The 144,179-nt window shown below is 46.1% G+C and overlaps 1 protein-coding gene across 1 annotated transcript; it reads left to right on the top strand.

Annotated features, from left to right (window-relative positions):
- The first annotated feature begins 71,120 nt into the window (after nucleotides 1–71,120).
- Nucleotides 71,121–109,866, top strand: LOC122925894 (ovomucoid-like). Its single transcript, XM_044277239.1, has 6 exons — nucleotides 71,121–71,130; nucleotides 77,188–77,228; nucleotides 85,690–85,814; nucleotides 93,886–93,934; nucleotides 95,371–95,480; nucleotides 109,812–109,866. The coding sequence occupies exons 3-6, from the start codon at nucleotides 85,744–85,746 to the stop codon at nucleotides 109,864–109,866; spliced, it is 285 nt and encodes a 94-aa protein (XP_044133174.1). The 5' UTR covers nucleotides 71,121–71,130; nucleotides 77,188–77,228; nucleotides 85,690–85,743.
- The last annotated feature ends 34,313 nt before the right edge of the window (nucleotides 109,867–144,179 follow it).

Below are 144,179 nucleotides of genomic sequence, written 5' to 3'. Positions count from 1 at the left end.
CAAACGAACTATAAGACACTGAACACACCCCCTTATCCAATTCATCATTGAGCGACTGTTTTTCCGGAAAGGACAGGTGATGAATTAACCTAAATTCATTGGCTGCTTTCTTAGGGACCAAACCCAAGGGGGATAAACGAAAGTCCTGAAAAGGGGGGGAAGCAAAAGGCCCAGCCACTCTCCCTGCATCTATCTCTTTCTGAATTTTCCCCCTTACTATATCCATATTCAAACTAACTGAACTCAAATTTTCCAACCAAACACACCCTGGCCCTTTAAACTGTGGAACGAAAAAACCTTCACTAAAACCCTTCCTAATTAGCTCCGCCTTCTCCTGGTTTGGATATATGTTTAACCAAGGAACCATGTTTTGCAACTTCACCGATGTCAGTGCTACTAACGGTTTGCTGGGCCCCTGAAACTCTTTTAAAACAGCGAAACATCGGGTGCGGGCCCAAACAAACCGAGCACTCATGCCTATATTTACAGGAATTTAACCATTTACAAGCCGACTCGTTGAAGGCAAAACATAGGCCCCTCCGCAAAACATTCTGACTGGTGCTCTGCTGTCTTGGAAGCCCCCCAGATCTCTGCGGAAGCATCAAAGACAGCCATAAACCTACATCTTTATTACCCCACTGCAAACCTGGGTGGACAGCCAATTTGACGAAATGTTTCATCATAATGAAACCACGAGAAACCTCCGAAATTACGGTAGGCCTCTAAAATGATATCAATATGCTGAAACAACCCACAGCATAATTGCGGATACTTAGATCCCAAAATAGAAGAATAAATACAAAAGGTTTGAAGCCAATTGTTAAAAGACTTTGGAGCCATCCGTTTCCTATCCTCCTCTGATTTCTCATCCGCCTTCTTTTCTGCCTTAATAATCTCTCTGGAAGAAGGGAGCAATGATAATATATCAATATACTCCCTCCTCCAGATTTTTTCTTTCACCGCATTAGGCAGATGAAAACCCAGAGGAGACACTTCACAGGACATTGCCTCTTTTAAACATGACTCCGTCACACCAGCCGCATTGGCCAGCACTGGTCCCCCCGCACCAGAAGCATTCACAGCAACAGATGCAGGACGATCAGTCCAAGCCGCAGCAGGTGACGGACAGGCAATGCCAGAACTAGCAGCAACGCCTTGAGCCAGATCAGAAAAAACCCTGGCTAAACCCTGCAAAAAAGAAAAACCTTGATTATCATTAACCGGAAAACAATCAGGCAGAGTGAACTGCCTATCATTCATCTCACCAAGACTTGCATCCATGGTGTCTTCAGCAGGCTGCCTAGCTATCTCCTCAGAACCAGGCTGCGAGACCGCCGACCTGGGAGGAGACTGCTGGCGCCCTTCTTGACTTCTGGACGGGGAGTAGGTTATCCTGGGCCTCTTCTTCCGGCTTGAAGACCGCACGGGAACACCAGCCGCCATGGACCCTCAAGGGACAGAAGATCTGGACGACGGGCCAGGAGAAACCATCCTGCCTTGGCGGGCACTGCTTCTGCGGGGCTCCACATCATTGGTCCTCTGGCTGGACTTCTTTGAAAGAGGCCGTAATACCTCACTGGGGCCACTAGGTGGCGCTGCTGCAGGATCTGGGCAAAAGGAAGGCACACTGCTCAGCAGACTCCGGCTTTCTCTGCAAACCAGCTCCTCCCCCAAGCCCATGTGACCTCCGCTGCTTTCCTCCTCATTCACCAGCGCAGCAGGCCCGCTCACAGATGACACCGGCGCTACCTCAGCCAGACACCTGCGCAGCCATTCCTCGCCGCCACAGGTGAGAGCTCTTTTGTGAATCTGGCTGAGGAGCGCATTGAGCGGGCCGAACTCCATACTGCCGCGCCGGTCACTTCGTTTGCAGAAGGGGATGATGACCTCTGGCTCCGCTGCCTTCAGATCCCTCAGCAGGCCGACAACTTGACACGCAGATCGCCGCTTCACGCTGCCAGATGCCGCTCTTGACACGCCGCTCCGGCCGCTTCTTAAAGCTCCACTCCGCCGCTGACCTTGAAATCTTCAGGCAACTTCAGCTCCTCTGCCACTGCCGTCGCCTCCGCCGTCACCGCCGATATCTTCACACAGGATGCTTCCTTCTTGATTGCAGATTCTAACAGCCCGGACCCAGGTGAGTGACCGACCTTAAATAGCGATTCCCTTCCCGCCACAGCACCTCCTGGCCAATCCTTGCTTCAGGCTAAAAATAGCCTAAGCCCAGCAACCGGACAGCAACCCTCCTGAGCCAATCACCTGCCGTCCAGTTGCCAGCTTACCTGAGGAGAAAAAACAAGGAGAGAAAAGAGAAGGAGGGGGGGGGGGGGGAACATGGCCATAACATAAAACGTGTCTCAGTGACACCATGAGGGGCAAGCGCCAATTTCCGCCTTGCCCCTATCATTAAATCATTAGTTGATATACAGTATGTACTAATTTAGTTATATTCCTTTAAAAGGGTATTGGAGGAAAAAGTTCAGATCAGGTTTGTGGGGGTACTACCGGTGGGACCCCCACCAATCACAAGAACAGGGCCCTGTACCCCCGGCAAGCCCCCTGCTGCTCCCCTGAAATGACATGCGCGGCCGGTCGCACAAGCGCACGGCCGCTCCATTCATTTCTATGGCTGTTCCGGAGATAGCCAAGCACTGTGCTCGCCTATCTCCGGAACTTCCATAGAAATAGATAGAGCAGGATAACTTTCACCTACCGCAATACCCCTTTGAGAAGTTTTAGCCAAAGGCCTCTGATTTGTTAGCATATCTTCAGATTAAGGGCTTGTTCACACAAACGTGCCGTGTTTTGCGGTCTTCAAATTGCGGATCCGCAAAACACGGATGGTCCTTTATAGTGATGAGCGGCAGGTGCCATATTCGATTTCGACGAAATTCGCGAATATTCGATAGAATATTCGTTTTATATTCGTCGAAATCGAATATTCGTCATTATTCTTGTTATCGCGATTAATATGCGATTTAAATAATCGAATTTCGATTTTAACTTAAAGGCTACTCTCCTATTGAAATCGCAATTCGATTTTTTCAAGTTATAATAATCGAATTTCGATTTTAACTTAGCACTGCTATATGCCATATTAGGCTAACTAATATGGCATATAGCAGTGCTAAGTTAAAATCGAAATTCGATTATTATAACTTGAAAAAATCGAATTGCGATTTCAACGTAATTCTCAAATCCGACAGTACATTCTAGTATATGGAGTCGTTCCCATGGTGATGGGGACGCTCCATAAGCATGGAATATGGCTTCAATGGCTTGGTAGAATTAGCGAATTGACGAATATATTCGTTATATTCCACAAAACGAATATAACGAATGTATTCGTCATATTCCACAAAACGAATATAACGAATGTATTCATCATATTCCACAAAACGAAGATAACGAAGTATTCTGCATCTTCGTTTTAGCTACCTATTCATCAATTTCGCTAATTCTAGCAATGATATAGGAAAGTTGACTATAGAGACAGCTAAGTATAATTCGCTATGCGATTATATGACTGCTTTTTTTTATAAATAGTATAATTATAATAATTATCAGGTATTATAATTATTCTATTTATTTTAAAAAAAAGCAGTAATATAATCGCATAGCGAATTAAACTTAGCTGTCTCTATAGTCAACTTTCCTATATCATTGCTAGAATTAGCGAAATTGATGAATAGGTAGCTAAAACGAAGATGCAGAATACTTCGTTATCTTCGTTTTGTGGAATATGATGAATACATTCGTTATATTCGTTTTGTGGAATATGACGAATACATTCGTTATATTCGTTTTGTGGAATATAACGAATATATTCGTCAATTCGCTAATTCTACCAAGCCATTGAAGCCATATTCCATGCTTATGGAGCGTCCCCATCACCATGGGAACGACTCCATATACTAGAATGTACTGTCGGATTTGAGAATTACGTTGAAATCGCAATTCGATTTTTTCAAGTTATAATAATCGAATTTCGATTTTAACTTAGCACTGCTATATGCCATATTAGTTAGCCTAATATGGCATATAGCAGTGCTAAGTTAAAATCGAAATTCGATTATTATAACTTGAAAAAATCGAATTGCGATTTCAACGTAATTCTCAAATCCGACAGTACATTCTAGTATATGGAGATGTTCCCATGGTGATGGGGACGCTCCATGAGCATGGAAGTCGGCAGAAGCGGCAACGGGCACTGACTGGAGCAGCCAGGAAGCCAGGAATCCAAAGGACAGGTAAGAACAACTTTAGGGAAGTGGGAAAGAAAAAAATATAACAATAAAAATAAAAAACGAATATTCGAAATATCGAATTTATATCACTATATTCGAAATATTCGCGAATTAGCGAAGTGCCGATATTCGCGAAAAAAATTCGATATTCGAATATTCGCGCTCAACACTAGTCCTTTATAGAAATGCCTATTCTTTTCAGCAAAACGGACAAGAATAGGACATGATATATCATTTTTGCAGGTCTACGGAACGGAGCAACGGATGCGGACAGCTGAGTTCATACTTGAGTTATTTGGTCAGTTCTGGCCCCATAACTGCCCAAATAAGTGAAGTGCGCAGTGATTCTAAGAGCGACGCCTGTCATCTGCATGTCATACGAACTCACAGTATTATTTCACTACCAAAGCAGACTCCATATGTGTGTAACTGCAAGGCACAGTGTCCTACACCACTATAAAGGCTCTCTGCAGCCAGGAAATAGCAGTTTTTTAAATGTAATTAGCTGGGAATTTATTCGGATCGAACCAATTTTTTTCTAAAAAATTTGACCAAACGGCGAATCGAATTTTTGAAAAATTCACTCATCTCTAGTTGCCAGGGGAGAAAGGTCAGCCTTTCAAATGGGAGACTGTTTTTTTGCTTTCCAGTCTTCTGGACTCACAAAGGAGTGTCTTCGACTCATACACTGGGCATTCCATGACTGGTTTCATGATCCTCCCATCAATTGGTCCAGCAATTTCATGAATTCCTCTTATTACAAATGTGATACAGCAATATATATATGTTAAATTAAAAATATCAATGTTTAATACCCTGAAGCACAAAAACACAATACTAATGTATTGTTATTGTCCATATTGCCTCCTTTGCTGGCTTAATTCATTTTTCAGTCACATTATACACTGCTCATTTCCATGGTTACGACCCCCCTGTAATCCAGCAGCAGTGGTCGTGCTTACACAATATAGGAAAAGGGACTGGCCTATGTGCACTCCCACAGCCCTGGCCACCAGGTGGTGAGGTGACAGGTTCTCTTTAAGTTCTGTTGAAATTAAGGGGCACATTTATTAGGACCAGCGTTTTAGACGCCGGTCATAATAAAAGCCTGTAGCTAGCGGGGTATCCGCCGAAGTTATGAAGAGGCGGATATTTCAGTATAGTAAATGACCCCCTAAATCTGTGCAGCAGCTCTAGCCATTCTGACAGCTCCCTGACCGAATGTAGCTGCTTGCAGAATCTATATATAATGTACATTCCAGGGGCATAGCAAGTAACCGTGGGGCTTCATAGCAAAATTGACTTGGGCCCCACTCTATCATGGCCACCTTCTGCAGCAATTCCAGAAATTTTTATGATTATTATGGTCTCCCTGATGCATAAGGATAATGTAAAAGTTGAAGTGACTTTATTGTACATATTGTAGATAATTTACACAGTTGTGTCACAAAATAGCAATAATGCACACAGTGATGTCACTAGTAGGAGAATATACGCAAATAGGTTGTTGCATAGGAATGACACACATAGAAAGGTCATCATGTATCCCTTCTCTGTGTTGAGAAGGGGTAATACAGGGTGGTCCACGAAAAAGTAGATAGTCTCCAGCAATAGTATGACAAAATGAATGAGCAAGTGGATTGTTTCTTTAACCACTCCAGGACCGCCGTACGCAGGATTGCGTCCTGCCGGCGGCCCTGCTCTTCTGGGTGGACGCATATACGCGTCCTCCCGCGAGAGCCGAGATTTCCTGTGAACGCGCGCACACAGGCGCGCGCGCTCACAGGAACGGAAGGTAAGCGAGTGGATCTCCAGCATGCCAGCGGCGATCGCTCGCTGGCAGGCTGGAGATCCGAATTTTTTAACCCCTAACAGGTATATTAGACGCTGTTTTGATAACAGCGTCTAATATACCTCCTATCTGGTCCTCTGGTGGTCCCTTTTGTTAGGATCGACCACCAGAGGACACAGGTAGGTCAGTAAAGTCGCACCAAACACTACACTACACTACACCCCCCCCCGTCACTTATTAACCCTTTATGAACCCCTGATCACCCATGATCACCCCATATAAACTCCCCGATCACCCCCCTGATCACCCCCATGGATCGGATCCACAAAACACATGCGGACGTCTGAATGGAGCCTTACAGGGGGGTGATCAATGACAGGGGGTGATCAGGGTGATCACCCCCCTGTCACTGATCACCCCCCCTGTAAGGCTCCATTCAGACGTCCGCATGATTTTTACGGATACATGGATCGGATCCACAAAACACATGCGGACGTCTGAATGGAGCCTTACAGGGGGGTTATCAATGACAGGGGGTGATCAGGGTGATCACCCCCCTGTCACTGATCACCCCCCCTGTAAGCCTCCATTCAGACGTCCGCATGATTTTTACGGATCCATGGATACATGGATCGGATCCACAAAACACATGCGGACGTCTGAATGGAGCCTTACAGGGGGGTTATCAATGACAGGGGGGTGATCAGGGAGTGTATATGGGTGATCACCCGCCTGTCATTGATCACCCCCTGTCAGGCTCCGTTCAGACGTCCGTATGATTTTTACGGATCCACGGACACATGGATCGGATCCGCAAAACACATGCGGACGTCTGAATGGAGCCTTACAGGGGGTGATCAATGACAGGCGGGTGATCACCCATATACACTCCCTGATCACCCCCCTGTCATTGATCACCCCCCTGTAAGGCTCCATTCAGACGTCCGCATGTGTTTTGTGGATCCGATCCATGTATCCATGGATCCGTAAAAATCATGCGGACGTCTGAATGGAGGCTTACAGGGGGGGTGATCAGTGACAGGGGGGTGATCACCCTGATCACCCCCTGTCATTGATAACCCCCCTGTAAGGCTCCATTCAGACGTCCGCATGTGTTTTGTGGATCCGATCCATGTATCCATGGATCCGTAAAAATCATGCGGACGTCTGAATGAGCCTTACAGGGGGGGTGATCAGTGACAGGGGGGTGATCACCCTGATCACCCCCCTGTAAGGCTCCATTCAGACGTCCGCATGTGTTTTGTGGATCCAATCCATGTATCCATGGATCCGTAAAAATCATGCGGACGTCTGAATGGAGGCTTACAGGGGGGGTGATCAGTGACAGGGGGGTGATCACCCTGATCACCCCCTGTCATTGATAACCCCCCTGTAAGGCTCCATTCAGACGTCCACATGTGTTTTGTGGATCCGATCCATGTATCCATGGATCCGTAAAAATCATGCGGACGTCTGAATGGAGCCTTACAGGAGGGGTGATCAGTGACAGGGGGGTGATCACCCTGATCACCCCCTGTCATTGATCACCCCCCTGTAAGGCTCCATTCAGACGTCCGCATGTGTTTTGTGGATCCGATCCATGTATCCATGGATCCATAAAAATCATGCGGACGTCTGAATGGAGCCTTACAGGGGGGGTGATCAGTGACAGGGGGGTGATCACCCTGATCACCCCCTGTCATTGATAACCCCCCTGTAAGGCTCCATTCAGACGTCCACATGTGTTTTGTGGATCCGATCCATGTATCCATGTATCCGTAAAAATCATGCGGACGTCTGAATGGAGCCTTACAGGAGGGGTGATCAGTGACAGGGGGGTGATCACCCTGATCACCCCCTGTCATTGATCACCCCCCTGTAAGGCTCCATTCAGACGTCCGCATGTGTTTTGTGGATCCGATCCATGTATCCATGGATCCGTAAAAATCATGCGGACGTCTGAATGGAGCCTTACAGGGGGGGTGATCAGTGACAGGGGGGTGATCACCCTGATCACCCCCTGTCATTGATAACCCCCCTGTAAGGCTCCATTTAGACGTCCGCATGTGTTTTGCGGATCCGATCCATGTATCCATGGATCCGTAAAAATCATACGGACGTCTGAATGGAGCCTTACAGGGGGGTGATCAATGACAGGGGGGTGATCAGGGAGTCTATATGGGTGATCACCCCCCTGTCATTGATCACCCCCCTGTCATTGATCACCCCCCTGGTAAGGCTCCATTCAGACATTTTTTTTGGCACAAGTTAGCAGAAATTTTTTGTTTGTTTTTGTTTTTTCTTACTAAGTCTCATATTCCACTAACGTGTGTCAAAAAATAAAATCTCACATGAACTCACCATACCCCTCACGGAATCCAAATGCGTAAACATTTTTAGACATTTATATTCCAGACTTCTTCTCACGCTTTAGGGCCCCTAAAAAGCCAGGGCAGTATAAATACCCCACATGTGACCCCATTTCGGAAAGAAGACACCCCAAGGTATTCCGTGAGGGGCATATTGAGTCCATGAAAGATTGAAATATTTGTCCTAAGTTAGCGGAAAATGAGACTTTGTGAGAAAAAAACAAAAAAAATCAATATCCGCTAACTTATGCAAAAAAAAAAAAAATTTTCTAGGAACTCGCCAGGCCCCTCATTGAATACCTTGGGGTGTCTTCTTTCCAAAGTGGGGTCACATGTGGGGTATTTATACTGCCCTGGCTTTTTAGGGGCCCGAAAGTGTGAGAAGAAGTCTGGGATCCAAATGTCTAAAAATGCCCTCCTAAAAGGAATTTGGGCCACTTTGCGCATCTAGGCTGCAAAAAAGTGTCACACATGTGGTATCGCCGTACTCAGGAGAAGCTGGGCAATGTGTTTTGGGGTGTCATTTTACATATACCCATGCTGGGTGAGATAAATATCTTGGTCAAATGCCAACTTTGTATAAAAAAATGGGAAAAGTTATCTTTTGCCAAGATATTTCTCTCACCCAGCATGGTTATATGTAAAATGGCACCCCAAAACACATTCCCCAACTTCTCCTGAGTACGGCGATACCAGATGTGTGACACTTTTTTGCAGCCAAGGTGGGCAAAGGGGCACATATTCCAAAGTGCACCTTTCGGATTTCACAGGCCATTTTTTACAGATTTTGATTGCAAGGTACTTCTTACACATTTGGGCCCCTAAATTGCCAGGGCAGTATAACTACGCCACAAGTGACCCCATTTTGGAAAGAAGACACCCCAAGGTATTCCGTGAGGGGCATGGCGAGTTCCTAGAATATTTTATTTTTTGTCGCAAGTTAGTGGAATATGAGACTTTGTAAGAAAAAAATAAAAATAAAAAATCATCATCATTTTCCGCTAACTTGTGACAAAAAATAAAAAGTTCTATGAACTCACTATGCCCATCAGCGAATACCTTAGGGTGTCTACTTTCCAAAATGGGGTCATTTGTGGGGGCTTTCTGTCTGGGCATTGTAGAACCTCAGGAATCATGACAGGTGCTCAGAAAGTCAGAGCTGCTTCAAAATGCGGAAATTCACATTTTTGTACCATAGTTTGTAAACGTTATAACTTTTACCCAAACCATTTTTTTTTGCCCAAACATTTTTTTTTATCAAAGACATGTAGAACTATAAATTTAGCGAAAAATTTATATATGGATGTCGTTTTTTTTGCAAAATTTTACAGCTGAAAGTGAAAAATGTAATTTTTTTGCAAAAAAATCGTTACATTTTGATTAATAACAAAAAAAGTTAAAATGCCAGCACAAATGAAATACCACCAAATGAAAGCTCTATTAGTGAGAAGAAAAGGAGGTAAAATTCATTTGTATGGTAAGTTGCATGACCGAGCGATAAACAGTGAAAGTAGTGTAGTGCCGAAGTGTAAAAAGTGCTCTGGTCATGAAGGGGGTTTCAGCTAGCGGGGTTGAAGTGGTTAATAACCCACATGCCACACGATGCAGAAAGTGGTCCCCATTCATATCTATGCATTTTTGGGCACGTCGGATTATGTCGGCTGATACTACTGGTAATGTTGCGGATAGTGTTTGTGATATTTTCCTTCAGTTCATCCAGGGATGTGGATTGTTAGTGGACATTTTCTGTTTTGAAGTTCCCAACAGATAAAAATTGCACGAGGACAAGTCTGAGGAACGTGGTGGCCATAACCCCTTGCTCACAGTTTGCTCCTACATCAACAGTTCATGAATCCGTGCCAGTGAGGTGTGGCATGTTGTCCCATCTTGTTGGAAAGAGCAGGACATTTTTGTTTCTGCAGCATCACTGCTGTGGAGCTGCAAGCAGTATCGGCCAACATAATCCGATGTGCCCAAAGATGCATAGCCCGGAACAGGGACCACTTTCAGCATCTTTTGTGACTTGTGGGTAAAAAATAACAATCCACTTGCTCATTCATCTTGTCATACTATCGCTGGAGGTGGGCTACTTTTTCGTGGGCCACATAAACGTGGAGCCCAACAGTCATTATTTGCTGCACCTTATGTCTGAATGAAAATGCATTTCTGGTATTTTACAGTAAAAACCCATACTCTTCAAAAAGTCTCCCAAGGTGTCCAGACCTTATTTATTTATTTTATGCACTTATATAGCGCTGCTATATACCGCAGCTCTTTACAGACATTAGCATCCAACTGTCCTTAACGGGGCTCACAATCTAAGTTCCCTATCAGTATGTCTTTGGAGTGTAGGAGGAAACTGGAGTACCTGAAGGAACCAACACAAGCACAGGGAGAACATACAAACTCCATGCAAATGTTGTTATTGGTCAGATTTGAACCTAGGACCCCAGCACTGCAAGGCACCAGTGCCAACCAGTGAGCCACCGTGCTGCCCACTCATGGCGTAGCCTTAATAAAAATAAATGATGCCATCTATCTCTATGAACGTATCTATGCTTCAAGAGGGACAACTGATTAATTCCTTAACATATGGAAGCTCAAAAACTCTCAGAAGACTCTTGTCACCCACACTTTTAAAAATATGAGGTTCTTAGCACACAATCTGATGACATTGTGTGAGCCCATCTGCCACGTCAAGGCGACCTCATTCAGATAGGTCCCTACCCTAAGACTTTTTTTTTTTAATAACATGATTTACACTGATTTGCACTATTAATTTGAAAGCCAAACTGATAAGCAGTATATTGGCGTTTCTCTATAACAACTGACTACTGTATACAAAATAATGTAAAAGCACACTGCAAGTGACACCAGTTACACTCAATATATCCTGTTATATGTATAACGTGTTAGTGTAGGGACCCACCTAAACAAGGAGGGATTAAGCACTGCAAAAGGGCTAACAAAACAGATGTGAATTTAATATATGAAATAGAATTCAACCCATGAAATGTTATAACAATATTGATTGCAACTGGTACACCGTGCAATGTTTGTATAGTCAGTCACTGCAGAGGAAAAGCTTTTTTGTTTTTGGTGCATTATGTGGCGGAGGCCAAGCTTGGATTTTTCTAAAATGTAAAATTTACAGAACTTTTGTAACTTACTTACCCTGTGTATGCACAGTATATATATGTATGTATATACTACATTACACTTACCTGATATACATACTATATAGGCTACACTTACCGTAAATATACACTAGACTATTCTTACTCTATATCTACATTACATAAAGTACATGTACCCTAAATATACACTATATACATTATACTTGCCTTATACATACACTATATAATGTACACATACCTTATACACTAAATATTGACGACACTTACCCTATACAAGCACTATATACACAATATATACACTATATACTCTACACATACTCAATATACAGAGAAAGTATAAAGATTACACCTATATACACACTACAGAGACTACACTATACATATACTATATACACTACATTAATCCTATATGCTGACACTATATAGATTACTTATCCTATATACACACTATATACGCTACACTTACCTTTTTTACAGACATTAAATAACTTACACTTATCCTAAAAGCACACTATATAGATTACACCTATCCTATGTAAACACGATGTAGACTACACTTACCTTACACATAAACTGTATACACTACACTTACCCTATACACACACACTATATACACTATACATACACTATATATACTACACTTACCTTATATACAGGCACTTTATACATTAATTGTCCTATATACACACACACACACTATATACACTACACATACCGCATGTAACACAATAATGACTACACATGTCATATACATACACTATATGCACTAAACTTACCCCATATACAGAAACTATATAAATTTCACTTATCATATACATACAATATATACATTACACTTACCCCACATAATATATAAATATATATATCTATATGCACACACACTACACATACCCAATATACAGATAATATATAAATTAAACAACACTTACCCTGTACAAACACTATACATTTGCTATATACTCTACACATACCTAATATACAGACTAGTTATAAAGATTACACTTATCATATATACAAAACATAAATACTACATTTATGCTACAGCAGATACATACTACATAGACTTAACCTATACATAAACTATATACACTACATTTATCCTATATGCAGACACTATATAAATTGCTTACCCCTATATAAACACTATATAGATTACACTTATCCTACACACATACGCTATATACACTACAGTTATCCTATATACACACTATTACACTACACCTTATTCATACACTATATACACTTACCCTATATACAGACTAACTATAAAGCTGACATATTCTATAAACACAACACATAGAGTACACTTACTGTTTATACACTAATACATACTACATAGACTACGCTTACCCTATACATTATCTATATACACTACATTTACCTTATACATACACAAAATACACTACACTTACCCAATATACAGACACAATATAAATTACACTTACCTGATATACAGACACAATATAGATTACACTTACCTTATATACAGACACAATATAGAAATCACTGACCTGATATACAGACACAATATAGATTACACTTACCTGATATACAGACACAATATAGATTACACTTACCTGATATACAGACACAATATAGATTACACTTACCTGATATACAGACACAATATAGATTACACTTATCCTATGTACACACTATATAGAGTACACTAACACTATGTAGACTATACTTAACCTATATGCATACTATGTAGACTACACTTACCCTATACATCCACTATATAGACTACATTCACCCTATGCATCCACTATATAGACTACACTTACCCTATATAGAGACAATATAGATTGCACTTACTGTATGTACACGCCGGAAAATATGGTGCGGTATCGGGACAGATTGGAATCCCATGAAAGCACTACAGAGTGCTTCCGTGATTTTTCTGTCCGTGCCTCTACACAGCAAAAAAGTAGTGCATGCGGAGCGCAACAGAGGCAAGGCCGTCACACATGAGCCCTAAGTCACATGACAGTGACATTACTCATGGCAGCAGCTATTTTCCAACATTTTCCTGCTGCCACTTCTCAAACAGTGCAGATTAAGAAAGTGCATGCTCCAATAATGCAAGACTTCACCTGGAAGTGAAGGCACCGATCCTGGTGCCTTCACTTCAGGGTGGACTGACGTGTCTCGGCGCATGTGCAGTCGGAATCTGCTCAGGAAGCAGAAGATCAGGTCCACAAGAACTGAGGCACAGCACAGGCACGGAAATCCTGGGCTAGGCAAGATGTCAGGCCCTGTCAATCAGAGAGGAGATGGGCATTTCAAAAGCGGAGCTCCAAGGCTTCTGGCCATCCCCTTCTGGTCGAAAGAGCGAACTTGCATAATAATAAAAAAAACTGATATTTAAGGAATGCTGCTATATACAAAGATGCTAAGGTATCATTTTAATGGCATGATCAACCCTACCAGGCAACAGGCCTGGTTTAATAGGGTTGATCATGCTGACAGACGCTATTTAAGAATATACTATACACTGAGAATATATGTAATGCCTGTTGATGTTTTCTCCTGTGGTCCGTGAGAAGGTTCTCTGTGAAGACTGCGGAGACTGAAGATTGTGTCTGAATTAAAAAGAAAACAAGACATAAATATTCCAGCAGTTGTTGGACTCTTTAATACATACTGTCTATCAGGATGGACCCCGTTTCTCAATCTAGTATCAAACAACGAGTGACCCCGATGTCCATTGTAACTTGTCACACCTCACCTTTCATTTGCTAAGTGAACTGGACAACTGCAACTTCTGACACTCACTAATTTCCAACATTCTGTCACTTTCTGTGATTTTGTTGATGTCGCCACATAAAAATGGACATGGAGTCTCAGCCCAATGGAGATTCCTAAAGGGTTGCAAAAAGAAGCATAAAAAGTATTCCCAAATCGTGCACTGAGACCCTATTTAGCATAAAACAGCAATTTGGGTAATAAAAGAATCAAGCATACTTTTATTTTTTATTCACATAGCCGTATCAGGGCTTGTCTTTTGCAGAACAAGATGTACTTTCTAATGGCGCCATTTACAGTTGCATACAATGTGAATGGGAAGCGGAAGCAAATTTCAAATGGGGTGGAATTATAAAAAACTAACAGTTTTATATTATATTTTTTAACACCGTTTCCTATGCATTAAAACTGACCTATTATTTTTATTCTTGGTCATTACGATTACATTAGTCCCAGGTGCCTGCCGTTTAAAACAGAAGGCACCTGGCGGATAGCGCGCCCGCTCTGCTCATGCGGTTTTTGTTACAGAAGCGCACAGAAATCCGTACAGAAATTTGTGCTGACTTTCTGCTCCTTACCCTACACCTGTGTCCCGGCACCCTAAGGCTTGGAGGGGAGTATGCAAATTAACTCATACCAGCCCAACCAACTGTCTGAATAAAAAATTACCCTTTTTGGGAGGGTTTTTCCGATATTTATATAACTGTGCCTGTAGTAATAGAGCAAGATTTTCATTTAAAGGTTCAGTCCAAAAAAGCTGGTTTCACAAGCTAAGGCTTCATGCACGCGACCGTGCCGCTTTTTTTGCGGTCCGCAAACCGCGGATCAGCAAAAATCGGAAGTTGCCCGCGTTGCCTTCCGCAATTTGCGCCGGCAATATAAATGCCTATTCTTGTCTGCAAAGCGCGGACAAGAATAGGACATGTTATATTTTTTTAGCGCGGCCGTGGAACGGAGCCACGGATGCGGACAGCACACGTAGTGCTGTCTGTATCTTTTGCGGCCCCATTGAAGTGAATGCATGAGGCCTAAAGCCGCAATGCATATGAAGAACCTCACTTACAGGCAACTACATGAGATGAGTTTAATGACGCCAAGAATTTTCTCATTTTAAGGCTTTATTCACACAGTCAGTGTTTGGTCAGTGATTTCCATCAGTGATTGTGAGCCAAAACCAGGAGTGGATCCTACACAGACATAAGGTAGAAGGGAAAGATCTGCACCTGTTCTGTGTTTTGGACCCGCACTTGGTTTTGGCTCAAAATTACTGATGGAAATCACTGACCAAACACTGACTGTGCGAATAAGGCCCTAATGCAATCATCTGCAGTGTCTGCCATTCTTTATACTTCACCTTTCTTTAGGTAACTTCACCACAATTATGGGAGAGGCTTAACTGTGATGAGTGGGTGAAGCGCTTCCCCTGACCTAGCTGGCTGTGTTGTGCCGGAAGCCAGGAGCGAGGGTAAGCCTAGTAGTGGGCATACCCTAAAAGGGAGTGTTTGAGAACAGGGGGGGTGGGTGGGTGTGAACAGAAGCGCCCTGAGGAGCTGGAGGCTGGGGCTTAAGAAGGTAATATGCCCCTCCCACAAATTCAGGCTGACTTTTCAGCCTTCCACTTATGGGAGAGGCTTAACTGTGATGAGTGGGTGAAGCGCTTCCCCTGACCTAGCTGGCTGTGTTGTGCCGGAAGCCAGGAGCGAGGGTAAGCCTAGTAGTGGGCAAAAATAAACGAGGAGAGCAGAGTAGTGACCAAAAGCCTTCAAAACCACCCAGAGAGCAAGATTACAAAATGCCTGGGAAATCTCAACATGCGGGTTCGGGATGTATCTCGTGAAGCAAGAAGAGCGCCACCTACCCAAGCATTTAACCCGTGCGCCGAGACCCCGTTTTCGATGCTGAGGGCGCAGCTCCAGTTCAGAGCGAGAGTCCCGTGGTGGCCAGCGGGTTACGACCGAGACCTGAGGGAGCTTGATAAAGACCGTTAGGTTGAAACGTTGCTGCACAAGGTGTAATAAAAAGAAATCGATTGGAATCCCTCTGGAGTGCTGTGGCTTATTCTACACCGAGACCTGAGGCCAGCGTTATGATGTGGGCCACAAAACTGGATTGATGACAGGGGCCCCCAACGCCAAGGAAGCAGCGGGGCCTCTGGGGAGGCCATTGCAACGGGGCCAGCAATTGACGGGGGACCATGACTGGGCACCAATCGTTGGAGGTTTTAAAACCTGACCTCCGAGGATGGTCCATGCTGATTGGCCTTCGTGGAAGGGAGCCAGAGGCCACAAAGGTCATGGGCCCAGGACAACTGTCGCACCGGCAACCCCTAACGTTTAGGGGAGGTGCTGGTGAACTCACCTGGCCCGAGGAACCCGCAAAACCCGAGATACACGGCTGCCCTAACAATCAAACTAGGAGAGTGGCCAAAAAGGAAATCCATCCAGCGCGGACGAGAGTCTCCCAAACATCTCACCGGAGACAAGCTGCGCGCCACCTACCCGCATGGCGCAGTGCTGTCTCCCCGCTAGGTACAGCTTGATGGTGTTAAATGACAGCCTGAGATTTGCAGTGACAGTGGGCTATGAACGCCAGGGTGTAGGAGACATCGTTCAAGCCACCTGCGGGTGGGACCTTAAAAAAACTTTGGAAACCTTGACGCCGGCTTGGTAGTTTCCTGATGGTACGGGAAAACCTCTGAGCGTTTCAGGCAAATATATTGGATCCTGACCGATTCAGGCAAATGCGAACAACCTGTGGGAAATACGTGACCTGAGTGAATCAGGAAAATACATAGTAACATAATAACATAGTACATAAGGCCGAAAAAGACATTTGTCCATCCAGTTCGGCCTGACATCCTGCAAGTTGATCCAGAGGAAGGCAAAAAACCCCTGTGAGGTAGAAGCCAATTTTCCTCATTTCAGGGGAATAAAAAATTCCTTCCCGACTCCAATCAGGCAATCAGAATAACTCCCTGGATCAACGATCTCTCTAGTAGCTATAGCCTGTAAAATTAATACATACACCCTGGAAATACCGACAACCTGAAGAGACAGGAAAATACAAACCTGAGCGATTCAGGGAAATACATGACCTGAGTGATTTCAGGGAAAATACGTAAAACCTGAGCGATTCAGGGGAATACATAAAACCCAAGCGATTCAGGGAAATGAGACCTGGGGTGCGTCAGAAACCCCCTCCCCGGAAACCCCCCTAAAAATATATACATATTTCCCCCCTTTTTTTTATTTTTATATATATATATTTTTTTAATGGAGGTGCGTAAAGCCGCCACCCGGCTCGACCTTACCTGAAACCTGGCACCGTGGAATAACCAGACACGGAGACGCCCTGTGACACAATTGAGGAAGGATCGAAATTCCGGTGGCCTGAGGCCCTGCTTACCTGAAATAAACTAGCGTTGGTACGAGACCCGGAGAGAGGTGTGATCTGGTGGCACTGGAATGAAGCGACGGAGAACCAGGATGCAGCCTGGGCATCATGGCCAACTGCTGGATGACCCTGAACTGCCAGAATCAGGGCCCGAAGTCGCGCTGCATGCAACAAGACCTGTGGGAAACAGAAATCCAGACGTGCCGGACACGAACCGGGTAACCAGGAACCAGCCGGACCCTGCTGAGAAACCCCCGAGCGTTCCAGGCAGCTGCATGGAACCTGAGCGATTCAGGCAAATACATTGAATCCTGAGCTTACCTACACCTTTCGGGGAGGATGACAGGCCTGGGTGAACCAGGAGGCAGAGGTAGGAATGAGCCTGGGCGAACCAGGAGACAGAAGAAGGTGCGTGCCTGGGCGATCCAGGAGGCAGAGGTAGGAATGAGCCTGGGCGAACCAGGAGACAGAAGAAGGTGCGTGCCTGGGCGATCCAGGAGGCAGAGGTAGGTATGAGCCTGGGCGATCCAGGAGACAGAGGTAGGTATGAGCCTGGACGAACCAGGAGACAGAGGTAGGTATGAGCCTGGACGAACCAGGAGACAGAGGTAGGTATGAGCCTGGACGAACCAGGAGACAGAGGTAGGTATGAGCCTGGACGAACCAGGAGACAGAGGTAGGTATGAGCCTGGACGAACCAGGAGACAGAGGTAGGTATGAGCCTGGACGAACCAGGAGACAGAGGTAGGTATGAGCCTGGACGAACCAGGAGACAGAGGTAGGTATGAGCCTGGACGAACCAGGAGACAGAGGTAGGTATGAGCCTGGACGAACCAGGAGACAGAGGTAGGTATGAGCCTGGACGAACCAGGAGACAGAGGTAGGTATGAGCCTGGACGAACCAGGAGACAGAGGTAGGTATGAGCCTGGACGAACCAGGAGACAGAGGTAGGTATGAGCCTGGACGAACCAGGAGACAGAGGTAGGTATGAGCCTGGACGAACCAGGAGACAGAGGTAGGTATGAGCCTGGACGAACCAGGAGACAGAGGTAGGTATGAGCCTGGACGAACCAGGAGACAGAGGTAGGTATGAGCCTGGACGAACCAGGAGACAGAGGTAGGTATGAGCCTGGACGAACCAGGAGACAGAGGTAGGTATGAGCCTGGACGAACCAGGAGACAGAGGTAGGTATGAGCCTGGACGAACCAGGAGACAGAGGTAGGTATGAGCCTGGACGAACCAGGAGACAGAGGTAGGTATGAGCCTGGACGAACCAGGAGACAGAGGTAGGTATGAGCCTGGACGAACCAGGAGACAGAGGAAGGTATGAGCCTGGACGAACCAGGAGACAGAGGTAGGTATGAGCCTGGACGAACCAGGAGACAGAGGAAGGTAGGTGCGTGCCTGGGCGATCCAGGAGGCAGAGGTAGGTGCGTGCCTGGGCGATCCAGGAGGCAGAGGTAGGTGCGTGCCTGGGCGATCCAGGAGGCAGAGGTAGGTGCGTGCCTGGGCGATCCAGGAGGCAGAGGTAGGTGCGTGCCTGGGCGATCCAGGAGGCAGAGGTAGGTGCGTGCCTGGGCGATCCAGGAGGCAGAGGTAGGTATGAGCCTGGCGAGCCAGGAGACAGAAGTAGGTAGTAGATGAGACAGCAGTATATCACGTGAAGCATAGATATATAACATGTGGCATGTCGCCCATAGAGTAGAAGACTGCGGTGAGCGTATGGTGACCGCTAAATGGGTATGGCGAGGAATGATGGCCTGGACTACTTATGGTGAGACCCCCAATTTTTTTTTTTTTTTTAATTTTTTTTTTTTTTTTTTTTTTTTTAACCCGTGCTAACCTGGACCCTTCCAGCCCAGCGGAATGAGGAACCAAGGATGACTGCCTCGCTCCCGCACGGTGGGAGTGCGTATGAAATGGCTGGAGATTGGAACCTACCGATTAACTTGTAGATCTATTTAAATTTCTTTATAAAATAAAATAAAATTTTATTGTATAATTTTTTTTTTTTTTATATATTGTAAGAGAATGTCTGGAGTGGTAGTGGATGGAAGATACGTACCACTGGGGGTCGTGGCCCTGGTGGAGTAAGAGCAGGGTGGGTGTCTGTTCCCCACGGACCACCACGGGTGGACAGGTTTCAGTTGTTGGTGTCAGTCTACACTGATCCTGGCAGGTTGGTTATCTCTGGCCTTAGTTGGGTAGGGAAGGAGTTAATCCTTCACTATGCTTGCTGGGTGTGGTCTGCCTGCTACACCCAGGGCTGTGAATATAGGTTTGATGCTCACTGACTGTGGGGCTGCTGATGAAGTGTGGTCTCCTGTCTCACTGCAGGAGGCTGATCGCTGTAGTCCGCTCGTCTACCAAGGACTGCCCAATTGCTGCAGGCTCAGCGAAGGACCAAAAGAAGGGGATCCTGTGGCCGGAGCCAATCCCTTGTCCAGGCCGACACGTGGCCTGTCTAACTTGCATGAACTTGGACAAACCCACCCCATGACAAGGTGTAGTACTGACCACGGATGTGAGAGACTGTGTGAACAGGCACCAAGACGCCTGCAGCGTTTGGGGATCCTTTGTGGGAGGTGGGGGTTTATGGACATTGCTGTTGTGTTGAATTGCACAGTTTAGATGTGATGCACTGGAGTGAATAAAAGAGCACGGTTTTTCCCTTAACAAAAGAGTCATGGTGCATAGTGATTTTAACTTTGACAGGGTTTCTGATGTACATTTATGGGCCCAGGCCTGACGGAAGCACTCCGGCGTGCGCTCCAAGCTGGAACGCACGCCGCACACGCGACCAGGCCCAGACCCGGCCGAGGGACTCCGGCGTGCGCTCCAAGCCGGAACGCACGCCGGCCACGTGACCCGGCCCATGCCTTGCGGCGGATTTCCGGCGTGCGCTCCACGCTGGAACGCACGCCGGCTTGCAGTGGGGCCTGAGGTGAGGACGGGGAGGCCGTGTGGAGAGGGGGATCTGCGGGCCAGACCCTGCCCCCCCTGCTATCTCGGGAGGAAGTTGGAGGGGAACACAGGGAGGGAACCAAGGAAGGAGACAAGAAGAAATTTGGTGCGGACATGAGAATTGGCACGCGTTCCACGCTGGAACGCATGCCAACTCGGGGAGCCGGGAGTATGTGACCGCGGCTGATGGAGCCCTTGTGGCGCATTGTTTGCGCAAAATTACCTCTCCTGAAGACGTGTATGAAAACGAAACCAAACGAACCGAACCGAACCAGATGAAAGCTACTCACAACATGCACAGATGCAGCACCAGAGCAGGCGACTCCCTATCCAGAATGTGAACAGAAGCGCCCTGAGGAGCTGGAGGCTGGGGCTTAAGAAGGTAATATGCCCCTCCCACAAATTCAGGCTGACTTTTCAGCCTTCCACGTGTTGTAGACCTGACCAAAAGTCCTATTTTCCCTAGACACATAATAGACCCTTCAAATTTAGGGAAAACGCTAAACATCTTTTCCTGTTTTATTGTATTTATTGTAGCTTACTAAAAACACAGCAGTTTTATACGGAGATATCCTGCACCTGAATATAACAGGTAGATATGTCTCAGTATCTTACCCCAGAAATCCCACCGTGAGCAGTGGACGCAAAAGCAGCTCCTCCGGGTGTCTCCAAAATTCATCACTAACCATAAAATCAGTTTCATCTCCCAAGGAGCCAACTGATGATTTTTAGATTCAAGCCGACCAATCGCTGTCTGTTTACTGCAGTTGCCATGGTGATGTCAACATCAGAGTTAAAGGGGACATTACCTTCCTGATCACTTTTTTCTTTTCAAATACTAATCTTGATGAATTCCTGCACTTATGTCAAGTGTGAATGAAATCCAAATAATCTTTACATGTTATGCCATGGAGAGGTAGAAATTAAAGGGGGCTTGTCACCTATTTGTGCTGCCTTATCTGAGGGCAGTATATAAAGGTGACAGAAATCCTGATTTTTTTTAAGTAGTGGCAATCTCCAACGGGACCTTAGTGCTGGATTGCCTGTTAGGCCAGGTTCACATCACCGTTTAGCTTTCCGTTCTTCTGTATTTTAAGCATCCGTTATGCTCAGTTATGCACATGTTGCATCCTTTTTAGCCATTTCCGTCTGGGATCCGTTAATTTAGAGGGAAAAAATTCCTACATATTTTTTTTTTGCAGTCTAAAATAACGGATCGTAGACAGAAATGGCTAAAACGAAGGCAACGTGTGCATAACAGATGCTTAAAATACATGTGAACTCAGCCTTAGGCCTCATGCACACGGCCGTTGTGTGGTCGTTCCGTGCATTGGGGACTGCAATTTGCGGTCCCTAATGCACAGGCAATGTCCGTGCGGCGGCCATGACGAATCGAGACCTATTCAACTTGAAGGGATCTGCGATTTGTCTGCACCGCAAAAAAACAGGACATGTATGAACCCGCAGCTCTGGATTGCGGGCCGCAATATGGCCACAGCCGGGCAACGGCTGTGTGCATGAGGCCTTAAAGGGATTGTGTCACTTCAGTAAATAGTATTTATCGTGTAGAGAAAGTTAATACAAGGCACTTACTAATGTATTGTGATTGTCCATATTGCCTCCTTTGCTGACTAGATTCATTTTTCCATCACATTATACACTGCTCGTTTCCATGGCTACGACCACCCTGCAATCCATCAGCGTTGGCTGTGCTTGCACTCTATAGGAAAAAGCACCAGCCTATATAAGCTCCCACTGTACCAGCCACCAGAGAAGGCTGGTGTTTTTTTCTACAGTGTGCAAGCATGGCCACCACTGATGGATTGCAGGGTGGTCGTAACCAGGGAGGTTGTGGTAAAAAAAATGAATCCGGCCAGCAAAGGAGGCAATATGGACAATCACAGTACATTAGTAAGTGCCTTGCATTAACTTTCTCTACGTGACAAATGCCACTTGCTGAAATGACACAATCCCTTTAAAGGTAGGTTTTGTCAGCTCCAAAATCCTCTGCGTATCCCACGTCAGGAACCGCTGCGCAGTGTTTTCTGCCACTGAATGGAGCTAAACCACTAGCAGGCTCCGGGTACGGCTTTGTGGGGGGCAATAACCCTCGGCTGCATGAACTGACGCTTGGCCTCCCATTGAATACAATGGGAGGCGGTTTCAGCGCAGATTCAGCCAGGTTTTCTGCACCAATGAAATGAACTCAGTGAGAGAGTGCAGTGAGAGCACAGCATGGACACACAAGATAAGGTAGACCTCGCGTCACATTGCATTTGCCACTCTAATATTTTGGTCAGTTATTTCTGTCAGTGATTTTGAGCCCAAACCAGGTGCGGGTCTAACCACAGAACAGGTGCAGATCTTTCCCTTATACCTTATCTCTGTGGAGGCTCCACTTCTGGTTTTGGCTCACCATCACTGATGGAAATCACTGACCAAACACTGATGTGTGAATGAGGCCTAACACTGCCCTCACTGATTGCGCAGTATCAGAGTGGTGAAGAGAAATAAGAGCTGGTGGCCGCCCCGTGATATATAAATGCCCCAATAACAATAAGATCTTTTTCACACGTCCGTGATGACATCTGTGACAAGCTGGTCAGTCTTTCATCCGTGAAAATGTCTGTGAAGGATCCGTGTGTCCGTTTTTTGCCCTCCAGGTGTCACCCGTATTCCATATACACTGCTAGGCTGAAAATGAAGTTTCAATCACAGCTCCTACCAGTGGTCAGTGAATATGACTGAGAGAACAAAGTGGTTTTCACGGACCCGTAGACTCCAATGGGCTGGTTTGGTTTTGGGCGGTTTTAGGTAACAAGCTGCATCTGAGCAGCCTCCTTTTTACTTCACCACAGTGGAGAGGTCATGTTAGAATACCACAGCACCTGCCGCAGGAGCAAAGTAGTAGCTGTCGCTCCGAAATTATGGCTCAAATTCTTTGTCTTTCCTACCATCCCAGTATTTTGAAGCAATGTACCCACCTTTCAAAATCCTTGCCCTTTAAAAAACAGGGAGGATGGCGCATGCACGCTAGGCGGGGGCGTCCCCTTCCTCCCTCTACAGATGGTGAAGCTCCAGGTCTCCAGACACATCAAGCATTGCTCTGCAAATGGCCGTTTGTCCTTCTGTTATGGAACCTTCATCTGTGGGTCCTTTATGTCATAGACTTATGCATCTATGACATCAGCAGCACAGTTGACATAGTTACTACAGGGGCTTATCATTGATACCTACCTCATGCACTTTAACTGTGAAGTCAGCCACAGTGGTCCCAAGTAGGGATGAGCGAACTCGAACTGTATAGTACATTTTCGTAAAAGTCCGGGTTCGGGTTCGGTGTTCGTCGCTTTCTTGGCGCTTTTGTGACGCTTTCTTGGCGCTTTTTGAAAGGCTGCAAAGCAGCCAATCAACAAGCGTCATACTACTTGCCCCAAGAGGCCATCACAGCCATGCCTACTATTGGCATGGCTGTGATTGGCCATAGCACCATGTGACCCAGCCTCTATTTAAGCTGGAGTCACATAGCGCCGCCCGTCACTCTGCTCTGATTAGCGTAGGGAGAGGTTGCGGCTGCGACAGTAGGGCGAGATTAGGCAGATTAACTCCTCCAAAGGACTTGATTATCTGATCGATCTGCAGCTGTGGGTCATTGAGCTGCTGATACTCAATTGCTCACTGTTTTTAGGCTGCCCAGACCGTTTGTCAGTCACTTTTTTCTGGGGTGATCGGCGGCCATTTTGTGTCTTGAGGTGCGCCAGCACAAGCTGCGACCAAGTGCATTTAACCCTCAATGGTGTGGTTGTTTTTTGGCTAAAGCCTACATCAGGGTGAAGCTGTCACACCAAGTGCATTTAACCAGCAATAGTCTGTTTATTTTTTGGCCATATACTACATCAGGGGTAAGCTGCGCCTGTCACCAAGTGCATTTAACCCTCAATGGTGTGGTTGTTTTTTGGCTAAAGCCTACATCAAGGTGAAGCTGTCACACCAAGTGCATTTAACCAGCAATAGTCTGTTTATTTTTTGGCCATATACTACATCAGGGGCAAGCTGCGCCCGTCACCAAGTGCATTTAACCCTCAGTAGTGTGGTTGGTCAAGCTGTCACACCAAGTGCATTTAACCAGCAATAGTGTGGTTATTTTTTGGCCATATCCCAGTCTAAATCTGTCAGTAAATCTATACCTGTCACCCAGCGCCTAAATACTAGGCCTCAAATTTATATCCTGCTAAATCTGTCGTTACTGGTGTACTGTTCTGGCTGGGCAAGTTATTTAGTGTCTGTCAAAGCACATTTTTTGTTCTGGGTTGAAATACAATTCCCAATTTAGCAATTTCCTAATTTAGTGGTTTCTGCTGTATCAGAGCTATTTTAAATCTATCCCTAAAAGGGTATATAATATTCAAGGTGCACATAGGGTCATTCAGAATAACTTCACACACACGCTACTGTGCATTTCCAAGTCTAATTCTGTCAGTAAATCTATACCTGTCACCCAGCGCCTAAATACTAGGCCTCAAATTTATATCCCGCTAAATCTGTCGTTACTGGTGTACTGTTCTGGCTGGGCAAGTTATTTAGTGTCCGTCAAAGCACATTTTTTGTTCTGGGTTGAAATACAATTCCCAATTTAGCAATTTCCTAATTTAGTGGTTTCTGCTGTATCAGGCCTACTTTAAATACATCCCTAAAAGGGTATATAATATTCAAGGTGCACATAGGGTAATTCAGATTAACTTCACACACACGCTACTGTGCATTTCCAAGTCTAATTCTGTCAGTAAATCTATACCTGTCACCCAGCGCCTAAATACTAGGCCTCAAATTTATATTCAGCTGAATTTGAATACAATACATTGGGCCAAATAATATTTTTGTTGTTGTGGTGAACAATAACAATGAGGAAAACATCTAGTAAAGGACGCGGACATGGACATGGTCATGGTGGTGTTAGTGGACCCTCTGGTGCTGGGAGAGGACGTGGCCGTTCTGCCACATCCACACGTCCTAGTGTACCAACTACCTCAGGTGCCAGTAGCCGCCAGAATTTACAGCGATATATGGTGGGGCCCAATGCCGTTCTAAGGATGGTAAGGCCTGAGCAGGTACAGGCATTAGTCAATTGGGTGGCCGACCGTGGATCCAGCACGTTCACATTATCTCCCACCCAGTCTTCTGCAGAAAGCGCACAGATGGCGCCTGAAAACCAACCCCATCAGTCTGTCACATCACCCCCATGCATATCAGGGAAACTGTCTGAGCCTCAAGTTATGCAGCAGTCTCTTATGCTGTTTGAAGACTCTGCTGGCAGGGTTTCCCAAGGGCATCCACCTAGCCCTTCCCCAGCGGTGGAAGACATAGACTGCACTGACGGACAACCACTTATGTTTCCTGATGATGAGGACATGGGAATACCACCTCAGCATGTCTCTGATGATGACGAAACACAGGTGCCAACTGCTGCGTCTTTCTGCAGTGTGCAGACTGAACAGGAGGTCAGGGATCAAGACTGGGTGGAAGACGATGCAGGGGACGATGAGGTCCTAGACCCCACATGGAATGAAGGTCGTGCCACTGACTTTCACAGTTCGGAGGAAGAGGCAGATGTGAGACCGAGCCAACAGCGTAGCAAAAGAGGGAGCAATGGGCAAAAGCAGAACACCCGCCGCCAAGAGACTCCGCCTGCTACTGACCGCCGCCATCTGGGACCGAGCACCCCAAAGGCAGCTTCAAGGAGTTCCCTGGCATGGCACTTCTTCAAACAATGTGCTGACGACAAGACCCGAGTGGTTTGCACGCTGTGCCATCAGAGCCTGAAGCGAGGCATTAACGTTCTGAACCTTAGCACAACCTGCATGACCAGGCACCTGCATGCAAAGCATGAACTGCAGTGGAGTAAACACCTTAAAAACAAGGAAGTTGCGCAGGCTCCCCCTGCTACCTCTTCTGCTGCTGCCGCCTCGGCCTCTTCTGCTGCTGCCGCCTCTGCCTCTTCTGCTGCTGCCGCCTCTGCCTCTTCCTCCGCCTCTGGAGGAACGTTGGCACCTGCCGCCCAGCAAACAGGGGATGTACCACCAACACCACCACCACCTCCGTCACCAAGCGTCTCAACCATGTCACACGGCAGCGTTCAGCTCTCCATCTCACAAACATTTGAGAGAAAGCGTAAATTCCCACCAAGCCACCCTCGATCCCTGGCCCTGAATGCCAGCATTTCTAAACTACTGGCCTATGAAATGCTGTCATTTAGGCTGGACACAGACAGCTTCAAACAGCTCATGTCGCTTGCTGTCCCACAGTATGTTGTTCCCAGCCGCCACTACTTCTCAAAGAGAGCCGTGCCTTCCCTGCACAACCAAGTATCCGATAAAATCAAGTGTGCACTGCGCAACGCCATCTGTAGCAAGGTCCACCTAACCACAGATACGTGGACCAGTAAGCACGGCCAGGGACGCTATATCTCCCTAACTGCACACTGGGTAAATGTAGTGGCAGCTGGGCCCCAGGCGGAGAGCTGTTTGGCGCACGTCCTTCTGCCGCCAAGGATCGCAGGGCAACATTCTTTGCCTCCTGTTGCCACCTCCTCCTTCTCGGCTTCCTCCTCCTCTTCTTCCACCTGCTCATCCAGTCAGCCACACACCTTCACCACCAACTTCAGCACAGCCCGGGGTAAACGTCAGCAGGCCATTCTGAAACTCATATGTTTGGGGGACAGGCCCCACACCGCACAGGAGTTGTGGCGGGGTATAGAACAACAGACCGACGAGTGGTTGCTGCCGGTGAGCCTCAAGCCCGGCCTGGTGGTGTGCGATAATGGGCGAAATCTCGTTGCAGCTCTGGGACTAGCCGGTTTGACGCACATCCCTTGCCTGGCGCATGTGCTGAATTTGGTGGTGCAGAAGTTCATTCACAACTACCCCGACATGTCAGAGCTGCTGCATAAAGTGCGGGCCGTCTGTTCGCGCTTCCGGCGTTCACATCCTGCCACTGCTCGCCTGTCTGCGCTACAGCGTAACTGCGGCCTTCCCGCTCACTGCCTCATATGCGACGTGCCCACCAGGTGGAACTCCACCTTGCACATGCTGGACAGACTGTGCGAGCAGCAGCAGGCCATAGTGGAGTTTCAGCTGCAGCACGCATGGGTCAGTCGCACTGCGGAACAGCACCACTTCACCACCAATGACTGGGCCTCCATGCGAGACCTGTGTGCCCTGTTGCGCTGTTTTGAGTACTCCACCAACATGGCCAGTGGCGATGACGCCGTTATCAGCGTTACAATACCACTTCTATGTCTCCTAGAGAAAACACTTAGGGCGATGATGGAAGAGGAGGTTGCCCAGGAGGAGGAGGAGGAAGAGGGGTCATTTTTAGCACTTTCAGGCCAGTCTCTTCGAAGTGACTCAGAGGGAGGTTTTTTGCAACAGCAGAGGCCAGGTACAAATGTGGCCAGCCAGGGCCCACTACTGGAGGACGAGGAGGACGACGATGAGGAGGAGGTGGAGGAGGATGACGATGAAGCATGGTCACAGCGGGGTGGCACCCAACGCAGCTCGGGCCCATCACTGGTGCGTGGCTGGGGGGAAAGGCAGGACGATGACGATACGCCTCCCACAGAGGACAGCTTGTCCTTACCCCTGGGCAGCCTGGCACACATGAGCGACTACATGCTGCAGTGCCTGCGCAACGACAGCAGAGTTGCCCACATTTTAACGTGTGCGGACTACTGGGTTGCCACCCTGCTGGATCCACGCTACAAAGACAATGTGCCCACCTTACTTCCTGCACTGGAGCGTGATAGGAAGATGCGCGAGTACAAGCGCACGTTGGTAGACGCGCTACTTAGAGCATTCCCAAATGTCACAGGGGAACAAGTGGAAGCCCAAGGCCAAGGCAGAGGAGGAGCAAGAGGTCGCCAAGGCAGCTGTGTCACGGCCAGCTCCTCTGAGGGCAGGGTTAGCATGGCAGAGATGTGGAAAAGTTTTGTCAACACGCCACAGCTAACTGCACCACCACCTGATACGCAACGTGTTAGCAGGAGGCAACATTTCACTAACATGGTGGAACAGTACGTGTGCACACCCCTCCACGTACTGACTGATGGTTCGGCCCCATTCAACTTCTGGGTCTCTAAATTGTCCACGTGGCCAGAGCTAGCCTTTTATGCCTTGGAGGTGCTGGCCTGCCCGGCGGCCAGCGTTTTGTCTGAACGTGTATTCAGCACGGCAGGGGGCGTCATTACAGACAAACGCAGCCGCCTGTCTACAGCCAATGTGGACAAGCTGACGTTCATAAAAATGAACCAGGCATGGATCCCACAGGACCTGTCCATCCGTTGTCCAGATTAGACATTAACTACCTCCCCTTAACCATATATTATTGTACTCCAGGGCACTTCCTCATTCAATCCTATTTTTATTTTCATTTTACCATTATATTGCGAGGCTACCCAAAGTTGAATGAACCTCTCCTCTGTCTGGGTGCCGGGGCCTAAATATATGCCAATGACTGTTCCAATGTTGGGTGACTGATTCTCTGCTATGACATGCAAACTAATTCTCTGCTGACATGAAGCCAGATTCTCTGTTAGAAGACCTCTCTCCTCTGCCTGGGCTTAAATATATGCCAATGGACTGTTGCAGTGGTGGCTGACGTGAAGCCTGATTCTCTGCTATGACATGCAGACTGATTCTCTGCTGACATGAAGCCAGAGTCTCTGTTACGGGACCTCTCTCCTCTGCCTGGGTGCTGGGCCTAAATATCTGACAATGGACTGTTGCATTGGTGGCTGACGTGAAGCCTGATTCTCTGCTATGATATGAAGACTGATTCTCTGCTGACATGAAGCCAGATCCTCTGTTACGGGACCTCTCTCCTCTGCCTGGGTGCTGGGCCTAAATATCTGACAATGGACTGTTGCATTGGTGGCTGACGTGAAGCCTGATTCTCTGCTATGATATGAAGACTGATTCTCTGCTGACATGAAGCCAGATTCTCTGTTACGGGACCTCTCTCCTCTGCCTGTGTGCTGGGCCTAAATATCTGACAATGGACTGTTGCAGTGGTGGCTGACGTGAAGCCTGATTCTCTGCTAGGACATGCAGACTGATTCTCTGCTGACATGAAGCCAGATTGTCTGTTACGGGACCTCTCTCCTCTGCCTGGGTGCTGGGCCTAAATATCTGACAATGGACTGTTGCAGTGGTGGCTGACGTGAAGCCTGATTCTCTGCTATGATATGAAGACTGATTCTCTGCTGACATGAAGCCAGATTGTCTGTTACGGGACCTCTCTCCTCTGCCTGGGTGCTGGGCCTAAATTTATGAAAATGGACTGATGCAGTGGTGGGTGACGTGAAGCCTGATTCTCTGCTGACATGAAGCCAGATTCTGTGTTACGGAACCTCTCTCCTCTGCCTGGGTGCTTGGCCTAAATTTATGAAAATGGACTGTTGCAATGGTGGCTGACGTGAAGCCTGATTCTCTGCTATGACATGCAGACTGATTCTCTGCTGACATGAAGACAGATTCTCTGTTACGGGACCTCTCTCCTCTGCTTGGGTGCCGGGGTCTAAATATCTGAGAATGGACTGTTCCAGTGGTGGGTGACGTGAAGCCAGATTCTCTGCTATGGGACCTCTCTCCAATTGATTTTGGTTAATTTTTATTTATTTAATTTTTATTTTAATTCATTTCCCTATCCACATTTGTTTGCAGGGGATTTACCTACATGTTGCTGCCTTTTGCAGCCCTCTAGCCCTTTCCTGGGCTGTTTTACAGCCTTTTTAGTGCCGAAAAGTTCGGGTCCCCATTGACTTCAATGGGGTTCGGGTTCGGGACGTTCGGATCGGGTTCGGATCCCGAACCCGAACATTTTCGGGAAGTTTGGCCGAACTTCTCGAACCCGAACATCCAGGTGTCCGCTCAACTCTAGTCCCAAGTATTAACCCTTTCTTGACTGACTGGAGACTACAATATACTTGTCACTAGAAAGGCCCCTAATCACTATGGCATTTAAAAGCTGCCCTAACAGTAGTAAGTTAGAAGGTGTAGTGACAGATGTGAGGTGTAATATGCCCACCCATGCCCTCAAGCCCATTTGCTACATTTGAATTTACACAGATTCCAGTGGACTTTTCTTTTGGTGGCAAAAAGTAGCGATCTACCAAACTATCACAGTAACAAGATTTTAGTATAACCAGTTTCTTATACATTGTCTTTGAAATGACCAATAACTCATCTAAAAAAAAAAATAGCATGGAAGCTTCCGCAAAGAGTACACATTCAAAACGAATAGGAATCAGGATTGGTACAGAGAAGAATTAAGGGGGTCATTTATCAAACTGGTGTAAAGTAGAACTGGCTTAGTTGCCCATAGCAACCAATCAGATTCCTCATTTCATTTTCCAAAGGAGCTGTCCGAAATAAAAGATAGAATCTGATTGGTTTCATTTATGCTACAGATTTCCACTGTATATTTCACTGTTTGCAATGCGTAGGGTTAGATCTTTGGTAAATCCGCACTGAAATCCACCGTGGAATGTCAGCAAAATCTGCAGTAAACTTTCCATGTTGGGCAATCTTCCCCATGTGGCCATGCCATAGCAGCCAGAACTGGTAGTGACACCTGCTGCTGTCTCAAGAAAGGGACCCTGCTTTTCTGTGCTTCTATAGGAACTCGACTTTATGGATTAAACACACAGCAGTCATTGCATCACCAAAATTTATGATGCAGCGACCAAGCAGGTTCAATCACCAACCACACGGAGACGGTTACAACAGTCTTCCTATCTGCGTGGCATGCCGGTGGACGCCAGGCTGATAGTTAAGGCAAGAAGCTTTCAGGATACAAGCCCCAGACCAGCGTCCCAGATGGAGAAACCAAGAGTCAACAGAGAACACAACAGTCTTCGTCTTTTTCCCTGTGACACAAACTGGCCAAATGTGTCCAGGTTTTTGCCTTCTTCTGGATCACAATTTTTCTCTGCAGGGATTTTGTTTTAATAAATGATTTTGAAATGGATAACCGTGTCTTATGTTTATTTCTCTATGTGATAGGGAGCCCAAATAAAAGTATCCTGCTGTTTTCCCCTATGACCACTTACACTGAAGTAAGCTATGACTTTCATTTTGAGTGTCATCTAAGAATTTTCAGGACAGTTGGAGGACTTTGAATTCGGGTTGAGTTTATTCATCCAGAATGGAATTTTCTGACCAGTTAGGTAGAATCGGACCTGCTATAGATAGACGGCCTATCTTGTAGCGTGTATTATATATCTTATTGTGTGAGTTGTATCCCATATTCTTCTGATCCTTCTGATATTTGATAAAGGATGACTTTCGGCTCCGCTGTATCTGGGAGGCTGTGTGGTGATAGGAACATCTATTTTTTGATCCAATTCAATTATGCTAATACCAGATGTTGGGTCAACTGGGCCATTGTGGTATTGTTTAATAAGGTAAGCACCAATCTTCACACAAGCAAATCACTTAATCCCATTGAAATGTATGAAGGTCTAGAGATAAAGTCTCTACTCACAGCATGAGGTGGACAGGCTGTAGGTCTACATAGGAATATGAGTAAATATACATATTAGGGCTCATGTACACGGTCGTGTTTTATTCTCTGTAAATGGCGGATACGCTAAAAGCCGGATCCCAGCCGAAATCATGGCACCATTTATTTTTTTACTTCTGTAGAAATTTCCAATCCTTGTCCACAAAACGGACAAGAATAGGACATGTTCTACCGTTCTACAGTTATTGGAGTGACTGTAAACACAGTTGTGTGATCCTCTGAGGTGGAAGCAGGTAGACACTGACCCTGTTTTATCCTTAAAGGGGTTATCCCATGACTAATGTAAAAAAATCAAATCAGACATCATATAGTACATGACAACCTCTTTCTAACAAAGCTAGAACCAGCCCTGTACCTCACATGGATCCAGAGATCTCCCCATTCAATGCTCTGCTAGATTGATATCAAGAAGGCAGCTCAAAGGAAGTGTCTTTTCTGCTGCAGCTAAGGGGGCATGCCCATGCTCTCCCTATCCCAGCTCAGGAGCCAGTTGAAGGATGAAACTGAGCATGTGCGGCCATCTCAGGGAGCAGGTCAAAGAAATAAGAACAAGCAACAGCAGGTGGCGCTACACAGATACATTTTATTGAATAACTCTGTGGCTATGCTAACTTTTTAATTACATATAAATATAAAAGTATTCAGACCCAGGTGCTGGTTTGAAAACTGTAGAATATTTTCTGTGGGACAACCCCTTTATATGCTGTGGGGAGAAAAAATGTTTCCCTCTGTAATGGAGATCGCAAATTCGAATAATACATCTGGTATGTCACTGTCCATGTTGAGGGACTATTTGTGAGGTATTCCAGCTTCGCTAACATTTGATCGCGTTCGCGAACCGTCCCGGCCGATGTTCGTCCATCACTACACCCGGGACCCCCGCCAATCAGCTGTTTGAGAAGGCAGTAGTGCCACAGCTTTCTCTCAGCTTTCCCTAGGCCATGTGACATCACATTCATTGGTCACATGGCCTAGGCGCAGCTCTATACAATGTACAGCGCTATGATTGGTAAACTGTGAGAAGGTCTGTTGCATTCTCAAACAGCTGATCAGCGAGGGTCCCGGATGTCAGACCACCACTGATCAGATATTGATGACCTATCCAGAGGACAGGACATCAGTATAAAACTCCCAGAAAACCACTTTAATGTGTGGAGGCTGACTCAAGGAGGAAGATGTTGAGCCAGACTGGAATTATCAGATATACAACTACATGAGGCATATTAATCCTAACATCTCCTTTTAGAGATGGATTGCGCAAGGCATTAAATCATTAGTTGATATACAGTATGTACTAATTTAGTTATATACCTTTAAAAGGGTATTGCGGAGGAAAAAGTTCAGATCAGATCAGGTTGGTGGGGGTAGTACCGGTGGGACCCCCACCAATCACAAGAACAGGGCCCTGTACCCCCGGCAAGCCCCCTGCTGCTCCCCTGAAATGACCTGCGCGGCCGGTCGCACAAGCGCACGGCCGCTCCATTCATTTCTGTGGCTGTTCCGGAGATAGCCAAGCACTGTACTCGCCTATCTCCGGAACTTCCATAGAAATGGATAGAGCAGGATAACTTTCACCTACCGGAATACCCCTTTGAGAAGTTTAGCCAAAGGCCTCTGATTTGTTAGCATATCTTCAGATTAAGGGCTTGTTCACACAAACGTGCCGTGTTTTGCGGTCTTCAAATTGCGGATCCGCAAAACACGGATGGTCCTTTATAGAAATGCCTATTCTTTTCAGCAAAACGGACAAGAATAGGACATGATATATAATTTTTGCAGGTCTACGGAACGGAGCAACGGATGCGGACAGCTGAGTTCATACTTGAGTTATTTGGTCAGTTCTGGCCCCGTAACTGCCCAAATAAGTGAAGTGTGCAGTGATTCTAAGAGCGACGCCTGTCATCTGCATGTCATACGGACTCACAGTATTATTTCACTACCAAAGCAGACTCCATATGTGTGTAACTGCAAGGCACAGTGTCCTACACCACTATAAAGGCTCTCTGCAGCCAGGAAATAGCAGTTTTTTTATGTAATTAGCTGGGAATTTATTCGGATCGAACCAAATTTTTTGTTTTTGAAAAATTCACTCATCTCTAGTTGCCAGGGGAGAAAGGTCAGCCTTTCAAACGGGAGACTATTTTGTTGCTTTCCAGTCTTCTGGACTCACAAAGGAGTGTCTTCGACTCCTATACACTGGGCATTCCATGACTGGTTTCATGATCCTCCCATCAATTGGTCCAGCAGTTTCATTAATTCCTCTTATTACAAATGTGATATAGCATATATATATATATATATGTTAAATTAAAAATATCAATGTTTAATACCCTGAAGCACAAAAACACAACACTAATGTATTGTTATTGTCCATATTGCCTCCTTTGCTGGCTTGATTCCATTTTCAGTCTACATTATACACTGATCATTTCCATGGTTACGACCACCCTGTAATCCAGCAGCGGTGGTCGTGCTTACACAATATAGGAAAAGGCACTGGACTATGTGCACTCCCACAGCCCTGGCCACCAGGCGGTGAGGTGACAGGTTCTCTTTAAGTTCTGTTGAAATTAAGGGGCACATTTATTAGGACCGGCGTTTTAGACGCCGGTCATAATAAAAGCCTGTAGCTAGCGGGGTATCCGCCGAAGTTATGAAGAGGCGGATATTTCAGTATAGTAAATGACCCCCTAAATCTGTGCAGCAGCTCTAGCCATTCTGACAGCTCCCTGACCGAATGTAGCTGCTTGCAGAATCTATATATAATGTACATTCCAGGGGCATAGCAAGTAACCGTGGGGCTTCATAGCAAAATTGACTTGGGCCCCACTCTATCTTCTGCAGCAATTCCAGTAAATTTTATGATTATTATGGTCTCCCTGATGCACAAGGATAATGTAAAAGTTGAAGTGACTTTATTGTACATATTGTAGATAATTTACACAGTTATGTCACAAAATAGCAATAATGCACACAGTGATGTCACTAGTAGGAGAATATACGCAAATAGGTCATTGCATAGGAATGACACACATAGAAAGGTCATCATGTATCCCTTCTCTATGTTGAGAAGGGGTAATACAGGATGGTCCACGAAAAGTAGACAGTCTCCAGCAATAGTATGACAAAATGAATGAGCAAGTGGATTGTTTCTTTAATAACCCACATGCCACACGATGCAGAAAGTGGTCCCCATTCATATCTATGCATCTTTGGGCACGTCGGATTATGTCGGCTGATACTACTGGTAATGTTGCGGATAGTGTTTGTGATATTTTCCTTCAGTTCATCCAGGGATGTGGATTGTTAGCGGACATTTTCTGTTTTGAAGTTCCCAACAGATAAAAATTGCACGAGGACAAGTCTGAGGAACGTGGTGGCCATAACCCCTTGCTCACAGTTTGCTCCTACATCAACAGTTCATGAATCCGTGCCAGTGAGGTGTGGCATGTTGTCCCATCTTGTTGGAAAGAGCAGGACATTTTTGTTTCTGCAGCATCACTGCTGTAGAGCTGCAAGCAGTATCGGCCAACATAATCCGATGTGCCCAAAGATGCATAGCCTGGAACAGGGACCACTTTCAGCATCTTTTGTGACTTGTGGGTAAAAAATAACAATCCACTTGCTCATTCATCTTGTCATACTATCGCTAAAGGTGGGCTACTTTTTCGTGGGCCACATAAACGTGGAGCCCAACAGTCATTATTTGCTGCACCTTATGTCTGAATGAAAAAAGCATTTCTGGTATTTTACAGTAAAAACCCATACTCTTCACAAAGTCTCCCAAGGTGTCCAGACCTTATTTATTTATTTAATGCACTTATATAGCGCTGCTATATACCGCAGCTCTTTACAGACATTAGCATCCAACTGTCCTTAATGGGGCTCACAATCTAAGTTCCCTATCAGTATGTCTTTGGAGTGTAGGAGGAAACTGGAGTACCTGAAGGAACCCACACAAGCACAGGGAGAACATACAAACTCCATGCATATGTTGTTATTGGTCAGATTTGAACCTAGGACCCCAGCACTGCAAGGCACCAGTGCCAACCAGTGAGCCACCGTGCTGCCCACTCATGGCGTAGCCTTAATAAAAATAAATGATGTCATCTATCTCTATGAACGTATCTATGCTTCAAGAGGGACAACTGATTAATTCCTTAACATATGGAAGCTCAAAAACTCTCAGAAGACTCTTGTCACCCACACTTTTAAAAATATGAGGTTCTTAGCACACAATCTGATGACATTGCGTGAGCCCATCTGCCACGTCAAGGCGACCTCATTCAGATGGGTCCCTACCCTAAGACTCTTTTTTTTTTTTATAACATGATTTACACTGATTTGCACTATTAATTTGAAAAGCCAAACTGATAAGCAGTATATTGGCGTTTCTCTATAACAACTGACTACTGTATACAAAATAATGTAAAAGCACACTGCAAGTGATAACACCAGTTACACTCAATATCTCCTGTTATATGTATAACGTGTTAGTGTAGGGACCCACCTAAACAAGGAGGGATTAAGTACTGCAAAAGGGCTAACAAAACAGATGTGAATTTAATATATGAAATAGAATTCAACCCATGAAATGTTATAACAATATTGATTGCAACTGGTACACCATGCAATGTTTGTATAGTCAGCCACTGCAGAGGAAAAGCTTTTTTGTTTTTGGTGCATTATGTGGCGGAGGCCAAGCTTTGATTTTTCTAAAATGTAAAATTTAGAACAGAACTTTTCTCCTATTACTGTGATCCTATATACACACTGCATACATTTACCCTATACATAGACTACACTTACCTTTCACATACACGATATAGACTACACTTACCCTCTGTATGCACAGTATATATATATATATATATATATACTACATTACACTTACCTTATATACATACTATATAGACTACACTTACCGTAAATATACACTAGACTATTCTTACTCTATATATACATTACATAAAGTACATGTACCCTAAATATACACTACATGTACCCTAAATATACACTATTATACTTGCCTTATACATACACTATATACTGTACACATACCTTATACACTAAATATTGATGACACTTACCCTATACAAGCACTATATACACAATATATCCACTATATACTCTACACATACTCAATATACAGACTAAGTATAAAGATTACACCTATATACACACTACAGAGACTACACTATACATATACTATATACACTACATTAATCCTATATGCTGACACTATATAGATTACTTATCCTATATACACAATATATACGCTACACTTACCTTTTTTACAGACATTAAATAACTTATCCTAAAAGCACACTATATAGATTACACCTATCCTATGTATTCGCGATGTAGACTATACTTACCTTACACATAAACTGTATACACTACACTTACCCTATACACACACTATATACATTATACATACACTATATATACTACACTTACCCAATATACAGACACAATATAAATTACACTTATCATATACATACAATATATACATTACACTTACCCCACATAATATATAAATATATATATCTATATGCACACACACTACACATACCCAATATACAGATAATATATAAATTAAACAACACTTACCCTGTACAAACACTATACACACTATACATTTACTATATACTCTACACATACCTAATACACAGACTAGTTATGAAGATTACACTTATCATATATACAAAACATAAATACTACATTTATGCTACAGCAGATACATACTACATAGACTTAACCTATACATAAACTATATACACTACATTTATCCTATATGCAGACACTATATAAATTGCTTACCCCTATATAAACACTATATAGATTACACTTATCCTACACACTTACGCTATATACACTACAGTTATACTATATACACACTATTACACTACACCTTATTCATACACTATATACACTTACCCTATATACAGACTAACTATAAAGCTGACATATTCTATAAACACAACACATAGAGTACACTTACTGTTTATACACTAATGCATACTACATAGACTACGCTTACCCTATACATTATCTATATACACTACATTTACCTTATACATACACGAAATACACTACACTTGCCCAATATACAGACACAATATAGAGTACAGTTACCTGATATACAGACACAATATAGATCACACTTACCTTATATACAGGCACTTTATACATTAATTATCCTCTACACACACACACACACACACACTATATACACTACACATACCACATGTAACACTATAATGACTACACATGTCATATACATACACTATATGCACTAAACTTATCCCATATACAGAAACTATATAAATTACACTTATCATATACATGCAATATATACATTACACTTACCCCACATAATATACAAATATATTTATCTATATGCACACACACTACACATACCCAATATACAGATAATATATAAATTAAACAACACTTACCCTGTACAAACACTATACACACTATACATTTACTATATACTCTACACATACCTAATAAACAGACTAGTTATAAAGATTACACTTATCATATATACAAAACATAAATACTACATTTATGCTACTGTAGATACATACTACATAGACTTAACCTATACATAAACTATATACACTACATTTTATCCTATATGCAGACACTATATACATTGCTTACCCCTGTATAAACACTATATACACTACACTTACTCTATATACAGACACTATATAGATTACACTTATCCTACACACATACGCTATATACACTACAGTTATCCTATATACACACTATTACACTACACCTTATTCATACACTATATACACTTACCCTATATACAGACTAACTATAAAGCTGACATATTCTATAAACACAACACATAGAGTACACTTACTGTTTATACACTAATACATACTACATAGACTACGCTTACCCTATACATTATCTATATACACTACATTTACCTTATACATACACGAAATACACTACACTTACCCAATATACAGACACAATATAAATTACACTTACCTGATATACAGACACAATATAGATTGCACTTACCTGATATACAGACACAATATAGATTACACTTATCCTATGTACACACTATATAGAGTACACTAACACTATGTAGACTATGCTTAACCTATATGCATACTATGTAGACTACACTTACCCTATACATCCACTATATAGACTAAATTTACCCTATGCATCCACTATATAGACTACACTTACCCTATATATAGACAATATAGATTGCACTTACTGTATGTACACGCCGGAAAATATGGTGCGGTATCGGGACATCGGGACAGATTGGAATCCCATGAAAGCACTACAGAGTGCTTCCGTGGGTTTTCTGTCCGTGCCTCTACACAGCAAAAAAGTAGTGCATGTGGACCGCAACAGAGGCAAGGCCGTCACACATGAGCCCTAAGTCACATGACAGTGACATTACTCATGGCAGCAGCTATTTTCCAATATTTTCCTGCTGCCAGCACAGGCACGAAAATCCTGGGCTAGGCAAGATGTCAGGCCCTGTCAATCAGAGAGGAGATGGGCATTTCAAAAGCGGAGCTCCAAGGCTTCTGGCCATCCCCTTCTGGTCGAAAGAGCGAACTTGCATAATAATAATAAAAACTGATATTTAAGGAATGCTGCTATATACAAAGATACTAAGGTATCATTTTAATGGCATGATCAACCCTACCAGGCAACAGGCCTGGTTTAATAGGGTTGATCATGCTGACAGACGCTATTTAAGAATATACTATACACTGAGAATATATGTAATGCCTGTTGATGTTTTCTCCTGTGGTCCGTGAGAAGGTTCTCTGTGAAGACTGCGAAGACTGAAGATTGTGTCTGAATTAAAAAGAAAACATGACATAAATATTCCAGCAGTTGTTGGACTCTTTAATACATACTGTCCATCAGGATGGACCCCGTGTCTCAATCTAGTATCAAACAGCGAGTGACCCCGATGTCCATTGTAACTTGTCACACCTCACCTTTCATTTGCTAAGTGAACTGGACAACTGCAACTTCTGACACTCACTAATTTCCAACATTCTGTCACTTTCTGTGATTTTGTTGATGTCGCCACATAAAAAATGTACATGGAGTCTCAGCCCAATGGATGGGTTGCAAAAAGAAGTATAAAAAGTATTCCCAAATCGTGCACTGAGACCCTATTGAGCATAAAACAGCAATTTGGGTAATAAAAGAATCAAGCATACTTTTATTTTTTATTCACATAGCCGTATCAGGGCTCGTCTTTTGCAGAACAAGATGTACTTTCTAATGGCGCCATTTACAGTTGCATACAATGTGAATGGGAAGCGGAAACAAATTTCAAATGGGGTGGAATTATAAAAAACTAACAGTTTTATATTATATTTTTTAACACTGTTTCCTATGCATAAAAACCGACCTATTATTTTTATTCTTGGTCATTACGATTACATTAGTCCCAGGTGCCTGCAGTTTAAAAAAGAAGGCACCTGGCGGGTATCGCGCCCGCTCTGCTCTAATGCGGTTTTTGTTACAGAAGCGCACAGAAATCCGTACAGAAATTTGCGCTGACTTTCTGCTCCTTACCCTACACCTGTGTACCGGCACCCTAAGGCTTGGAGGGGAGTATGCAAATTAACTCATACCAGCCCAACCAACTGTCTGAATAAAAAATTACCCTTTTTGGGAGGGTTTTTCCGATATTTATATGACTGTGCCTGTAGTAATAGAGCAAGATTTTCATTTAAAGGTTCAGTCCAAAAAAGCTGGTTTCACAAGCTAAGGCCTCATGCACGTGACTGTGCCGTTTTTTTTGCGGTCCGCAAACCGCGGATCAGCAAAAATCGGAAGTTGCCCGTGTTGCCTTCCGCAATTTGCGCTGGCAATATAAATGCCTATTCTTGTCCGCAAAGCGCGGACAAGAATAGGACATGTTATATTTTTTTAGCGGGGCCGCGGAACGGAGCCACGGATGCGGACAGCACACGGAGTGATGTCCGTATCTTTTGCGGCCCCATTGAAGTGAATGCATGAGGCCTAAGGCCGCAATGCATATGAAGAACCTCACTTACAGGCAACTACATGAGATGAGTTTAATGACGCCAAGAATTTTCACATTTTAAGGCTTCATTCACACAGTCAGTGTTTGGTCAGTGATTTCCATCAGTGATTGTGAGCCAAAACCAGGAGTGGATCCTACACAGACATAAGGTAGAAGGGAAAGATCTGCACCGGTTCTGTGTTTTGGACCCGCACTTGGTTTTGGCTCAAAATCACTGATGGAAATCACTGACCAAACACTGACTGTGCGAATAAGGCCCTCATGCAATCATCTGCAGTGTCTGCCATTCTTTATACTTCACCTTTCTTTAGGTAACTTCACCACAAGTGTTGTAGACCTGACCAAAAGTCCTATTTTCCCTAGACACATAATAAACCGTTCAAATTTAGGGAAAACGCTAAACATCTTTTCCTGTTTTATTGTATTTATTGTAGCTTACTAAAAACACAGCAGTTTTATACGGAGATATCCCGCACCTGAATATAACAGTTAGATATGTCTCAGTATCTTACCCCAGAAATCCCACCGCTGAGCAGTGGACGCAAAAGCAGCTCCTCCGGGTGTCTTCCAAAATTCATCACTAACCATAAAATCAGTTTCATCTCCCAAGGAGCCAACTGATGATTTTTAGATTCAAGCCGACCAATCGCTGTCTGTTTACTGCAGTTGCCATGGTGATGTCAACATCAGAGTTAAAGGGGACATTACCTTCCTGATCACTTTTTCTTTTCAAATACTAATCTTGATGAATTCCTGCACTTATGTCAAGTGTGAATGAAATCCAAATAATCTTTACATGTTATGCCATGGAGAGGTAGAAATTAAAGGGGGTTTGTCACCTATTTGTGCTGCCTTATCTGAGGGCAGTATATAAAGGTGACAGAAATCCAGATTTTTTTTAAGTAGTGGCAATCTCCAACGGGACCTTAGTGCTGGAGCGCCTGTTAGGCCAGGTTCACGTCACCGTTTAGCTTTCCGTTCTTCTGTATTTTAAGCATCCGTTATGCTCAGTTATGCACATGTTGCATCCTTTTTAGCCATTTCCGTCTGGGATCCGTTAATTTAGAGGGAAAAAATTCCTACATCATTTTTTTTTTGCAGTCTAAAATAACGGATCGTAGACAGAAATGGCTAAAACGAAGGCAACGTGTGCATAACAGATGCCTAAAATACATGTGAACTCAGCCTTAGGCCTCATGCACACGGCCGTTGTGTGGTCGTTCCGTGCATTGGGGACTGCAATTTGCGGTCCCTAATGCACAGGCAATGTCCGTGCGGCGGCCATGACGAATCGAGACCTATTCAACTTGAAGGGATCTGCGATTTGTCCGCACCGCAAAAAAACAGAACATGTATGAACCCGCAGCTCTGGATTGCGGGCCGCAATATGGCCACAGCCGGGCAACGGCTGTGTGCATGAGGCCTTAAAGGGATTGTGTCACTTCAGTAAATAGTATTTATCATGTAGAGAAAGTTAATACAAGGCACTTACTAATGTATTGTGATTGTCCATATTGCCTCCTTTGCTGGCTGGATTCATTTTTCCATCACATTATACACTGCTTTTTCCCATGGTTACGACCACCCTGTAAACCATCAGTGGTGGCCCTGCTTGCACACTATAGGAGAAAGCACCAGCCTATGTGAGTTTCCACAGTCCTGGTCACCAGAGAGGATTACAGGTTGGTCATAACCATGGTAACGAGCAGTGTATATGTAACGCCCCAGAGTGGCATTACCACTTCTTCACCCCGCTACTATCTCTAATGTGCTAATATCATGTCATCTTGTGTATTTATTTCAGGTCCACTATACTGTGCATTTCTAATGTTTGCAACTGTTGTGTTAAAATGTAATTTGCCCGGTTTACCAGCAGGTGGCAGCAAATACGGCAGAGCTATAATTAGGTAGAATGGAGCTTTCCATTCCATTCTAAACCCCCTCGGTGGAGGAGTGGGCCAGTCCCACTTCCTGCAGGAAGGGTGGGGATTAGTGAGAGTCAGTTCCAGCTTACCCCCTGCCAAGGGAGGGTGTGCTGGGCACGTCTCTCCTGGACATGCCCAAGCCAAGCCATCCAGAGCACCCTCAGCTCTGCTGGACATGGAGGCCAAAGCTTGAAGCCTCAGGAGCCAGGAGGAGTATTTCCTTGCCAAACATAGAGTCAGGCTACTAAGTGTTGTGCAGCATAAAGAAGAAGCAAAGTTATACAGCCAGCCTGATAGTACAGCAGAGCCAGAGAGCAACAAATGTAGTAGTGATGAGTTGGCCTGCCAGAGTCTTAATGCTAAAGCTTGCTGGGACCAAGGCAAAGTTGGAACTGCATCTCAAGATCTGGACTCAAGTTATTCATTTATCCCTCAACTATTCCCCCTATTTGTTTGCTTCAGAGCCAACGCCTGGGGTCCAGCCGTATCCAGGTAGGAGCACCGTAACACTCACACCTCATATAAAGGGACATTTTAGGCCACCCTATACCACTCGGCCGTTCCTACACCTGGGACTCGACATAGAGGGCCCATTGGCGTGGCCGCCCATTGCATATGTTCTGATACTCGCCTCATCCACTTGCACACAAAGGATCTGTCGCGCTGGGAGCGTGCGATGACGTCATCACGCTGAGCGCCGGTCCTTCGGCAGGTCCTTTTCATTCAATACAGGGGCAAGACGATGAGGCGAGTATATATTTTCATTTGTTTTTTTGCTGAAATTAAACATTACAGCAGGGAGCCACTATGAGGCATTATTACTGCAGTGGTCACTATGGCGAACATTATGGGCCACCATGAGGAACATTAGTACTGCTAAGCACTGACACTGCACAGCTGAAAAATAGTTTTCAAAGCTTCTCTTCCTAATGGATCCGTGTTGCATTTGTGGTTTTCACGGCTACATAGACAATAATGGGTATGATGGATCCGTGAACACGGACAAAGTAGAGCATTTATCTGTGCTGAAAACACAGACCCACGGACCGTGCTAAAACACACATTAATATATATATATATACTTTAATAGTTTTATTTTACACAATAGCAAAAAAAAATATCTGAATATAGGGAGAGACCCCCTAGGGCTTATGCACACGACCGTATGTATTTTGTGGTCTGCAAAAAAAACGGATTGCAAAAAATACTGATGAAATCCGTGTGCGTTACGTATTTTGCGGAACGGAACAGCTGGCCTTACATAGAACTGTACCTTCCTTGTCCGTAATGCGGACAATAATAAGACATGCTCTATTAATAGGACATATTCTATACGGAAACAGAATTCACGCGGAGTAACTTCCGTTTTTTTTGCGGACCCATTGAAGGGAATGGTTCCGCATACGGTCCGCAAATAAAAAACAACAGAATGGACACGGAAAGAAAATACATTTGTGTGCATGAGCCCTTAAAGGGGTTGTCCAGGTTCAGAGCTGAACCTGGACATCCCTCCATTTTCACCCCGGCAGCCCCCCTGACATGAGCATCGGAGCAGTTAATGCTCCGATGCTCTCCTTTGCCCTGCGCTAAATCGCGCAGGGCAAAGGCATTTTTCTGAGTTCCGGTGACGTACCGGGCTCTCTATGGGGCTGACAGGCAGCCCGGTGACGTCACCGGCACTGATGGGCGGGATTTGGCTCTGCCCTAGCCAGTAAAACGGCTAGGGCAGAGCTAAAGCCCGCCCCTCAGAGCCGGTGACGTCACCGAACACACTGCTGGGCGGAAGTTACCGCCCGGCAGTGTGTTATTGAAAACACAAGAGCCTGTGCCCTGCGCGATCTAGCGCAGGGCACGGGAGCGCATCGGAGCATGAGATGCTCCGATGCCAGGCTCAGGAGGGCTGCCGGGGTGAAAATAAGGGTATGTCCGGGTTCAGCTCTGAACCCGGACAACCCCTTTAAAGTAGCTTTGCTGACAGGCTAAGGGTCCTATTACACCTGCAGAGGAAGCAGGCGGTTTTCAGGAAAGAAGAGGAGACAGCGGCTATTTCATGCAGCAATCTCGCTAATGCTATCACTCGCCTCCATACTGAATCAGTACGGCACAATCTGCTGCCCACAAACAAGGATTTTTAAACCTCCTAAAAGATTCTGATTACCCGATGAACGAGCATTTGCTCGCTCATTGGGTAATTGGTGGCAGTATTACACTGCCAGATCATCGCTAATGAGCATTCATATGAACACTTGTTAGCGATGATCTGAACAATTATCTTCAGGTGTAATAGGGCCTTAAAGGGGTTGTCTCACTTCAGGAAATAGCATTTATCACGTAGAGAACGTTAATACGAGGCACTTACTAGTGTAGTGGTATTATCCATATTGCTTCCTTTGACTGGATTCATTTTTCCATCACATTATACACTGCAAGCACGGCCACCACTGATGGATTGCAGGGTGGTCGTAACCATGGAAACGAGCAGTGTATAATGTGGTAAAAAAATGAATCCAGCCAGCAAAGGAGGCAATATGGACAATCACAATACATTAGTAAGGGCCTTGTATTAACTTTCTCTACATGACAAAAGCCACTTGCTGAAATGACACAATCCCTTTAAAGGTAGGTTTTGTCAGCTCCAACGTCAGAAACCACTGCGCGGTGTTTTCTGCCACTGAATGGAGCTAAACCACTAGCAGGCTCCGGGTACGGCTTTGTGGGGGGCAATAACCCTCGGCTGCATGAACTGCCGCTTGGCCTCCCATTGAATACAATGGGAGGTGGTTTCAGCGCAGATTCAGACAGGTTTTCTGCACCAATGAAATGAACTCAGTGAGAGAGTGCAGTGAGAGCACAGCATGGACACGCAAGATAAGGTAGACCTCGCGTCACATTGCATTTGCCACTCTAATATTTTGGTCAGTTATTTCTATCAGTGATTTTGAGCCCAAAACAGGTGCAGATCTTTCACTTATACCTTATCTCTGTGGAGGCTCCACTTCTGGTTTTGGCTCACTATCACTGATGGAAATCACTGACCAAACACTGATGTGTGAATGAGGCCTAACACTGCCCTCACTGATTGCGCAGTATCAGAGTGGTGAAGAGAAATAAGAGCTGGTGGCCGCCCCGTGATATATAAATGCCCCAATAACAATAAGATCTCTTTCACACGTCCGTGATGACATCTGTGTCAAGCTGGTCAGTCTTTCATCTGTGAAAATGTCTGTGAAGGATCCGTGTGTCCGTTTTTTGCCCTCCAGGTGGCATCCGTATTCCATATACACTGCTAGGCTGAAAATGAAGCTTCAATCACAGCTCCTACCAATGGTCAGTGAATATGACTGAGAGAACAAAGTGGTTTTCACGGACCCGTAGACTCCAATGGGCTGGTTTGGTTTTGGGCGGTTTTAGGTAACAAGCTGCATCTGAGCAGCCTCCTATTTACTTCACCACAGTGGAGAGGTCATGTTAGACTACCACAGCACCTGCCGCAGGAGCAAAGTAGAAGCTGTCGCTCCGAAATTATGGCTCAAATTATTTGTCTTCCCTACCATCCCAGTATTTTGAAGCAATGTACCCACCATTCAAAATCCTTGCCCTTTAAAAAACAGGGAGGATGGCGCATGCACGCAAGTCGGGCGTTCCCTTCCTCCCTCTACAGATGGTGAAGCTCCAGGTCTCCAGACACACCAAGCATTGCTCTGCAAATGGCCGTTTGTCCTTCTGTTATGGAACCTTCATCTGTGGGTCCTTTATGTCATAGACTTATGCATCTATGACATCAGCAGCACAGTTGCCATAGTTACTACAGGGGCTTATTATCGATTCCTACCTCATGCACTTTAACTGTGAAGTCAGCCACAGTGGTCCCAAGTACTAACCCTTTCTTGACTGACTGGAGACTACAATATACTTGTCACTAGAAAGGCCCCTAATCACTATGGCATTTAAAAGCTGCCCTAACAGTAGTAAGTTAGGGAGTGTAGTGACAGATGTGAGGTGTGATATGCCCACCCATGCCCTCAAGTCCATTTGCTACATCTGAATTTACACAGATTCCAGTGGACTTTTCTTTTGGTGGCAAAAAGTAGCGATCTACCAAACTATCACAGTAACAAGATTTTAGTATAACCAGTTTCTTATACGTTGTCTTTGAAATGACCAATAACTCATCTAAAAAAAAAATAGCATGGAAGCTTCCGCAAAGAGTACACATTCAAAACGAATAGGAATCAGGATTGGTACAGAGAAGAATTAAGGGGGTCATTTATCAAACTGGTGTAAAGTAGAACTGGCTTAGTTGCCCATAGCAACCAATCAGCTTCCTCATTTCATTTTCCAAAGGAGCCGTCCAAAATAAAAGATAGAATCTGATTGGTTTAATTTATGCTACAGATTTCCACTGTATATTTCACTGTTTGCAATGCGTAGGGTTAGATCTTTGGTAAATCCGCACCGAAATCCACCATGGAATGTCAGCAAAATCTGCAGTAAAATGTCCATGTTGGGCAATCTTCCTCATGTGGCCATGCAATAGCAGCCAGAACTGGTAGTGACACCTGCTGCTGTCTCAAGAAAGGGACCCTGCTTTTCTGTGCTTCTATAGGAACTCGACTTCATGGATTAAACACACAGCAGTCATTGCATCACCAAAATTTATGATGCAGCGACCAAGCAGGTTCAATCACCAACCACAAGGAGACGGTTACAACCAGGGCCGATCCTAGGGTCACAGGCGCCTGGGTGCAGAAATATTTCTGGCGCCCCCACATGGGCGTGGTTATCTTACTAACTCCTCCCCTTTACAATGTTTTTATGGCAACAACTTCAGCCCCACCCCCTTGCAGTCTAGGGGCGGAGCCAAACCCGGAAGCACAATTGAGGGGCAGGGCCAGCCACCAGTAAGATAGGAAGGCTTCAGCCAACACACAAGCTTTGCAACAATATAGGAAGCTACAGAAAAGTCTTATAATATCCTCAGTGGATCTCAACCTCCCAATCCTCCACACCCTGTACAGGTCAGTGCCCCCGAAATTGCACTCACAGTTCTCCAGCAACTCTGGCAAATACCACCTATTCCGTACAGGGTGGGTTTACATCTGCGTTATGCCATTCCGTTATAGGTTCCGTTTCAAACGGAATATAACGGAATGGCCAGATGGAATGCAAAACGGAAACCTTTAAGGGTCCATTCACACGTCCGTTGTTTCTTTCCTGATCTGTTCCGTTTTGGACCAGTTCTGTACCCATTCATTTTCAATGGGTCCTGAAAAAAAATCTGAAATTGAGCTGTCCGATTTTTTTCAGGACCCATTGAAAATGAATAGTCCAGATCTGTTCCGCAAAAAACGTAACAGATCAGGAAAGAAACAACGGACGTGTGAATGGACCCTAAGAGGCATTCCGTTTTGCTCTGTCCTAATAGAAGTTTATGAGAAAGCATAACGGATCAGTCTGGGTCCCCTTATGCAAGACGGACTTTGTTTTCAGTCTTGCATAACAGGAACCAGATGGATCAGTTTTGATTCCCATAGACTTTTAAGAGGACGGAGAGCAAACGGAAAGCCTCTTGCGGAGTCTGCACTGTACGAGAGAGAGAGAGCAGTGGCTGTGAAGGGAAAAGTACCAGAGCACAATGACAGCCCCAGAGCCTCTCTGCTGCCTGACCAACCGTATGCTGCCACAGCGCCAGCCCAGCCTGCAGGACATCAGAGAGGCCTGGGGTCCACATTATAGCACCACTACATTTACTTATTATCAAAAAGCATCATACATAACCAAGCAAAAGCCAGAATATAATAAAAGACAAAAACATTAAACTACATTTATAATAAAACAATTTACTTACAAAAGAAGCGATTCAGTCGTCTGCTGTACCGTCCTCTGCTTGCTTCCACTGATTATGTGCCCTCCTTCCTGTCTCTCCTCAGTGCGCAGGCGCACTGTTATGGGGGATCTGTGGATGACAGTATGACGCACTGTTATGGGGGATCTGTGGATGACAGTATGACGCACTGTTATGGGGGATCTGTGGATGACAGTATGACGCACTGTTATGGGGGATCTGTGGATGACAGTATGACGCACTGTTATGGGGGATCTGTGGATGACAGTATGACGCACTGTTATGGGGGATCTGTGGATGACAGTATGACGCACTGTTATGGGGGATCTGTGGATGACAGTATGACGCACTGTTATGGGGGATCTGTGGATGACACACTGTTATGGGGGATCTGTGGATGACGCACTGTTATGGGGGATCTGTGGATGACAGTATGACGCACTGTTATGGGGGATCTGTGGATGACAGTATGACGCACTGTTATGGGGGATCTGTGGATGACACACTGTTATGGGCATCAGTGGATTACACACGGTTATGGGGGCATCTGTGGATGACACTGTTATGGAACTTATGGGGACATCTGTGGGTGACACACTGTTATGGGGCATCTGTGGATGACACTGTTATAGGTGGCCGGGGGGATCTGTGGATGACACACATATATGGCAGGCAGCGCAAGCATCTTGTGCTATATAAATGTGTCATCATCCACATATCACTTCTCCCCCCCCCCCCCATAACAGTGTCCCACCCTATTGTAAGACGTCCGTTCCTTTATGTAAGTGAGCTATTGAGCTTGTAAATAAACTTGTGCAAAGTATATGAGTAGTTAGTAACTACTCATATAGTTTGCAGTTTGCACAAGTTTATTTACAAGCTCAATAGCTCACTTAGGGCTCTTTCACACCTGCGTTATAGTCTTCCGGCATAGAGTTCCGTCGTCGGGGCTCTATGCCGGAAGAATACTGATCAGGATTTTCCTAATGCATTCTGAATGGACAGTCCGTCCTTCAGGATGCATCAGGATGTCTTCCGTTCCGGAACGGAACGTTTTTTGGCGGCAGCAAATAGCGCAGCATGCTGCGCTTTTTGCTCCGGCCAAAAATCCGGAACACTTGCCGCAAGGCCGGATCCGGAATGAATGCCCATTGAAAGGCATTGATCCGGATCCGGCCTTAAGCTAAACGTCGTTTCGGCGCATTGCCGGATGCGACGTTTAGCTTTTTCTCAATGGTTACCATGGCTGCCGGGACGCTAAAGTCCTGGCAGCCATGGTAAAGTGTAGTGGGGAGCGGGGAGCAGCATACTTACCGACTTACCGTCCGTGCGGCTCCCGGGGCGCTCCAGAGTGACGTCAGGGCGCCCCAAGCGCATGGATCACGTGATCGCATGTACACGTCATCCGTGCGCCTGGGGCGCTCTGACATCATTCTGGAGCGCCCCGGGAGCCGCACGGATGGTAAGTATGCCGCTCCCCCGCTCCCCACTACTACTATGGCAACCAGGACTTTAATAGCGTCCTGGGTGCCATAGTAACACTGAAAGCATTCTGAAGACGGATCCGTCTTCAAATGCTTTCAGTACACTTGCGTTTTTCCGGATCCGGCGTGTAATTCCGGCAAGTGGAGTACACGCCGGATCCGGACAACGCAAGTGTGAAAGAGGCCTTACATAAGTTACTATCTTATCTAATATAATCTATCACTAATCATCACTATTCAGTATTCACTCTAACTTACTGCCTGGGACAGTCAGGAGTCAGGACTCAGTCAGGAGGACTCCAAATGTATTCTCACAGTCACAGCGAACTTAGTACAAGCCAGTTGGCACTACTAGGGCGCAGGGGCGGGCACTGGCAGGCAGAAGCTGGTGGCGTGGCTGGCGTGGCACTGGCAGTGCTCCAGTCCCGCTCTTCAATATTCAAAATTGGCGCCCGGCGGCAGCGTAACTGTAACGTGACGTGACGTCACTCACTACGTTACGTCGCAGTGAGCGACGTTACGCTGCCGGCCGGAAGATGGGAGGCAGTCAGGAAGAGCACGGAGGCGGAGCACGGAGGCGGAGCACAGGACAGGAGGCAGACTCGCAGAGCACAGGAGGCGGACTACAGGAGGCGGACTACAGGAGGCGGTCTCAGTCTCACACGTGAGTCACGTCAGTATATGTGTGTGTCTGTGTCTGTTCTTTGTGTCACGGACTCGTCACTGTCACGGCACACCCCCGGCCCCACTCGAACCCTGAGGCTGAGGCGGCCCGGCCCACCGGGAGGTGGTTAAAAAAAAAAAAAAAAGTCAAAAAAAAAAAAGTCCCGGCGGCTCGCTCGGCGCCTTTCGGGTGACAGCGCTGGGGTGCGGGGCACCCACTGCACCCCGTGTAGGATCGGCCCTGGTTACAACAGTCTTCCTATCTGCGTGGCATGCCGGTGGACGCCAGGCTGATAGGGCAAGAAGCTTTCAGGATAGAAGCCCCAGGCCAGCGTCCCAGATGGAGAAACCCAGAGTCAACAGAGAACACAACAGTCTTCGTCTTTTTCCCTGTGACACAAACTGGCCAAATGTGTCCAGGTTTTTGCCTTCTTCTGGATCACAATTTTTCTCTGCAGGAATTTTGTTTTAATAAATGATTTTGAAATGGATAACTGTGTCTTATGTTTATTTCTCTGGAGAGCCCAAATAAAAGTATCCTGCTGTTTTCCCCTATGACCACTTACACTGAAGTAAGCTATGACTTTCATTTTGAGAGTCATCTAAGAATTTTCAGGACAGTTGGAGGACTTTGAATTCGGGTTGAGTTTATTCATCCAGAATGGAATTTTCTGACCAGTTAGGTAGAATCGGACCTGCTATAGATAGACGGCCTATCTTGTAGCCTGTTTATATATCTTATTGTGTGAGTTGTATCCCATATTCTTCTGATCCTTCTGTATTTGATAAAGGATGACTTTCGGCTCCGCTGTATCTGGGAGGCTGTGTGGTGATAGGAACATCTATTTTTTGATCCAATTCAATTATGCTAATGCCAGATGTTGGGTCAACATTGTGGTATTGTTTAATAAGGTAAGCACCAATCTTCACACAAGCAAATCACTTAATCCCATTGAAATGTACGAAGGTCTAGAGATAAAGTCTCAACTCACAGCATGAGGTGGACAGGCTGTAGGTCTACATAGGAATATGAGTAAATATACATATTAGGGCTCATGTACACGGTCGTGTTTTATTCTCTGTAAATGGCGGATACGCTAAAAGCCGGATCCCAGCCGAAATCATGGCACCGTTTATTTTTTTACTTCTGTAGAAATTTCCGATCCTTGTCCACAAAACGGACAAGAATAGGACATGTTCTACCGTTATTGGAGTGACTGTAAACACAGTTGTGTGATCCTCTGAGGTGGAAGCAGGTAGACACTGACCCTGTTTTATCCTTAAAGGGGTTATCCCATGACTAATGTAAAAAAAATCAAATCAGACATCATATAGTACATGACAACCTCTTTCTAACAAAGCTAGAACCAGCCCTGTACCTCACATGAATCCAGAGATCTCCCCATTCAATGCTCTGCTAGATTGATATCAAGAAGGCAGTTCAAAGGAAGTGTCTTTTCTGCAGCAGCTAAGGGGGCATGCCCATGCTCTCCCTATCCCAGCTCAGGAGCTAGTTGAAGGATGAAACTGAGCATGTGTGGCCATCTCAGGGAGCAGGTCAAAGAAATAAGCAAACAGCAGGTGGCGCTACACAGATACATTTTATTGAATAACTCTGTGGCTATGCTAACTTTTTAATTACATTAAATATAAAAGTATTCAGACCCAGGTGCTGGTTTAAAAACTGTAGAATTTTTTCTGTGGGACAACCCCTTTATATGCTGTGGGGAGAAAAAATGTTTCCCTCTGTAATGGAGATCGCAAATTCGAATAATACATCTGGTATGTCACTGTCCATGTTGAGGGACTATTTGTGAGGCATTCCAGCTTCGCTAACATTTGATCGCGAACCGTCCCGGCCGATGTTCGTCCATCACTACACCCGGGACCCCCGCCAATCAGCTGTTTGAGAAGGCAGTAGTGCCACAGCTTTCTCTCAGCTTTCCCTAGGCCATGTGACATCACATTCATTGGTCACATGGCCTAGGCGCAGCTCTATACAATGTACAGCGCTCTGAATGGTAAACTGTGAGAAGGTCTGTTGCATTCTCAAACATCTGATCAGCGAGGGTCCCGGATGTCAGACCACCACTGATCAGATATTGATGACCTATCCAGAGGATAAGACATCAGTATAAAACTCCCAGAAAACCACTTTAATGTGTGGAGGCTGACTCAAGGAGGAAGATGTTGAGCCAGACTGGAATTATCAGATATACAACTGCATTAGGCAAATTAATCCTAACATCTCCTTTTAGAGATGGATTGCGCAAGGTATTAAATTATTAGTTGATATACAGTATGTACTAATTTAGTTATATACCTTTAAAAGGGTATTGCGGAGGAAAAAGTTCAGATCAGATCAAGTTGGTGGGGGTACTACCGGTGGGACCCCCACCAATCACAAGAACAGGGCCCTGTACCCCCAGCAAGCCCTCTGCTGCTCCCCTGAAATGACCTGCGCGGCCGGTCGCACAAGCGCACGGCCGCTCCATTCATTTCTGTGGCTGTTCCGGAGATAGCCAAGCACTGTACTCGCCTATCTCAGGAACTTCCATAGAAATGGATAGAGCAGGATAACTTTCACCTACCGCAATACCCCTTTGGGGAGTTTTAGCCAAAGGCCTCTGATTTGTTAGCATATCTTCAGATTAAGGGCTTGTTCACACAAACGTGCCGTGTTTTGCGGTCTTCAAATTGCGGATCCGCAAAACACGGATGGTCCTTTATAGAAATGCCTATTCTTGTCAGCAAAACGGACAAGAATAGGACATGATATATAATTTTTTCAGGTCTACGGAACGGAGCAACGGATGCGGACAGCTGAGTTCATACTTGAGTTATTTGGTCAGTTCTGGCCCCGTAACTGCCCAAATAAGTGGAGTGTGCAGTGATTCTAAGAGTGACGCCTGTCATCTGCATGTCATACGAACTCACAGTATTATTTTACTATTATTTGTGATGATTGCAAGTTGGGGTCCAATTGGGAACCTAACAAAAAAAAAAAAAGTTAAAAAAAATATATAAAAATTTAAATCACCCCCTTCTCCCTTTAATGGAAAAAAAATAATCCGATCCGCCTTTTTTCTCTTCTAAAAAAAAATTGAATAAAATGTGATCAAAAATTCGTACGTGCCAAAATGGTGTTAGCAAAAACTACAGATCGTCCTGCAAAAAATGAGCCTTCACACATCTATATAGACATAACTATTAAAGGGGTTGTTTGGGCATTTAATATTGATCTCAGGATCAGCTGCATGAGGAGATAGCACACTCAGTGCACACGAGCCATCTCCCATCTCTCTTCCTGTTTCCCGCTGCTGTCTATGGCAGGTCATCAATATTAAAAGCCCGGACAACACCTTTAAAAAGTTATTGTGGTCAGAATACAGCGATAATAAGAAAAAGTTACTTTTTTCAGTATTAAAACTAAAGAAAAACTAAACAAATGTGGTATTGCCGTAATCATTTTTAATGCATAGTAAACGCTGTAAAAACAAAACCCATAAAACTGTGGCAGAATGGTGTTTTTTTTTTCTAATAACACCCCATTTGGATTTTTTTCCAGCTTTCCTCTATACTGTATGCCATATTAAACAGTGGTTTTAGAAAGTACAACTTGTCCCACAAGCCCTCATATGGCTATGTGAACGGAAAAATAAAAAAGTTATGACTCCGGGAATGCAGGGAGTGAAAAGGGGGCACATTTATTAAGACCAGCTTTTTAGACGTCGGTGTTAATAAAGCCCTATATCTGGCTATGTTATGAAGAGGCGTCGGCCTCTTCATAACTTTGGCAGATCTACCACCGCTTTTAAATGTAAGCTTCCTTACTATCTTGCATTTAGACCTTTTTTCTAGGCCTGAAAACAGCCATAGAAAATGGTAAATGAGATGGGTTTGCCGGCCCTTCCCTGCCCACACCACACCCACTGTTTTAGACCTGGCGTGAACAGGGAGAAGACCCAGATTGCGGCACAACTAACCAGAATTACGCCTAATTTAGGTATATTTCAGCATGATAAATGACCCTCAAATAAAACCGCTAAAATGGAAAATCACTGCATCAGGAAGGGGTTAAACACTACAGTTAGCGGTCTTCCGCTCCTGCATGACCTTTGACATGTGACCGTGTTTATTGTTCTTTTACATGGAACCATTTCAGAAATTATTCAGTACTATGCAAGTTGCAGAATATATATTTTTTTAAAACTTGCCTCGCCTGTGATGAGGGGAAGAGCGGTGCCACGTGCAAGGTGTTTCCTTGGCTAATCCGTTAAAAAGATAATACACCAGATGGTATATATCCTGAAGTTAAATAAGGCCAACCCATATTTGTAATACTTATGGACTCAATATTGACACATACTGCAAAATCATGCCAAGACTGTTTAAAGGCATAGAATGATCTGCAATTGCAAAGTCCGTCACTGCAATAGATTTGGAACTAAAAATAAAAAAAAGAGGCAATGCTGAATATGGGTAAATCATGCAGAGGCTTATGAGGACCCAAAAGCTCTATTTACTACTGTTTTTTGGATGGTTATGTGTGTTTATCGTCTACATTTACTGTGAATATACTAATAGCATAGAGCCAAATATATTAGTTTGCTGTAATGACCGGCGTCACGCACAGGGAGGGAAAAGGGAAAGCCCTGCCCAAGGGAGAGAGAAAGGTGGTGACCCCTGACTCACCTTGCGGCTGGCACCTGACTGCCCTGACGTCCCTAGACAGGTTCCTCACCCGTGCGGCGATCACGTGCCTAAACCCTGGCTTTCCCTAAAATGAGCCCTAGATAGTGAACGGGCCGGTGGGATCGCTAGTCCGCACCACTGACGCTAAGAGGGAAACACCAGGGAGAGGACAGACAATACAGACAAACACATAAACCCAGGTGGGCGACCACAGCAGACCCCAAAGGTCCAACAGGGATCCGGAAGGAAACGTTCTGGACCAACAACCAGAGAACGCAGCAACACAGCTCCAGTGGGTCAGTATAGATGTCCAGGCAGGAAGCTCTATATCTGGCAACCAGAGAAGTGTGAGAGGGGAATATAAGGAGGTTGGGAGTGCTGGACAAGGAACAGCTGAGGAGAAGGAGCTACGGATCCCTGAGTGAGCCAAAAAGGGTTGCAAAGCAAACCCAGAAAGCTACCATAAGGAAACAGCTCTATCTTACATAGAACGCGCAGCCAACCGCTGCGACTTCCTGACCCCGGGTATAACGGAGTCAGGCGTGGGTCTTGACACCCTCGTGACAGTACCCCCCTCTCTACGAGGGGCCTCTGGATATCTGAAACTCTAGATTACCATCCACAACAACAGGAGGGGGTGGCAGCGGTGACGGCTCTAGAGGTGGAACATATTTTTTGAGTAACGACTTATGAAAGACGTTATGGATTTTAAAAGTCTGAGGTAGCTCCAGGCGAAAAGCCACGGGGTTGATGATGGCTACAATTTTGTAAGGGCCAATGAACCTAGGACCCAGTTTCCAAGAGGGAACCTTTAATTTAATATTCCTAGTAGACAACCACACATAGTCATTCACTCCTAGGTCTGGACCTGGCGACCGTTTCTTATTAGCCATGCATTTGTATTTACCTCCCATATTTTTCAAGTTAGCTTGCACCTTCTGCCATACCGATGAAAGAGATGACAAAAAACGTTCCTCTTCGGGAACCCCAGAAGACCCCCCCTCTTTGAAAGTACAGAATTGGGGATGAAAACCATATGCACCAAGAAATGGTGACTTGCCAGTGGATTCCTGACGACGATTATTTATGGCAAACGGTAAATATGATGACCACAACTCTTGGTTTTCAGACACAAAACATCTTAGATATGTCTCAAGGTTTTGGTTGGTACGCTCAGTCTGTCCATTCGACTCAGGATGGAAAGCTGAGGAAAACGACAAGTGTACCCCCAAACGGGAACAAAAAGCTTTCCAAAATTTAGAAATAAACTGGGTACCCCGATCCGAAACAACATCGGAAGGGACCCCGTGAAGCTTCACGATTTCACTGATGAATACCTGAGCAAGAGTCTTAGCATTAGGTAGTGCGGGTAACGCAATGAAGTGTACCATTTTGCTAAACCTGTCCACTACTACCAAAATAACTGTTTTACCCGCAGACAAAGGTAAGTCATTGATAACATCCATTGACAGATGTGTCCATGGTCTATTGGGAATGACGAGTGGTAATAGAGACCCTGCAGGACGTGTATGCAAAACTTTTGCGTGCGCACAGGTAGAACAAGAAGACACAAAATCCAATACATCCTGACGCAACCTTGGCCACCAAAAACTACGAGACAATAGCTCCAAGGTTGCTTTACTACCCGGGTGCCCAGCAAGTGCCAAATTATGATGTTCCTTTAATAATTCGAAACGCAGGTTCAACGGTACAAACAATTTCTCTGAGGGGCAAGAGACAGGGGCGTCCCCCTGGGCCTCTAACACCTTCCCCTCCAGAGCAGAGTGTACCGCAGAAACAACCACTCCTCTTTGAAGAATGGGTACCGGATCACTCACATTACCCCCTCCAGGGAAACAACGAGATAGTGCATCAGCCTTGGTATTTTTTGCCCCAGGACGATAGGTAATAACAAAGTTAAACCTGGTAAAAAAATAGAGACCACCTAGCTTGTCTAAGAGTGAGACGCTTAGCTGATTCAAGGTACAGAAGATTTTTGTGGTCCGTAATCACAGTGACGGGGTGGACTGCCCCCTCTAAAAAGTGACGCCATTCTTCAAACGCTAGTTTAATAGCTAATAGTTCCCTATTGCCAATATCGTAGTTCTTTTCTGCTGCAGATAGTTTTTTAGAAAAGAAAGCACAAGGACGCCATTTGCCAGGAGACGGACCCTGAGACAGCACCGCCCCCACTCCCACCTCTGACGCATCGACTTCAACAATAAAAGGCTGAGAGACATCAGGTTGGACTAGTACATGTGCCGAGGTAAACCTCTCTTTTAGAGAGGAAAAAGCAACTTTACCGGCGTCAGACCATTTAGAAAAATCAGTCCCCTTCCTAGTCATGTCAGTAAGGGGTTTTACAATAACTGAATAATTTTTTATGAATTTCCTATAGAAATTCGCGAAGCCCAAGAACCGTTGCAGTGCTTTGAGGTTCTCAGGAAGATCCCAATCTAAAATTGCCTGGACCTTCCTAGGATCCATACGGAAACCTGAAGCAGATAAAAAATAACCTAGGAATTGTATCTCCTGAACCGCGAAGACACATTTTTCAATTTTAGCATATAATTTATTCGTCCGTAGGACCTGCAGTACTTGTCTGACATGCGCCTCATGTGTTCTCAGATCAGACGAATAAATAAAAATATCATCTAGGTATATTACCACAAACCTGCCGATTAGATGACTGAAAATGTCATTAACGAAATGTTGAAAGACGGCAGGATCATTGGTCAGACCGAAAGGCATAATGTTCCTCAGGGGTGTTAAAAGCTGTCTTCCACTCATCCCCCTCCTTGATAAGAATCAGATTGTAGGCCCCCCTAAGATCAAGTTTGGAGAACCACCTAGCACCCGCAATCTGGTTAAACAGGTCAGGAATGAGAGGAAGAGGGTATGGGTCTCAGATGGTTATCCGATTTAATTCGCGAAAATCTAGGCAAGGACGCAGACCCCCATCTTTCTTTTTAACGAAGAAAAACCCTGCAGCCACGGGTGAAGTAGAGGATCTGATGTGTCCCTTAGCCAAGCTCTCGGAGATATAATCTTTCATGGCTTGTCTCTCTGGACCCGAAAGATTATACAACCTGGTCTTGGGTAATTTTGCGCCGGGAATAAGGTTAACCGGGCAATCATAAGGATGGTGAGGTGGTAACTTCTGACAACCCTTTTCAGAAAAAACGTCCTCAAAATCCAAAATAAATGTAGGTAGGGTAGTTATGGAGGCGACTAAGCAATTGCTATTTAAGCAATTTTCTCTGTAATGCTCACTCCACTCCGATATCTCCCTGGCCTGCCAATCCACCACTGGATTGTGCGCTACTAACCAAGGAAGGCCCAGCACTACCGGAGTGGGAAGCCCCTCCAGAACATAACATGAAAGCATCTCGTTCTGGTGGTCCCCTACCCGAAGGTGTAAATTATGAACAATGTGGGTGAGTTTTCTCTGAGACAGAGGAGCAGAATCAATAGCGAATATGGGAATAGGTCTCTGTAGCGTACAGAGAGACAAACCCATAGTGCGGGCAAAATGGGCATCTATCAAATTTACCCCTGCTCCACTGTCTAGAAAGAAAGAAATAGTCTCCGTCTTAACACCAAAAACAATAACCGCTGGCAACACAAATTGCGATGTACGTATGGAGGAAACATATACCCCCCGGCTGACATCCTCCACACAGCCTGGGGTTAGTAGTTTTCCAACGGTCTTTTTGTTTCTGAGGAAAGAAGGACAGACATTAATGAAATGACCCCTCTCCCCACAAAAAAAAAAAAAACAACACGGCGAACCTCAGGAGGACGGGCCTGACGAGTGGTTCCTCCTAGCTGCATAGGCTCGTCTAAGTCCGTACAGACTAACTGCTGCTTGGGAGGGGTTACCAATTGCTCCGGTTTTTTCAACCTGTCCCTAAGGCGTCTATCAATTCGGATAGAAAGGGACATAACCGCATCAAGGGAAAAGGGGGTCTCATATAATGCAAGTGCGTCCTTAACCCTTTCGGATAGCCCAGAGCAGAACTGACTCCTGAGAGCCGGGTTGTTCCATTGGGTATCCGTAGCCCACCTACGGAAGTCAGAGCAATACTCCTCTACCGGCCGCTGTACTTGTAGGAGTCTCCGCAATCTTGATTCAGCCAGTGCGACTCGGTCAGGGTAGTCATATATGAGACCCAAGGCCCCGAAAAACTCATCCACTGACCGAAGAGCCTTGGAATCAGTGGGTAAAGAGAACGCCCAGGACTGCGGGTCCCCCTGCAGCAGGGAAATAACAACCCCCACCTGCTGTTCTTCATTACCAGAGGAGTAAGGGCGCAGTTTGAAATATAATTTACAGGCCTCACGGAATGTCAAAAACTTGTCCCTTCCCCAAGAAAATCTGTCAGGGAGAGAGACCTTGGGTTCTCCAACAACCTGGTTACCAGTAGCAACCGCTGGGCTTGCGGTCAGTTGTAATTGCTGCTGTTGCTGGAGGACAGACGCCTTCAATCCTGCCACCTCCAAAGACAGGCCATGAAATTGTTTGGACAGAGCAGCAATTGGATCCATACTGGATTCTAAGTAGTTTTTTTTTTACCTACACAAAATAAGGGCCAGATATAATGTAATGACCGGCGTCACGCACAGGGAGGGAAAAGGGAAAGCCCTGCCCAAGGGAGAGGGAAAGGTGGTGACCCCTGACTCACCTTGCGGCTGGCACCTGACTTCCCTGACGTCCCTAGACGGGTTCCTCACCCGTGCGGCGATCACGTGCCTAAACCCTGGCTTTCCCTAAAATGAGCCCTAGATAGTGAACGGGCCGGTGGGATCGCTAGTCCGCACCACTGACGCTAAGAGGAAAACACCATGGAGAGGACAGACAATACAGACAAACACATAAACCCAGGTGGGCGACCACAGCAGACCCCAAAGGTCCAACAGGGATCCGGAAGGAAACGTTCTGGACCAACAACCAGAGAACGCAGCAACACAGCTCCAGTGGGTCAGTATAGAAGTCCAGGCAGGAAGCTCTATATCTGGCAACCAGAGAAGTGTGAGAGGGGAATATAAGGAGGTTGGGAGTGCTGGACAAGGAACAGCTGAGGAGAAGGAGCTACGGATCCCTGAGGGAGCCAAAAAGGGTTGCAAAGCAAACCCAGAAAGCTACCATAAGGAAACAGCCCTATCTTACATAGAGCGCACAGCCAACCGCTGCGACTTCCTGACCCCGGGTATAACAGAGTCAGGCGTGGGTCTTGACACCCTTGTGACATTGGCAGATCCCTCACTCCACAAAAAACAACCAACCCTTCCGTACCCTTACAGTCTTTCCTCATAGTTAAAAGTGTATTCTTATCTTAGACATTTGGGACATATTCGCAATATAAGTCTCTCTCCATTCATCTCTATGAAAGCAGGCATGCACAGCTGTTTCCATAACTCCAATAGACAAGAAGGAGAGACCACACACATGGAAAGCCATACCCTGCCTAGTTGAACGGTATGTATTAGAGGTGGGATTTATCAGAATATTATAGCTTACTAGCAGAAGGATCCGCCTTTGCACGGGTATATTTAATCTATTTCACTTAATGTTTGTGTGTGTCGTTAAAATATATCGACACTATCCCCATAACAGTGAACTCCACAGCCCCTCAACCCCCTAACACTGCCCCCCCCACAGTGCCTAGCTTTCTTAAAATGGGACCTCCACAGCAGCCCATCCCCTTAACTTTGACCTTCACAGCAGCCCGCCCCTTTAACAGTGAGTCTCACAGCACCCCACTCCCTTAACAGTGACCTCCACACTGCCCGCCCTTTTAATAGTGGCCTCCACAGCAGCTTCCCCTTTAATAGTGGCCACTGCCCCTTTAGCAGTGACCTCCACAGTGCTCACCCCTTTAACAGTGACCTCCACAGTGAAGGCCTCTTTAACAGTGACTAACACAGTGCCCTCCCCTTTAACAGTGACCTGCACAGTGCCCTCCCCTTATCAGTGACCTCCACAGTGCCTGCCCCTTATCAGTGACCTCCACAGTGCTTGCCCCCTTATCCGTGACCTCCACAGTGCCCGCCCCTTTAACAGTGACCTCCACAGTGCCCGCCCCCTTATCAATGACCTCCACAGTGCCTGCCCCTTTAACAGTGACCTCCACAGTGCCCACTCCTTTAACAGTGACCTCCACAGCAGCTTCCTTTCAATAGTGGCCCCTGCCCCCTTAACAGTGAACTCCAGTGTCCGCCCCTTTAACAGTGACCTCCACTGCAGCCTGCACCTTTAATAGTGGCCCCTGCCCCATTAACAGTGACCTACACAGCAGATGCCCCTTTAATTGTGGCCCCTGCAACTTAACAATGTCCTCCACAGCGCCCAGCCCCTTTAATAGTGGCCCCTGTCTCCTTAACAGTGACTTTCACAGCGCCCTGCCCCTTTAAGGATAGGACTACATGACGACAATTGTCACACGACATTTTGCCGTAACAATGTTGCGCAACAATTTTTATAATGATAGGCTATGGTGTTGCACTGCGACATGCTGCGACTGCTGCACAACAGTCGCAAAAAATCCATCCTAGATTAATGCATGTAGCAGTATACAGTCGTGGCCAAAAGTTTTGAGAATTACATAAATATTGAAAATTGGATAAGTTACTGCTTAAGTTTTTATAATAGCAATTTGCATATATTCCAGAATGTTATGAAGAGTGATCAGATGAATTGCATAGTCCTTCTTTGCCATGAAAATTAACTTAATCCCAAAAGAACCTTTCCACTGCATTTCATTGCTGTCATTAAAGGACCTGCTGAGATCATTTCAGTAATCGTCTTGTTAACTCAGGTGAGAATGTTGACGAGCACAAGGCTGGAGATCATTATGTCAGGCTGATTGGGTTAAAATAGCAGACTTGACCTGTTAAAAGGAGGGTGATGCTTGAAATCATTGTTCTTCCATTGTTAACCACGGTGACCTGCAAAGAAACGCGTGCAGCCATCATTGCGTTGCATAAAAATGGCTTCACAGGCAAGGATATTGTGGCTACTAAGATTGCACCTCAATCAACAATTTAAAGGATCATCAAGAACTTCGAAGAAAGAGGTTCAATTCTTAAGAAGGCTTCAGGGCATCCAAGAAAGTCCAGCAAGCGCCTGGATCGTCTCCTAAAGAGGATTCAGCTGCAGGATCAGAGTGCCACCAGTGCAGAGCTTGCTCAGGAATGGCAGCAGGCAGGTATGAGCGCATCTACACGCACAGTGAGGCTAAGACTGTGAGGCTAAGACTTTTGGAAGATGGCCTGGTATCAAGAAGGGCAGCAAAGAAGCTACTTCTCTCCAAAAAAAACATCCGGGACAGATTGATCTTCTGCAGAAAATTTGGTGAATAGACTGCTGAGGACTGGGGCAAAGTCATATTCTCCGATGAAGCCTCTTTCCGATTGTTTGGGATATCAGGAAAAAGGCTTGTCCAGAGAAGAAAAGGTGAGCGCTACCATCAGTCCTGTGTCATGCCAACAGTAAAGCATCCTGAGACCATTCATGTGTGGGGTTGCTTCTCATCCAAGGGAGTGGGCTCACTCACAATTTTGCCCAAAAACACAGCCATGAATAAAGAATGGTACCAAAACACCCTCCAACAGCAACTTCTTCAAACAATCCAACAACAGTTTGGTGAAGAACAATGCATTTTCCAGCACGATGGAACACCGTGCCATAAGGCAAAAGTGATAACTAAGTGGCTCAGGGACCAAAACGTTGACATTTTGGGTCCATGGCCTGGAAACTCCCCAGATCTTAATCCCATTGAGAACTTGTGGTCAATCCTCAAGAGGCAGGTGGACAAACAAAAACCCACTAATTCTGACAAACTCCAAGAAGTGATTATGAAAGAATGAGTTGCTATCAGTCAGGAATTGGCCCAGAAGTTGATTGAGAGCATGCCCAGTCGAATTGCAGAGGTCCTTAAAAAGAAGGGCCAACACTGCAAATACTGACTCTTTGTCACGGCGGACAAGCACTCAGACACACAGAAAAACCAACAACTAGGCTCTAAGCGAGAAGCAGGGGAAGGGTCACCTCCTAGCTAATCCCTGACCTCTCTCCCTGCACTGCTCAGCCCACAGGCAGACCTTGGTGGTAGGAATGCTGTGTCCTCGTGCCTGGGCTAATTCACCCTAAATTCCCTGAGATGGTGAAAAGGGGAAATAGGAGCAGCCTGCTCGCACAGAACCTGGATGGGAGAGAAGATACCAACACAACTAAAACAGCAAACAACAAGAACAGAAACCACACCTATCTTATTAGAGCTGGGACAGAAAACCTTCCTTCCTTCCTTGCTTGCTTCCTAGGCCAGACTGATTTCTATAACCCGCTCAGAGCACTTGAATTGAGAGCCATTTAAACTAATGACCCCACCCAGTGCACCTGAGGGAGGCGGATCCAGCATGACTCCAAAACAAACACTAAACACGTGCTGCTATTCTGCCCGACCTCCGCACATAGTCACAGCCGGGCATGACAGTACCCCCCCTTCTACGGGTGACCTCCGGACACCCCGGACCAACCTTATCCGGATGGGATCTATGAAAAGCCCTCACCAGTCGGCTGGCACTGACATCCCGTGCAGGAACCCACATCCTCTCCTCAGGGCCGTATCCCCTCCATTGTACCAGATACTGAAGGGAACCCCGAAGAACTCTAGAGTCGAGAACCCTGGAGATCTCGAACTCCAAATTTCCATCGACTAGAACAGGAGGAGGAGGCAATGGCGATGGTTCCACCGGTTTCACATATTTTTTCAGTAAAGACCTGTGGAACACGTCATGAATCCTCCAAGTTTGCGGAAGATCCAGCCGAAACGCTACTGGGTTGATCACTGCAGATATTTTGTACGGATCGATAAATCTTGTACCCAGTTTCCAAGATGGCACTCTCAACAATATTTTTAGTGGACAACCATACCAGATCACCCACACACAGGTCCGGACCAGTCACACGTCTCTTGTCAGCCATTCGCATATACCTCTCACCCATCCTCTCCAAATTCCCTTGGATCTTCCGCCAGATGGAAGACAAGGCAGAAGAAAATCTCTCCTCCTCTGGCATCCCAGAGGAACCAGTCCCAGAAAAGGTACCAAACTGAGGATGAAAGCCGTATGCGCCGAAAAACGGCGACTTACCCGTGGACTCCTGCCTACGGTTATTCAAAGCAAATTCTGCTAGAGACAAGAATGAGGACCAGTCCTCCTGATTCTCAGCCGCAAAGCACCTCAAGTAGGTCTCCAGGTTTTGATTAGTACGCTCTGTCTGTCCATTCGACTGCAGACGAAAAGCCGAAGAGAATGAAAGTTGAATGCCAAGCTGAGAGCAGAATGCCCTCTAAAACCTGGAGACAAACTGCGTGCCCCTATCGGAGACCACATCCGAAGGAATACCATGCAATTTCACAATATTATCCACAAAAATCTGCGCAAGGGTCTTGGCGTTAGGCAGACTAGATAAAGATATAAAGTGAGCCATTTTACTGAAACGATCAACTACCACCAAAATGACTGTTCTCCCGGAGGAACTCGGTAGATCCGTAATAAAGTCCATAGACAAGTGCGTCCAGGGACGAGACAGAATAAACAATGGAAGAAGTGAACCAGCCGGTCGAGTATGAGCAACCTTTGACCGAGCACAGGTTTCACAAGCTGCCACGTAATCCACAATGCTCTTACGTAACCTGGGCCACCAGAACCTCCAGGACACAAGATCAAAGACCGACTTACCACCAGGATGCCCAGCAAGGACAGTATTGTGATGTTCCTTAAATACCTTGTATTGCAGGCCCTCAGGAACAAACAACCTACCTGGGGGACAAGAACCAGGAGCCCCCTCCTGGGCTCCCAACACCTCCATCTCCAATTCGGGGTACAGAGCGGAGACCACCACCCCCCAGGAAAGCTGCGAGACAAGGCATCTGCCTTGACGTTCTTAACCCCTGGGCGAAAGGTAACCACAAAACTGAACCTGGTGAAAAACAGTGACCATCTGGCCTGTCTAGGGTTCAGACGCTTGGCAGACTGCAAGTAAGCCAAATTCTTATGGTCAGTATATACCGTAACGGGGTGAGACGCCCCCTCCAACCAGTGACGCCATTCCTCAAAGGCCAACTTGATAGCCAGCAACTCTCTATCTCCAACATCATAATTCCTCTCGGCAACCGAGAGCTTCTTGGAGAAAAAAGCACACGGGACCCATTTGCCAGGAGAAGAACCCTGCGACAGTACCGCTCCAACCCCCACTTCAGATGCATCAACCTCCACGATGAATGACTGAGACACATCGGGCTGCACCAGAATGGGAGCAGACGCAAAACGCTCCTTAATAGCCGAAAAGGCCTGCAATGCCTCATCTGACCAGACAGAGACGTCAGCGCTCTTCTTAGTCATATCCGTGAGAGGTCTTACAATGGTGGAATAGTTTGAAATAAATTTCCTATAATAATTAGTAAACCCCAAGAACTGCATCAAAGCTTTCTGATTCTCTGGTCGGTCCCATTCCAGAACCGCCCGGACCTTTTCGGGGTCCATACGAAAACCAGAGTCAGAAAGCAGATATTCCAAGAACGGAAGCTCCTGCACCGAAAAGAAACATTTCTCCAATTTAGCATATAATTTATTCTCCCTAAGGATCATCAAAACCTGTCTCACATGATCCTGATGGGTCTTCAGATCAGGAGAATAAATTAAAATGTCACCCAAATAAACCACCACGAACCTCCCCACCAGGTGATGAAAAATGTCATTGACGAATCGCTGAAATACTGCTGGCGCATTCGTCAACCCAAAAGGCATAACCAGATTCTCAAAATGACCCTTGTGCGTATTGAAGGCCGTTTTCCACTCATCCCCCTCCTTGATCCTGATCAGGTTGTAGGCCCCCCTCAAATCCAACTTGGAGAACACCTTGTCTCCCACAATCTGATCAAAAAGGTCAGAAATCAAAGGCAGGGGATATGGATCCCGGTCCGTAATACGGTTCAATTCCCGGAAATCCAAACACGGTCTCAGCGATCCATCCTTTTTCTTTACAAAGAACAAGCCTACTGCCACCGGAGACTTAGATGGCCTAATATGACCTTTTGCCAAACTCTCGGCGATATACTTTCGCATGACCTCTCTTTCGGGTTGAGAAAGGTTGTAAAGCCGAGATTTTGGCAATTTAGCCCCAGGGATGAGATTAACTGGACAATCATAGTCTCGATGAGGGGGTAATTCCTGAGCCCCACCCTCCGAAAAGACATCCGCAAAATCTGAGAGATACTGAGGTAAAATCGTAGTGGTCACCCCAGAGATAGATGTGCCAAGACAATTATCCGAACAAAACTCCAACCAATGATTTGTCTCGCTTGCCAATCTATAATTGGGTTATGTTTAATCAACCATGGCAACCCCAAAACTATAGGAGCTGGCAAAAAAAAATGGGAACTGCGGGGAGCTTACATACCTGCCTGCTCTTTTCTTTCTTTTTCACTTCCACCTGCGGTTTAACATAAGGACAAGCAAAAATAAAATGACCACTCTTTCCACAATAGTAACACAGTTTGTGCAATTTTCTAAAGTCTCTACTATTAGAATGGCAAGAAACCTGACCCAGCTGCATGGGTTCCTCCGCTATCCCAGAGTTACCTGTAACATCAGCCGGGGAGGTAGTAGAGACGAAACCACTCGCAGAAGGGATCCCTTGCGCGGAGAGAGCCCTACACCTTTCTCTAATACGTCTATCTAACCGTACTGCTAAAGACATGGCATTCTCCAAAGAGTCGGGGTATTCATGAAAAGCAAGGGCATCCTTCAATCTCTCAGATAACCCTTGACAAAACTGACTAAGTAACGCAGGATCATTCCACTCTGATTCCGTAGCCCATCTCCTAAACCCAACACAGTAAGCCTCTGCAGTATGTTCACCTTGAAATAAATTACGTAACCTCGACTCTGCCATCGAGACCCGATCTGGGTCATCGTAGATTAATCCCAGAGCCTTAAAAAAATTCCTCCACCGACCGGAGGGCTCGAGAACAGGATGGCAGAGAAAAGGCCCAGGATTGCGCGTCCCCTTTAAGCAGAGAAATGATTATTCCTATCCTCTGACTCTCATCACCTGACGACGATGGACGCAGCCGAAAATACCATTTGCATGATTCTCTAAAACGGATGAAGTCATCCGTACCCCTGAAAATCGATCAGGAAGAGACACTTTAGGCTCCACACAAATTTGACCTGCACCTGATGCCAGAGCATTCTGACACCGTGTGACCGAACCACGTAGCTCCGCAACCTCTAGGGATAGCCCCTGCATGCGGTCAACTAACGCTTCAATTGACGCCATCACAAAACCGCTGAGCAATGACAGTCAAAGTTTGGCGGGTTATAATGTCATGGCGGACAAGCACTCAGACACACAGAAAAACCAACAACCAGGCTCTAAGCGAGAAACAGGGGAAGGGTCACCTCCTAGCTAATCCCTGACCTCTCTCCCTGCACTGCTCAGGCCACAGGCAGACCTTGGTGGTAGGAATGCTGTGTCCTCGTGCCTGGGCTAATTCACCCTAAATTTCCTGAGGTGGTGAAAAGGGGAAATAGGAGCAGCCTGCTTGCACAGAACCTGGATGGGAGAGAAGATACCAATACAACTAAAACAGCAAACAACAAGAACAGAAACCACACTTATCTTATTAGAGATGGGACAGAAAACCTTCCTTCCTTCCTTGCTTGCTTCCTAGGCCAGACTGATTTCTATAACCCACTCAGAGCACTGGAATTGAGAGCCATTTAAACTAATGACCCCACCCAATGCACCTGAGGGAGGTGGATCCAGCACGACTCCAAAACAAACACTAAACACGTGCTGCTATTCTGTCCGACATAGTCAAAGCCGGGCATGACACTCTTTGCATAAATGTCATGTAATTGTCGATAAAAGCCTTTGAAACGTATAAAGTGCGTGTAATTATATTTCACTACATCACATAAACAACTGAAGCAAAGATTTAAAAGCAGTTTAGCAGCAAACTTTGTGAAAACTAATATTTCATTCTCAAAACTTTTGGCCATGACTGTAGTTGTGCCCTACGTGTCGTGCAGCCCTAGCCTAAAGCTGACCTACAACAGTGAAAGGAAAAATAGCTGGGTTGTTATGGAAATCTGGAGTAATACTGTGTGTATGTGGAGACTAAAGGCCTACGAGCTTCTATTGGCTAAGGGACATGTGACCATGTGTATGGCATTTGGGATATGAAGAGAAAGACTTGCAGGCTTCTATTGGCTTCTATTCAAGGCCATTTCTATTGGCTAATGCAGGTCATTTTTGGGGAATATCTCAGGAACAGTACGTCTTAGAGAGCTGAGACCCCCACAAAATTTATTTCCAGGTAGCAAGGGATGTGTATACCAAGTTTTGTTGAAATTGATGGTTGCGTTTTTAAGTGATCGTGGAACATACATATATACTTTCTTCTTTATACACTGCTCAAAAAAATAAAGAGAACACTTAAACAACACAATGTAACTCCAAGTCAATCACACTTCTGTGAAATCAAACTGTCCACTTAGGAAGCAACACTGAGTGACAATCAATTTCACATGCTGTTGTGCAAATGGGATAGACAACAGGTGGAAATTATAGGCAATTAGCAAGACACCCCAATAAAGGAGTGGTTCAGCAGGTGGTGACCACAGACCACTTCTCAGTTCCTATGCTTCCTGGCTGATGTTTTGGTCACTTTTAAATGCTGGCGGTGCTTTCACTCTGGTGGTAGCATGAGACGGAGTCTAGAACCCACACAAGTGGCTCAGGTAGTGCAGCTTATCCAGGATGGCACATCAATGCGAGCTGTGGCAAGAAGGTTTGCTGTGTCTGTCAGCGTAGTGTCCAGAGCATGGAGGCGCTACCAGGAGACAGGCCAGTACATCAGGAGATGTGGAGGAGGCCATAGGAGGGCAACAACCCAGCATCAGGACCGCTACCTCCGCCTTTGTGCAAGGAGGAACAGGAGGAGCACTGCCAGAGCCCTGCAAAATGACCTCCAGCAGGCCACAAATGTGCATCTGTCTGCTCAAACGGTCAGAAACAGACTCCATGAGGGTGATATGAGGGCCCGACGTCCACAGGTGGGGGTTGTGCTTACAGCCCAACACCGTGCAGGACGTTTGGCATTTGCCAGAGAACACCAAGATTGGCAAATTCGCCACTGGCGCCCTGTGCTCTTCACAGATGAAAGCAGGTTCACACTGAGCACATAACAGACGTGACAGAGTCTGGAGACGCCGTGGAGAACGTTCTGCTGCCTGCAACATCCTCCAGCATGACCGGTTTGGCATTGGGTCAGTAATGGTGTGGGGTGGCATTTCTTTGGAGGGCCGCACAGCCCTCCATGTGCTCGTCAGAGGTAGCCTGACTGCCATTAGGTACCGAGATGAGATCCTCAGACCCCTTGTGAGACCATATGCTGGTGCGGTTGGCCCTGGGTTCCTCCTAATGCAAGACAATGCTAGACCTCATGTGGCTGGAGTGTGTCAGCAGTTCCTGCAAGACGAAGGCATTGATGCTATGAACTGGCCCGCCCGTTCCCCAGACCTGAATCCAATTGAGCACATCTGGGACATCATGTCTCGCTCTATCCACCAACGTCGCGTTGCACCACAGACTGTCCAGGAGTTGGCAGATGCTTTAGTCCAGGTCTGGGAGGAGATCCCTCAGGAGACCGTCCGCCACCTCATCAGGAGCATGCACAGGCGTTGTAAGGAGGTCATACAGGCACGTGGAGGCCACACACACTACTGAGCCTCATTTTGACTTGTTTTAAGGACATTACATCAAAGTTGGATCAGCCTGTAGTGTGTTTTTCCACTTTAAGTTTGAGTGTGACTCCAAATCCAGACCTCCATGGGTTGAAAAATTAAATTTCTCATTTTTAATTTTTGTGTGATTTTGTTGTCAGCACATTCAACTATGTAAAGAACAAAGTATTTCAGAAGAATATTTAATTAATTCAGATCTAGGATGTGTTATTTTTGTGTTCCCTTTATTTTTTTGAGCAGTGTATATATAGATAATACTTCCCTTTAACACTTTGGGCCTGTTTATTTCTTAAAGGCCATCTGTCAGCAGATTTGTACCCATCAAACTGGCTGACATGGTGGTATGCTTTCTTTTGAAATGGATTTTGGAAATGACAGACTCCATATACGACTACACTACTGGTAATTCTTCTTGCTTTGGCTATTTTTATATAATATATAATCTCCCATAATCACTAGTTTTTAATGCATTTGTATTTTCATGTTGCTGGTTTATCTCTAGCCAAATGATTAGATTTAAATGGGGGTTTAATTACTTCTGTACAGTTGCATTACCTAGAAATATTTTAATGAATATAACTAATTAAATAAACTATTCCCCCTTCCTATATAACAACCCACGCTGACATACCCCACTGAGTTATAGAGTAGACAAATAAAAAAGGGCAGAAAGCATATGCTGCTGTTGGGACTAGGCAGATTAGTGTAATTCCAATATTATCTGGTGTCCGACAGCAGCACAATAGTAAGGAATTATAAAGTAGAACCCACATTTTCAAGGACTCCTTGCTTGGCAGAATTTAGAATTGACAGTCCAAAGGTCACCTCTTCCAATTGTCTCGAATCCAGTCTATAATGGTGGAAAAAGTTAGTGAAGAGGTCCACCTGCAGCAACCAGACATATCAGCACCAGAGGAGCAGAACTCCTCTCAGCCCAAAAGGAGGCTATGGATCTGGTAAAATGTGATTTAGTAAACTTTGGAGGGATGAGACCTGATACGCTTGCCTAATACATTCACATATCCATCTGGAGTTGGTAGGCTTAGAGGGCTTGTTTCTCCTATTTCTTCCTTTGAACATGATGAGAAGATTGTCTTGTTTCTGGAATTCCCATGTTCTCTGTAAGTAAATCTTTAAACAGTATCCAGTTTCTCTCTTCCTCAGAGGCTGGGGTATTAGCTAATTCACATTGCTAAAAGAGGGAACCTTAAGCATGAAGGATTGTAGAAATCTCATTAATACTTTGACCTGAGTAAAAGAAATATAATGTTCAATGGCAGCTAGGGCCTGTAATTCTCCAAAGCTCTTGGCTGAAGTACCTTAATTGCTAATAAAAAAATACATTTTAGGAATTTAATGTTCACCTCTTCTAAAGGCTCAAAGGGAGGAAGGCATACTTTGGCACCACTAAGTAATCCCATGCTGAGAGTGGTTTAAAGATCTTGGGGTACATTTATCAAAACTGGTGTAAAGGAAAACTGGTTTGATTGCCCATAGCAATCAGATTCTACCTTTTTATTTTTCAGAGCTCATTTGGAAAATGAAATGTAAAATCTGATTTGTTACTATGGACAACTAAGCCAATTTTCCTTTACACCAGTTTGATAACTCTCCCCACTTAATTTAGAAATAACAGTAATACATCTCTTTACTGACTGGTGCCACACGAGGGGTATATCTAAGAAAGTGGTAACTTGTACTTTTATAGATTTAACAGTGGCTGCTGTATGCCACTGTTCCCCTGCTTACGACCGCAGTCCCGGGCGCCACGCTAAGTGGTGATCTGTGGCCAGTGCTTCCCATTCACCACTGCATTCCTGGGCTCTGTCTGTGTGGGTGCTGTGGTTCTGGGATCCGCTCCACAGTTTCATCTCAGTCCTTGCCACAGCATGCTTGCTGTTTGTATAGTATTTAGTATATTGGGCAGACTAGATGGTGCCAAATGGTTCTTATCTGCCGACACATTCTAGGTTTCTATGTTTCTTTATGGGTTAGGTCATGTGACCTCTCTGACCAATCCTAGCCCTCCTGCGCATATATAAGTGGCTCAGCCCCCTTCTCATATGCCTCAGTGTACTGTCATGAACCAGCATGTGTGAACCCACTGTGCCATTTGTCCTACCTCCTCTAAGGGCATTGTCTAAGTGAACCCCTCACTCTTCACAGTGCACGGCGCCCGGGACCGAGGCGGTAAGCAGGCTCACAGCGGCTCACAGCAGCCACTGTTACAATAACTAGTCTGACTTGCTGTTCAGAATTGTAAGACTGATGGATGGTACACTTGTAGGAGCTGTAATGGTGGACCTGTTATTCAGTTGTCCCATAAATACTGCAAACAGTTTGCTTTTAAGATAGCACTGCTGATGGGCCAAGGCTCATTATGTGCCAAAGAACAGTTCACATCAGTGGCTAGATGATAGGATGCACCTTGTACCCACTGCAGTCCTTAAGCAGCATCAAGAAGATTCTCCTGGTGTTCAGGTCGGTGTTCCTTACATAGTTTTCACTGTGAACTCACCTCTCTCTCGCCATAGTATTTTGGCTCTGGCTGCTTACGACGTCTCCTGTTTGCATGGGTCATGGCACGTATTGACATACAGTGTGAATGTAAAAATAACATCATGGATGTTTTTTTTTTTTTTTAAGGCAGACAGTACTAGTGGCGCAAAAAGAAAACATCTTGGGATGAGCTGTCGGTAAATTAGATAGTTGCGAACCCTTTCACACTGCGATAGTGACACAGCAGTGAGGCGTTGTATACTGTGGTTTTTCATAATCGAGGAAAAACCACAAAATTGTAACCATAAATTTGGAAAACCAATCAAGCAAGGCAATTTCTAAGATACAAATGTGGGAGGGATATTAATAGTACCTCTGGGATCATTCCAATGAAGAGGCGCATTAGAGGAGGAGTTGGAACGATGTGTATCAGGATTGACGCTGGACTCAGCTGAACTATGCCCCTATCTCTCTCTCATATTGGCACTTCTCACAGGCTTGTGATATGCTTTTCAGCTCAGTTACAGGGGGTTCAGACCTGAGCGTTCTGAAACGAGCGCTCTGTATGCGCGATTGTACAGGCGTTTACAATCGCGCATACAGAGACAGGCGTGCACACATTGTTGCGCGTTCCCAAATATCTATGTGCGGGAATGCGCGACAAACGCCCCAAAAAAATAAATATCTTGGTCAAATGCCAACTTTGTATAAAAAAAAAGGGAAATGTTGTCTTTTGCCAAGATATTTCTCTCACCCAGCATGGGTATATGTAAAATGACACCCCAAAACACATTCCCCAACTTCTCCTGAGTACGGCGATACCAGATGTGTCACACTTTTTTGCAGCCTAGGTGGGCAAGGGGGCACACATTCCAAAGAGCACCTTTAGGATTTCACCAGCCATTTTTTACAGATTTTGATTTCAAACTACTTCTCACGCATATGGGCCCCTAAATTGCCAGGGCAGTATAACTACCCCACAAGTGACACCATTTTGGAAAGAAGACACCCCAAGGTATTCCGTGAGGGGCATGGCGAGTTCCTAGAATTTTTTATTTTTTGTCGGAAGTTAGTGGAATATGAGACTTTGTAAGAAAAAAAATAAAAAATCATCATTTTCCGCTAACTTGTGACAAAAAATAAAAAACCAGGCAGTTATACTGCCCTGGCATTCTAGGGGCCCTAATGTGTGGGAAGTAGTTTGAAATCAAAATGTGTAAAAAATGACCTGTGAAATCCTAAAGGTGCTCTTTGGAATGTGTGCCCCTTTGCCCACCTAGGTGGCAAAAAAGTGTCACACATCTGGTATCGCCGTACTCAGGAGAAGTTGGAGAATGTGTTTTGGGGTGTCATTTTACATATACCCATGCTGGGTGAGAGAAATATCTTGGCAAAACACAACTTTTCCCATTTTTTTGTGTGCTTAATATTTATCTCACCCAGCATGGGTATACGTAAAATGACACCCCAAAACACATTGCCCAACTTCTCCTGAGTACGGCGATACCAGATGTGTGACACTTTTTTGCAGCCTAGATGTGCAAAGCAGCCCAAATTCCTTTTAGGAGGGCATTTTTAGACATTTGGATCCCAGACATCTTCTCACGCTTTCGGGCCCCTAAAAAGCCAGGGCAGTATAAATACCCCACATGTGACCCCACTTTGGAAAGAAGACACCCCAAGGTATTCAATGAGGGGCCTGGCGAGTTCATAGAAATATATATTTTTTTTGGCACAAGTTAGCGGAAATTGATTTTTTTTTTGTATTTTTTTCACAAAGTCTCCCTTTCCGCTAACTTGGGACAACAATTTCATTCTTTCATGGACTCAATATGCCCCTCACGGAATATCTTGGGGTGTCTTCTTTCCGAAATGGGGTCACATGTGGGGTATTTATACTGCCCTGGCATTTTAGGGGCCTGAAAGCGTGAGAAGAAGTCTGGAATATAAATGTCTAAAAAATGTTATGCATTTGGATTCCGGGAGGGGTATGGTGAGTTCATGTGAGATTTTATTTTTTTACACAAGTTAGTGGAATATGAGACTTTGTAAGAAAAATAAAATAAAAATAAAATATCTATTTCCGCTAACTTGTGCCAATACAAAATGTCTAAATGGAGCCTTACAGGGGGTGATCAATGACAGGGGGGTGATCAGGGAGTCTGTATGGGGTGATCACCCCCCTGTCATTGATCACCCCCCTGTAAGGCTCCATTCAGACGTCCGTATGTGGTTTGCGGATCCGATCCATGTATCCGTGGATCCGTAAAAATCATACGGACGTCTGAATGGAGCCTTACAGGGGGGTGATCAATGACAGGGGGGTGATCAATGACAGGGGGGTGATCAGGGAATCTATATGGGTGATCACCCGCCTGTCATTGATCACCCCCCTGTAAGGCTCCATTCAGACGTCCGTATGCATTTTGCGGATCCGATCCATGTATCCGTGGATCCGTAAAAATCATACGGATGTCTGAACGGAGCCTGACAGGAGGGCGATCAATGACAGGGGGGTGATCAATGACAGGGGGTGATCAGGGAGTGTATATGAGGTGATCACCCCCCTGTCATTGATCACCCCCCTGTAAGGCTCCATTCAGACGTCCGTATGCGTTTTGCGGATCCGATCCATGTATCCGTGGATCCGTAAAAATCATACGGACGTCTGAATGGAGCCTTACAGGGGGGTGATCAATGACAGGGGGGTGATCAATGACACAGGGGTGATCAGGGAGTCTATATGGGGTGATCAGGGGTTTATAAGGGGTTAATAAGTGACAGGGGGGGGTGTAGTGTAGTGTAGTGGTGTTTTGTGGTACTTTACACAGCTACCTGTGTCCTCTGGTGGTCGATCCAAATAAAAGGGACCACCAGAGGACCAGGTAGCAGGTATATTAGACGCTGTTATCAAAACAGCGTCTAATATACCTGTTAGGGGTTCAAAAAAATCGATCGCTGCTGGCAGGCTGGAGATCCTGTCTCTTACCTTCCGTTGCTGTGAACGCGCGCGCCTGTGTGCGCGCGTTCACAGGAAGTCACGGCTCTCGCGAGATGACGCGTATATGCGTCACTCTGCGCAGAGCTGCCGCCTCCGGACCGCAGATCTGCGTTAGGCGGTCCGGAGGCGGTTAATGATCCGTGAAACACGGATGGCATCCGTGTTGCATCTGTGGTTATCACTGACCCATAGACTATAATGGGCATGATGGATCCGTGAACAAAATAGTACGTGTGCTGTCCCTGGAGAACATGTACAGCACACATACGTGGAACACTGGCGTGTGAATGAGGCTTAACTCATGTCCTGTTTTTTTAATAATGGGATAAAATTACTTACAAGTAAAACCAAGGCTGGAAGTTTTGCTTTGCTATCTTGTTATTCAAATAAAAGCAAATATTTGTAAATGTCACTACTTTACAATTGAGAAATTAAATCCTAAGCTGCTGATGACATGACTTGAATGTTATATTTGATTATCCCAATATTGAGGGTGTACTCCTTTTAGCCCTGCCTTAAGTAAACAACTTCAGGATACAAAAATGGACAGCGACTGTGTAGAATCTATTAGTTGGGTTCAAAGTGATCACCATGAGGCTCGAAGGAGTCATTGTCTTTGCTGTTGTGGCATTTGGCAGTTTCACAGGTTTAACTCCTTAAGCTTTCTGTTTCTTTTCTTTCTATTTTATTGTATTGTTGTTGTCATTATTTCCATCATTTTATTAGTCATTGTGTGCTTAATTTTTGCATTTATTATTTTTCAGTGTTTTTGCTCTTTGCACTGTTTATTATTCTGGATAAATTTTTTCAGTAATAATGTTATAATATTGAAATATTAAAATGTGTTCTAGCTGTCTGTCAGTTCTCACACCATACCATATTATAGTATATTTGTATTATTCAACCTGCATTATATCTAATTCTATTTTACTTTTTTGTTTTGCATTTGATTTTTTTAGGTATTATCTGTAATCCGGTTAATGGAGAGACAGAGATTGAGGTACACTTTTATTTTTTATTTCAATGATGTAAATGAAAGTTAGCATCATATAACCTCGTTACAGAGCTTCAATCATCAAAAAATAATTCCATTAGAGGGAAACCGGGCACCCCCCCTTCTATTGTGAGGATTGAAGGGGTCCCAGCGGTTTAACCACCACATTTCACACATGTATGGCATATCTAGTGAAAAATCTCTGGAAAACCTTTAAAATACTTTCTATGCTGGCCAGTGTACAGGATAAGATATGTCCATACAATATTCACAAACTGAAGGGATGTCCACTAATTAAAAGAATGTTGCTACCGTGAAACCAGGCATAAGTCAGACAGAAGTACACTAGAACTTTTAGAAGTCACACTTTTGCCTGTGTTCAGGGCAGCAATAGGGAATACGTGACCCCCATTCCATGGTCCAAATTGACAGACCATCTTTCCCAATCAGGTATTTAGAAATATCCTACATATAACCCATACACATTTGTTGCTGGATTACTCCTTTCACACATAACCATAAACTGGTTATACCATGATTTATGTAAAAAATGAAAATCTAGCACATTGTCAGTACCTTTCTAACAAAGCTAGAACCAGCCCTGTACCTCACATGGATCCAGAGATCTCCACATTCAGTGCTTCAATTGCGCTGCTAGATTATCATCAACCTGGCAGCTCAGAGGGTATGTCCTTTCTTTTGTACCATATTTTTCGCCCTATAAGATGCACTGGCCCATAAGACGCACCTAGGTTTTTGAGGAGGAAAATAAGAAAAACAATTTTTTTAACCAAAAGGTGTGCTTTTGGTGGGTTTGAACTAATGTCTGTGCATGATGCTATTATGAGGGATCTGTGGATGATGCACTGTTATGGGGTGGGGGATCTGTGGATGGCACTGTTATGGGGGTGGCTGTGGATGGCATTATGATGGGGGGGTCTGTGGATGGCATTATGATGGTGGGGGGGGGGATCTGTGGATGGCACTGTTATGGGGTGGTGGATCTGTCATCCACAGATCCCCCCCATAACAGTCCCATCCACAGATCCCCCCATCATAATGCCATCCACAGCCCCCCCCCATCATTAACTCATTCACAGATTCCTAGGAAGGGACTGTAGTAGGCGAGGAGAGCGGCGGGGCCGTGCAGGCACTGTACTCTGGCCCCACAGCTCAGTATGTACTGTATTATACGTAGTGTTAATCATCAGATCTAAACTAAATAATAATGTTGCGCTCCCCCTGCTCCCCATGTGTACCGTACTTACATGTCACGCTCCTGTAGTAAGCACTAGCAGGCAGGCCGGGTGGCCGCAACTCACAGAGGTCATGTGCCTGCTCCGCCTACTTTATGAATGAAGTAGGCGGAGCAGGCACGTGACCTCCATGAGTTACGGCCACCCGGCCTGCCGCTAGCTGCTAGTGCTTACTACAGGAGCGTGACATGTGTGTACCGGTAAGCACATGGGGAGCAGGGGGAGCAGGGGGAGCGCAACATTATTATTTAGTTTAGATCTGATGATTAACACTACGTATAATACAGTACATACTGAGCTGCGGGGCCAGAGTACAGTGCCTGCACTGCCCGCCGCTCTCCCCGCCTACTACAGACCCTCCTCCCTCCTCACTAATACATCGCAGTCTGCGATGCTGCAGCATCCCAGAATGCGATGTAAATTGCCAGCATTCACCCCATAAGACACAGGGGTACTTTCCCCCCACTTTTTTGGGGGGAAGTGCGTCTTATGGGGCGAAAAATACGGTAGCTCTCTCCCTGTAACTCCCACAGCTTCTAACTGAACATATGGCTGGAGGCAGTTGAAGATTTCAACTAAGAATGTTCAACCAGCCCAGAGAGACAGACACAAAATAAGAAAAAGGACCAACAGCAGGTGGCGCTGTACATATATGCTGGCAGGCTGTAGATGCGATTTTTTTTAACCCTTGAAAGGTATATCAAACGCTGTTTTGTTAACAGCGTCTGATATACCTGTTACCTGGTCCTCTGGTGGTCCCTTTTGCTTGGATCGAGCACCAGAGGACACAGGCAGCTTTGTAATAAGTAGCACCAAGCACCACACTACACTACACTACACCCTCCTGTCACTTATTAACCCCTTATTAACCCCTGATCACCCCCTGTCATTGATCACCCCCCTGTAAGGCTCCATTCAGACGTCCGTATGTGTTTTGCGGATCCGCAAAACACGGACACCGGCAATGTGCTTTCCGCATTTTGCGGATCCGCACATTGCCAGAACTATATAGAAAATGCCTTTTCTTGTCCGCAATTGCGGACAAGAGTAGGGCATGTTCTATAGGCTCTACAAAAAACGCTGTGTTCGCCCGATCAGGCCTGATCTTGTGCGCACACTTGCGTTCAGTCCGCCCCACCGCAGTGACAGATTTTTTTTTCTGATCACTGCAAAAACACCGTAAAATCGCTGCGGTGCTATAAAGATCACTTTTGAGGGGCATGACGAGTTCATAGAAGATTTTTATTTTTTTTGCACAAGTTAGCGGAAATAGATTTTATTTTTCTTACAAAGTCTCATATTCCACTAACTTGTGACAAAAATTAAATCTCACATGAACTCACCATACCCCTTACAGAATCCAAATGCGTATTTTTTTTTTGACATTTATATTCCAGAGCCCCTAAAATGCCAGGGCAGTATAAATAACCCACAAGTGACCCCATTTTGGAAAGAAGACACCCCAAGGTATTCCGTGAGGGGCATGGCGAATTCATGTAAAATTTAATTTTTTGTCACAAGTTAGTGGAATATGAGACTTTGTAAGAGAAAAAAACAAACAAACATTTTCCGCTAACGTGTGGCAAAAAAAATAAAAAATATTCTAGGAACTAGTATGGTGAGTTGAAAACTTGGAAAAATGCACCGTTTGTCATCCGCCTCAGTGATCCGTGCATCCTGTCCGTCCAAAAAATATGACCTGTCCTATTTTTTTGACGGACAATGGTTCACGGACCCATTTAAGTCAATGGGTCCGTGAAAGAACACGGATGCACACAAGATTGGCATCCGTGTCCGTGATCCGTGGCCGTAGGTTACTTTTATACAGACGGATCCGAAGATCCGTCTGCATAAAAGCTTTTTCGGAGCTGAGTTTTCACTTCGTGAAAACTCAGATCTGACAGTATATTCTAACACAGAGGCGTTCCCATAGTGATGGGGACGCTTCTAGTTAGAATATACAACGAACTGTGTACATGACTGCCCCCTGCTGCCTGGCAGCACCCGATCTCTCGACAGGGGTCCGTGATCAGCACAATTAACCCCTCAAGTGCTGCACCTGAAGGGGTTAATTGTGCGTATCATAGCCCCCTGTAAGAGATCCGGGGCTGCCAGGCAGCAGGGGGCAGACCCCCCTCCCTCCCCAGTTTAAATTTCATTGGTGGCCAGGGCGGCCCCCCCTCCCTTTCTCTATTGTATTATTAACATTGGTGGCACAGTGTGCGGCCTCCCCCGGCCCCCCCTCCCTCTATTGTAATAATAACATTGGTGGCCAATGTGCGGCCTCCCCCGGCTCCCCCCTCCCTCCCTCTATTGTATTTATATAATTGGTGGCCAGTGTGCGCCCCCCCCTCCCTCCCTCTATTGTATTAATAACATTGGTGGCACAGTGTGAGGCCTCCCCCCACCCGATCATTGGTGGCAGCGGAGTTCCGATCGGAGTCCCAGTTTAATCGCTGGGGCTCTGATCGGTAACCATGGCAACCAGGACGCTACTGCAGACCTGGTTGCCATGGTTACTTAGCAATAGTAGAAGCATCATACTTACCTGCTTGCTGCTGCGCTGTCTGTGACCGGCCGGGAGCTCCTCCTACTGGTAAGTGACAGGTCTGTGCGGCGCATTGCTTAATGATCTGTCACTTACCAGTAGGAGGAGCTCCTGGCCGGACACAGACATCGCAGCAGCTAGCAGGTAAGTATGATGCTTCTACTATTGCTAAGTAACCATGGCAACCAGGACTGCAGTAGCGTCCTGGTTGCCATGGTTACCGATCGGAGCCCCAGCGATTAAACTGGGACTCCGATCGGAACTCCGCTGCCACCAATGATCGGGGGGAAGAGAGGGGAGGCCGCACACTGGCCACCAATGTTATTAATGCAATAGAGGGAGGGAGGGGGCCGCACACTGGCCACCAATGTAATTAATATAATAGAGGGAGGGAGGGGGGGCCGGGGGAGGCCGCACACTGGCCACCAATGTTATTATTACAATAGAGGGAGGGAGGGGGGGCAGGGGGGCCGCACACTGTGCCACCAATGTTATTATTACAATAGAGGGAGGGAGGGGGGGCCGCACTGGCCACCAATGATATTCAAACTGGGGAGGGACGGGGGTCTGCCCCCTGCTGCCTGGCAGCCCTGATCTCTTTCAGGGGGCTATGATACGCATATTGTGCTGATCACAGCCCCCTGTAAGAGATCGTGTGCTGCCAGGCAGCAGGGGGCAGTCATGTACACAATTTGGCCTCATGCACACGACCGTTGTGTGCATCCGTGGCCGTTGTGCCGTTTTCCGTTTTTTTTCGCGGACCCATTGAAAATCGGAAAATGCACCATTTTGCAGCCGAGGCCGTGATCCGTGTATCCTGTCCGTCAAAAAAATACGACCTGTCCTATTTTTTTGACGGACAACGGTTCACGGACCCATTCAAGTCAATGGGTCCGTGAAAGAACACGGATGCACACAAGATTGGCATCCGTGTCCGTGATCCGTGGCCGTAGGTTGCTTTCATACAGACGGATCCGAAGATCCGTCTGCATAAAAGCTTTTTCAGATCTAAGTTTTCACTTCGTGAAAACTCATATCCGACAGTATATTCTAACACAGAGGCGTTCCCATGGTGATGGGGACGCTTCTAGTTAGAATACACTACAAACTTTGTACAAGACTGCCCCCTGCTGCCTGGCAGCACCAGATCTTTTACAGGGGGATATGATAGCACAATTAAGCCCTTCAGGTGCGGCACCTGAAGGGGTTAATTGTACTATCATATCCCCCTGTAAGAGATCAGGGCTGCCAGGCAGCAGGGGGCAGACCCCCCCCTCCCCAGTTTGAATATCGTTGGTGGCACAGTGTGCGCCCCCCATCGGGCCCCCCTTCCTCCCTCTAGTGTAATAAATCGTTGGTGGTACAGTGTACGCCCCCATCGGCCCCCCCCTTCCTCCCTCTATTGTTTTAAATCGTTGGTGGCACAGTGTGCGCCCCCCATGCGCCCTCCTTTTATAGCAGTAACAACATTGGTGGCAGTGTGCGGCCTCCCAGCCCCCCCCCATCATTGGTGGCAGCGGAGTTCCGATCGGAGTCCCAGTTTAATCGCTGGGGCTCCGATCGGTAACCATGGCAACCAGGAAGCTACTGCAGCCCTGGTTGCCATGGTTACTTAGCAATAGTACAACAGTAGAAGATTCATACTTATCTGCTTGCTGCTGCGATGTCTGTGACCGGCCAGGAGCTCCTCCTACTGGTAAGTGACAGTTCTTTAGCAATGCGCCGCACAGACCTGTCACTTACCAGTAGGTGGAGCTCCCGGCCGGACACAGACATCGCAGCAGCAAGCAGGTAACTATGAATCTTCTACTATTGTACTATTGCTAAGTAACCATGGCAACCAGGACTGCAGTAGCGTCCTGGTTGCCATGGTTACCGATCGGAGCCCCATCGATTAAACTGGGACTCCGATCGGAACTCCGCTGCCACCAATGATCGGGGGGGGGGGAGGTGGGAGGCCGCACACTGGCCACCAATGTTGTTACTGCTATAGAGGGAGGGGGGCCGATGGGGGCGCACACTGTGCCACCAACGATTTATAACAATAGAGGGAGGAAGGGGGGGCCCGATGGGGGGCGCACACTGTGCCACCAACGATTTATTACACTAGAGGGAGGAAGGGGGGCCCGATGGGGGGCGCACACTGTGCCACCAACGATTTATTACACTAGAGGGAGGAAGGGGGGCCCGATGGGGGCGCACACTGTGCCACCAACGATTTATTACACTAGAGGGAGGAAGGGGGGCCCGATGGGGGGCGCACACTGTGCCACCAACGATATTCAAACTGGGGAGGGGGGGGGGTCTGCCCCCTGCTGCCTGGCAGCCCTGATCTCTTACAGGGGGATATGATAGTACAATTAACCCCTTCAGATGCTGCACCTGAAGGGGTTAATTGTGCTATCATATCCCCCTGTAAGAGATCGGGTGCTGCCAGGCAGCAGGGGGCAGTCTTGTACAAAATTTGTAGTGTATTCTAACTAGAAGCATCCCCATCACCATGGGAACGCCTCTGTGTTAGAATATACTGTCGGATCTGAGTTTCACGATGTAGCTCATATCCGACAGTATATTCTAACATAGAGGCGTTCCCATGGTGATGGGGACGCTTCAAGTTAAAATATACCATCGGATTGGAGAAAACTCCAATCCGATGGTATAAAAGAACTCCAGACTTTACATTGAAAGTCAATGGGGACGGATCCGTTTGAAATGGCACCATATTGTGTCAATGTCAAACGGTTTGGCTCCGCACGGCCAGGCGGACACCAAAACGACTTTTTTTTCATGTCCGTGGATCCTCCAAAAATCAAGGAAGACCCACGGACGAAAAAACGGTCACGGATCACGGACCTACGGACCCCGTTTTTGCGGACCGTGAAAATAAACTGTTGTGTGCATGAGGCCTTTGTAGTATATTCTAACTAGAAGCATCCCCATCACCATGGGAACGCCTCTGTGTTCGAATATACTGTCGGATTTGAGTTTTCACGATGTAACTCAAATCCGATGGTATATCCTAACATAGAGGCGTTCCCATGGTGATGGGGACGCTTCAAGTTAAAATTTACCATCGGATTGGAGAAAACGCTGATCCGATGATATAAAAGGGACTCCTGACTTTACATTGAAAGTCAATGGGGACGTCAAATGGATCCGTCCCCATTTACTTGCATTGTAAGTTAGGACGGATCCGTTTGGCTCCGCACGGCCAGGCGGACACCAAAACTACTTTTTTTTCATGTCCGTGGATCCTCCAAAAATCAAGGAAGACCCACGGACGAAAAAACGGTCACGGATCACGGACCAACGGAACCCCGTTTTGCGGACACTGAAAAAATACTGTCGTGTGCATGAGGCCTAAGGCTACTTTCACACTGGTGTTTTGGCTTTCCGTTAGGGAGATCTGTTCAGGGCTCTCACAAGCAGTCCAAAACGGATCAGTTTTGCCCTAATGCATTCTGAATGGAAAAGGATCCGCTCAGAATGCATCATTTTTGCTCTGTTCCGTCTCCATTCTGCTTTGGAGGCGGACACAAAAACGCTGCTTGCAGTGTTTTGCGGTCCACTTGACTAAACTGAGCCAAACTGATCCCTCCTGGCACATAATGTAAGTCAATAGGGACGGATCTGTTTTCTATGACACGTCTTGGCTATTCTGAACGAATGCAGACGTTTGTATTGTCTGAAACGGATCCGTCTGTGCAGATCCATGACGGATCCGCACCAAACGCGAGTGTGAAAGTAGCCTTACTTGTATTATGCAGTGATTTCTGGAACGTGTCATGTGTTTCACTTCAGTGCAGGTCTGAACTAGTGATAGAATGTAAGAAATATACCCACGTTTGGCACATTGTGCAAAGGTGACATAATTAGGGTTTTAGTCGAAGACAGATGCAGATATAGCAAACGTGTCACTTAAGGCTTTAAATACACAGTTGTAGCAGACTTTAATTAGTTTTTAATGACTTTTGGTTTCTTAATTATCAATTTAAAGTTTGCTGCAACAGTGTATACCTTCTATACACCACAATGAATGTCAAGTTAAAGTCTGCTACATCTGTAATAATAAAAAGCTACACTTTTCCTGAATAAAAAAAAGTTATCCAGCAGCCTACGCTAAACAAAAATCATCACTTAGCTCCTGTTATATGTGCATTTTCATTGCAATAATGCATTTGTGGTTTTGTTTGTATTAAGATATAGTAATAACAGATTATATACATAAAACATGCTAGCAAAATAGGCTGAGTTCACACTTCAGTTATTTCGACCAGGTGAGGGTCAAAAACACAGAATAGAGGCAATCCTTTCCTTTATACCTTATCTCTGTTTAGGTTTCACTTGAGGTTTTGGCTCACAATAACTGATGGAAATAACTGATCGACTATCTGAAGTGTGAACTCAGCCATACTGATGTACTAGCTATGGGCAAAATCAACACTACTGAACAGAAAAACCAGCCTTTTCGATTAGTATGACTGGGCAACATGGACAGTTTTTCTGTTAGATGATTTTGATAAACAAGACCCAAAGTGTTTTGATCATAGTATCTCGACAGAAAACATGACACGTAACATCTGATTGGTTGCTATAAATACATTTCCTTTGTAAAATATTAACGTAATAGTTGTCACACAATTAAACCTTAATTTCTTTACAGCCTAATTGTGATTTGTACAGTCCCATACCAGGAATTGGGCTAGCCTGCAACCGAATGTTAAAACCAGTGTGCGGCACAAATGATCAGACCTACACAAACGAATGTGAGCTATGTTCTGACAGATTGTAAGTCACATTTACACATTAGGATATGTACCATTATTTTATGTGATAATCAAGATTTTTTTTTACTGGTGCTTGCAGCGGTTTTTATCTTGCCGAATCCCTGCTGGATCTCATTACAGTCAATTCGCTCAGGCAAGAAAAGGTAGCATCTGGCTAGGCTGGATACGATGGTCTCCAGCAGACTGTTCCCCTACCGGAACAGCCTGCTGTAAAATTTTAGCACTAGTGTGCAACTAACCTTAGCCTATTATCCTGCAAAAGACCAATATTAGGTACAAACTCAACTTCCCTCATTTTAAGGGCTCATTGATCCTTCTCCAGAAATCTAATAACTATAACTGGTAATATTATTACACTCCAGCAATACCTCCAGGCCCCTCTTGAACTCTTTTAGTGAATTCACCATCACCACCTCCTCAGGCAGAGAGTTCCATAGTCTCACTGCCCTTACCGTAAAGAATCCTCTTCTATGTTTGTGTACAAACCTTCTTTCCTCCAGACGCAGAAGATGTCCTCTCATCACAGTCACAGTCCTGGGAGAGATGGGATAGATCTCTGTACTGTTGCCTGATATATTTATACATCGTTATTAGATCTCCCCTGAATCGTCTTTTTTCTAAAGAGAATAACCCTAATGTTGATAATCTTTCAGGGTACTGTAGTCCACCCATTCCAGTTATTACTTTAGCTGCCCTCCTCTGAACCCTCTCCAGCTCTGCTATGTCTGCCTTGTTCACAGGAGCCCAGAACTGTACACAGTACTCTATGTGTGGTCTGACTAGTGACTTGTAAAGTGGTAGGACTATGTACTCATCACGTGCATCTATGCCCCTTTTGATGCTACCCATTATCTTATTGGCCTTGGCAGCAGCTGCCTGACACTGGTTTCTACAGCTTAGTTTGCTGTTTATTAAAATCCCTAGGTCCTTTTCCATGTCAGTGTTACCGAGTGTTTTACCACTTAGTATGTACGGGTGACTTGCATTATTCCTTCCTATGTCCATAACCTTACATTTGTCAGTGTTAAACCTCATCTGCCACTTCTCTGCCCAAGCCTCCAATCTATCCAGATCCCTCTGCAGTAGTATACTGTCCTCTTACATGTTAATTACTTTACACAGTTTAGTGTCATCTGAATTTTTATTTTATTTTACAGTGCAAGCCTTCCCAAGATCATTAATAAATATATTGAAGAGAATAGGTCCCAATACTGACCCCTGAGGTACTCCACTAGTGACAGTGACCCAATCTGAGTGTGTACCATTAATAACCACCCTCTGTTTTCTATCACTGAACCAGTTACTTACCCACATACAGACATTTTCCCTCAGTCCAAGCATTCTCATTATATATACTAACCTTTTATGTGGTACAGTGTCAAATACTTTGGAGAAGTCTAGATATCCGTCAAGTTTAGAACTTACCTCCTCATAGAAACTTATTAAATTAGTTTGACATGACCGATCCCTCATGAGGCCATGCTGATATGATGTTATTTGTTTATATTTTCATTGAGGTACTCCAAGATAGCATGTCTTAGAAAACCTTCAAACAGTTTACCCACAACAGATTTTAAACCCTTTTTGAATATTGGCACCACATTTGATATGCGCCAATCCTGTGGAACAGTCCCTGTCAGTTTAGAGTCCTTAAATATCAGAAATAAGGGTCTGGCTATGACATTACTTAATTCTCTTAGGATACGGGGGTGTATGCCATCTGGTCTTGGCGATTTGTCTATTTTAATCTTTTTAAGACTGTCATGGAACCATGAACCAGACGTACAACAAGAGATAAGTGGAAATAAGAAGGCTTTATTGAAAATCAAGCTGTAAGGCAAAAGTCCAAACGGATGGCTAAACCGAAGCAGGGTCTTGCGAAGCCAGAGGTCAGGAACCAGAAGGGTAGTCAGACGAAGCCTGGATCAGGAACCAGCAGGGTAGTCAGACGAAGCCTGCATCAGGAACCAGCAGGGTAGTCAGACGAAGCCTGGATCAGGAACCAGCAGGGTAGTCAGACGAAGCCAGGATCAGGAACCAGAAGCAGCAGCAGTCTTAGAAGCATGTGAACACAGGAGGACCAAGCAAGGAACTGAAGCCACAGACCTCCTATATATATGAGCTAGGCATCCAGCTCCTCCCAGTGGGAAGGAGAAGCCGCAGGGTGGGAGGCTACAAGAAACCCAGAAACCAAGATGGCCGCCAGCACATGTCAAACGAAGGAGAACAGCAAGAAGGTAAGACCATGACAGTACCTCGGAAGGCTCGGAGCAAGGCAGGAGCATGGACATCTGCGGAGGGAACCCAGGAACGCTCCTCTGGACCATAACCACGCCAATGGACCAAAAACTGCACCCGACCGCGGACCAGGCGTGAGTCCAGGATATTGCTCACCTCATACTCCTCACGATTGCCCACTTGGACCGGACGAGGCCGAGGAACCGAGGAAGTGAAACGATTACACACCAGTGGCTTCAACAGGGAGACATGAAACACGTTGGAGATCCGCATGCCAGGAGGAAGCGCAAGGGCATAGGCTACCGGGTTTACCCTGCGAAGCACTCGGAAGGGACCAACAAAGCGAGGCGCCAGCTTGGGAGTGGGCACTCGAAGGTTGAGGTTGCGGGTGGACAACCATACGCGGTCTCCGACCTGGTAGGAAGGAGCGGGCGCTCGTCTGCGATCAGCCTGGAGTCTCTGGCGCTGCGCAGAGACCTCAAGGGACCTCTGGATCTGTACCCAAGAAGCACGTAGGACGGAAAGGTGATCCTCCACAGCCGGAATATCCTGGGGAGAGAATACCTCCGGTAACACAGCAGGTTGGAACCCATAATTGGCCATGAAGGGAGACGTCCCAGAGGAAGAGTTCACCGCCGTGTTCCTGGCAAACTCAGCCCAAGGCAGGAGGTCAACCCAATTGTCTTGGTGATCGGAGACATAGCAACGAAGGAATTGCTCCAAGGCCTGATTGGATCGTTCTGCGGCCCCATTGGACTGAGGGTGGTAGGCAGAGGAGAAAGAGAGATGAATCCCCAACTGGGAGCAAAAGGCGCGCCAGAACCTGGACACAAACTGACTCCCCCGATCCGACACAATCTCCTTGGGCAAACCGTGCAACCGGAAGACCTCCCTGGCAAAAATCGAGGCCAACTCTTGTGCAGAGGGTAACTTCTTGAGAGGAACACAGTGGCACATTTTGGAAAACCGATCCACAATCATGAGAATGACCGTATGGCCTCGGGATGCAGGGAGGTCCACAATGAAATCCATCCCCAGGTGTGACCATGGACGCTCCCCGGTGGCTATGGGTTGCAAAAGGCCCAACGGAAGGTGCCGAGGGGACTTACTCTGGGCACAAACGGAGCATGCCGCTACATATGCGGCGATGTCGGAACGTAGAGAAGGCCACCAGAACAGACGTGAAACAGCCCAGGACAGCTGATTCTTTCCAGGATGCCCCGCGGCCTTGGAGTTATGGTAGGTTCGCAACAACCGAGTGCGCAACTCCTCAGGCACAAAACATCTGCCGTTGGGTCTCCCAGAGGGAGCACCAGATTGAGCCGCCAAAATCTGCTCACCCAGGGGAGAGGTCAGGCTGGTGCGAATAGCGGCCAGGATCTGATTCGGAGGTATGACCGAAGTCGGAATCGACTCCTCCCCGGACAGCTCGGAGTACTGCCGTGATAAGGCATCCGCTCTGATGTTCTTGGAACCGGGTAGGTAGGAGACCACGTAATTAAAACGTGACAAGAACAGAGCCCATCTGGCCTGACGTGGTGTCAATCTCTTGGCCTCAGAGAGGTAGGTCAGATTCTTGTGGTCCGTCAGGATGAGAACCGGAACCACCGAGCCCTCGAGCAAGTGCCTCCATTCTTTAAGGGCATGCACGATGGCCAATAACTCCCTGTCACCAATCTGATAGTTGCACTCCGCAGAAGACAGTTTCCGGGAGTAAAACCCACAAGGAAGCAGAGGACCCTCTGGTGTTCTACGCTGAGACAGAAGGGCGCCTACTCCCGTCTCAGACGCGTCCACCTCGAGGACAAAAGGCAACCCAGGGTTGGGATGCGACAGAATCGGAGCCGACACAAAGGCGGACTTTAGAGCCTCAAAAGCTCGGATGGCCTCGAGCGGCCAGACCTGGGGATTACTGCCCTTCCTGGTCAGATCCGTGAGAGGCTTGGCTAGCATGGAAAAGTCCCTGATGAACTTCCGATAATAATTGGCGAAGCCCAAAAAGCGCTGCAGGGCACGAAGACCACTGGGCTGGGGCCACTGTAAGACAGCCGAAACCTTCTCAGGATCCATGGAGAACCCCTCAGCGGAAATGATGTAACCTAAGAAGGTTACCTGGGATCGGTGAAATTCGCATTTCTCAAGCTTACCGAACAGCTTGTTCTCTTGTAACCGTTGCAACACTCGTCTGACATCCAGAATGTGGGCCTCCATGGATTCAGAATATACCAAGATGTCATCCAAATAGACCACCACACACTGCTGCAACAGGTCACGGAAAACATCGTTGATGAATTCCTGGAAGACTGCGGGCGCATTGCACAACCCAAAGGGCATAACCAAGGATTCATAATGACCGGTCCTGGTGTTAAACGCGGTCTTCCACTCATCGCCCGCCTTGATCCTTACCAGGTTATATGCCGCCCTCAGGTCGAGTTTGGTAAAGACCGTGGCCCCTTTGAGGCGATCGAACAGCTCGGAAATCAAGGGTATTGGGTAAGCGTTCTTGATCGTGATGCGATTGAGACCCCTGTAATCGATGCAAGGCCTCAACTCACCGCCCTTCTTTTTCACAAAGAAAAATCCAGCCCCTGCCGGGGACGAGGATTTGCGAATGTGTCCGCGTGAAAGCGCCTCCCTCACGTACTCCTCCATGGCCTCATTCTCCGCTACCGACAGTGGATAGACTTTGCCACGAGGAGGAACGGCACCAGATTGTAACTCTATGGCACAATCGTATGGGCGGTGCGGAGGTAGGGCAACCGCACGCACCTTATCGAATACATCCCGGTACTCCTCGTATTCAGGAGGCAACAGAGAGTCCGAGGAAGTACACAGCAACTTGACAGGCCCATGGATGCAACTAGCCCCACACTGCGGTGACCACGAGAGGATCTCGGCCGATCTCCAATCGAAAGTCGGATTATGCTTCTGGAGCCAGGGGTACCCCAAGACCACTGAGTAGTGTGGAGACTAAATAACCTGGAGACAGACCGACTCTCTGTGAACGGCACCAATGGCCATCCCCACTGGAAGGGTCTCCTGAGTCACGTGTGGCGGCAGAAGGGGTCTGCCGTCTATCGCCTCAAGAGCCAGTGGGAAACCTCGAGGCTGCAGAGGAATGGAATTGGCGGCAGCGAACACACTATCAATGAACAAACCACCAGCACCAGAGTCCACCAACGCCTGGGTCGTCACCGAGCCCCCGACCCAGGAGAGGACAACAGTAATCAGTGGTTTGTCAACACGGGAAACCGGGGACGAGGAGACTCCACCCAAGATCTGCCCCCGACAGGATCTCAGGTGCGAGCGTTTCCCGGACGGTTCGGGCATGCCAACCAAAAATGCCCACCGAGACCACAGTACATGCATCGGCCCTCGCGTCTCCGGAGTACCCTCTCCCCCTCGGACAGGCGAGCAAACCCCAGCTGCATGGGTTCACCCCCAGACAAGTCATCCCCAGGAGGCGTGGGAGGAGAGGGAGGCACGGGTGGGACAGCAAACGTAGGCGCCAATCTGTTAGAAGACCTCCGCAGGCTCTCCTTAAAGGAAGGTCTCTCCCTGAGTCTGGTGTCAATAAAAATCAGGAAAGAAATAAGAGACTCGAGCTCCACTGGTAGGTCCTTAGCTGCAACCTCATCCTTCAAGGCATCCGAGAGACCATGAGAGAAAGCAGCGACCAGAGCCTCATTATTCCAGCCCACCTCTGCTGCCAGGGTACGAAACTCAATGGCGTATTCAGCTACGGATCGTGAACCCTGTCTGATGGACATAAGGAGCTTCGCAGCAGAGGCAGCACGAGCCGGCACATCGAATACCTTCCGAAGAGAAGCAACAAAACCGGAAAACTCGGCAACCACCGGATTGTTGTTCTCCCATAAAGGGCTGGCCCAGGCCAAGGCCTTGTCCGAGAGCAGCGAGATCAAGAAGCCCACCTTTGATCTCTCAGTAGGAAAGGCATGTGGCAGCAACTCGAAATAAATGCCCACCTGGTTAAGGAAACCTCGGCACTGAGTTGGCTCTCCCCCAAAGCACTGTGGAAGGGGGGCAGAACCGGTCATACCCCGAAAGACCGCAGGCGCAGCAACAGGTGTCGGGGTAGACTCTGGCGCAACAACCGGAGCGGCAGTAGGAGCGGGCCCAGGAGCGACAACCGACCCATCGGCAACGGAAGCTAAATGAGCCGTGCGTTCAAGCAGGGTTTGCAACGCCACAGCGAACTGACCCAACAGGTGATCCTGCTGATCAAGTCTGGCAACCAGCGTAGGTAGCGAGGATGGCCCTGTACCGTCAGAATTAATGGCTTGGTCCTAATGTCATGGAACCATGAACCAGACGTACAACAAGAGATAAGTGGAAATAAGAAGGCTTTATTGAAAATCAAGCTGTAAGGCAAAAGTCCAAACGGATGGCTAAACCGAAGCAGGGTCTTGCGAAGCCAGAGGTCAGGAACCAGAAGGGTAGTCAGACGAAGCCTGGATCAGGAACCAGCAGGGTAGTCAGACGAAGCCTGGATCAGGAACCAGCAGGGTAGTCAGACGAAGCCTGGATCAGGAACCAGCAGGGTAGTCAGACGAAGCCAGGATCAGGAACCAGAAGCAGCAGCCGTCTTAGAAGCATGTGAACACAGGAGGACCAAGCAAGGAACTGAAGCCACAGACCTCCTATATATATGAGCTAGGCATCCAGCTCCTCCCAGTGGGAAGGAGAAGCCGCAGGGTGGGAGGCTACAAGAAACCCAGAAACCAAGATGGCCGCCAGCACATGTCAAACAAAGGAGAACAGCAAGAAGGTAAGACCATGACAAAGACGCCGCTGTACTTCTTCCTGAGTCAGACAGGACACTTTTAATGGGCAATTTACATTCTGCATTTCATCTGACAGTTTATTTCCTTCAGTGAATCGGGTGGAGAAGAAAAATATTTAATAGCTCTGCTTTCTCCTCATTGCTCTCTGCAACTCCCCCTTCATTACTCTGTAAAGGGCCAACCCCTTCAGATTTATACTTTTTACCATTTATATAGTTGAAGAACATTTTAGGGTTAGTTTTACTCTCTTTGGCAATTAATCTCTCGGTCTCTAGTTTGGCTGCTTTTATTTGTTTTTTACATATTCTATTTTTTTCCTTTTAGTTTTTCAATGCTTCCTTGCTCCCCTCCTGTTTTAGTGATTTAAATGCTTTCTATTTGTCATTTATTGCTTTCATTACAATTCTGTTCATCCACATAGTTTTTTTTCTTGTTCCTTAACCTTTTATTCCCATAAGGTATGTACCTCTCACAATGAGATTTTAGGATGCTTTTAAAAATATCCCATTTTGCGGCTGTATTTTTGTTTTTGAGGACTTTGTCCCAGTTAATTAGGCCTAAGGCCCCTCTTAGTTGACTAAAATTTTTCTTTTTTGAAGTTTGGTATTTTGGTATTTTTGTTCCTCCCTGAAGAAACACTCTTTTGAATGACAATTGGAAGGTTATTACTTTATGGTCACTATTTCCCAGCTGTCCCCCAACCTGCACGTCTGTTGTTCTGTAAGGTCTATTGGTTAATACTAAGTCCAGTGTGGCCGTCCCTCTAGTCGGGTCCTAAACCAATTGGGAAAGGTAATTGTCTTTTGTTATTGCCAAGAACCTGTTTCCTTTATGAGATGTACAGGTTTTAATTTCCCAATCTTTATTTGGGTAGTTGAAGTCCCCCACAATGGTGAACTCATTATGATGGGAAAACCAGATGTAATTTTCGGTCAAATTTATGCAGAAATATAGAAAGTTCTGAAGGATTCATAAACTTTGAAGCACTACTGTAATTGACACTGTGCTTATTCTTTCATTTTTTCACAGGAAGTTAAAAAGAGAAATTAAGATCAAGCACAAAAACAGCTGCGTTAAGGTAATTTTTTTTACACATTGTAAGGGTTTATGCAATGTAGAAAATTCCTTTTATATGCCCCATTAGGCAATTCTGAGTTAGGAACATACTTCTGTTGAAGACTCATCTATTGGACAGAGTGGAGAGTAATGGTATAATGCTGATTTGACCTGTGGAAGCTCTGCAGGGAAATTGAAACTTTATTGCCAGATTTTCCCACATATTACAGCTGAAAGCAGGGAGTACCAACAGGAGGACACTTTATTATCAGCATATTGTCAAGTAACCCTTCCATCAAGTAGGTATAGTATTGGATTTCATCTTAAAGATAATCTGTCACCAGTTCACAGGATCCTATCTGAGGGCAGCATAAACTAGTGATAGATACTCTGAAAAAATACTGGGTCATTTTCTTGAGCTGACCAAGTCATTTTGCTAAAATCTGTATGGAGCTGAGCACTGGAGTCTGTTCAATACAGAGCACAAGCTCATAAGACCTCATATTCATGATGACCTATTATCCTTATTGAATACTATGGAAGGCAAACATCATGCAGCCTTCACTGTAATTCAAGTTCTGTCACGTGAACGGTTTTATAAGAAAAGTCACTATTGAACTTTTAAAGAAGTTTTCCAGAGACCAACTTATTGGTGATCTATAGAACAGGATACTCGAGAAGGCCACTACGCAGCGTACGGAGCTGTGGTGTTCTGGCTCCGCATTGTTTACTGCTGGAAGCAGAGCTGTCGGCCAACAGCAGATCGGTGGGGGTGCCTGGTGTCAGACACCCTCTGATCTGATACTGATATCCTTAGGCCTCGTTCACATTTCCGTTTTTCACTGTTATGTGCTGTTTGCATTTTCTGCAGACAGCATATGTACGCATTGATTTAAATGTGTCTGTTCACAATTCAGTATTTTTTTACTGACCGTGGGGACATGCACTACTTTGATCCGCGATGCGGACCAAGCAAGTTCATTGAAGTCTATGGGTCCGTGAGAATCACTGACACACATCCGTGTTGTGTCCATGTTGCATTAGTTTTTCACTGAAGACTAATAGGAGATTCTTTGGAAATTAATTTTCACACGGATAGTAAAAACGGACACACGGACCAACCACGGATCCTTCACGCACAGCTTCACGGATGAAACACATATGCTTTTTTTCACGGATGTGACACTGATACGGAAATGTGAACGAGGCTTTATTCTTATTGATAGGTCATCAGTATGTTGATCCCAGACAACACATTTAAACTGATTTATTCCATCACAACGTACGTGTGACCATAACAGGAGAATCCCTTTCTGTTGTGTACCATTGTCTGATACATTGCACTGGCGGGGGAGAGCAGAGGAGCCGCATTATGTTCATGAATTAGAGAAGCAAAATGAGCCAACCCTTTTATGATGATTTGTGTTCATGTTTTGTATTTCTCTTATTTTCTCTGAGGACGATTGCCAAGGATATGGAAAAGGATGTACCATGGAGTTTAATCCAGTCTGTGGATCTGATTCTGTTACCTATAGCAACAAATGTATCTTTTGCGATGCTAAGACAAGGTGAGTGCTTCAGAGGTGTAAGGCCTGGTTCACATTTGCGTTTTTCACTGATGTGTGCTGTCCGCATTTTCTGCAGACAGCGCGTGTACGCATTGATTTAAATGTGTCTGTTTACATTTCACAATTTTTTTACTGAAAAAAATCACGGGGACATGCACTACTTTGATCCGTGATGCGAATGAAGCATGCTCATTGAAGTCTATGGGGGCGTGAAAATCACTGACACACATCCAGTAAATTACGGATGACACACGGATGGTAAAAACGGACACACGGACCAACCACAAATCCTTCACAGACATCTTCATGGATGAAACACGTACGCTTTTTTTCGCGGACTTGACACTGAAGCGGAAATGTGAACCAGGGCTAAGGGCTCCTTCACACACACATTTTCATTGCCGTTTTTTGCCTATAAGAATACAATATTCAAAATCGCATGCATTTTTTTTTGCATGCCACATGCATTTTTGGGTGTTTTTTTTCAAATGAGTTCACACATGTAAAAATGGGCTTTTTTCGTTATAGAGAAGAGGATAGAAAAAAACCTAACAAAAAACTATTGCAACAGCATGCAGCCTTAAAAAAAATGGTATAGATACAAAAGGTGCACACAAATGCCACTATTATAAAAAAAAAATATTGCATCAAAAGTTGGTAAAAACTTGAAACCAGGCTATGACTATACTACAAAGTATGTTTAGCCTGTCAAAACTTAAGATGATGTTTTTGAACTAATGACCAACTATTGTAAGTTCTTGCGCATGTCTCTTTGCGATGCGGCGACACCCTCCGCATCGCAAAGAGACATGCTCAAGAACTTACAGCGCAGCTAACAACACTGCCATTTGACATCCAAGTTTAATCAATAACTGTCCATATACGGAGGGAAATAGATCTGTGATCATCCACAATATGTATACAGAGAAATTTACATTTAAAGATATACAGGGCTTTTTTTTCCCCTCACTATCAGTGTGTGAGCTCCACACCAGTGAGGTATAGAGGGACTGTGTTATACATTTGCAATATTAATTAGTGGATTTTATGTTTTTATAATTGTATATGGTATATTAAATAGGTATTGTATTTTTATTTAGCAGGTGGCCACTGTGTCTTATAGGCTTATCAAGCTACCTAAAATGACTTTTCCCAGACTAAACCTTTTCCCAACCAGCTCCTATGGCCCAAACTCAATTCTCTAGTAGTCCCAAACCCGAAGCAGATCGTCCGGCACCACTCCTGTCAGTTCAATAATGGCTCAAATCCTACTTATCACAATCAACCCCCAATTCCTTATTATAGATTGTAAGCTCGTGCGAGCAGGGCCCTGACTCCTAATGTTTCAGTTGTATATTAGCCAGTTAGTTTTGTTTCATACATGAACCATATGAATTTGTAAAGCGCTGCGGAACATGGTGGCGCTAGATGAATAAATATTATTATTATTATTATTGGGGAGAAAATTCCACCTGGTGACTGACCACTCCCCTCTCAAGTGGATGAGCCAGGCCAAGGACAGGAATGCCCGGGTCACCCGATGGTTTCTCCCCCTGCAAAACTTTACGTTTTCAGTGGAACACAAGGCAGGTCGGTTACAGGGAAATGCGGATGCCCTGTCCCGGGTACACTGTCTGGCGTGTGTTCACCCCATCAGGGTTGAACAAAGGGGTTACACAGTGAGAGGTTTAGTCTGGGAAAACAGGTATTTTCCTCCCAGCATGTGCTGCTGGGCTGATTTAAAGCCAGGTGAGATAAAATACTGGACTGGATTTTAAATGCCGGGCCAGGTTTTGGCAACCCCTGGCTGTCCTTAAATAGGCAGCTGGGCTCAGAAGCCAGGTCTCTGTGTTGGGATCTGGGAGCCTTGTGTCTGGATGAAGGCTTGCTACCTGTTTGGCATGAAAACAGGTTGGTGCTGTCATCAGAAAGGACTCTTTGAGGCAGAATTGCCGCATGGTGTGAATAACCACCAACACCGCAAGGTGACTTTTTATTTGAATATGACTGTTTGTTTTGTCACTTGCCTAAAGTGTGAATAAAACACTGAACTGTTTGATCAAAGAACTTGTTGTTGCCTCTATACTGTGTCCGCTAATCCTGTCTACCAGAGCGAGTCCCCACAAGGGGCAGACACAGATAGCAGAGTACCCCTGTGCAAAGAATGTGCCCCCCACAGTAACAGCGCTCCCATCAATAGAAATAATTATCTGCCAGAGTGCACTCAGTGTTAACAGTGCCCCCGATAGTAATTATGTTCCTATTATGCCCCTATAGTGCTCATTAATGATGGACGAACATCGTCCAGAATGGTTCACGACTGCGAATGCGTGTTCGCAATCAAATGTTCGCGAACCGCGCGTTCGCATAGCGCCCATTGACTTTAATAGCAGGCGAACCTGAAAAACCTTCAGGTCATATTTGCAGCCACCAAATACAAACTATGAGTGCACAAATAGTCCCACAAAATGGACAGTGACATACCAGAGGGGGATCATTGTCAAAACATTCCCACAAAAAATATGTATTTTAATCAGGGGCAATTTTTATGCGTCTTAAAGGGAAACTCTCAGAAATGTGCCCTGCTGGAGCCTAGAATTTTTTTTTTCCTATTGGTTTGATGTATACAAATGTGCAGCACCCCCACGATTTTGTATCCTGCAGAGTCCATTAAAAAGATGCATGCGTTAACGTAAAACATTTTTCTACCATGGAACTGTATGGTGAACAGACGCCACTATACGGCATCAGTCTGAGGCATCTGTTAACGCATACATTTTTGGTATGCATTAAATGAATGGCAAAAATTGGATGTGAACCCAGCCCTAGTGTCAGAATAAGCACCAGTACACAGCAGAGAGAGGATCCTAGTGGTCAGGGATGAGGACTGTGTTTCCCAAGTGTCATTTTCTTCTGGGAAATACAGGGCACAGTATAATACACTAGAATCTATATAGCATAAAGATATTAGCCCTACTCCCAAATAATAATACAATAAGGTGGTCATTTATTATATAGAAATATGTCTATGTTAGGCGTAATTCTGACACAGATTGAGGCGCAAAAGGTCCTTAGCACCGCAATCTGCATATTTTTCCCGCTCATGCCAGGTCTAAAAAAGGATGTGGTGGGCAGAGAAGGGATGCAGTTATGGCCATCCAGTTATTGGATACCACCACCATAAATTGACCGGATAACACCTCTGTACAGTGACCGGAGAACACGCGATACCGTGACCGGATAAAAGGGTAAAAGAGGGCACAGTACAGGGAATGACTAGGGGCACTACACAGGGTGTGGTAAGAGGGTACAATGCAGGGTATAAGGGGGCACAGTCATATGACCCTGTGACATTAGAAGGTCTTTATGGTAAATGCATTCATACGCCACCATAATGAGATGCAGAGGAGTGAGACGGGGTGTGATTATGTGGTTAGAGATTTTAAAAAAACAAAAAAACTGTCAGCTAGTACAGGCCCCAAAAAATAGGCAATAGGCATTCACCTGACAGCAAAGAACTTTGGATTCTGTGGCTGGAGGTACATTAGGCAGTCACAGGATAAATATGTAACTGTCGGCCAGTACAGGCCCCAAAAATTAGGCATTCACCTGACATAAAAGGCCTTTTATGCTGCTGTATATGCATAAGGCAAGGACCATTCTTTGTTCTGTGTGGTGGCAGATATGTGTGGGCTGGCATAAGGAAATTCAATTACACATGGTCATCACAGGTGTTGAATTCCTCCGAGATCCATGCCTTATTCATTGAAAAAAATGTGAGGTGGTCCACACTGTCGTGAGCTAGGCGAGTGCGCTTATCGGTCACGATTCCCCCTGCTGCGCTGAACGTCCTTTCCGACAGGACACTCGACGAGGGGCAAACCAAGAGTTCCATGGCAAATTGTGCCAGCTCTGTCCACAGGTCAAGTCTGCACACTCAGTAGTCCAGGGGTTCCTCGCGGTAACCCGATGTAGTCGGACACCTGTCGGTCTGGGCGTTCCCTGAGGCTGTATCCGGGGGGCGGTTGTTGATGGGTTGGTTGCAAGAATGATCTCATATCCGAAGTGACCAACACATCTTCAAACCGCCCTCTTTTTGCAGGCGCAGTAGGATTGGTACCCGCACCTGTTTAGCTGTGGGTGGAAATTCCTCTGCCAGCACCCGCAATAGCAGAATGCAGCATCTCTTGCAGCAAGGTCTGGAAATGCTGCATTCTGACAGCCCTCTGTGATACTGGTACATGTCCGCCATTTTGTGTTTTTACAGGGGGTCTAAGTACATTGCCACCAAGTACAGGTCCTTGACCTTTATGATTTTATATATATATGGGGGTCCCTCTTCAAACACTGGAGCATGAAGGCCTCCATTTGCACTAAATTGGAAGCCGTGGAGCACCCTGGCTCCTGCTCATCGCCCATGAGAATTTCGTCCTCGGTCTCCTCCCCCCAGCCACGGACAACACCAGGAATCCCAGAAAAGTTTAAAGCCTGCTTTTCTTGCTCCTCCTCCTCCTCCCCCCAGCCACCATCCTCCTTGAGCAGCCACTGGCGCTGTGAAAAGAAAAAAACTCCCCAGAACCTGTCCTGCTGCAGAGTTCGTACAGGAAGGCGTAATTGCACGTTTCTGCTGGAGCAGCCTATCAAGCATATACAAGGTGGAGTTCCAGCGCGTCGGGCAGTCACAAATCAGACGTCTGATGGGCAAGTGGTGTCGTCGCTGAATGTCAGCAAGGCGAGCCATGGCCATGTAAGATCTAAAATGGCCAGAGATTTTCCTGGCCTGCCGCAAGACGTCCTGGACCCAGAGTATTTGCCAACGAATCGCTGCACGACTAAGTTCAGGACATGTGCCATGCACGGCACTTGTGTCATTTTGCCCCGTTTCAGTGTGCTCAGCAGATTGGCACAGTTGTCGCACACCACTTTACCAACTGTCAAATTGAGCGGGGATAGCCACTGATCTGCCTGTGAACGCAAAGCTGAAAGGAGTGCAGAACCAGTGTGGCTCTTGGCTTCCAGGCACAACAGCCACAGCACAGCATGACAACGTCTCACCTGGCACGCCAAATAGGTTCTGGGGAGCTTGGGGGTGCATCGGAAGAGGCGGTAGCAGTAGAAAAGGAGGAGTCAGCCGAGGAGGAGATGGAGTAGGAGGAGGATGAGAAGAGGCAGGCCTGCATGCAATCCATGGCGGTAACACCAAATCCACATTGGTGCCACGGGTTACATGCTTGACATGACACCTATCAATAGCACAACGTTACCAGTCTTTAAAAGGACTTTTGTGGCCCTATTACCTAGCATTTGGTGTCCCTATGTTCCTAACAACCTTTCCCTGCTCCAAAATGCAACCTCTCTCTACACTGGCAAATCACATAATGTAAAATGGCTGCCAGATCGGGTTCTGTTATAGGTTTGGGGGGTGTCCATGTGCTGAAACGTCTCAATTGGCTGTCCTGTCCCACCTGATGGATGTGTCATGGGTCAAAGTTCGGTGCAATGCAAAAATATATGGCGCGGGGACATCGCCATATGTTCGCATGTTCGCCGCAAACCGACCGCCGGGCAAACCGCAAGGCCATCACTAGTGCTCATACTAGTAATCATGCTCCCCGTAGTCCCTGAGTAGTAATAATTCTCTTTAGAATGTGTGCCAGTAGAAAAATGCCCCCTTATAATGTGCACCAGTACAAAAAGACCCCCTATAATGTGTGACAGTACAAAACATATCCCCCTTCCTTTCAGATCAGACTCCCATATCACACCTCAAATCAGATCCTCAAATCAAACCAAAATGCTGACCACTGACCCATTGAAAACAATGCAGGTGATTTATCAAACTGGTGTAATGTAGAAATGGCTTAGTTGCCCATAGCAACCAATCAGATCCCACTTTTAATTTTTCCCAGCTCCTTTGGCAAATGAAAGGTGAAATCTCTGATTGGTTGCTATGGGCAACTAAAGTCAGTTCTAATTGACACCAGTTTGTTAAATCTCCCCCATAGTCTATATTTTTGTGGAATGAACATACGGATTAAAAAAGCACACAGATGATCCATGTGCTTTCTGTATCCATATGTTCTTGCAACAAAAATATAGAACTGGACTGGGGTATTTTGCTCTGGGGTGGTATAGTGTGCCACAATATGTTATTGCTGGCCACGCCTTCCATCAATTTGGACCCGACTACAAAACTTTAAGAGCCCTTGCACATGACTGTATGCCCTCTGAGACAAACGGGCCGCGATCGGACCATATGTCCCGGAGTGGCATTGATTGCGCGCACAGGAGCACACAGTATCATAGATTACAATGATGATATGATTATATTAGTGCGGGACAATAGCCCCACGGGCAGCCCGACGTGCACAGCATAATTGTAATCTATGATGCTGTCTGCTTCTGTGCGCACGATCAATGCCGCTCCGGGACATATGGCCTGCTCACGGACCATATGTCTCGGAGGGCATATGGTCGTGTGCAATGGCCCTTAGTATTTTTCCAGGGCCACTTTATGTTCCCAGTCCGCCCCTTTCTGCAGTAATACATGAATAAGGAGTTTTCATTCCCTCCTGCCCCCCATTCCCCTACAGTCAGCACTCAGCACTAAACTGCAATACACAGTTCAGACTGCCACATTCACCTAATGGAGAGAAATCCTGTGTGCATGGACAGCAGTCCTGACTGTGTATTTCAGTGCAGCTTTAAATACTGACAGCGGGGGAACAGGGGCAGTAGGAAATTAAAAAATAAGGATCTGGAGTACTACCCATGTATTAGGCCTTATTCATCACAGTGTTTGATCAGTAATTGTAAGCCCAAACCAGTTGCGGGTCAAAACCACAGAATATGATGCTGTGATTGGTTTGCAGAGAGAAGGCCGCCCACAAGAGTGCGAGGGGCCTCCTCAAACAGCTGATCAGTTGGGGTCCCGGGTATCAGATCCCCACTGATCAGATACTGACAACCTATCTGGAGCATAGGTCATCAGTATAAAACTCCCGGAAAACCCTTTGAAGTTAAATCTAAGAATCCTTGGAGCTGCTGTTTAAAATAAATTATCAAATAAATGTCCACATTTATATCGATAAATCGTATTTCAAATGTGTCGGGCCACTTAGGCTCTGCCCCCTATGCCTCTCCCACTTTTAGCAAAAATGGCAAGCATGGTAGAGAAAATGGCAAAAATTCACATATTTTTGGCAAAATGGGCTTGCAAAAAAAGTTGAGGCATTTGGCGACACAATTCTGGCACAGGGGTTATGATAAATCTCATGACCCCGCACTTGAGGTTAAGCAGGGCTGCCATCACTACATTTACATTTATGTATTATTAAAAAGCATCATACATAACTAAAAAAAAACATTTTTTACTGTCCCTTTAAGCAAAAGCAAGAATATAATAAAAGACAAAAACAGAGATTAAACCGCATTTATAATAAAAGCAATTTACTTACAAAAGAAGCTATTAAGTCGTCTGCTGTGCTGTCCTCTGCTTGCTTTTGCAGATTCTTTCCCCTCCTTTCTCTCTCTTCCTCAGTGCGCAGGCGCACTGTTATGGGGGATCTGTGGATGACACAGTGTTATAGGGGATCTGTGGATGACGCACACTGTTATGGGGTATCTGTGGATGGCACTGTTATGGGGTATCTGTGGATGGCACTGTTATGGGGGATCTGTGGATGATGCACACTGTTATGGGGGATCTGTGGATGATGCACACTGTTATGGGGGATCTGTGGATGATGCACACTTATGGGGGATCTGTGCATGATGCACACTGTTATGGGGATCTGTGAATTACACTGTTATGGGGATCTGTGAATTACACTGTTATGGGGGATCTGTGGAGGACACTGTTATGGGGGATCTGTGGAGGACACTGTTATGGGGGATCTGTGGAGGACACTGTTATGGGGGGATCTGTGGATGACACACTGTTATGGGGGATCTGTGAAGGACACTGTTATGGGGGATCTGTGAAGGACACTGTTATGGGGGATCTGTGAAGGACACTGTTATGGGGGATCTGTGGATGGCACTGTTATGGGGGATCTGTGGATGGCACTGTTATGGGGGATCTGTGGATGATGCACACTTATGGGGGATCTGTGCATGATGCACACTGTTATGGGGATCTGTGAATTACACTGTTATGGGGATCTGTGAATTACACTGTTATGGGGGATCTGTGGAGGACACTGTTATGGGGGATCTGTGGAGGACACTGTTATGGGGGATCTGTGGAGGACACTGTTATGGGGGGATCTGTGGATGACACACTGTTATGGGGGATCTGTGAAGGACACTGTTATGGGGGATCTGTGAAGGACACTGTTATGGGGGATCTGTGAAGGACACTGTTATGGGGGATCTGTGGATGGCACTGTTATGGGGGATCTGTGGATGGCACTGTTATGGGGGATCTGTGGATGGCACTGTTATGGGGATCTGTGGATGGCACTGTTATGGGGGATCTGTGGATGATGCACACTGTTATGGGGGATCTGTGGATGATGCACACTGTTATGGGGGATCTGTGCATGATGCACACTGATATGGGGGATCTGTGGAGGACACTGTTATTGGGGATCTGTGGAAGACACACTGTTATGGGGGATCTGTGGATGACACACTGTTATGGGGGGATCTGTGAAGGACACTGTTATGGGGGATCTGTGGATGACACTGTTATTGGGGATCTGTGGAAGACACACTGTTATGGGGGATCTGTGGATGACACTGTTATTGGGGATCTGTGGATGACACACTGTTATGGGGAGGATCTGTGAAGGACACTGTTATGGGGGATCTGTGGATGACACACTGTTATGGGGGATCTGTGGATGACACTCAACCACTCTCAAACCCAACTGGTCAAACTCGTTAATTGGCTCCCAAACACAATATGTGCAATAACACCCCACCCAACACTTAATTAACCCCTTCATGGACTAAAAAATGTTCAGAATACACAGCAAAATGGGGCTGGGTGGACTGGCAAGGGAGGGGTTAATAACAATAGGTGATGGAGGATGGCCCTGTGTTCACTAGACAAGCACCTGTTGCAAAGCGATCTCCTAACAGTAAACCCCCCACCCCCAGTCTCCTACCACAACTTCACAATGTAATTAATAGCAGCAGACACCCACCCCCCCCCCTTTCACAATGTTAAATGCACAGGCACAGCACTCAATCAGCAGCACGTGGCACCACACCAGGCAGTGCAAGCTGCAATCAGGCTGTCTGCTGTCATATAGATAAATTATATGATTATGTATGAATATATAATATAATCTCATGAGGAAGTTGTCTGGCAGGACGGGGGGGGGGGGGGGGGGGGGGAATACAGTTAGGAGATCGCTTTGCACCTGTCACAAGGTGCTTGTATAGTGAACACAGGGCCATTCTCCATCACTTATTGTTATTAACCCCTCCCTTGCCAGCCCACCCAGCCCCATTTTGCTGTGTGTTCTTCTTTGAACATTTTTTAGTCTCAGGACCGGCCGGCTGTACCCCCCTGATGGCGGCCCTGAGGTTAAGACTTGCCAGTATTAATAAATCTACCAAATGTCTTTCACCTGTAATACAACAGCTGCATAGAAAACAGTAGTAAACTGTAGTACAACTGCATACATTCATTTGATGCAGTTTTAAAGGCACCTTAACTTCAATGTCAGTTGATCCTACATACTTGTATACCAGGTTCAGGGCAAGCATAGTACACTAGTGATCAGGATTCAACTTTAGTCAGTGAATTGCTGCCACCAAACGTATCAATTTCTTAGGCACATAGGGAAGACCCAAATAGCACTAGAAGCTCAACCATGGGTGAGCACATTTGGTGTGTGCTGACCGGATACAATGAACTCTAGCAGTCTGTTCCGGAACAGTTTAGCGATGGTGTGAAACTAGCCTAACAGCTTTACAGTCGCCTCTATTCCCATCCAGCACTCATCACTATAGTCAGTGCAGGGAGGAAACAGATATTTACAACTAGGACGCAATGAAGCATGGAGAGGCAAGTAACCACTAGACCCCAGGTATGAAGCATTTACACTACCACTTCCCCAATCAGGATTAGAGATGAGCGAACCTCTGTTTTAAGTTCGGCGTCTAAAGTTCGGCTTCCGGTTAGCAGAGAATCCCGATATGGTTCCCGATATGGATTCCGACTTCCGTTGTGGTCCGTGGTAGCGGAATCAATAATCGGCCATTATTGATTCCGCTACCACGGACCACAACGGAAGTCGGAATCCATATCCGGATCCAGATCGGGATTCTCCGCTAACCGGAAGCCGAACTTTAGACGCCGAACTTAAAACAGAGGTTCGCTCATCTCTAATCAGGATCCTTATCTTAACCCCTTCACTGCCTCAGAGCATGGGTGATCTTTACATTAGCACGTTCACTGTTCTAGACCAGCAGCTCTATTAACATTACCCACCTACACTGCCCTAGACCACCAGTTATATCGTACAAACATTAACACCTGCCCTAACCCACCATGGCTACTAACATTAAACCACTGCCCAAATTACTAAATCACTGCCCAAGTCTACTAGTTATACTGACATTAACATCTTCCCTGTCCTAGACCACCAGTTATACTGATATTGAACCCTTCACTGCCGTACATTACCAGGTATATTGGCATAAACCCCTTCACTGCCCTAGACCACCAGGTATATTGACAACTCTTTCATTGTCCTAGAGCAGTGTTACTCAACTCCAGTCCTAAGGCCCCACCATCCGGCCATGTTTTCAGGATTTCCTTAGTATTGAGCAGGTGGTATAATTAGTGTTGATGCATCAGAACTTACGACATGTATTCATTCTGTGGGATATTCTCAAATCATGACTGAGAGGTGGGCCCTGAGGACCGGAGTTGAGGAACACTGTCCTAGAGTAACAGGTATGCTTAGATTAATCCCTGGACCTTCAGAGATGCACCACAAGGCATACAGATCAGGGTTGCCAACCAGAATTTTTCTTTTTTCTGGAAAACTTATCCTAAAAAAACATTTTTTACTGACAAATTGGAAAACAATAATGCTAAAGATTACAAGTAATACTATATACTCATTATTCTCATAATACTATAGCTTATTATACTGATAAGAACTAACTACCAGCATTTACTGTGAGTTTTAATCAAGTATCACCAGCCTAAAATAAATCACGGACAAACCAATTTTTTTTTACAGACACAGGACAAAATATGCCTATTTTTATAAACTGTTCAGAAATTGCTCTGGGCTACCAGCAAAACAAGCATTAATGCTTTTCACTCCTACATTACCAAGGAAGGTAGAAAAAAACCTTACTGTACTGCTCATGGTTGCTTTTTAATAGTATTTACCTGGATGATGTTGGATATACAGGATATATGGCTGTTTTACAGCTAATAATTGGGGTTCGGAAGTGGATGGGTGAGTTAAATTTGTTTATTATTTTTAACCCCTCAATGGACATTTTACTATGCATTCTGTATTCAGAATGCTATTATTTTCCCTTATAACCATGTTATAAGGGAAAATAATAAAGATCGGGTCCCCATCCCGATCGTCTCCTAGCAACCATGCGTGAAAATCGCACCGCATCCACACTTGCTTGCGGGTGCTTGCGATTTTCACGCAGTCCCCATTCACTTCTATGGGGCCTGCGTTGCACAATATAGAGCTTGCTGTGATTTTTCACGCAACGCACAAGTGATGCGTGAAAATCACCTCTCATGTACACAGCCCCATTGAAGTGAATGGGTCCGGATTCAGTGCGGGTGCAATGCGTTCACCTCACGGATTGCACCCGCGCGGAATTCTTGCCCGTGTGAAAGGGGCCTAACATATATAAAAAAATATATTACATAGACAGTTCATAGCCTTTTTAGGTTTATAGAAGATAAATAAGTAGATGGGAAAATAAGTGGTAAATAGATGGGTTTGTTCAGGTTTTTTGTTTTCCTGAGGGTGACCATAATACAAATGTATAACTAAAAAACCTGTATATCTACTTCATAATGGTCTGTATAGAATGTGCAACTTTTCATGTTGCAAGAAGTAAGGTCTCATACATGTGAATTGTTTGAAAGATACAAACAAAAGTCTTTAACCCTTTCAGCCCCGGAGTTTTTTTTTTTTTTTTTTCGTTTTGCGCTCCCTGCCTTCCCAGAGCCATAACTTTTTTATTTGTTCACATAGCCATTTGAGGGCTTGAATTCTGCAGGACAAGTTGCACTTTCTAATGCCACCATTTATGATGTAGTGGGAAGCGGGGAAAAAATTCTAAATGGGGTGAAATTGGAAAAAAAAAAGCAATTCCACCACAGTTTTATGGGCTTTTTATTGACAACGTTCAATGTACGATAAAACTGTCTGGTTACTTTTATTCTACAGGTCAATACGAATCCGGCGATACCTTTTTATATGTATAGTTTTTCTTGCGTTTTGATCAGTTTTATTTTTTTGTCGCCATATTTTGACCCATATAACTTTTTTGTAATTATGTGTACGGAGCTGTATGAGGGCTTATTTTTTGCAGGGTGATCTGAACTTTTCATTGATACCATTCTGGGGTGTGTATAACTTTTTGATAACTTTTTATTAAATTTTTTTGTAGAAAATGAAGCGACCAAAACCGGCCATTTGGACGTTTTTTTCCTTTTTGCTGTTTGCCGTATGGGGAATATATTTTTCACACATCTCGACACACATGATGTGTATTTTTTTATTTTTTAGCTCTTTTATTTTTGGAAAAGAGGGGTGATTTGAATGTATGTTTTTTTTAATTTTATTTTGTAACTTTTTTTTAACACTTTTTTATAGTTCCCATAGGGAACTATAACATGCAATCATTAGATTGCTATTCTCATAGACTCCAATGCACTAGCATTGAAATCTATGATCATTTTATTACTTTCCTATGAAGGCTCTCCAGCTGTTGTAAAACTACAACTCCCACCATGCTCTGCTGTAGGCTGATAGCTGTAGACTTTCCAGCCATGATGGGAGTTGTAGTTTTGCAACAGCTGGAGAGCCTCAGGTTGGCCATCCCTGCCCTATTACAGGCAAGGGCTCCATAGAAAATACTATGCAACAGCCTCCTGTCATTCACAAAGACAGGGATGCTGCACACAAGCTCTGGCTCCTCCGATCCGGGAGCCGGAGCATAACCGGAAATGCGCTCTTTCGGTTTTCAGCGCGCTTTGATGCCATGGTCAGGATTGACCACGGCATCTGAGGGGTTAAATGTCAGCGATCGGCATTACTGCTGGTTGTGCACATGAGCCACGGGTGTCTGCTATAAGAAGCAGGCGGCCACCTGCGGCTATGGTGCCCGCAGCGCTCAGGAGCAGGCGCCATCGTTAATGACGCAGCCCTAATGACCCAGTTCCTAACAGTCATTTTCTGTGTTTTTTTTTTTACTCCCCTCCTTCATGGAGAGATACCGCTTTTTGAGTGCTTGTTTTTTTGTGGGACAAGTTGTTGGCACCATTGAAATGTTTCGATGTAGTGAGAAGCCGGTAAGAAAATATTCTGAATGGGGTAGAATTTAAACAAAACAAAATTCCACAATAGTTTTATGAGTTTTATTTTTATGGCGTAAATCTGACATGTTAACTTCATTCGGTGGATCAGTATGATTACAGCGATTCCACATTTTTATAGTTTGGGTTTTAATTAGAGATGAGGGAATTTCATGTTATGAAATTTGTTCACGCTTCGTTTGGTGGTAAAAGCAGAATTGCGCTATGGATTCCGTTACCACGGACCATAACGCAATTATATGACGGAATGCATGACGGAATGCCGTTAGAGGCATTCTGTTATTCATTCCGTCATAATAGAAGTCTATGGGCTGCATAACAGATTTGTCCCTTTTCTGTTATGCAGGAGAGGTGATTTGTAGTTTTTAATTATATTGATTTGGAGGTGTGTATATCTTTTTGATCACTTCTAATTAGACATTTTTGGGGAGTTAAAGAAACAAAAAACTTTGAACTTTGCCCTACGGGATTTGGCGATACCATCGATCTTTATTTTTTTAATTTATTCTTATTTTTGAAATAGGGAAACCAGGCAAATTAGAATAATAGTATAATATAATATAATAATATAATAAATATATATACATATATATATATATATATATATATATATATATATATATATATATAAATAAAACCTCTATTAAGTGTCTGCCCAGAGAATGAGCATCAGTTAGATTATTTGACACCTTTTGCCAAAATATTTGTCACCTTCTGTGCACTAAAATGGAATGTATTGGATACTGTGATGCTGAAACTTTTCCTTTTGCTTTTTTGTTTTACAGGAATTCTGAGCTGAGAGTTGTATCTAATGGAGATTGTGAAAAACAGACTTATTAACTGATGCAGCATATTTACATGCCTCGTAAATGCAGGGATCAAAATTGCAATAAATGGAAAGCATGGTTCCTGGTTCTATTAAATTTTATCATTTACAATCCTTCCAAGAAATCACATTAAAGGGTTATGACATCATTCATGTAAAATATAAAATCTGAAGTATTGCTCTGCTAGATTTATTTCAAGCTGCAGTCCAGGGGCATGTCCTTTCTGCTGCAGCTGTTTCTGTAATTGCTCACAGCTCAGTTCATTCTCAGGAGGTTCATCCTTTCTGCTGCAACTCTCTCCCTGTTAAGGCTTCATTCACACGTCCGCAACGTGTTTTGCGGATACACGGAGCCACGGATCCGCAAAACACGGAAAGTGGCAATGCGCATTCCGCATTTTGCGGACCGCACATTGCCGGCACTAATAGAATATGCCTGTTCTTGTCCGCAATTGCGAACAAGAATAGGACATGTTCTATTTTTTTGCGGAAACGGAAGCACGGATGCGGAAGTGCGGATCCGCAAATGTGGATGCGGACAGCACATTCCAGCCCCATTGAAAATAAATGGGTCTGCACCCGTTCCGCAAAATTGCGGAAAGGATGCGGATCCATTTTGCGGACGTGTGAATGGACCCTAAAGGTCAGGGGCATGTCCTTTCTGATGCAGCTCTGACCCTGTAACTATCAGAAGTTCTAACAGTAGATATGGCTTGTGTCAGTTGAAGAACTGAGCATGTGCGACCATGCCCATCCAGCTCAGTAGGATTTACACATTACATTACAGACTAAACACAAGGGGGTGACATTATCATGAACTAAGGGGGATATCTCACAATTCTTGTAAGAGAAAGTAAATTACAAAAGTAACTTATTTTTTATTGTAAATTATATTAGAATAACATTTAATGTTGGCACAACAACCCTTTTAAATGTTAAAATAAGTTGTATTAATCTGAAAATAGAGTTGAGCGGACACCTGGATGTTCGGGTTCGAGAAGTTCGGCCGAACTTCCCGAAAATGTTCGGGTTCGGGATCCTAACCCGATCCGAACTTCGTCCCGAACCCGAACCCGAACCCCATTAAAGTCAATGGAGACCCGAACTTTTCGGCACTAAAAAGGCTGTAAAACAGCCCAGGAAAGGGCTAGAGGGCTGAAAAAGGCAGCAACATGTAGGTAAATCCCCTGCAAACAAATGTGGATAGGGAAATGAATTAAAATAAAAATTAAATAAATAAAAATTATCCAAAATCAATTGAAGAGAGGTCCCATAGCAGAGAATCTGGCTTCACGTCACCCACCACTGGAACAGTCCATTCTCAGATATTTAGGCCCCGGCACCCAGGCAGAGGAGAGAGGTCCCGTAACAGAGAATCTGGCTTCATGTCAGCAGAGAATCAGTCTTCATGTCATAGCAGAGAATCAGGCTTCACGTCACCCACCACTGCAACAGTCCATTTTCATTAATTTAGGCCCAGCACCCAGGCAGAGGAGAGAGGTCCCGTAACAGACAATCTGGCTTCATGTCAGCAGAGAATCAGTCTTCATGTCATAGCAGAGAATCAGGCTTCACGTCACCCACCACTGTAACAGTCCATTTTCATAAATTTAGGCCCAACACCCAGGCAGAGGAGAGAGGTCCCGTAACAGACAATCTGGCTTCATGTCAGCAGAGAATCAGTCTTCATGTCATAGCAGAGAATCAGGCTTCACGTCACCCACCACTGCAACAGTCCATTTTCATAAATTTAGGCCCAGCACCCAGGCAGAGGAGAGAGTTAGCTGTGGCGTGTTGACAAAACTTTTCCACATCTCTGCCATGCTAACCCTGCCCTCAGAGGAGCTGGCCGTGACACAGCTGCCTTGGCGACCTCTTGCTCCTCCTCTGCCTTGGCCTTGGGCTTCCACTTGTTCCCCTGTGACATTTGGGAATGCTCTAAGTAGCGCGTCTACCAACGTGCGCTTGTACTCGCGCATCTTCCTATCACGCTCCAGTGCAGGAAGTAAGGTGGGCACATTGTCTTTGTAGCGTGGATCCAGCAGGGTGGCAACCCAGTAGTCCGCACACGTTAAAATGTGGGCAACTCTGCTGTCGTTGCGCAGGCACTGCAGCATGTAGTCGCTCATGTGTGCCAGGCTGCCCAGGGGTAAGGACAAGCTGTCCTCTGTGGGAGGCGTATCGTCATCGTCCTGCCTTTCCCCCCAGCCACGCACCAGTGATGGGCCCGAGCTGCGTTGGGTGCCACCCCGCTGTGACCATGCTTCATCCTCATCCTCCTCCACCTCCTCCTCATCCTCGTCCTCGTCCTACAGTAGTGGGCCCTGGCTGGCCACATTTGTACCTGGCCTCTACTGTTGCAAAAAACCTCCCTCTGAGTCACTTCGAAGAGACTGGCCTGAAAGTGCTAAAAATGACCCCTCTTCCTCCTCCTCCTCCTCCTGGGCCACCTCCTCTTCCATCATCGCCCTAAGTGTTTTCTCAAGGAGACATAGAAGTGGTATTGTAACGCTGATAACGGCGTCATCGCCACTGGCCATGTTGGTGGAGTACTCGAAACAGTGCAACAGGGCACACAGGTCTTCACCATTGGTGGTGAAGTGGTGCTGTTCCGCAGTGCGACTGACGCGTGCGTGCTGCAGCTGAAACTCCACTATGGCCTGCTGCTGCTCGCACAGTCTGTCCAGCATGTGCAAGGTGGAGTTCCACCTGGTGGGCACGTCGCATATGAGGCGGTGAGCGGGAAGGCCGAAGTTACGCTGTAGCGCAGACAGGCGAGCAGCGGCAGGATGTGAACGCCGGAAGCGCAAACAGACGGCCCGCACTTTATGCAGCAGCTCTGACATGTCGGGGTAGTTGTGAATGAACTTCTGCACCACCAAATTCAGCACATGCGCCAGGCAAGGGATGTGCGTCAAACCGGCTAGTCCCAGAGCTGCAACGAGATTTCGCCCATTATCGCACACCACCAGGCCGGGCTTGAGGCTCACCGGCAGCAACCACTCGTCGGTCTGTTGTTCTATACCCTGCCACAACTCCTGTGCGGTGTGGGGCCTGTCCCCCAAACATATGAGTTTCAGAATGGCCTGCTGACGTTTTCCCCGGGTTGTGCTGAAGTTGGTGGTGAAGGTGTGTGGCTGACTGGATGAGCAAGTGGAAGAAGAGGAGGAGGAAGCCGAGAAGGAGGAGGTTTGCAACAGGAGGCAAAGAATGTTGCCCTGCGATCCTTGGGGGCGGAAGGACGTGCGCCAAACAGCTCTCCGCCTGGGGCCCAGCTGCCACTACATTTACCCAGTGTGCAGTTAGGGAGATATAGCGTCCCTGGCCGTGCTTACTGGTCCACGTATCTGTGGTTAGGTGGACCTTGCTACAGATGGCGTTGCACAGTGCACACTTGATTTTATCGGATACTTGGTTGTGCAGGGAAGGCACGGCTTTCTTGGAGAAGTAGTGGCGACTGGGAACAACATACTGTGGGACAGCAAGCGACATGATCTGTTTGAAGCTGTCTGTGTCCACCAGCCTAAATGACAGCATTTCATAGGCCAGTAGTTTAGAAATGCTGGCATTCAGGGCCAGGGATCGAGGGTGGCTAGGTGGGAATTTACGCTTTCTCTCAAATGTTTGTGAGATGGAGAGCTGAACGCTGCCGTGTGACATGGTTGAGACGCTTGGTGACGGAGGTGGTGGTGGTGTTGGTGGTACATCCCCTGTTTGCTGGGCGGCAGGTGCCAACGTTCCTCCAGAGGCGGAGGAAGAGGCCGAGGCGGCAGCAGCAGAAGAGGCCGAGGCGGCAGCAGCAGAAGAGGCCGAGGCGGCAGCAGCAGAAGAGGTAGCAGGGGGAGCCTGAGCGACTTCCTTGTTTTTAAGGTGTTTACTCCACTGCAGTTCATGCTTTGCAGGCAGGTGCCTGGTCATGCAGGTTGTGCTAAGGTTCAGAACGTTAATGCCTCGCTTCAGGCTCTGATGGCACAGCGTGCAAACCACTCGGGTCTTGTCGTCAGCACATTGTTTGAAGAAGTGCCATGCCAGGGAACTCCTTGAAGCTGCCTTTGGGGTGCTCGGTCCAAGATGACGGCGGTCAGTAGCAGGTGGAGTCTCTTGGCGGCGGGTGTTCTGCTTTTGCCCACTGCTCCCTCTTTTGCTACGCTGTTGGCTCGGTCTCACCACTGCCTCTTCCTCCGAACTGTGAAAGTCAGTGGCACGACCTTCATTCCATGTGGGGTCTAGGACCTCATCGTCCCCTGCATCGTCTTCTACCCAGTCTTGATCCCTGACCTCCTGTTCAGTCTGCACACTGCAGAAAGACGCAGCAGTTGGCACCTGTGTTTCGTCATCATCAGAGACATGCTGAGGTGGTATTCCCATGTCCTCATCATCAGGAAACATAAGTGGTTGTGCGTCAGTGCAGTCTATGTCTTCCACCGCTGGGGAAGGGCTAGGTGGATGCCCTTTGGAAACCCTGCCAGCAGAGTCTTCAAACAGCATAAGAGACTGCTGCATAACTTGAGGCTCAGACAGTTTCCCTGATATGCATGGGGGTGATGTGACAGACTGATGGGGTTGGTTTTCAGGCGCCATCTGTGCGCTTTCTGCAGAAGACTGGGTGGGAGATAATGTGAACGTGCTGGATCCACTGTCGGCCACCCAATTGACTAATGCCTGTACCTGCTCAGGCCTTACCATCCTTTGAACGGCATTGGGCCCCACCATATATCGCTGTAAATTCTGGCGGCTACTGGGACCTGAGGTAGTTGGTACACTAGGACATGTGGATGTGGCAGAACGGCCACGTCCTCTCCCAGCACCAGAGGGTCCACTAACACCACCACGACCATGTCCACGTCCGTGTCCCTTACTAGATGTTTTCCTCATTGTTATCGTTCACCACAACAACAAAAATATTATTTGGCCCAATGTATTGTATTCAAATTCAGCTGAATATAAATTTGAGGCCTAGTATTTAGGCGCTGGGTGACCGGTATAGATTTACTGACAGAATTAGACTTGGAAATGCACAGTAGCGTGTGTGTGAAGTTATTCTGAATGACCCTATGTGCACCTTGAATATTATATACCCTTTTAGGGATAGATTTAAAATAGCTCTGATACAGCAGAAACCACTAAATTAGGAAATTGCTAAATTGGGAATTGTATTTCAACCCAGAACAAAAAATGTGCTTTGATGGACACTAAATAACTTGCCCAGCCAGAACAGTACAGCAGTAACGACAGATTTAGCGGGATATAAATTTGAGGCCTAGTATTTAGGCGCTGGGTGACAGGTATAGATTTACTGACAGAATTAGACTGGGATATGGCCAAAAAATAACCACACTATTGCTGGTTAAATGCACTTGGTGTGACAGCTTGACCAACCACACTACTGAGGGTTAAATGCACTTGGTGACAGGCGCAGCTTGCCCCTGATGTAGTATATGGCCAAAAAAATGAACAGACTATTGCTGGTTAAATGCACTTGGTGTGACAGCTTGACCAACCACACTACTGAGGGTTAAATGCACTTGGTGACGGGCGCAGCTTGCCCCTGATGTAGTATATGGCCAAAAAATAAACAGACTATTGCTGGTTAAATGCACTTGGTGTGACAGCTTCACCCTGATGTAGGCTTTAGCCAAAAAACAACCACACCATTGAGGGTTAAATGCACTTGGTGACAGGCGCAGCTTGCCCCTGATGTAGTATATGGCCAAAAAATAAACAGACTATTGCTGGTTAAATGCACTTGGTGTGACAGCTTCACCCTGATGTAGGCTTTAGCCAAAAAACAACCACACCATTGAGGGTTAAATGCACTTGGTCGCAGCTTGTGCTGGCGCACCACAAGACACAAAATGGCCGCCGATCACCCCAGAAAAAAGTGACTGACAAACGGTCTGGGCAGCCTAAAAACAGTGAGCAATTGAGTATCAGCAGCTCAATGACCCACAGCTGCAGATCGATCAATAATCAAGTCCTTTGGAGGAGTTAATCTGCCTAATCTCGCCCTACTGTCGCAGCCGCAACCTCTCCCTACGCTAATCAGAGCAGAGTGACGGGCGGCGCTATGTGACTCCAGCTTAAATAGAGGCTGGGTCACATGGTGCTCTGGCCAATCACAGCCATGCCAATAGTAGGCATGGCTGTGATGGCCTCTTGGGGCAAGTAGTATGACGCTTGTTGATTGGCTGCTTTGCAGCCTTTCAAAAAGCGCCAAGAAAACGTCACAAAAGCGCCAAGAAAGCGACGAACACCGAACCCGAACCCGGACTTTTACGAAAATGTCCGGGTTCGGGTCCGTGTCACGGACACCCCAAAATTCGGTACGAACCCGAACTATACAGTTTGAGTTCGCTCATCCCTATCTGAAAATCCTAAAATGACGATGGTGAATTTTTTGTCATACAAAACCTCTAGTTTATTAGTTATAGTAGTTATAGTTACTTATTATTCACCAGAAAAAAGTGTTTCTGCCCCAGCCTGCCTTTCATGGGAAAGTTAGGCAAAGAAAAGTTTATACATACTCATACGAGTGCACAAGCCGCACACATAGAAGTATTTTGTAGAGAAGCCACTCACAAAGCATACATGCCGCACTCCTCTGACTCACTCTGCACACACAGATCACATATACTGTAAGTCATGGGTGTCAAACATGCGGCCCGCAATGAATATCTTTGCGGCCCGGCAGTCTAGTATCTCTGAACATGAGCGCGCTGCTATCGGCGCGCTCATGTTCTCTCGGCAGCACAGGGAGAAGGAAGCTGTCCTCCCTCCCCCTGTGCTGCTGCCGCTGCCACCAATGAGAAGAGAGGGGGGGAGGAGGGGCGGGCGCACTGCGCCACCAATGAGGAGAGAGGGGCGGAGGAGGGGCGGGCGCACTGAGCCACCAATGATAGGACTATTCCCATTTCCCACACAGAGCGGCGCCCAGCGATGTCTCAGCACTCACCATTAGTCCTGGGCGCCGCTCCGTTCGCCCGCAGTGCCCCATTACTGTCTCCTCTCCTGCTCCACATGCTGCTGATTACTATCGGAGCGATGGGAGGAGACATCAGATTTACTAGTGGGCATTCCTTCTCCCTGCGCTGCGATTGGACAGCGCTACAGCCAGGAAGAAGGAACGCTCACTAGTGAAGCTGATGTCTCCTCCCATCGCTCCGATAGTAATCAGCAGCATGTGGAGCAGGAGAGGAGACAGTAATGGAGCACTGCAGGCGAACGGAGCGGCGCCCAGGACTAATGGTGAGTGCTGAGACATCGCTGGGCGCCGCTCTGTGGCCTGATAGTGAAAGTCAGTCTTTAACACAATACAGGAGGCGGGTGCCGGCAGCAGAATCGCATTGCCGGCACCCTGCCGCTGACAGGGAGCTGCGATCAGAGGCAGTTAACCCCTTAGGTGCCGCACCTGAGGGGTTAACTGCTGATCTGCCAGTGCCAGCCTCCTGTATAAAGGGGTAATTTATCATTGGTGGTGCAGTGTGCCCCCCCCCTCAACCCCCCATCCCATTAAAATCATTGGTGGCACAGTGCGCCAGCCCCTCTCAACCCCCCCAGTATTAAAATCATTGGTGGCAGTGGCCACAGGGACCTCTCCCCTCCCCCTCATTGGTGGTGCAGTGGCAGCTTCTGATCAGAGCCCCAGCTGTGTAAGCCTGGGGCTCCGATCAGTTACCATGGCAGCCAGGACGCTACAGAAGCCCTGGTTGCCATGGTAACATCCCTGATGCTGTGTGCACAAGGCACAGAGCAGCAGGGACAGTGTGAAGTCCTATTCACCCTGATAGAGCTGAATAGGACAAGGGATGAAAGATCCCAGGTTCTCGCCCCTAAGGCTACTTTCACACTTGCGTTCAGAACGGATCCGTCTGCATTATATTGTAAAAAAATATATATATATTTTTTTTATGCGGCCCACATAAACTAAAATTTTGGTTTTTTTGGCCCATGTTAGCCTTTGAGTTTGACATGCTTGCTGTAAGTCATGTGTCACACACTCCACTAACACATAAAATACATGCTACATACAAACTGGTTATACATAAAACACATGCTGTAAATGACATATACATACCATTTACACAGAAAACATAGGCTGCACACATAGCATTTTACATATACATGCACACACAATAGCAATGACATGTCTACCTAACCCCTGAGTATAGCACACAAAATCTTTGGAATGGAACCTTCTCATGCGCACCTCTTCCAATTCAAAATTAAAAGTATTGTCTTTTTTTTGTGGAAGGAGGTGTATTGCAGGCCTCAATCAGTATTTGTTGTAAGCAGGTATATCAAACCTAATATACAGACGTGGACAAAATTGTTGGTACCCTTTGGTCAATGAAAGAAAAAGTCACAATGGTCACAGAAATAACTTTAATCTGACAAAAGTAATAATAAATTAAAATTCTATAAATGTTAACCAATGAAAGTCAGACATTGTTTTTCAACCATGCTTCAACAGAATTATGTAAAAAAATAAACTCATGAAACAGGCATGGACAAAAATGATGGTACCCCTAACTTAATATTTTGTTGCGCAACCTTTTGAGGCAATCACTGCAATCAAACGCTTCCTGTAACTGTCAATGAGACATCTGCACCTCTCAGCAGGTATTTTGGCCCACTCCTCATGAGCAAACTGCTCCAGTTGTGTCCGGTTTGAAGGGTGCCTTTTCCAGACTGCATGTTTCAGCTCCTTCCAAAGATGCTCAATAGGATTGAGGTCAGGGCTCATAGAAGGCCACTTTAGAATAGTCCAATTTTTTCCTCTTAGCCATTCTTGGGTGTTTTTAGCGGTGTGTTTTGGGTCATTGTCCTGTTGCAAGACCCATGACCTGCGACTGAGACCAAGCTTTCTGACACTGGCTAGTACATTTCTCTCTAGAATTCCTTGATAGTCTTGAGATTTCATTGTACCCTGCACAGATTCAAGACACCCTGTGCCAGACGCAGCAAAGCAGCCCCAGAACATAACAGAGCCTCCTCCATGTTTCACAGTAGGGACAGTGTTCTTTTCTTGATATGCTTCATTTTTTCGTCTGTGAACATACAGCTGATGTGCCTTGGCAAAAACTTCGATTTTTGTCTCATCTGTCCACAGGACATTCTCCCAGAAGCTTTGTGGCTTGTCAACATGTAGTTTGGCATATTCCAGTCTTGCTTTTTTATGATTCGTTTTCAACAATGGTGTCCTCCTTGGTCGTCTCCCATGTAGTCCACTTTGGCTCAAACAACGACGGATGGTGCGATCTGACACTGATGTTCCTTGAGCATGAAGTTCACCTTGAATCTCTTTAGAAGTCTTTCTAGGCTCTTTTGTTACCATTCGGATTATCCGTCTCTTAGATTTGTCATCAATTTTCCTCCTGCGGCCACGTCCAGGGAGGTTGGCTACAGTCCCATGGATCTTAAACTTATGAATAATATGTGCAACTGTACTCACAGGAACATCTAGTTGCTTGGAGATGGTCTTATAGCCTTTACCTTTAACATGCTTGTCTATAATTTTCTTTCTGATCTCTTGAGACAGCTCTTTCCTTTGCTTCCTCTGGTCCATGTCGAGTGTGGTACACACCATATCACCAAACAACACAGTGATTACCTGGAGCCATATATATAGGCCCAATGGCTGATTACAAGGTTGTAGACACCTGTGATGCTAATTAGTGGACACACCTTGAATTAACATGTCCCTTTGGTCACATTATGTTCTGTGTTTTCTAGGGGTACCATCATTTTTGTCCATGCCTGTTTCATGAGTTTATTTTTTTACATAATTCTGTTGAAGCATGGTTGAAAAACAATGTCTGACTTTCATTGGTTAACATTTATAGAATTTTAATTTATTATTACTTTTGTCAGATTAAAGTTATTTCTGTGACCATTGTGACTTTTTCTTTCATTGACCAAAGGGTACCAACAATTTTGTCCACGTCTGTAAATGTAAAGTAGGTGACTCACAGGATTGGTGCAGACCACAGTGGAGGTGCTCTCAGTACAGAGGTCTCACCCTTCCTCTAGTAAAATAATTAAATAGTTGCAGAAATACTGGGCACTCTCTCAATATATGTAACCAAACAATTTATTAATACAATGTATATATACTTTACGAACAATTGCATATCATGCACATTATCTCTATACACATCCTAATACCATAAAAATCCGGATATAACTATCTACAAATATAAATGTCTAAAAATGTGAAAATAAAAATATACTCTGTAAAAAAACAATGATCCCCTAAGGGTTCGGCACAGGAAGTCCTCCTACTCAATTTATATCCCCGTCAATACAGTTGGATTGTAGAGGTATATCAAACCCCTTAATCAGTATTTTGTGGAAGCAGATATATAGAACCCCTTAATCAATATTTTGTAGAAGCAGGTATATTGCACCCCTCAATCAGTATTTTGTGGAGGCAGGTATATCAAACCCTTTAATCAGTATTTTGTACAAACAGGTATATTGCCTCCCTTAATCAGTATTTTGTGGAAGCAGGTATATAGAACCCCTTAATCAATATTTGGTGGAAGCAGATATATTGCACCCCTCAATCTGTATTTTGCTGAAGCAGGCATATCAAACCCCTTAATCAGTATATTTCAGAAGCAGGTATATCACAGGCCTCAATCAGTATTTTGTGGAAGCAGGCATATCAATCCCCTTAATCAGTATTTTGTGGAAGCAGGTGTATTGCACGCCTCAATCAATATTTGGTGGAAGCAGGTATATCAGTCCCCTTAATCAGTATTTTGTGGAAGAAGATGTATCGCAGGCCTCAATCAATATTTGGTGGAAGCAGGTATACCACAACCTTCGATCAGTATTTTGTGGAAGTAGCTATATCAAACCCCTTATTCAGTATTTTGTGGAAGCAGGTATATCACACCTCTCATTCATTATTTTGTTGAAGCATTTATATCAAACCCCTTAAACAGTATTTTGTGGAAGCAGGTATATTGCACCCCTCAATCAGTATTTTGTGGAAGCAGGTATATAGAACCCTTTAATCAATATTTTGTGGAAGCAGGTATATCACACCCCTTAATCTGTATTTTGTGGAAGCTGGTATAGCAAACCCCTTATTCAGTATTTTGTGGAAGCAGGTATATCGCAGGCCTCAATCAAAATTTGGTGGAAGCAGCTATGTCAATCCTCTTAATCAGTATTTTGTGGAAGCAGGTATATCGCAACCCTCAATCTGTATTTTGCGGAAGCAGGTATATCGCACCCCTGAATCAGTATTTTGTGGAAGCAGCTATATCAAACCCCTTAATCAGTATTTTTTAGAAGCAGGTATATTGCACCCCATAATCAGGTTTTTGTGGAAGCAGGTATATAGAACCCCTTAATCAATATTTGGTGGAAGCAGGTATATTGCACCCCTCAATCTGTATTTTATGGAAGCAGGTATATCAAACCCCTTAATCAGTATTTTTTGGAAGCAGGTATATCGCACCCCTCAATAAGTATTTTGTGTAAACAGGTATATAGAGCCCTTTAATCAATATTTTATGGAAGCAGATATATAGCACCCTTCAATCAGTATTTTGTGGAAGCAAGTATATAAAAACCCCTTAATCAGTTTTTTGTGGAAGCAAGTATATTGCACCTCTCAATCAGTATTTTGTGGAAGCAGGTATAGAGAACCCCTTAATCAATATTTGGTGTAGCAGGTATATCGCACCCCTCATTAAGTATTTTGTGGAAGCAAGAATATCATAGGCCTCAATCAATATTTGGTGAAAGCAGGTATATCGTACCCCTCATTCAGTTTATTTTAGGGCAACAGGTATATCACACCCGTTGCAAATAGTTGTTCCAATAGCGTTTGTCCCTCTATATAGCTGCGGTATCGCAGCAGAACCGCACACAATTGCTGCACAATGCAAATGCACTATAATATACTTTCTATGTTAGAAAGTATATTATAAGTATATCACACCCCTCAGTATATCACACCTATTGATAGCACACCTATACCAGTCCTTAAAAGGACTTTTGTGGCCCTATTAGCAAGAGTTTGGTGTCCCTAACAGTCTGTCTCTGCTCCACAAAGCAACCTCTCCATACACTGGCAAAACACAGAATGTAAAATGGCTGCTAGAATGGGTTCTGTTACAGGGTGGGGGTGTGTCCATGTGCTGCAACGTCTCAATTGGCTGTCCTGTCCCACCTGTCATGGGTAAAAGTTTGTCGCAATGCAAAAGAATATGTTGCCGGCGGACATCGCCATATGTTCGCATGTTCTGGGAATCTCGAACGCGCAAAGTTCGCAGCAAAACAACCACCGGACGAACCGCAAGGCCATCTTTACTGCTGTGTGTTCCCCTCATCTCCTCTCCTCGGTTGCCCAAGGAACTACGTACTCTGCCGGCAGCGTTGTCAGCTGGAACTTTTGTGAGCAATTTTTCCACAAAGACCTTCTGGTATTGCACCATTTTGCTAGTCCTCTACACCACAGGAATTAGAGATGAGAAGTTCTCTTTGTAGCGGGGGTCGAGAAGGGTGAACAACCAGTTTTTGGTGTTGGCCAAAATGTGTATAATGCGAGGGTCACGGGAAAGGCAGCATAACATAAAGTCAGCCATGTGTGCCAATAGATAAGACTTTGCTGTCCTCATCAGGAGGATGACTCTCAATCTCCACATTCTCTTCCCCCTCTTTGGCCCATCCACGCTGAACAGATGGAATAAACCTGCTATGGGTACTAGCGTCTTCTGCTCCTCCTCATCCAATTCCTGCTGAGAATACGAACTGAGGGTGGTCTGGCTATCACCCTGTGTACTTTCTTGCCACATTTCCACCTTTTCCACATGCAAAGTGTCCACCTTCATTGTAAGTATCGAGCGTCTTAGTGGACACAGAAGTGGGATGGTTAGGCTGATAATAGCGGCATCACCGCTCACCATCTGTGTTTATTCCTCAAAATTGTGTAAAACCTCACAGAGGTCAGACATCCATACCCACTCGTCGCTAGTGAAATGCGGAAGATGACTGGAAATGTGACGACCATGTTGCAGCTGGTATTCCACTACTGCCCTCTGCTGCTCACAAAGCCTGGCCAACATGTGGAACGTGGAGTTCCAGTGCATGCTCACGTCGCACAACCGTCAGTGAGTTGCCAATTGCAAGTGCTGCTGCAGCATTGCCAGATCGGCAGCTATAGATGACTTTTGGAAATGGGTACACACGCAGCACATCTTCACCAGTAGCTCAGGCAAATTGGGGTAGGTTTTGAGAAACCGCTGAACCACTAAGTTGAACACGTGGGCTAGGCATGGTGTTTGTGAGTAGAGTTGAGCGAACACCTGGATGTTCGGGTTCGAGAAGTTCGGCCGAACATCCCGGAAATGTTCGGGTTCGGGATCCGAACCCGATCCGAACTTCGTCCCGAACCCGAACCCCATTGAAGTCAATGGGGACCCGAACTTTTCGGCACTAAAACGGCTGTAAAACAGCCCAGGAAAGGGCTAGAGGGCTGCAAAAGGCAGCAACATGTAGGTAAATCCCCTGCAAACAAATGTGGATAGGGAAATTAATTAAAATAAAAATTAAATAAATAAAAATTAACCAAAATCAATTGGAGAGAGGTTCCATAGCAGAGAATCTGGCTTCCCGTCACCCACCACTGGAACAGTCCATTCTCAGATATTTAGGCCCCGGCACCCAGGCAGAGGAGAGAGGTCCCGTAACAGACAATCTGGCTTCATGTCAGCAGAGAATCAGTCTTCATGTCATAGCAGAGAATCAGGCTTCACGTCACCCACCACTGTAATAGTCCATTTTCATAAATTTAGGCCCAGCACCCAGGCAGAGGAGAGAGGTCCCGTAACAGACAATCTGGCTTCATGTCAGCAGAGAATCAGTCTTCATATCATAGCAGAGAATCTGGCTTCCCGTTACCCACCACTGGAACAGTCCATTCTCAGATATTTAGGCCCCGGCACCCAGGCAGAGGAGAGAGGTCCCGTAACAGACAATCTGGCTTCATGTCAGCAGAGAATCAGTCTTCATATCATAGCAGAGAATCAGGCTTCACGTCAGCCACCACTGCAACAGTCCATTGTCATAAATTCAGGCCCAGCACCCAGGCAGAGGAGAGAGGTCCCGTAACAGACAATCTGGCTTCATGTCAGCAGAGAATCAGTCTGCATGTCATAGCAGAGAATGAGGCTTCACGTCACCCACCACTGCAACAGTCCATTTTCATAAATTTAGGCCCAGCACCCAGGCAGAGGAGAGAGGTCCCGTAACAGAGGATCTGGCTTCATGTCACCAGAGAATCAGTCTGCATGTCATAGCAGAGAATCAGGCTTCACGTCACCCACCACTGCAACAGTCCATTTTCATAAATTTAGGCCCAGCACCCAGGCAGAGGAGAGAGGTCCCGTAACAGAGGATCTGGCTTCATGTCACCAGAGAATCAGTCTGCATGTCATAGCAGAGAATCAGGCTTCACGTCAGCCACCACTGCAACAATCCATTGGCATATATTTAGGCCTAGCACACAGGCAGAGGAGAGAGGTCCCGTAACAGACAATCTGGCTTCATGTCAGCAGAGAATCAGTCTTCATATCATAGCAGAGAATCAGGCTTCACGTCAGCCACCAATGCAACAGTCCATTGTCAGATATTTAGGCCCAGCACCCAGGCAGAGGAGAGAGGTCCCGTAACAGAGGATCTGGCTTCATGTCACCAGAGAATCAGTCTGCATGTCATAGCAGAGAATCAGGCTTCACGTCAGCCACCACTGCAACAATCCATTGGCATATATTTAGGCCTAGCACACAGGCAGAGGAGAGAGGTCCCGTAACAGACAATCTGGCTTCATGTCAGCAGAGAATCAGTCTGCATGTCATAGCAGAGAATGAGGCTTCACGTCACCCACCACTGCAACAGTCCATTTTCATAAATTTAGGCCCAGCACCCAGGCAGAGGAGAGAGGTCCCGTAACAGAGGATCTGGCTTCATGTCACCAGAGAATCAGTCTGCATGTCATAGCAGAGAATCAGGCTTCACGTCACCCACCACTGCAACAGTCCATTTTCATATATTTAGGCCCAGCACCCAGGCAGAGGAGAGAGGTCCCGTAACAGAGGATCTGGCTTCATGTCACCAGAGAATCAGTCTGCATGTCATAGCAGAGAATCAGGCTTCACGTCAGCCACCACTGCAACAATCCATTGGCATATATTTAGGCCTAGCACACAGGCAGAGGAGAGAGGTCCCGTAACAGAGGATCTGGCTTCATGTCACCAGAGAATCAGTCTGCATGTCATAGCAGAGAATCAGGCTTCACGTCACCCACCACTGCAACAGTCCATTTTCATATATTTAGGCCCAGCACCCAGGCAGAGGAGAGAGGTCCCGTAACAGAGGATCTGGCTTCATGTCACCAGAGAATCAGTCTGCATGTCATAGCAGAGAATCAGGCTTCACGTCACCCACCACTGCAACAGTCCATTTTCATATATTTAGGCCCAGCACCCAGGCAGAGGAGAGAGGTCCCGTAACAGAGGATCTGGCTTCATGTCACCAGAGAATCAGTCTGCATGTCATAGCAGAGAATCAGGCTTCACGTCAGCCACCACTGCAACAATCCATTGGCATATATTTAGGCCTAGCACACAGGCAGAGGAGAGAGGTCCCGTAACAGACAATCTGGCTTCATGTCAGCAGAGAATCAGTCTTCATATCATAGCAGAGAATCAGGCTTCACGTCAGCCACCAATGCAACAGTCCATTGTCAGATATTTAGGCCCAGCACCCAGGCAGAGGAGAGAGGTCCCGTAACAGAGGATCTGGCTTCATGTCAGCAGAGAATCAGTCTTCATGTCATAGCAGAGAATCAGGCTTCACGTCACCCACCACTGCAACAGTCCATTTTCATAAATTTAGGCCCAGCACCCAGGCAGAGGAGAGAGGTCCCGTAACAGAGGATCTGGCTTCATGTCACCAGAGAATCAGTCTGCATGTCATAGCAGAGAATCAGGCTTCACGTCACCCACCACTGCAACAGTCCATTGTCATAAATTCAGGCCCAGCACCCAGGCAGAGGAGAGAGGTCCCGTAACAGACAATCTGGCTTCATGTCACCAGAGAATCAGTCTGCATGTCATAGCAGAGAATGAGGCTTCACGTCAGCCACCACTGCAACAATCCATTGGCATATATTTAGGCCTAGCACACAGGCAGAGGAGAGGTTCATTCAACTTTGGGTAGCCTTGCAATATAATGGTAAAATGAAAATAAAAATAGGATTGAATGAGGAAGTGCCCTGGAGTCCAATAATATATGGTTATGGGGAGGTAGTTAATGTCTAATCTGGACAAGGGACGGACAGGTCCTGTGGGATCCATGCCTGGTTCATTTTTATGAACGTCAGCTTGTCCACATTGGCTGTAGACAGGCGGCTGCGTTTGTCTGTAATGACGCCCCCTGCCGTGCTGAATACACGTTCAGACAAAACGCTGGCTGCCGGGCAGGCCAGCACCTCAAAGGCATAAAAGGCTAGCTCTGGCCACGTGGACAATTTAGAGACCCAGAAGTTGAATGGGGCCGAACCATCAGTCAGTACGTGGAGGGGTGTGCACACGTACTGTTCCACCATGTTAGTGAAATGTTGCCTCCTGCTAACACGTTGCGTATCAGGTGGTGGTGCAGTTAGCTGTGGCGTGTTGACAAAAGTTTTCCACATCTCTGCCATGCTAACCCTGCCCTCAGAGGAGCTGGCCGTGACACAGCTGCCTTGGCGACCTCTTGCTCCTCCTCTGCCTTGGCCTTGGGCTTCCACTTGTTCCCCTGTGACATTTGGGAATGCTCTCAGTAGCGCGTCTACCAACGTGCGCTTGTACTCGCGCATCTTCCTATCACGCTCCAGTGCAGGAAGTAAGGTGGGCACATTGTCTTTGTAGCGTGGATCCAGCAGGGTGGCAACCCAGTAGTCCGCACAGGTTAAAATGTGGGCAACTCTGCTGTCGTTGCGCAGGCACTGCAGCATGTAGTCGCTCATGTGTGCCAGGCTGCCCAGGGGTAAGGACAAGCTGTCCTCTGTGGGAGGCGTATCGTCATCGTCCTGCCTTTCCCCCCAGCCACGCACCAGTGATGGACCCGAGCTGCGTTGGGTGCCACCCCGCTGTGACCATGCTTCATCCTCATCCTCCTCCACCTCCTCCTCATCCTCGTCCTCCTCGTCCTCCAGTAGTGGGCCCTGGCTGGCCACATTTGTACCTGGCCTCTGCTGTTGCCAAAAACCTCCCTCTGAGTCACTTCGAAGAGACTGGCCTGAAAGTGCTAAAAATGACCCCTCTTCCTCCTCCTCCTCCTCCTCCTCCTGGGCCACCTCCTCTTCCATCATCGCCCTAAGTGTTTTCTCAAGGAGACATAGAAGTGGTATTGTAACGCTGATAACGGTGTCATCGCCACTGGCCATGTTGGTGGAGTACTCGAAACAGCGCAACAGGGCACACAGGTCTCGCATGGAGGCCCAGTCATTGGTGGTGAAGTGGTGCTGTTCTGTAGTGCGACTGACCCGTGCGTGCTGCAGCTGAAACTCCACTATGGCCTGCTGCTGCTCGCACAGTCTGTCCAGCATGTGCAAGGTGGAGTTCCACCTGGTGGGCACGTCGCATATGAGGCGGTGAGCGGGAAGGCCGAAGTTACGCTGTAGCGCAGACAGGCGAGCAGCGGCAGGATGTGAACGCCGGAAGCGCGAACAGACAGCCCGCACTTTATGCAGCAGCTCTGACATGTCGGGGTAGTTGTGAATGAACTTCTGCACCACCAAATTCAGCACATGCGCCAAGCAAGGGATGTGCGTCAAATTGGCTAGTCCCAGAGCTGCAACGAGATTTCGCCCATTATCACACACCACCAGGCCGGGCTTGAGGCTCACCGGCAGCAACCACTCGTCGGTCTGTTGTTCAATACCCCGCCACAACTCCTGTGCGGTGTGGGGCCTGTCCCCCAAACATATGAGTTTCAGAATGGCCTGCTGACGTTTACCCCGGGCTGTGCTGAAGTTGGTGGTGAAGGTGTGTGGCTGACTGGATGAGCAGGTGGAAGAAGAGGAGGAGGAAGCCGAGAAGGAGGAGGTGGCAACAGGAGGCAAAGAATGTTGCCCTGCGATCCTTGGCGGCGGAAGGACGTGCGCCAAACAGCTCTCCGCCTGGGGCCCAGCTGCCACTACATTTACCCAGTGTGCAGTTAGGGAGATATAGCGTCCCTGGCCGTGCTTACTGGTCCACGTATCTGTGGTTAGGTGGACCTTGCTACAGATGGCGTTGCGCAGTGCACACTTGATTTTATCGGATACTTGGTTGTGCAGGGAAGGCACGGCTCTCTTGGAGAAGTAGTGCCGGCTGGGAACAACATACTGTGGGACAGCAAGCGACATGAGCTGTTTGAAGCTGTCTGTGTCCACCAGCCTAAATGACAGCATTTCATAGGCCAGTAGTTTAGAAATGCTGGCATTCAGGGCCAGGGATCGAGGGTGGCTAGGTGGGAATTTACGCTTTCTATCAAATGTTTGTGAGATGGAGAGCTGAACGCTGGCGTGTGACATGGTTGAGACGCTTGGTGACGGAGGTGGTGGTGTGTGGTGGTACATCCCCTGTTTGCTGGGCGGCAGGTGCCAACGTTCCTCCAGAGGCGGAGGAAGAGGCCGAGGCGGCAGCAGCAGAATAGGCCGAGGCGGCAGCAGCAGAAGAGGTAGCAGGGGGAGCCTGAGTGACTTCCTTGGTTTTAAGGTGTTTACTCCACTGCAGTTCATGCTTTGCATGCAGGTGCCTGGTCATGCAGGTTGTGCTCAGGTTCAGAACGTTAATGCCTCGCTTCAGGCTCTGATGGCACAGCGTGCAAACCACTCGGGTCTTGTCGTCAGCACATTGTTTGAAGAAGTGCCATGCCAGGGAACTCCTTGAAGCTGCCTTTGGGGTGCTCGGTCCCAGATGGCGGCGGTCAGTAGCAGGCGGAGTCTCTTGGCGGCGGGTGTTCTGCTTTTGCCCACTGCTCCCTCTTTTGCTACGCTGTTGGCTCGGTCTCACCACTGCCTCTTCCTCCGAACTGTGAAAGTCAGTGGCACGACCTTCATTCCATGTGGGGTCTAGGACCTCATCGTCCCCTGCATCGTCTTCCACCCAGTCTTGATCCCTGACCTCCTGTTCAGTCTGCACACTGCAGAAAGACGCAGCAGTTGGCACCTGTGTTTCGTCATCATCAGAGACATGCTGAGGTGGTATTCCCATGTCCTCATCATCAGGAAACATAAGTGGTTGTGCGTCAGTGCATTCTATGTCTTTCACCGCTGGGGAAGGGCTAGGTGGATGCCCTTGGGAAACCCTGCCAGCGGAGTCTTCAAACAGCATAAGAGACTGCTGCATAACTTGAGGCTGAGACAGTTTCCCTGGTATGCATGGGGGTGATGTGACAGACTGATGGGGTTGGTTTTCAGGCGCCATCTGTGCGCTTTCTGCAGAAGACTGGGTGGGAGATAATGTGAACGTGCTGGATCCACTGTCGGCCACCCAATTGACTAATGCCTGTACCTGCTCAGGCCTTACCATCCTTAGAACGGCATTGGGCCCCACCATATATCGCTGTAAATTCTGGCGGCTACTGGGACCTGAGGTAGTTGGTACACTAGGACGTGTGGATGTGGCAGAACGGCCACGTCCTCTCCCAGCACCAGAGGGTCCACTAACACCACCACGACCATGTCCACGTCCGCGTCCCTTACTAGATGTTTTTCTCATTGTTATGGTTCACCACAACAACAAATATATTATTTGGCCCAATGTATTGTATTCAAATTCAGCGGGATATAAATTTGAGGCCTAGTATTTAGGCGCTGGGTGACCGGTATGGATTTAGTGACAGAATTAGACTTGGAAATGCACAGAAGCGTGTGTGTGAAGTTATTCTGAATGACCCTATGTGCACCTTCAATATGATCTACCCTTTTAGGGATAGATTTCAAATAGCTCTGATATAGCAGAAACGACTAAATTATGAAATTGCTAAATTGGGAATTGTATTTCAACCCAGAACAAAAAATGTGCTTTGACGGACACTAAATAACTTTCCCAGCCACAACAGGACAGCGGTAACGAGAGATTTAGCGGGATATAAATTTGAGGCCTAGTATTTAGGCACTGGGTGACAGGTATGGGTTTAGTGACAGAATTAGATTTGGAAATGCACAGTAGCGGGTGTGTGAAGTTATTCTGAATGACCCTATGTGCACCTTGAATATTATATACCCTTTTAGGGATAGATTTCAAATAGCTCTGATATAGCAGAAACCACTAAATTATGAAATTGCTAAATTGGGAATTGTATTTCAACCCAGAACAAAAAATGTGCTTTGACGGACACTAAATATCTTGCCCAGCAACAACAGTACAGCGGTAACGAGAGATTTAGCAGGATATAAATTTGAGGCCTATTATTTAGGCGCTGGGTGACAGGTATGGGTTTAGTGACAGAATTAGACTTGAAAATACACAGTAGCGGGTGTGTGTGAAGTTATTCTGAATGACCCAATGTGCACCTTGAATATTATATACCCTTTTAGGGATAGATTTCAAATAGCTCTGATATAGCAGAAACCACTAAATTATGAAATTGCTAAATTGGGAATTGTACTTCAACCCAGAACAAAAAATGTGCTTTGACGGACACTAAATATCTTTCCAAGCAACAACAGTACAGCGGTAACGAGAGATTTAGCAGGATATAAATTTGAGGCCTAGTATTTAGGCGCTGGGTGACAGGTATGGGTTTAGTGACAGAATTAGACTTGGAAATACACAGTAGCGGGTGTGTGTGAAGTTATTCTGAATGACCCAATGTGCACCTTGAATATTATATACCCTTTTAGGGATAGATTTCAAATAGCTCTGATATAGCAGAAACCACTAAATTATGAAATTGCTAAATTGGGAATTGTACTTCAACCCAGAACAAAAAATGTGCTTTGACGGACACTAAATAACTTTCCCAGCTACAACAGGACAGCGGTAACGAGAGATTTAGCGGGATATAAATTTGAGGCCTAGTATTTAGGCGCTGGGTGACAGGTATGGGTTTAGTGACAGAATTAGACTTGGAAATACACAGTAGCGGGTGTGTGTGAAGTTATTCTGAATGACCCTATGTGCACCTTCAATATGATCTACCCTTTTAGGGATAGATTTCAAATAGCTCTGATATAGCAGAAACCACTAAATTATGAAATTGCTAAATTGGGAATTGTATTTCAACCCAGAAGAAAAAATGTGCTTTGACGGACACTAAATAACTTTCCCAGCTACAACAGGACAGCGGTAACGAGAGATTTAGCAGGATATAAATTTGAGGCCTAGTATTTAGGCGCTGGGTGACAGGTATGGGTTTAGTGACAGAATTAGACTTGAAAATACACAGTAGCGGGTGTGTGTGAAGTTATTCTGAATGACCCAATGTGCACCTTGAATATTATATACCCTTTTAGGGATAGATTTCAAATAGCTCTGATATAGCAGAAACCACTAAATTATGAAATTGCTAAATTGGGAATTGTACTTCAACCCAGAACAAAAAATGTGCTTTGACGGACACTAAATATCTTTCCAAGCAACAACAGTACAGCGGTAACGAGAGATTTAGCAGGATATAAATTTGAGGCCTAGTATTTAGGCGCTGGGTGACAGGTATGGGTTTAGTGACAGAATTAGACTTGGAAATACACAGTAGCGGGTGTGTGTGAAGTTATTCTGAATGACCCTATGTGCACCTTCAATATGATCTACCCTTTTAGGGATAGATTTCAAATAGCTCTGATATAGCAGAAACCACTAAATTATGAAATTGCTAAATTGGGAATTGTATTTCAACCCAGAACAAAAAATGTGCTTTGACGGACACTAAATAACTTTCCCAGCTACAACAGGACAGCGGTAACGAGAGATTTAGCAGGATATAAATTTGAGGCCTAGTATTTAGGCGCTGGGTGACAGGTATGGGTTTAGTGACAGAATTAGACTTGAAAATACACAGTAGCGGGTGTGTGTGAAGTTATTCTGAATGACCCAATGTGCACCTTGAATATTATATACCCTTTTAGGGATAGATTTCAAATAGCTCTGATATAGCAGAAACCACTAAATTATGAAATTGCTAAATTGGGAATTGTACTTCAACCCAGAACAAAAAATGTGCTTTGACGGACACTAAATAACTTTCCCAGCTACAACAGGACAGCGGTAACGAGAGATTTAGCAGGATATAAATTTGAGGCCTAGTATTTAGGCGCTGGGTGACAGGTATGGGTTTAGTGACAGAATTAGACTTGAAAATACACAGTAGCGGGTGTGTGTGAAGTTATTCTGAATGACCCAATGTGCACCTTGAATATTATATACCCTTTTAGGGATAGATTTCAAATAGCTCTGATATAGCAGAAACCACTAAATTATGAAATTGCTAAATTGGGAATTGTACTTCAACCCAGAACAAAAAATGTGCTTTGACGGACACTAAATAACTTTCCCAGCTACAACAGGACAGCGGTAACGAGAGATTTAGCGGGATATAAATTTGAGGCCTAGTATTTAGGCGCTGGGTGACCGGTATGGATTTAGTGACAGAATTAGACTGGGATATGGCCAAAAAATAACCACACTATTGCTGGTTAAATGCACTTGGTGACGGGCGCAGCTTGCCCCTGATGTAGTATATGGCCAAAAAATGAACAGACTATTGCTGGTTAAATGCACTTGGTGTCACAGCTTGACCAACCACACTACTGAGGGTTAAATGCACTTGGTGACGGGCGCAGCTTGCCCCTGATGTAGTATATGGCCAAAAAATAAACAGACTATTGCTGGTTAAATGCACTTGGTGTGACAGCTTCACCCTGATGTAGGCTTTAGCCAGAAAACAACCACACCATTGAGGGTTAAATGCACTTGGTGACAGGCGCAGCTTGCCCCTGATTTTGTATATGGCCAAAAAATGAACAGACTATTGCTGGTTAAATGCACTTGGTGTGACAGCTTCACCCTGATGTAGGCTTTAGCCAAAAAACAACCACACCATTGAGGGTTAAATGCACTTGGTGACAGGCGCAGCTTGCCCCTGATTTTGTATATGGCCAAAAAATGAACAGACTATTGCTGGTTAAATGCACTTGGTGTGACAGCTTCACCCTGATGTAGGCTTTAGCCAAAAAACAACCACACCATTGAGGGTTAAATGCACTTGGTGACAGGCGCAGCTTGCCCCTGATTTTGTATATGGCCAAAAAATGAACAGACTATTGCTGGTTAAATGCACTTGGTGTGACAGCTTCACCCTGATGCAGGCTTTAGCCAAAAAACAACCACACCATTGAGGGTTAAATGCACTTGGTGACAGGCGCAGCTTGCCCCTGATTTTGTATATGCCAAAAAATGAACAGACTATTGCTGGTTAAATGCACTTGGTGTGACAGCTTCACCCTGATGTAGGCTTTAGCCAAAAAACAACCACACCATTGAGGGTTAAATGCACTTGGTCGCAGCTTGTGCTGGCGCACCACAAGACACAAAATGGCCGCCGATCACCCCAGAAAAATGTGACTGACAAACGGTCTGGGCAGCCTAAAAACAGTGAGCAATTGAGGATCAGCAGCTCAATGATCCACAGCTGCAGATCGATCAGTTAATCAAGTCCTTTGGAGGAGTTAATCTGCCTAATCTCGCCCTACTGTCGCAGCCGCAACCTCTCCCTACGCTAATCAGAGCAGAGTGACGGGCGGCGCTATGTGACTCCAGCTTAAATAGAGGCTGGGTCACATGGTGCTCTGGCCAATCACAGCCATGCCAATAGTAGGCATGGCTGTGATGGCCTCTTGGGGCAAGTAGTATGACGCTTGTTGATTGGCTGCTTTGCAGCCTTTCAAAAAGCGCCAAGAAAGCGTCACAAAAGCGCCAAGAAAGCGACGAACACCGAACCCGAACCTGGACTTTTACGAAAATGTCCGGGTTCGGGTCCGTGTCACGGACACCCCAAAATTCGGTACGAACCCGAACTATACAGTTCGAGTTCGCTCATCCCTATTTGTGAGCTTGCTGAGCTCCAAAGCCGCCACCAAGTTACGGCCATTTTCAGACACAACCATGCTTAGTTGTAGGTTGAGTGGAGAGAGCCACAGCTCAGTCTGGTCCCTCATCCCCTGCCATAGCTCTGCGGCGGTGTGCTGTTTGTCACCTAAGCAAATAAGTTTCTGCACGGCCTGTTGCCGCTTCCCCACTGCGGTGCTACACTGCTTCCAGCTACTGACTGATGGCTGACTGGTGCTGCAAGATAAGAATTCAGAGGTAGAAGTGGAGGAGGAAAAGGGGTGGTTGCAGCCACTAATGTAGGTGGTGGCGGAAATTCTGATGGAAGTAGGACCCTCAATCCTTGGTGTCGGTAGCACCTGTGCCATCCCAGGGTACGTCTCGCTCCAGACTTCCGCAACATTCACCAGTGTGCCGTCAGGGAAATGTAGCGTCCCTGGCCAAAAGCACTTGTCCTTGTGTCATTCGCTAAGTGGACCTTCCAAATAACTACGTTGGTCGGGGCATGGGTGATGTTACGGGACACATGCCGGTGTAAAACGGGGAGGGCACACCGGGAAAAATAGTGGCGGCTGGGGACTGAGAAACAAGGGATGGCTGCTGCCATCAGGCTGCAGAAAGCCTCAGTGTGCACAAGCCTAAATGGCAACATTTCCAGTGCCAGCAATTTGGAAAGGTGCGCATTTAGTGCTATGGCCTGTGGGTGGGTGTTTGCGCTTTCGTTCCAAGGCCTGGGGTATGGACACAGAAGTGAATGTGCTAGCTGATGGTGCTTGAGAAGGGCCAGGTGCAGGGCAGGAGGCATCTGGGCCTGCGTCTTGGACAGGGGATTGGCCAGCACGTAAACACAAGGGAAGACCCAGGCGTTAGGTCCACCTATTAGGGTGCTTTGATGCCATGTGGTGGATCATGCTGCTGGTGGTGAGGTTGTTAGTGTTCACACCCCTGCTCACTTTGGTACAGCACAGGTTGCAAATGACAATTTTTTTATCGTCCGCACTTTCCTAAAAAAAGACCCTACCCCTTGGCAAGTGAGATTGCCGCAAGGGGTGCTTCAGGTAACAGTTGCGAGCCTGTTTGGTGTGGCCCGCCTTCTCCCTTTTGCAACCCAACTGCCTCTTTCAGCCTGTTGCGGATCCCTCCCCCTCTGTACTACTGTCCTCGCTCGGCTTTCCACCTTCCCCTGTTGGGTCAGTGATTTAATCGTCCACCACCTCCTCTTCCACTTCCTCAATCTGGTCATCCTCTTGACTTGTTTGACCTAACAAGGACCTCACTTATTGACAACTGTGTCTCATCCTAATCATCAACCTCTTGAGACACTAAACCTAAACAGGCCTCAATACAACAACAAATCAGGGTATGTATATTAACCAGAACATATACCTATAATGTTGCTTACTTACAAACAACAAAAACATACCCACTATAGTAAAATATATATCCACTTTATTACATAAAAATTCATATTCACAATATATAACAATATAATGGTAATGATAAAAGGAAAACAACAGATAAGGGTGCCATAATCACCTGACCTATGCTGCTTCTACTCCCAAAAAGGTCTTCCACATTTCAAGTGTCACCATGTCCAAAGAATATACATAATAAAACAGGAATATCGCAAAATGGCCTACCTGTTACTACATGCATGGGTATATCACTCAATACGGGTGGATCTTTATATCGAGTTCACATTTAGGACGTGTATAATAACACTCCTTAATAGATATTTCCCAAAATAATAATACAGCATGGGCCCAGGAAAAACCAATGGGATGGGGAAAATGGTGGAAAATAGAATAAGAAAGAATAAAAAAGCAGAAAAAAGGAAAACAGAAAAAAGAAAAAAAAAAAAACGAAGAAAAGAAATCCCCCCATAAAACCAACCCACAGCCTGGTCAGGAAAGCCAATACCAATGTGACAACAATGTGCCACAAATGTCCAAAATATTATATGCGATACATACCACAAGACATGATTGGGGGTATACAAAGCAGCACAGGTCAGCAAAAATACCTCAATGCGCGTTTCGCCTCTGCTTCGTCAGGCACCCTTTTCTGTTGTTTTCCTTTTATCATTACTGTTATATTGCAATATATTGTGTATATGAATTTTATTCAATAAAGTGTATATATTTTTGACTATAGTGGGTATGTTTTTGTTGTTTGTGAGTGAGCAACATTCTATTTAAATACTCTTGAGACACTAATTGCCGTTGACTTATTGGCAACTGTGTCTCATCATCATCATCCACCTCGTGAAACACTAATTGCTGTTCCCCACCGTGATCTTCTTCGGACTGTGGATGCTCAAGAGTTTGGGAATCAGTGCACAAGATCTCCTCATGTGCCTCTTCAAGCGGGCTTGGCGAGAGGCCTAAATCAAGGAATGGCGATGAAAAGAGCTCCTCGGAATATCAGAGTGTGGGATCACTTGTTTGCCAAGACTCTCCATGGTGGGAGGAAGGAGGATCAGGATGAGGATTTTGTTGACCAGACTCTTGGCTACTGAGACTGGACTTTGTGGAAGACAGGGTGGTGTTTAACCGACTGGAAGCATTATCTGCTGCAATCCAACCGACTACCTGGTTGCAGTGGTGTGACTTTGAGAGTAGTGTGCTGCCCTACAAACTGGGGAAGCTAGGTATTGTGGATGAGTGTGTTTCTCGTGCTCTGGCAGCAGGCACAGTTTCACCATGGCCAGACCCACGACCTCTGCGTGCACCATCAGCAGCATGGCCACTTCCATGTCCCTTACTGCTCGCCTTGAGCATATTAAATGGTATATATGCTTGCAAGTATGTCACACGTACACTATCGCAGGTTTTGTAAGTGTATGCGCAAATAAATGACACTGAATGTCACAGATATTTAGGATGCGCAAACATTATACAGGAGATGTAGCGCAGGTACTGTCACTGTCACCAGTGGCTAAGAAAAAATGACACTGAATGTCAGAGATATTTAGGAAGAGCCAACGTTATACCAGAGATGTAGCGCAGGTAATGTCGCTGTCAGCAGCGAACGAACAATTGCTCTGAATGTCACAGATATTTAGGATGCGCATATGTAACAGACGTAGCAGAGGTTGTGTCACTGTCAGCAGCGGCCAAACGATTGCACGCAATTTAGCGCAGGTTGCACTAATAATATATATGACAGCCAGATAAAACAATAGTCCTTAAAAGGACCTTTGGGTCTCTAACACCTTTCAACACTAAACCCTGACTAAGAAAAAAAACAATTCCTATCTCTACAGTATCTCTCCCTTCTGCTGCAGCTCTCCCTGACTAAGACTGAGCCGAACCATGTGTCATCGGGTGCTATATAGCACCCGATGATGCGTTCCGGCTAGCTAATCACTGTAATTAGGGATGAGCGAACTCGAACTGTATAGTTCGGGTTCGTACCGAATTTTGGGGTGTCCGTGACACGGACCCGAACCCGGACATTTTCGTAAAAGTCCGGGTTCGGGTTCGGTGTTCGTCGCTTTCTTGGCGCTTTTGTGACGCTTTCTTGGCGCTTTTTGAAAGGCTGCAAAGCAGCCAATCAACAAGCGTCATACTACTTGCCCCAAGAGGCCGTCACAGCCATGCCTACTATTGGCATGGCTGTGATTGGCCAGAGCACCATGTGACCCAGCCTCTATTTAAGCTGGAGTCACATAGCGTCGCCCGTCACTCTGCTCTGATTAGCGTAGGGAGAGGTTGCGGCTGCGACAGTAGGGCGAGATTAGGCAGATTAACTCCTCCAAAGGACTTGATTAATCGATCGATCTGCCGCTGTGGGTCATTGAGCTGCTGAAGTTCAATTGCTCACTGTTTTTAGGCTGGCCAGACCGTTTGTCAGTCACTTTTTTCTGGGGTGATCGGCGGCCATTTTGTGTCTTGTGGTGCGCCAGCACAAGCTGCGACCAAGTGCCTTTAACCCTCAATGGTGTGGTTGTTTTTTGGCTAAAGCCTACATCAGGGTGAAGCTGTCACACCAAGTGCATTTAACCAGCATTAGTCTGTTTATTTTTTGGCCAAATACTACATCAGGGGCAAGCTGCGCCTGTCACCAAGTGCATTTAACCCTCAATGGTGTGGTTGTTTTTTGGATAAAGCCTACATCAGGGTGAAGCTGTCACACCAAGTGCATTTAACCAGCAATAATCTGTTTATTTTTTGGCCATATACTACATCAGGGGCAAGCTGCGCCTGTCACCAAGTGCATTTAACCCTCAATGGTGTGTTTGTTTTTTGGCTAAAGCCTACATCAGGGTGAAGCTGTCACACCAAGTGCATTTAACCAGCAATAGTCTGTTTATTTTTTGGCCATATACTACATCAGGGGCAAGCTGCGCCCGTCACTAAGTGCATTTAACCCTCAGTAGTGTGGTTGGTCAAGCTGTCACACCAAGTGCATTTAACCAGCAATAGTCTGTTCATTTTTTGGCCATATACTACATCAGGGGCAAGCTGCGCCTGTCACCAACTGCATTTAACCCTCAATGGTGTGTTTGTTTTTTGGCTAAAGCCTACATCAGGGTGAAGCTGTCACACCAAGTGCATTTAACCAGCAATAGTCTGTTTATTTTTTGGCCATATACTACATCAGGGGCAAGCTGCGCCCGTCACTAAGTGCATTTAACCCTCAGTAGTGTGGTTGGTCAAGCTGTCACACCAAGTGCATTTAACCAGCAATAGTCTGTTCATTTTTTGGCCATATACTACATCAGGGGCAAGCTGCGCCTGTCACCAACTGCATTTAACCCTCAATGGTGTGGTTGTTTTTTGGCTAAAGCCTACATCAGGGTGAAGCTGTCACACCAAGTGCATTTAACCAGCAATAGTCTGTTTATTTTTTAGCCATATACTACATCAGGGGCAAGCTGCGCCCGTCACTAAGTGCATTTAACCCTCAGTAGTGTGGTTGGTCAAGCTGTCACACCAAGTGCATTTAACCAGCAATAGTCTGTTCATTTTTTGGCCATATACTACATCAGGGGCAAGCTGCGCCTGTCACCAACTGCATTTAACCCTCAATGGTGTGTTTGTTTTTTGGCTAAAGCCTACATCAGGGTGAAGCTGTCACACCAAGTGCATTTAACCAGCAATAGTCTGTTTATTTTTTGGCCATATACTACATCAGGGGCAAGCTGCGCCCGTCACTAAGTGCATTTAACCCTCAGTAGTGTGGTTGGTCAAGCTGTCACACCAAGTGCATTTAACCAGCAATAGTCTGTTCATTTTTTGGCCATATACTACATCAGGGGCAAGCTGCGCCTGTTACCAACTGCATTTAACCCTCAATGGTGTGGTTGTTTTTTGGCTAAAGCCTACATCAGGGTGAAGCTGTCACACCAAGTGCATTTAACCAGCAATAGTCTGTTTATTTTTTAGCCATATACTACATCAGGGGCAAGCTGCGCCCGTCACCAAGTGCATTTAACCCTCAGTAGTGTGGTTGGTCAAGCTGTCACACCAAGTGCATTTAACCAGCAATAGTCTGTTCATTTTTTGGCCATATACTACATCAGGGGCAAGCTGCGCCCGTCACCAAGTGCATTTAACCCTCAGTAGTGTGGTTGGTCAAGCTGTCACACCAAGTGCATTTAACCAGCAATAGTCTGTTTATTTTTTAGCCATATACTACATCAGGGGCAAGCTGCGCCCGTCACCAAGTGCATTTAACCCTCAGTAGTGTGGTTGGTCAAGCTGTCACACCAAGTGCATTTAACCAGCAATAGTCTGTTCATTTTTTGGCCATATACTACATCAGGGGCAAGCTGCGCCCGTCACCAAGTGCATTTAACCCTCAGTAGTGTGGTTGGTCAAGCTGTCACACCAAGTGCATTTAACCAGCAATAGTCTGTTCATTTTTTGGCCATATACTACATCAGGGGCAAGCTGCGCCTGTCACCAAGTGCATTTAACCCTCAGTAGTGTGGTTGGTCAAGCTGTCACACCAAGTGCATTTAACCAGCAATAGTGTGGTTATTTTTTGGCCATATCCCAGTCTAATTCTGTCAGTAAATCCATACCGGTCACCCAGCGCCTAAATACTAGGCCTCAAATTTATATCCCGCTAAATCTGTCTTTACCGCTGTACTGTTCTGGCTGGGCAAGTTATTTAGTGTCCGTCAAAGCACATTTTTTGTTCTGGGTTGAAATACAATTCCCATTTTAGCAATTTCTGCTATATCAGAGCTATTTGAAATCTATCCCTAAAAGGGTATATAATATTCAAGGTGCACATAGGGTCATTCAGAATAACTTCACACACACGCTACTGTGCATTTCCAAGTCTAATTCTGTCAGTAAATCCATACCGGTCACCCAGCGCCTAAATACTAGGCCTCAAATTTATATCCCGCTAAATCTGTCTTTACCGCTGTACTGTTCTGGCTGGGCAAGTTATTTAGTGTCCGTCAAAGCACATTTTTTGTTCTGGGTTGAAATACAATTCCCAATTTAGCAATTTCATAATTTAGTGGTTTCTGCTATATCAGAGCTATTTGAAATCTATCCCTAAAAGGGTATATAATATTCAAGGTGCACATAGGGTCATTCAGAATAACTTCACACACACGCTACTGTGCATTTCCAAGTCTAATTCTGTCAGTAAATCCATACCGGTCACCCAGCGCCTAAATACTAGGCCTCAAATTTATATCCCGCTAAATCTGTCTTTACCGCTGTACTGTTCTGGCTGGGCAAGTTATTTAGTGTCCGTCAAAGCACATTTTTTGTTCTGGGTTGAAATACAATTCCCAATTTAGCAATTTCCTAATTTAGTGGTTTCTGCTGTATCAGAGCTATTTGAAATCTATCCCTAAAAGGGTATATAATATTCAAGGTGCACATAGGGTCATTCAGAATAACTTCACACACACGCTACTGTGCATTTCCAAGTCTAATTCTGTCAGTAAATCTATACCGGTCACCCAGCGCCTAAATACTAGGCCTCAAATTTATATTCAGCTGAATTTGAATACAATACATTGGGCCAAATAATATTTTTGTTGTTGTGGTGAACGATAACAATGAGGAAAACATCTAGTAAGGGACGCGGACGTGGACATGGTCGTGGTGGTGTTAGTGGACCCTCTGGTGCTGGGAGAGGACGTGGCCGTTCTGCCACATCCACACGTCCTAGTGTACCAACTACCTCAGGTCCCAGTAGCCGCCAGAATTTACAGCGATATATGGTGGGGCCCAATGCCGTTCTAAGGATGGTAAGGCCTGAGCAGGTACAGGCATTAGTCAATTGGGTGGCCGACAGTGGATCCAGCACGTTCACATTATCTCCCACCCAGTCTTCTGCAGAAAGCGCACAGATGGCGCCTGAAAACCAACCCCATCAGTCTGTCACATCACCCCCATGCATACCAGGGAAACTGTCTGAGCCTCAAGTTATGCAGCAGTCTCTTATGCTGTTTGAAGACTCCGCTGGCAGGGTTTCCCAAGGGCATCCACCTAGCGCTTCCCCAGCGGTGAAAGACATAGAATGCACTGACGCACAACCACTTATGTTTCCTGATGATGAGGACATGGGAATACCACCTCAGCATGTCTCTGATGATGACAAAACACAGGTGCCAACTGCTGCGTCTTTCTGCAGTGTGCAGACGGAACAGGAGGTCAGGGATCAAGACTGGGTGGAAGATGATGCAGGGGACGATGAGGTCCTAGACCCCACATGGAATGAAGGTCGTGCCACTGACTTTCACAGTTCGGAGGAAGAGGCAGTGGTGAGACCGAGCCAACAGCGTAGCAAAAGAGGGAGCAGTGGGCAAAAGCAGAACACCCGCCGCCAAGAGACTCCACCTGCTACTGACCGCCGCCATCTTGGACCGAGCACCCCAAAGGCAGCTTCAAGGAGTTCCCTGGCATGGCACTTCTTCAAACAATGTGCTGACGACAAGACCCTAGTGGTTTGCACGCTGTGCCATCAGAGCCTGAAGCGAGGCATTAACGTTCTGAACCTGAGCACAACCTGCATGACCAGGCACCTGCATGCGAAGCATGAACTGCAGTGGAGTAAACACCTTAAAACCAAGGAAGTCACTCAGGCTCCCCCTGCTACCTCTTCTGCTGCTGCCGCCTCGGCCTCTTCTGCTGCTGCCGCCTCGGCCTCTTCCTCCGCCTCTGGAGGAACGTTGGCACCTGCCGCCCAGCAAACAGGGGATGTACCACCAACACCACCACCACCTCCGTCACCAAGCATCTCAACCATGTCACACGGCAGTGTTCAGCTCTCCATCTCACAAACATTTGAGAGAAAGCGTAAATTCCCACCTAGCCACCCTCGATCCCTGGCCCTGAATGCCAGCATTTCTAAACTACTGGCCTATGAAATGCTGTCATTTAGGCTGGTGGACACAGACAGCTTCAAACAGCTCATGTCGCTTGCTGTCCCACAGTATGTTGTTCCCAGCCGGCACTACTTCTCCAAGAGAGCCGTGCCTTCCCTGCACAACCAAGTATCCGATAAAATCAAGTGTGCACTGCGCAACGCCATCTGTGGCAAGGTCCACCTAACCACAGATACGTGGACCAGTAAGCACGGCCAGGGACGCTATATCTCCCTAACTGCACACTGGGTAAATGTAGTGGCAGCTGGGCCCCAGGCGGAGAGCTGTTTGGCGCACGTCCTTCCGCCGCCAAGGATCGCAGGGCAACATTCTTTGCCTCCTGTTGCCACCTCCTCCTACTCGACTTCCTCCTCCTCTTCTTCCACCTGCACATCTAGTCAGCCACACACCTTCACCACCAACTTCAGCACAGCCCGGGGTAAACGTCAGCAGGCCATTCTGAAACTCATATGTTTGGGGGACAGGCCCCACACCGCACAGGAGTTGTGGCAGGGTATAGAACAACAGACCGACGAGTGGTTGCTGCCGGTGAGCCTCAAGCCCGGCCTGGTGGTGTGTGATAATGGGCGAAATCTCGTTGCAGCTCTGGGACTAGCCAGTTTGACGCACATCCCTTGCTTGGCGCATGTGCTGAATTTGGTGGTGCAGAAGTTCATTCACAACTACCCCGACATGTCAGAGCTGCTGCATAAAGTGCGGGCCGTCTGTTCGCGCTTCCGGCGTTCACATCCTGCTGCTGCTCGCCTGTCTGCGCTACAGCGTAACTTCGGCCTTCCCGCTCACCGCCTCATATGCGACGTGCCCACCAGGTGGAACTCCACCTTGCACATGCTGGACAGACTGTGCGAGCAGCAGCAGGCCATAGTGGAGTTTCAGCTGCAGCACGCACGGGTCAGTCGCACTACAGAACAGCACCACTTCACCACCAATGACTGGGCCTCCATGCGAGACCTGTGTGCCCTGTTGCGCTGTTTCGAGTACTCCACCAACATGGCCAGTGGCGATGACGCCGTTATCAGCGTTACAATACCACTTCTATGTCTCCTTGAGAAAACACTTAGGGCGATGATGGAAGAGGAGGTGGCCCAGGAGGAGCAGGAGGAGGAGGAAGAGGGGTAATTTTTAGCACTTTCAGGCCAGTCTCTTCGAAGTGACTCAGAGGGAGGTTTTTGGCAACAGCAGAGGCCAGGTACAAATGTGGCCAGCCAGGGCCCACTACTGGAGGACGAGGAGGACGAGGATGAGGAGGAGGTGGAGGAGGATGAGGATGAAGCATGGTCACAGCGGGGTGGCACCCAACGCAGCTCGGGTCCATCACTGGTGCGTGGCTGGGAGGAAAGGCAGGACGATGACGATACGCCTCCCACAGAGGACATCTTGTCCTTACCCCTGGGCAGCCTGGCACACATGAGCGACTACATGCTGCAGTGCCTGCGCAACGACAGCAGAGTTGCCCACATTTTAACGTGTGCGGACTACTGGGTTGCCACCCTGCTGGATCCACGCTACAAAGACAATGTGCCCACCTTACTTCCTGCACTGGAGCGTGATAGGAAGATGCGCGAGTACAAGCGCACGTTGGTAGACGCGCTACTGAGAGAATTCCCAAATGTCACAGGGGAACAAGTGGAAGCCCAAGGCCAAGGCAGAGGAGGAGCAAGAGGTCGCCAAGGCAGCTGTGTCACGGCCAGCTCCTCTGAGGGCAGGGTTAGCATGGCAGAGATGTGGAAAAGTTTTGTCAACACGCCACAGCTAACTACACCACCACCTGATACGCAACGTGTTAGCAGGAGGCAACATTTCACTAACATGGTGGAACAGTACGTGTGTACACCCCTCCACGTACTGACTGATGGTTCGGCCCCAT

Source organism: Bufo gargarizans, chromosome 2 (assembly GCF_014858855.1).
Source record: "Bufo gargarizans isolate SCDJY-AF-19 chromosome 2, ASM1485885v1, whole genome shotgun sequence".
Classification (NCBI taxonomy): domain Eukaryota; kingdom Metazoa; phylum Chordata; class Amphibia; order Anura; family Bufonidae; genus Bufo; species Bufo gargarizans.
Note: the sequence above shows the minus strand (reverse complement) of the source record. Positions and strands in the feature narration are given on the sequence as shown.

What these genes read in the sequence shown, in the direction of transcription:
- LOC122925894 (XM_044277239.1), top strand. Translation starts at nt 85,744, where the DNA reads ATGTTAAAACCAGTGTGCGGCACAAATGATCAGACCTACACAAACGAA. An exon ending in GAGCTATGTTCTGACAGATT is followed by an intron (nt 85,815 to 93,885) that starts GTAAGTCACATT and finishes ATTTTTTCACAG; the next exon opens with GAAGTTAAAAAGAGAAATTA. An exon ending in ACAAAAACAGCTGCGTTAAG is followed by an intron (nt 93,935 to 95,370) that starts GTAATTTTTTTT and finishes ATTTTCTCTGAG; the next exon opens with GACGATTGCCAAGGATATGG.